This window comes from Nymphalis io, chromosome 2 (genome assembly GCF_905147045.1).
Source record: "Nymphalis io chromosome 2, ilAglIoxx1.1, whole genome shotgun sequence".
Classification (NCBI taxonomy): domain Eukaryota; kingdom Metazoa; phylum Arthropoda; class Insecta; order Lepidoptera; family Nymphalidae; genus Nymphalis; species Nymphalis io.
The window spans coordinates 14,575,646-14,707,430 of record NC_065889.1 but is presented as its reverse complement, the minus strand read 5'-3'; the positions used below and the strand labels follow the sequence as shown (position 1 = coordinate 14,707,430).

The 131,785-nt window shown below is 36.2% G+C and overlaps 7 protein-coding genes across 10 annotated transcripts; 4 read left to right on the top strand and 3 right to left on the bottom strand.

The window, feature by feature from the left end:
* The first annotated feature begins 16,562 nt into the window (after window positions 1-16,562).
* Window positions 16,563-70,183, top strand: LOC126776737 (GATA-binding factor A-like). Of its 4 annotated transcripts, none has more exons than XM_050499462.1 (8): window positions 16,563-16,701; window positions 60,619-60,853; window positions 64,110-64,235; window positions 66,252-66,343; window positions 67,560-67,693; window positions 68,514-68,638; window positions 68,902-69,233; window positions 69,322-70,183. In XM_050499462.1, exons 2-8 carry the CDS (start codon window positions 60,697-60,699, stop codon window positions 69,412-69,414), a joined length of 1,059 nt encoding a protein of 352 aa, XP_050355419.1. In that variant the 5' UTR covers window positions 16,563-16,701; window positions 60,619-60,696; the 3' UTR covers window positions 69,415-70,183. The 4 variants fall into 4 exon arrangements, with proteins under 4 accessions (XP_050355419.1, XP_050355409.1, XP_050355437.1 ...); XM_050499452.1 differs by lacking the exon at window positions 66,252-66,343 and adding an exon at window positions 66,037-66,206; XM_050499480.1 differs by lacking the exons at window positions 16,563-16,701; window positions 60,619-60,853 and adding an exon at window positions 63,503-63,625.
* A 204-nt stretch (window positions 70,184-70,387) lies between these two features.
* LOC126776876 (thialysine N-epsilon-acetyltransferase) lies at window positions 70,388-71,590 on the bottom strand. Its single transcript, XM_050499734.1, has 4 exons — window positions 71,366-71,590; window positions 71,231-71,282; window positions 70,921-71,138; window positions 70,388-70,694 (listed from the first exon to the last, which is right to left on the bottom strand). The coding sequence occupies exons 1-4, from the start codon at window positions 71,447-71,449 to the stop codon at window positions 70,518-70,520; spliced, it is 531 nt and encodes a 176-aa protein (XP_050355691.1). The 5' UTR covers window positions 71,450-71,590; the 3' UTR covers window positions 70,388-70,517.
* Window positions 71,591-72,836: 1,246 nt separating this feature from the next.
* On the bottom strand, window positions 72,837-78,637 carry LOC126776560 (zinc finger and SCAN domain-containing protein 12-like). Its single transcript, XM_050499180.1, has 6 exons — window positions 77,925-78,637; window positions 77,571-77,705; window positions 77,080-77,324; window positions 76,355-76,474; window positions 76,131-76,231; window positions 72,837-75,957 (listed from the first exon to the last, which is right to left on the bottom strand). Exons 1-6 carry the CDS (start codon window positions 78,491-78,493, stop codon window positions 75,421-75,423), a joined length of 1,707 nt encoding a protein of 568 aa, XP_050355137.1. The 5' UTR covers window positions 78,494-78,637; the 3' UTR covers window positions 72,837-75,420.
* Window positions 78,638-79,620: 983 nt separating this feature from the next.
* On the top strand, window positions 79,621-95,987 carry LOC126775115 (protocadherin-16). Its single transcript, XM_050496893.1, has 15 exons — window positions 79,621-79,866; window positions 84,814-84,941; window positions 91,827-91,916; window positions 92,142-92,341; window positions 92,518-92,715; window positions 92,848-93,075; window positions 93,315-93,503; window positions 93,571-93,762; window positions 93,811-93,957; window positions 94,022-94,200; window positions 94,435-94,555; window positions 94,640-94,794; window positions 94,993-95,150; window positions 95,443-95,603; window positions 95,907-95,987. The coding sequence occupies exons 2-15, from the start codon at window positions 84,881-84,883 to the stop codon at window positions 95,985-95,987; spliced, it is 2,160 nt and encodes a 719-aa protein (XP_050352850.1). The 5' UTR covers window positions 79,621-79,866; window positions 84,814-84,880.
* A 2,440-nt stretch (window positions 95,988-98,427) lies between these two features.
* LOC126775108 (uncharacterized) lies at window positions 98,428-103,597 on the top strand. The gene is made up of 7 exons (XM_050496879.1): window positions 98,428-98,527; window positions 101,657-101,822; window positions 101,927-102,261; window positions 102,431-102,605; window positions 102,909-103,091; window positions 103,173-103,425; window positions 103,495-103,597. Exons 2-7 carry the CDS (start codon window positions 101,657-101,659, stop codon window positions 103,595-103,597), a joined length of 1,215 nt encoding a protein of 404 aa, XP_050352836.1. The 5' UTR covers window positions 98,428-98,527.
* Window positions 103,598-104,411: 814 nt separating this feature from the next.
* LOC126776702 (dnaJ homolog subfamily C member 3) lies at window positions 104,412-110,300 on the bottom strand. Its single transcript, XM_050499333.1, has 11 exons — window positions 110,117-110,300; window positions 109,914-110,024; window positions 109,480-109,574; window positions 109,221-109,325; window positions 107,862-108,062; window positions 107,661-107,786; window positions 107,359-107,583; window positions 107,160-107,277; window positions 106,785-106,917; window positions 106,497-106,626; window positions 104,412-106,004 (listed from the first exon to the last, which is right to left on the bottom strand). The coding sequence occupies exons 1-11, from the start codon at window positions 110,196-110,198 to the stop codon at window positions 105,870-105,872; spliced, it is 1,461 nt and encodes a 486-aa protein (XP_050355290.1). The 5' UTR covers window positions 110,199-110,300; the 3' UTR covers window positions 104,412-105,869.
* Window positions 110,301-110,764: 464 nt separating this feature from the next.
* Window positions 110,765-112,203, top strand: LOC126776884 (60S ribosomal protein L35a). Its single transcript, XM_050499746.1, has 4 exons — window positions 110,765-110,820; window positions 111,041-111,264; window positions 111,541-111,771; window positions 112,137-112,203. Exons 2-4 carry the CDS (start codon window positions 111,043-111,045, stop codon window positions 112,158-112,160), a joined length of 477 nt encoding a protein of 158 aa, XP_050355703.1. The 5' UTR covers window positions 110,765-110,820; window positions 111,041-111,042; the 3' UTR covers window positions 112,161-112,203.
* The last annotated feature ends 19,582 nt before the right edge of the window (window positions 112,204-131,785 follow it).

Here is a 131,785-nt window from a genome sequence, read left to right as displayed (position 1 = left end):
ATAATGTAAAAAAAGCGTGATGATGATCTTTGAAAGTGGTAATAATTGTCCAAAAATAATACCTTCGGTAAAAATTAATAATCTGAGCTTGACTTAAGTTTTCCAATTTAAATACCTTGGACATATACTAACCACCAGTCTCAAGGATGATCATGACATTGAAAGGGAGAGGAGAGCATTGTCAATAAAAGCTAACATGATTGTCAGAAGATTTGGGCGTGCTTCAAGGGCTGTAAAAAACATATTTCCGCGCTTACTGAACTTTTTTTTATAATTGTAGTTTGTGGGCTAATTATACATTAAAATCATACAATGCTCTTCGTGTCCAGTAAAATAACGCCTTTAGATTGCTGATGGGTTTGCCTCGCTTCTGTAGTGCTTCAGGGATGTTCGCTGAATTGAATATAGGCTGTTTTTACGCATTAATGCGAAAAAAGTGGGCATCCTTGGTTCACAGGGTGCGGGCCAGCTCAAACAAAATTCTAATCATGGTAGCTAACAGACTAGACTGTATATTTATAAACCGCTGTATAAAGTTTCGGCTGGACCAGTAACTTGTATAAGTAGTAGATAGTAGTGTTTATTTTATTTTTTTTGTAATTTTGTATATGAGTCTTGTTACTTAAATAAATAAATTATTATTATTATATATTATTATTAAATCGACTCATGACGTATTTGCTTGGTCGAAGAAAAACTCTTTCCAGAGCGAATTATCTTTAAATTGTAATGTGCGATACTAAATACATGTCTATATACTTGTTGTAGTTTTAATTTGAACAAATCGGGTCTACGAAATATACCTGATTTTTTATTCAGTATTTTAGTATTCAGTGTAATAGATTGCAAAATTACATTCGTTTGGAACTCTGAGGAGCCCAGTGTGTAAAACACTTGAAGCTTAAGCGAAAATTGCGCTTAAATTCGGATGTGCGCATCTGAGTTTCATGTGCTTAATTTGAAAGTTGGAAACAATTGTGGGGAATATGCATGTGTCGGAGGCATCTACCACGTGTATATCAATCCGCAAGGAAGTTCAGACGTTTTGAAATAAACTGCAAAACTTTTCTTGATATTCAAATGGTACGACGCTGTACGCAAACGAGCCACTCAGTCACAAATATAAACATTGGTAAACATTTTCTATCAGTCGATCTGATAACGCATAAACAGTAAGAGTACATACATCATGCAGTAACTACAGGATATTGATTTCGGTTTTATATATAGATGGTACATTTATAAACAACATCAGTTACGCGGACGACATGGTTTTGCTGTCCCTCAATTAGCGGACTTAGAAAATTGCTTACTGTGTGTGAGTCCTATGCTGTGTCACATGGGCTTTTATGCAATGAAAAGAAAAGTAAGCTTTTGATTTTTAAGGGTCGAAATAGCATATCAGATAATATCCCTGCTGTGACTCTAAACGGAACACAACTCCAAAGAGTTAAGAGTTTGAAATACCTGGGTCACATAGTCATCGAGGATTTATCTGACGATGCTGACACGGAGAGAGAGTGCAAGGCATTGCCAGTACGATGAGGTATGATAGCTCGCAGGTTTGCACGTTGTACGAATGACGTAAAAATTACTCTTTTTAAAGCGTACTGTCAAAACCTAATCACGTCCTGCTTGTGGCTAAAGTATACGCAGAGGGCCTTCAATGCGCTGCGCGTACAGTATAACGATGCATTCAGGATAGTGTTGAGATTGCCGCGCTTTTGTAGTGCATCACTGATGTTTGCTGAAGCCCGTGTGGATGACTTCTATGCCATCATTAGAAAGAGAGCAGCGTCTATAATGGCTAGGATGCGCGAAGTATCCTGAATACATTGATGCTGAAAATTGATAATCCAACTCGTTGTTATAAACCCCTTATTTATGCTAAATAATAGTTAATATATCTACTAACATAGTTTTTAAGCTTGTAATTAACACTATGGATATTTATCTGTAAATAAACATTTATTATTATTATTATATCAGTTTGTAGGGTGGGGCCGTGCGTGGTGTCATGCCAATCCGTGGGTGTCGTAGTAACTTTTATCGAGCGCATCTATCAATCTGGCTGGAGAGGCTGGAGGCTTGGAAAGTGTCACTACTTTTTCACGAAAAATGAAGAGGAACAAAGTCACCCGCGAATGCTAACGTGATATGAAGAACATTTCAAGGGTTTGTTTTTAAGGTAAAGTCAACAGTAGGATATATTCAAGTTCAAAGGCAAACGAAGTTCGAAATTTTGCGAGTTTTTAATAAAAACGTAACCGGTATGAACGGGGCTTGCTTTAATTATCTTTAAAATCATGCCCTGAGTCAGGTTCAAGTTATTTAAACCGTAATCAATTCTGATGGCCGATTTTTGCTTAATTTGTCAGTTAGGTGCAGATATAATAATGATAATCGTTAGCTCAGACATTCATTAAGGCCTAAATATTTTAGAAAAAAAAAAATCTTTTCAAAATAATAATAATTTACTCAACAATAATAATCTTTAATTATTTTTGGTCGTTGTTCATTATTGCAACATCATGTTATTGACAACATTCCTGTTCTGAATTGCTCCAGATCAGCATTTTCAAGTAAAGACCGGCCTCTGGAAAAAGTGCGCATTAATTGTATTTGTTGTTTATAACACTGCGGTAATTCCATTGCTGACACGTAAGCAGCGTCGGGCCCGGCCTTTGCTCAGGATAGAGCAACATTGTCATTCAACGCCTTTTGGTCGACGGTTTCACATCACATAAATTGCATTTCAATTAATAGTATATAAATAATAATTAATACGTTTATAAAAATCAAATAACACTCCCCCTACCACACTACCACTGGAAGTTGTCTTTAACATTATCGCGGCAATTGCGACCTGGCGCCTAGAGCGATCTCTCCTCTCGCTCTACCCCGGGCCGGCGCTGCGCGTGAGTGTCATATGTACGTACGTACCTTATTCGCATGTCTTCGTGGTAACCTTTAAGTAAGACAGCACTTAATTAAATTAATCTCGAATATAACTTTTTTTATACACGTTTTATTGGTTATCCTAAATAATAATCACACCAATATTATAAAGAGGTAAGTTTTGTATGTTTGTTGTCGAATCAATAGCTCGTATTCACATAAAAACTACTGATTCGGTTGATATGGAACTTTAACATATTACTAGGCTACAATTTAAGAACTGACCTGGGTTATATACATAATTATATATATATATATATATATATATTTACAATATTTGTTGCGTTTTTTTTTTAGATTTAGAATAACATATAGATAGCGACATGAAATTTTGTAATATACAAATGTAATATACAAATGTAATATACAAATGTAATATACAAATGTAATATACAAATGTAATATACAAATGTAATATACAAATGTAATATACAAATGTAATATACAAATGTAATATACAAATGTAAAAAAGTAAGAAAAAATAATGGAGAACTTATGTTCAGTTAATTTGTCACACGGTTTTAATAATTCTCAACTTAAATAACTAATTAATTTAAAGCGATTTTTGTGAATAAAAAAATATGATCACATTTTGCAATTTGATTAACTGATCCAAGAGATAATACGTACAATATATTTGTACTATGACATTACTGTACCCGTAAGCGGCAATAGGTACTTCCTATTTCTATATTATGTTCCGAACGTTGAGTGAGCCAGGCACGAAAACGGACGTAACACATTAGATGTTGTGGCTTTGGCGGAGGAAAAAAGGTTTATATTTCTTGCAGATCGTGTCGATAGACGAAGGTATTCATTGGTTTTACTTCATAATATATACAAAAAAACAACTAATGAAAAAGGTGTAGAACTATTTGCACTATATAAGGGCGGTTGGATCGCTATTCGCTTGGCTTGATTCATTGATTTAATAAAAAATATACACACACAACAACACTATATTAAAAAATACCTCCTGACCGGGAGTAACCGTAGTTTCTACCGTACGTAATTTATTCAATTCTGACGTATCATTCGAAATCCCTACTTTTCTATAAACTATGTTTTGTTGACAATCTGGTAATTGTGATATTTTATATTTGAAAAATCAAATGTCATCAAAGAAATCTGAAATCGTTTTAATTATGACTGTAATATTAATTGTAAATAGCAAAAAAATATAATATTTAAAATATTAATATTTACCAAACGCGTTTATTTCTCTTTTGTAAATTCTTTTATGTTTCGAATAAAATTTATAGCAAGCGTAGGTATTTAATTCAAGGATGCTTGATGACGGAGAGTAGATTTCTAATGTAGGTATCTTCTTCTAATACTCTCGAATCAAATGCTCACTAATCAATCATTGTAACCACTTAAGTTCGGTAGATAAGCAAATAGGTATCAATAATAATCGTTATTCCAATGCGGTGAGACTAAGTCCTGTATTTATTGAGAACTGAGACGCAGACTTACGGGCCGGAGCTAATCATCTGCTCGCCCCCTTTTTGTGCATGGTCGGTCGGTGGGCGAGCATCTGAGCCACTTAGTGGTACTGCAAGATGTTAGCCTATTCTATATCTATAAGACAGACCTGACACCGTCGTGCGCCGTCAATGCGCCGCCGTCACGGAAAATAAAATGCACTATTATTAGTTTAGATACTTTCATTTTGAGAAACTAGTAGTAATCATAGATTGGCTTTGAATTGAACTTTGGAAACATGGCAGTACAAAAAGTATTGATATTCGACCCACACTGCTTATAATATTCTTTTCTCAATTGTATTGTAAATTATACGTGCTGGTATGCAGCTATAGCTTATTAATATTTTAAATAGTTTGTCTCTGAACATGATTATTTTATACTTAAGTTTTTCGATTTTAAGGCTACGAGTAATTTAAACGAGGTAGGTGACAACGTCACCGAGTAGGTTACAGTACAAAACAGTAACAGCCTGCTAATATCCCACTGCTGGGCTAAGGCCTCCTCTCCCTTTTGAGGAGAAGGTTTGGACCTTATTCCACCACGCTGCTCCAATGCGGGTTGGTAGAATACACATGTGGCCTGCATGTGTTTAATTTCAATGAAATTAAACAAATGCAGGTTTTCTCACGATGTTTTTCCTTCACCGTCACGCACGAAATGAATTATAAGCACTAATTAAGCACATGAAAATTCAGTGGAGCTTGCCCGGGTTTGAACCCACGATCATCGGTTAAGATTCACGCGTTCTAACCAGTAGGTCATCTCAGCTGAGTAGGTTAGTCCAGTACAAAAAACAACCTTAGAATAAATATTAAAGAATTTTAATTTATCAAAACAGCACCACTTATGAAATCCATGAAAAAAAAACAATTTTTCTGAGCAGTTTTTATTCAATAATTTGATCCCGGGATATATGTACCCAGCCCTGATTGGGCATTAAAGGTAGATTTGGCGGCCCACAGCTTGAGACCGGTATTCGACATGGTCTAAGGTTTTGTTTTTTTAAATATGATATAATTCTACCAATATAAATATGATAACCATTTTTTATATTACCTATATAGGTACGTCATTTATTATTATAGCATTATAATTTAGATCACTATCTCTTTTTATTCATATCCCGGCTTTCATAAATCGAAGGCAGACAATATAATCCGAACCTCCTTTACCGAGAGCAACATTATATCTAAATATTTTTGATTCTTCCTCCGATATTAACCGAATAAATCTAATAGATCGATAAGATAAGATCTACAAAATGTTTATGTTACTTCTTAGTCTTAACGAAAACTGAATCCTTATCCTATTTTGACACTTATGACAAGGGAATACAGTATGTTTTCATATGCAACCGGTAATGCACAAGTTTATGGTGTCCGTTGCACCATTAAGCGTAATGACCGTGTCAAAACTTTGTTACATCGTGTAATTGCACTGCACGTCGGCTTTTGTAAAAGGTAAATGCTGCATGTTACAACTTATACGACGCATATCATTCGTCGACGTGCGTCGACTCCCTAGTCGGACTATTAGTAATTAACAGGAGCAAGTCCTGACACAATAATAATGTACAAACGTTTGTGTTTTGAATTTGTAATCACTAAAATGAAACTGTTTAGGAACTCTACTAAAAGCTTTATTGACAGCTTGATGGTAACAGACTTGCAAAAGTATACTAAGCTGGTTTCCGCCCGCGGCTTTGTTCGCGTGTGGGGGAGAGGAGGAGGTGTTAAGTACTCCTCGTCATTTCCTGTACCCGTGACAACGTATTTGCAAAAATTGCACGATGATCGGTCGAGTAGTTAAGCCGTGATAGCGTAACAACAAACAAGCTCACCATCGCTTTTATTATACCAGTAAGGATAATTAAGTATTATTAAAATAGATAACCGAAATTTCAGTCATTTGTTATTTTTATGAAAGATAATTTTTATAAAAGCATGCATGACTATCAGTTATAAAGTACTTACACATTGAATTAGCAATTGCTGATGTGATTAAATCTGGTATATTTTAATTTAATTACACCGATATATACTTCATACAACAATAATTACAAACCTACACTATATAGGCTTAAGACGATATCAGTCTTCATAATAGATACCTAAGTACATACTGTCAAGTCAATCATATTTACTGCATTTATATATACAGGTAAGCGGACGTGCAAATGGGCCATCTGATGGTGAGTGGTCACCACCATAAATAGGAACTCCTATCATTGCCAAAGCGCCAAAAACTTTGGGACCTAAGATGTTATGTCTCTTGTGCGTGTGGACACGCTGGCTCACGCAAACTGGAACGCAACAATACTAAGTATTGATGTTTAACGCTAGAATATATGATGAGTGGGTGGTACCTAACCGGACGAGTTTGCACGAGCCGTACAGCCAAATAGGCCTCATCTTCGACCAAAAATATTTCCTTTAAGAAGGATAGCCTACACCATCAATGCGCCGCTCACCATGGGAATTAATATGTCATATCTCTTTCCCTGTTACGGACACTAACTTACTACAAACCCTAGAATAGTACCATGATATGTAGCTTAGGCAGTAAAATAAGTAATGACTATTGGCGTGGCGGGCACTAGCTGTGATAGTTTGTAACGTTGGTAGTTTTGAATAGATATGAGTCCATTAAAATGCATAAAACAGTATTTCCTTTCTTCGGCAGGCGACGTGAAGCCATTTCCGAAATGCGAGATCATAGCAAATTTGTTACTAGCATGTTTCAAAAAGAACCTCTGAAAAATAACGTAAAGTAAGCTATTAAAATGTGAAATATATATATATATATATATATATAGATTGCATTGTATTTTAGTCTCTTTCTGTTGTCTTTTTTACACGCATACTCTAACATTTGTACTATTTTTAAGTGGAAACTTTATTGGTTTATGATTTAGTAATAATTCCTTAATTCTATGTAATAACACACTGTATGTTTCCCAAATATAAATAAAATAAAATAAAATATATAATAGGAAACAATATTAAAACAAACGGATTCAAGTACCTTTAAATTACATTAAAAACAATTCAATAATTTAAATATTATGAAAACTAGTTAAGTCAGACCTTAGGCTTCAATATATTATCCCAAGTTATAAGAAGAAACGATATTTTAAGTTGCTATAAAATATTTAATGTTGTTATAAATAAATTTCAGAACTAACCATTGAACTTGACACCCATTTTGTCGTTGAAGTCAACAACCAATGCACATATCATAATATTCAACTTGGCTCTCATTTAACATTTATGTTTTTGATGCGATATCATTACTTTTTGTACAGAAATTATCTCGTAAATTTTTGTCATTTTATTATAATTTTTCAATTAATTGTTTCTATTAGGAACACTTACTGTAGCGAGTATCTAATTTAATTAGCTGGCAAGCAAGGATACTATAATATATTAACTGGGCCTTAGTATTCGTTATTATTTCAATATTTAGCGCACAACAATAGTGTAAGATCATTACTTAGAAATAATTATTAATAACGTAATAAATACGAAAGTTAACTATACTCTTAGTTATAACTACTAAAACTGAAATGTTTGGATTAAAAAAATTAGGTGGGGGGGGTATTCCACTCGTTATAGATCGGGCCTGCGGATTAAAGTATTATTATGCGTACTGAGTAAATATCTAAGAGTAAATTTGCAAAATTTAACGATAAATTCTTGTATGCTTGTACGATTAATTTATTTATGTAATTCAATCTATAAAAACATAGTATTATTTTTATATTGAAACCAATTATTATTGGTTCGAAATTGTTATTAGAAAAAATAAAGCCCAAACGAACAATAATTTGTCGTATAGTTAAATTTATTTTACAAATTTTTGATATTTATAAACGCAAACCGAGTTATATATTAAACCCAAAAACAAATATCTTAGAGAAGCAACTTAAATTTTAGCGCCGAACGTAATAAGCATGTCAACAAGCAAGTGCAGAAAGACATCAAATAACGAGTCCCCAAAAACTGTCTAATGTAATGCTTGGATGAAGATATTGAACTTAGCCGCATAATATCGACAAAAGTGGTGTAATATCGACAAAAATGACATGCCAGGTTCTCTCAGACAACAAATATGTATAGGTACCTTTTTATCGCTGGAAAAGTGCATGACGCGTTTCCCCCCACGGGAAAAGTATGTGGCACTCACCGGTGACCAAGGCACTGAGGTACACCTCGAACCAATGTTGTAAAATTCTCAGTTGCCATCATAAGTATGGCGTGCGGCTGAGCGCCAAATATTAGTTGGTCCATGTTCACCATTAACCATATTGCTGGCGTAGTCGTCTTTACATTCAATATGTTGAATTTAAACGTCACGGAGACTCTTCGCCGCGCGCTTTTTTATATTTAATTAGCCTTTCTCTGCGGCTGTAACTATAGCAATAAAAAAAATCTAATATTTATCCTTACACATTAAGAATATATTATTACTCGTTACTTACCTATCACGCTATTATACCTAAACCGACTTCAATACATACATAGTATAAGTACTTCTTACCCTAAATAATACGCTAATTCTATGACAACCCCCCGGCGAGTGTAAGTAGCGAAGGGGAGCGGCCGCGCGGCCATGCAACTTGATATACGAGCGTGTAGGTATCTACTGGGGTCGATTCGACTTATAACAACAATAACATTAATTCAATAGACTTTTATAGTAAGTACATACTATAAAAATATTATAATTTTATAAATATCATTTTATTATGAACTTTGTTTGTCACTGATTCTATTTGACTATATTTATATACACTTTAAATTCACTAAATAAAAAAATATTAAGAAAAAGCATATATTATTAGCAGATCAGGCCACATGTCATGTAAAAATATTACTTGTGGTTTGGCCTAAATTATTTGCATAATATTGAAACTACCACAAGCCGGGCCGGCAAAAGCCGATTAATCAAAATATCGTCAAGCGCATCCCTCATACCAGCACGTAAACACAGATCCTTAAATAGAATGAGAATCAATCCACCACTTAATTAAATCCCAATAAGGGTAGAATTAGCCAGGGTGCCGGATCATGCAACTTATACAATACACCGACCACAAATATGGCGACTAGCGATCTATCGATACGTGACGAATGACTATCAATAACATTGATATTTCAGATCAACTACACGTAACGAAATACGTCCACCTAAAATAAATTACATATTGTCTTGCATTAAATAATAATGGTTTTTATATAAGTTATTCAAAAATAATTAAAAATAAGTAAATTTGTAAAATATATTAGAATGTGTTCTATCCACTTGGCTATATCGATATTTATAATTATCATTAAATACATACAATAAATTTAGTTTTTCTATTATCGACATTACAAAATCGTTCGCCATATAGGTACATATCTAAAAATTTGTAGCTAAACCTAAGTCCGTGCCATTATACCTACTGGTTATATACAAGACACGTCTAAGCCTTCAGTCGAGTGCACCAAGTTTATGAACCCGCTGCGCGATAAAACAAACCGCGCGGAATGACTCTCATAATGGAAATATTGAGTCTGATAAATAACGATTGTGTAAAATCAACTTCATTGACATTCACCATTATAGATGCATAGTTATGTAATTGTGTGTGTAAGTAGATATACAATTGACATAATCGATATTAATAAATTCCCGCAATTAAATAATGTACTTCTATTTTTTACGGATTTAGAGGTCTTGGCCAACAAATTAGTGGAGGTCTTTTTGTATTATCCAAATAACTTGAAAATTTTCTTTCATTCGGGTGTCTGATTTGTTATATGTACCTAGGTATATAATATTATAAGTTATTACAGAATATATACCTACCTGATAAAAATATATAGAAATCACGACCAAAAACTTGTCAGTTAGAGTTATGTAGATTGCCGTTGCTTCTCGGCAGAAAGCTATGAAAAATAACTTTAAAATCTATTTGATTAAAATAACTGTGTTGTTTTGATTTGATTTGATCATAAAGTTGATATATAGATTATAAACGAGCATTTTACTATTAGGTAGTCTGTAATCGATTGCATTTTAATAATTCGCGTATTAAATACGCCTTATATATACTTATCTCTGTTATTAACGTATAACGATTGGGACTATGTCTCATTATCGTTAACAAAACAGTTTTGATGAAACAAGATTTAAATTATACATTTTATCACATATTATGTTTATTTGAGCTTTGATGTAGTATGAAGTTCTTTAGTCAATGTTGAGTAAATTGTTTATTGGTCAAAATGTATTACACACTCAATAAAATACAAACACATGTAAGATGTTGTTACTTTAACAGATTGTACATACGTTTTATGTTATTTGCATGTAATTATGGCGTTAACTGCCAGCAATAATCATATTGTGGAGAGGAGCCTCCCTTACACATCACACCGGCAAGTCACACATTAGGTATCCATCATTATTGTGCAAATTGAGTTAGTTTTAAATAAATCGATTTTATAAAATGTATGTTAAAATATAGATATAAATATATAATACACCTGAACCACAAGAATATTTCTTAAACGATGGTTTCTAGCATAATGTTATTACATTACGACACGTGAGAATTGGTGGCCCATAGTATTTATTACAGTGCCAATGTCTATAGGCGCTGGTGACCATCAGGTGCCTTTTCCAGTCTGCCTACTTATTTTAAATAAAAATAACCAATTGTATGTTAAAGAAATGGAAAAAAGCTATTAATCGTTATAAAAATAAATATGATAACAATAGCTACTTTAAGTTGTTAAATACGTTCTAAAAATTTAAAGGAAAATTGACATAAGGCGTACGGTAAGACTATTGTACCCAATGTTAATCACCGCGTAAGCAGATTGGCTGCTAAGAGCTTGGTTAATGACAAAGCTTATGACATTTTTCATTTATATCAATATATTTTACAAAATAGCTCGTATGTAATGAATTGCACCCTTGCCGAGTCAACCCGAGCGGCGGCCACAACTTGCGCCCCTAAATTTAAATTTCTAAAAAATGGTCATTAGTTGTGTATGAATGCAGGTGTGTTTCGGCAAACACAAATTTGATATTTATAGTTCACTTATTGCGCGGTAAAACGAATCAGTAGTCCGTTGTAACAAAGGTTCAAGCTCTAAAACTTAAATGTGTTATTGTAAATCAGTTGGAGGTAATAGAAAGCGGTAAAGATGTAGATGTTGGGGATGACAGAACCCGTGCTCTATTGTTTTTTTGTTGTTTTAAATAAAAATTACTAATCCTATTTTGGGTGAATTTTTTAAGTTCGTTTAAAATACTTTACTAAACTCTAACAAAGCAGAGATAAGTTTGTTGCAAATTTCAGGTAAAAAATATAATTGTTCATTTTAGCAAAGTTAGACAATAAGGTCATAAAAACCCGAAGTGAACATAGGACATATTTTGTAAATAACATTTAAGTTCAAACTTAACCCGATGTTATAAATAACTAAAATATTGTAAAATCAGTATTATGATGGAAGGAACCTAAAAAATGACGGACGTTGCCTCGTCGTGTACGTGCTCCCCTAAAACAACTGTCCGTCTGTATGCAATTCAATTTTTTCCAATTTTCAATAAAAGAAAAAATGAATTTATCAAATATAACAAATTTATTACTAAGTTATGTGTGGCATTCCTTGTATATTTATAATTTAGCTTGTTTGTGTTTTTTTATATAATTAAAACTGTGAACTGGCCAAAATTGTAAAACCCTAATATAGTTAGGTCTCGAGTGGCGACCACGAACCGGAAGATGCAGTGTGAGCAGTCTCCCTAAGGGACCCGTGCAAGGTGGAACAAGAGCCGTGGAAATCCGCTGGATGCAGGTAGTGCATCACCGATCGTCCAGCAGTGGAAGTTTTCCGACTGAGATGATGAATGTTGTAATATAGCTCGCGAGCGAATAGGCAACCTTGTGGTATGTTGACAGTATAGTAATTATTTCTTACTCAATTAATGCGCCACCAATAGCGGGAACTGAGCTGCTACAACCTTTGTGGCTATAATTACACTGCCTGACTCACCTTACAAACTGAAGCACAGCGAAACAAATAATTGCTGTTTGGCGTAGAGTAATTGATAAGTGGATCCGGACGGGCTCGAACGAAGCGCTATCACTAACGATATTTGCTCACATGTACTGTCTGTACACGTACTCGTACATACATCGAGTACATTCACGACCTACACCGGTCACCGAGTATACGGGTTTGTTTTTATTTATTTTGTTTGACAAAGCTTTTGTTTTGTTTACTACATACCTACATACTAACTTTTTTTTCTCACTTTGTATTAAAAATATTATAAGTGGCCTATGGTCCGAATAAATGCTAATTATTTAGTCACTGTTTTTTTATAAATATACAAAAACAGCGTCGGTACCATATTACCTTTGTGTACTGAGTAGTATGATACGATAATATTTTTAGTTAACCTCTCGAAAAAATTGCATTTAATATATTCGCTGTTTATCAATATGGGACGTACGAGATGCTCATTCGTAGTACTTTTAAAATTATAGAAAACTATTTTATGAATTAAATAATAATTATCGCTATTCTGAACCTAACAACAATAATTGCTGCTTAATAATAATAATTAATGCTTATGAACACTTTCCTTCAACCAAAACCTTCTAATTGCCTTCTTCTTATAAAAAGTCTGACAAGTACGGAGAAATTATGTCAATGTTCAAAACAAAATACTTATCAAACCGTTCATTAGATCGGCTGAGCGTGTGGATTAGCACGGGATTATGCCATTCATTATTAACCTTTTAAATCTTCGAATTACCCGTGAGTCATCAGCGCTCTGTGTTAAATATAACAAAAGGTGAAGAATTCAATCTATGTATTCATTTTATTATGTTTTGTCCAGAACTTTACGTCCAGTCTTTAGTTCTAGTTGTTCAGCGATGTAATGCGATGTCCAGATTTTGTGAACCTGTTCGTGGCTATATGCACATACAAGATGAATAAAACTGAATAAGATATTATTATATAAATATTCAATTATAGACATTATTTCAGAGACCCTTATTAATATCTAGGTTCTTATAATTGGATTTCTGATTAGGAATGAAGATAAAAATAGAAATGTGAATGACTTTTCATGTGCGTATTAAAATAAAATAACCTGTCCGTTGCTTCGGGACGTTACTAGGTGTATCTGAATGTGAGAAACTTCAGTTTAGACGCATTTACGCCTATCGGTAACAAAAAAATATGTCGTTAGGCCTAAAATAAATGGCGCCAAATGATCGTGCCTTAGATTTTATTGTTTAAAAAAAATAGAGATTTTTTTTGTATTATTTACTGATTATATGAAAAGATTTTCAGCATCTTTAAATTACATTTATATTTTAATTGGCCGTTATCAACGTTTATATGCTCTGTTGTTTTAGAGATAACTTGGCAGAGTAATTTTCTATTCGTCTCTTATTAATCAAATCACTGTATCGTTTGCAGTAGAAAGTTTTGGACTTTGGAAAAAAACTAAATTTGATTCACTTGAAGCTGATTCGTTTCGTCGTTATAAAGGTTATATATGTGTTAAATATATAAAGTACATTAAATATTCACCGGTGGTAGCTTTTTCAGAATTGGAGCTTACATTTGCTTGTCTCCCTTAATGCATAAGTGTAATGTTTGGAGTGAATGACCTAAAAGAGTGAGACCCGACTGAATATGGAAAGCGGAGAATTGGAAGCGTTAGTACACCTTGAGGGCGGCCTATGTCCAGCAGTAGTGTGCGTTTGGCTGATGATGTTCATAAAGCTTAAAAAATTATATAGTACCTTAATTAATTATATATTTTTTAATATTAGGTTATTAAATATGAAATTGGCGTTTTGTACGGGGAAAAAGTAAAGTCAATTTTTTTTAAATATATTTAATAAATCAAAGTATGCACCGTTGTTATCTATGCACTTTTGCCATATTATAGGTAGTTCATTGATCTTTTTACTAAAAAACCATGGCAGCGAGAATCAATAAACTCTTTGAAGGCTGTTTAGACTGGCGCATCGGAGTTGAATTTTTTCTTTGTAAGAAGTTGTATGTATTCCGGAAGAACTGGTAATCTGTTGGAGCAAGGTCCGGGGAGTACGGTGGATGTCGCAGACATTCCAATTGTAGCTCATCTAACTTAGTGGTTGTTCGTTGTGCAGTGTGTGGTCTTGCGTTGTCGTGAAACAACAGTGGCCTAGAGCGATTGACTAATCTCGATTGTTTAGCAGCTAGTTCTTCCTTCATGATTTGGCTGGGTCTCCATGGTTCAGCCATTACGACGAGCGCTTCCGATTATCTTACAGTGTCCACTTTTCATCACAAGTAATGATTCAATTTAAAATACCTTCATTATTGTGTCGGTTGAGCAAAGTAACACAGCAGTCGACGCGTGTTTGCAAGTTCGATTCACTCAATTCATAAGGTACCCATCGTTCAAGTTTTTTACTTTCCCGATTTGCTTGCGTGGATTAATACAGTTTTATCACTTACCCCGAAGCCTACAGCTATCTCTGAAGTGCTTTGTGATGGATCCGCTTCCACAATAGCCTTTAACTGTTCATTTTCCACTTTGGTCTCCGGCTGTCCACGGGGTTGGTTCTGAAGGTCGAAATTTCCATAACGAAAATGTTAAAACCAAAAACGTATCGTGCTTTCTTTTGCGACACCAGCGCCGTACACATCATTAATCCTTCGAGCTGTTTCTGCAGCACTGGTGCCACGGTAGAACTCGTACTCGTAAATATACCTATATATATTTCATGTTTTCCATTGTGCGGTAATAAGCGACGCAAAGAAAAAAAAAAGCTGTTTTCAAAACTCAAATATACCAGCTAAATGAATTTATAAATTTGAATTTGGAATTCTTAACCAAAGAAGAGATATTTCAGATCAAAGTGGTTGAAACTTGAATTTTTAAAATGTTTTCACCTATATACATAATCATGTCAAATTAGGCAAGTGATATTTTTAAAGTTATAGTCATCTACCTAAGATTCTAATATGAGCATGTAAAGTTCAACCAAAAGGGAAAATTACCTTTTAAAAAATTAATACTACTACTAAATTTATATATACGTAATACTTTTTGGTTATTAAAAATTTTCTCACAGATTTACTGATCTCATTATTTAGTTACCAGGAATACATAAGTCTAAGGTATTATCCACAACCCAAGCGGTTGTGGATAATACCTATTCGTGCTTTGTTCAACACAAAGGGGTTTCTTTGTAGTGACGTCATAGTTCCATGTATAGAGGTGAGTTAGTACAAGTTGTTAAGTTGGTGTAATGTGTTCTAGGAAGTGAGTAGAAACGAATTAGCGAAACACTAAAATATTTTAACATTAATTTTATAAAAGTTAATATAAATATTTTATTCTATTTCTTACATATTTTACCTAGTGTCGGTATTATATATCACACCCTTTTAAATAATCGAGCGTATTATTTGTTTTAATAAGTATGCTGTAATTAGGTAATTAATTACTATTTATTATTCTTACTTACTTGTTTATATATAAGGCACAAGGCGATCTATGAACAGGAATAATATTAATTACTTTCTAAAACATACTTGTTTGGTTAGAAGGTAAAGGAATATTCGAATGTAAAGTAACAATTACGGACAGCAATGAGAGGAGAGAGAGATATCGGTCGCTAGACAACCGGCATGCATTTCGTTGTTCCGTTATCTGTGACACGTGAGCTTGCGGAGTGCGACTGGCGCGGCGTGCCTACGCGCAGGAGCTGCTCGATAACGAGGAGCTACGGCGTAGCGGCTATTAGCCGGCCGCAATTAAAGTCCGATTGATTTAGAGCAAGGCTCACCAATTAATTAGAGAGCCGAGAGACGCGACCCATAAACAACCCGCCGTCGCCCGCCGCCCGCCGCAACCCGCCGGTAATTCCATTAGGGCCCGACTGACCCCGCTCGTAAATCTCCGCCCACCGCCCCGCCGCGCGCTCCACCGCCCGCCGCCCTCTCGATAATTTATGGAAAAGCGGGAAAACGGCCCCGCCCTGGCGGCCAATGGCGGCGGCTCCGGCGCCCGCGCCAGCGCCAGTAGCCTCCCGCGTCTCCGTTCAGACGCACGCGCCTCGTGCCCGCCGCCGTACAGTGACACGTGCAGTGTTGGTGATATAATATAACACTAGTGACAGTTGCATTTCCTGATCTGAGACGCCGAAGGTTTTTCATCGACGTGCGTCGGATTATTGTAAGTTGCCCGTTTAATCTCCGTACCTTGTTGTTCACTTTATGAATTATTCTTTTCTAAGACAATTGGACATATTATGTCCCTGCCTGTGACAGTGCCATGCAATATAAGGCTAATATAACTAAATTAGCCTTATACTGCATGGCACTGTCATGGCATTTAACTAAACATAAGGCTGTTTGTGACAACTATACATACATAGTTATAGGCTAATGTGATAAGCCTTGCGCTTATAAACTACATATTAACCAAAATCAAAATTATTTATTCAACATCGTACCTGTATTTTTCTTTCCTTCATACTAATGTGCTTTATAAATGTTACTTTTTTACGCCACTAGGCAATTATTGTCAGTATCTTATGTTCTCACGTAAGTGAATAATATTCTTAATGAGAATTAAACTTTAATCCGAACATTGAAGCATTAGACTTGCTTATTGATAGTCAAACTAGAAACTACCACCGGTAAACAAGTTAAAATTATACATCTGTATTTCGTACAAGAAAATACAAAGATTCTTTAATATCATCTCATTCTACGGCTTTTGTGAATGAATAAGACAGCGTTATGGCGACCAACAATAAATATAAGGAGATCAGTGTTAACTAGTAATTAGTGTTTAGCCAAAATAAACAATTACTGAAAATAATAATTTGATGCATATGATATTCGCGTTATAACATTGCACTTCACTCCCAAACGAGTCGTCATGAAACCGAACGAATCGACTTACAAGTTAACATTCGTATGTTAATAATTTAACATATAAATTGTTAGTTTTAAAGACTCACAGAACTTGTCGCACGACGGAAACTACGCATCAATTATGCTGATCGAGCATTACACGTACAGACGGACAAGCTTAGTAGGTTTTATTATTAGCCGCTTTCGATTCGATGCTGTTTACATTCACTGCAATCGCTTTTAACAGTCGCTTGATGTTGACAATTATATTGAGAGTCGCTGTTAATGAGTTGAGACTGAAATGTGACTTTAGTTTGAAAGAAAAAAATCCGACGTCAGAACGACGAATATGTTAAGATTATATTATTTTGAAAATATTGTAATAAGTAATACTTATTATAAACTTATAACCATTTCTTAATATTTTATATATAATGAATATAGATATAGGAACGAGAGAGATTTCATCATCATATTATCTAAACAATGGACGGCACATTTTTTTTTTTATATATTTGCCGGGAGGGCAAATGACTCTACTCCACCTGATGGTAAGTGGTAGTAGAGTCCAAACGCGACGACGGCCAGTACAGACGGGAAAAACGTTCTGCACTAGCTCCTTCGCCTTGCCATATATATATATATATATAAGTAGTACATACGTACTACTTATGTTTTCAACTCCCGCACATTGACCAGAAAGTGCTTAACAATTCAAATGTTGCACAGTATTTCGTCTGTTACGCTATAAACCTCCAAGAAAGTTCCATCACCAAATCAATGTGTTGAACGAAGCAAGTCTGCGAGGAATACTAACAAAACGAGGACTAATTTTATACTCATACGTATTTTTAATATTTGATATTAATTTACTAGGTGTTAGGGCTTTGTAAGTTGGCTAGTGTAACCATGTACTATGTAGTGTGCACGAGGGACCTAACATCTTAGTTCCTAAAGTAGGTGGCGCATTGGCGATGTAAAGAATGGGTAATATTTCTTACATTGCCATTTGTATAATATGAGACAGCCGCTATACAATATTGAGTCTGTAAGCATTCTTATATCCGTGTTCTCAATGGACATGTTCCGCGTCAATTATCCATAATTGTGATGTAGATGGAGCAGATAAGGAACTTGTTTAGATCTTATCTGATGAGATCGTTTAAGTGAGCGTCTCGTTTCACATCAACAATATATTTGATAATTGACGCTGATTCTAAATGTAAAAATAAGACCAAATTATTTAAAGCATGTGTTGCATCGAGTTTGATAATATTTGTAGAGTGTAGAGACGCGTCGGAGCGAGAAAACAACTTAATTAGTTAAACGAGGCATAACAGGACCAGTCAATGCGGGCTCGCACCGCCTCGTGCCCATTTTTGAAAACTTCACTTTCTATACTTACGAGTAAAACATATAGGGGATCAGCCTCAACTGCGCCACCAAACGAACAGAGAACAGAGCGTCTTCATTAAACACAGACTTGCTGGGTCGCACGGGTGTGGCTCTAACTTTAATGCTGGCTGCAATAGGCTTTCGGAAAGTGTTGGAGGTGTTTCACTCTTTATGAAAAGGTACACTATTAAAGGTATTCTATCGCAGTCAACAAAACACTCGGTAAGACATGATACTATTGAGAATTGAGTTTGAGCATCCGCACGGGCAGTAACTGGGTAGGCAACATTAGTTAAGTCATCCCAGAACACAACTTGTATCTTTACAAAATTGATATTTACAATCTTTACTCAAATTACGCTAATAATATTTACTTGACTTTTAATGAACTCTATTACCCATTATAGAACCCTCTTCACTTCGTCCACTTCCACTGCAGGTCGAATGTTTTTTTATAATGCACAGGATATATAAAGATTTATTATAAAAACCAAAATCAAAATATATTTTATTCAAGTATACTCTTACAAGAACATTACAATCGTCATTTTACAAATTTAAATTGGATTTAAGCAAACTGTGTTTTAACCTTTCACAAAATAATAACATATACTGCGTATATATATACCCTGCATGAAATACAATCTATTATATATTTGTGATATTTATGCAGTTATGCAGGGATTGATATATATTTCTGAATAAGTACTTCGTTTTACTTCTACTTACTACTTTCGTGTGCATCTTTACCTGACAGAGAATGCAGTAGCGTTAGGTATACCGTCTGTGCAACTTACTACTTGCTGACCGTCCTTTCAAAACTTTTTTAACGTCTAACACGAAGCAAACACAAGATCCGAGCAGTATCAAAATAAATAATACAATAAGCTTAAAGGAAATATTAAATTTATTTTTTGAAAAGTTTTATGTAATTTATATGTGTGTATCTAAATATTATACTCATTAAGGCTACTTGTAGCACAAATAAAATAAAACGTTTAATACAAAACCACCGACGGAGTAAACAAGGGAATGTGAGTCGGCCGCGCGGAACCGCTCTGCACGAAAAAACGTACATTAATTCAAAAAGTAAAACAACTACGAAACTGAAACATTCGATTATAGAACTTATATGCACTTAATAAGAATTAAATTAACGTAAAGCTTATTAAAATCTTACGACCTCTGGAACTTGATGAAATATTATTTATTAAAAATTCTCACCTCATTATTACGTGAGGGGAACATTTTGTCTTGTCAATTGCTATTGTAAGCAGTTCCGACCTACTTTCATCAGACCGACGCCCGTGGGGAGTTCTAGATCGTTAGTAGAAAAGGAAAGTTGACTTTGAAGAGAATCCATTTTATTATGAATTAATTAGGAGCAAAAAAATCCGTTAGGCTACATGTACAGTCCGCTATAATATGATGTGCGATCTAGGAACATTTGTGCATGTGCATTTGTTTTGTTCTCTTGATTACGGCAATTACCGTATTTTACTAAAAACTTAAATTTTTATATTATTTATAAGCAGTATAAATAAAACATTAATAACACTCGTTCTCTTTGTTTAAAACTTATCTATGTTTATTATATATTAAGATATTGTTTTGTCGCTTTGTAATATGAAGTACGAGGCAGACACGCTCATACGTTATACACACCATACGTACCTATATCCTCTCTTTCTCTCTCTTCTATGTAAGTACAAAATAAAATAACAATGGAATGAGATAAACTGTTAATTTAAATTAATTTGATAAACAGTATAAGCAATACAGAATCTAAAAATTCCATATAGTACCTGTTTGGACATTTTTATATGCCGATCTAAATTTCTACGTGTGTCGTTTTAGCTTAAGGTTGAATTTAAATGAAATCCCAATATAGCCAAATCGTCGCTTGGTCGTAAAATCCGCAAATTCCACTACTACCACTGCCGTGTGACGTGACGTGACGTGTGTTTAATGTGTCAACTCCATAAAGCACTTTCGTCTAAAACAATATCTGTCCGATCAAACGGCCGCAGCTCAAAAGTCGCATCTTTATGTAAATTCCCGAGACATTTCGTAACTCGACCGCTCGATGACGATTCGATGACGACTCGATGACGACTTGATGACGACTCGACGCAAAGCCGACTCCGAACCGATCCGAAAACAACTATCCGCCGGTGAGACTCGCATTCAAGTGGTCACGTCGACTTATTTATGGAAATCGACCATTCGAAAATTATACTATTTATAAAAAGAATTATTGACACAAAGCTAATGGCGCTTTTTATATTCGATCTAACAGAGTTTAATGATAATGAATATAGATAGAAGATATTGATTGAGATTGCACAGAGTCGAGCGATAAATATGACTAGTGGTGTGCTTCGCTAGTGACGTAGCCACGCGGAGCGGCTGACTTTAACGGTGGAAATGTTCCGAACAGATGTTTTACGAATCGTCCGGTGAGGCCTCGGGTGAAAAATCTGCGTAAGTTCAATGTAACGAACCACAATATTCATTTTAAATTTATAGTACAAGTTTTTATACTACAACGTTAATGTCCCGGCGTACTATATATTTAACAGCTTGTGGCACTGTAAATAGTTTATATCGTTATATGATGGAGGTGAAAACTGTTTATTGTCTCACTTCGATCGCGACATGTTGTGATGCTGTTTCCTTGACTTTTCATCTCGAGGTCAAGTCAAATCGAGTCGCATATCCTATATTGCTAATAAATTATAATACTTAATAAATTCTGCTTATAACGGAACGTTTTTAAACTCATAATATTATAACGAACATAACACCCGATGCTCCGACACGTCTCTATTGAATATTAAAAAAATCTATTCCCGCCGAAATGTAATTACTTATGTATTTATTACTAATCAGCATATTTACTAAATCAGATTTTATCTTTGGCCGTCGTTTCATCGATAACTTATCGATAACAATCTACGTCCCTAGCTACTTAATCAACAGACCGATAAATATACTCAAAAATAAGTGGATCGCTTAATCACCTGTGCTCGAATGTAGTCCGCGTCAACGTCACCCGTTCAAATTATTTCATTATCGTCAAACTGTAATTAAATTTAAGTAAACACTCGTTTGGTACAAACGCGAATTTTCTCGTAAAATTCTACAAAATTCCAAATTTTGACATTTATGACATAGATTAGAGGTTTTCTTTCTAAAAACTATTGTCTAACAAACGGCATCTTCCACTCCTGCAAGTGTAATGGAATGAGTAATGAGTGACGGTATCGGTGTGATGGAGTGCGGAAAGGAACTACTTACCTGCGCCGGCGCCGGAGCGGGCGTAGTCATCTCCGCTCGCATTCCGGGCATAGCGCACCCCTTACTCATTAACCCATCTTTTGTTTACAACAATTGGCAAACATCTGCTACTTTGAGTTCGCACAATACAGAGTTCATTATCTAAATATTTGTAACGAGTACTTTACATAACTAATAACTTTAATGGTGACGTATAACACACATTTTATTAATATTACTGCGTAGGTACTAAATGTATTTGTTACGAAGATGACTTTTAATCTTTTATTCAAGCTATGGCTCCCCATCACAATGTAAATAATTCATAGATTGAACTTTACTTGAAGACTTGTTTTTGTTTGAATAATTAAACATTTTGTTAAATCGTGATACAATATTTACTTGTTACATTCGCAATTATAAATGTTCATACATGTCTCCCAGCTGACAGTCATAACGTTACGTAGCTTATTCGAACTAACAAACTAACAAAGTTGTTCTCTTTTTAAAAATTCATGTTTACCTAATATTCGAATATTCGAATGTTACGTGTATAATATGTTAATCATATAATGTATATTTATAATATGTAAATATATAAATACATATAGTTAAACTGTAACGTAGCTGTGTCCGTGCATATTTTATTTTTCAAGAGTTTTTACACTATCTACTTTGTTGCTCATTTGCCACTAGGTGGCGCTGCAGCAGAACAATTTTTATGTCTTTTGCTCAAGCTATCACCACGATCAATATGCATAAACTTTAGACAAACAGGATAACGTCTGCTCATTTTTCCTAGTGCGACATATTGTCCCGGTGTCTGAACTAAAGACATTTCATTAAATTGACTTTTAATTAAGTAGATAGATAATAAGTCACACTCAAAGGTCACACTAGAGTTCCGTCCGAGCTTAAATATTACAGATCTAAGCCGGGGCATCATTTTCATCATACAAAAAAAGCAGTAAAATAATGGGTCCTTCAATCGTTCACTACATTTTTTTGTATATTTATATGTTCTTGAGAACCCTTACCAATGGTAGAGAACTCAAGCCCGCAATGAATTTTCATACACTTAATTTGTTTTTATGATTCATCTGCTCGTGGTGGAGTAAGCCCCAAAACTTGTCCTCAAAAAGGAGAAGAAGCCTTAGATATAATTTTCTTGTTTATTGTAGTAACGACAGACTGCTAGAATATTTGCAAAAGATGTTATTTTATGTAATATCATTTATTTATGATAGATCCGAGTTGGCCCATGGCTATAACGCCTGAATCTTTACCTAAGAATAGCGGTTTAAACCGCTCAGTGTTCTTGTGCTTTATTTTAGTTTATATCAATTCGCCTCGTGATCGGTGCTGAATAAATTAAAGTAAACTGTCTTGTACTATTCGATTGCCATACAGCATACGTCTCGTAATTCACATTGTTTTAAAAACGAGTGTGTCTTTAATGACATAAGCAACAAAAATACACTTTTATTTGCTTACGTTTCCGCAAGATCCGTCGCGCACCTGCGAATACCTACTCGTGACATTTGGACAATTCTCAAACTTGAGTTCTGGGTCTGGTTGAGTGATAGTATCTCGACCGTTTGATTAAACTCGTTCCTACACTGAGTTACTAAAGTGTAATATGTATGATCTATTTATAAAACCCTCGTCGGACATATGAAAATAATGATTAATCTTTTTGCTCGTCACCGTTTCGCAAATGTTATTGTGCTCGTTGGTGACGTGACGTGGCGACTAGTTTGATCTGTGCATGAACATCATAAGCCACGATGATGTGTCGTCAAAATCAGAACGTGGTGACCTTGACTGTGCCGTCAGTTTGTGATTAATGCGTTGCGGATCTGGTCCAACCAGCACTCGAACTACGCCCACGAAAACTCAGTAACCCGTTCCATATGTTCGTAATAAAATCATGATAAAATATAAGAATCCTAAGAAATCTTTTGAAAAAAATATACCAATGTAAAAGTCCTTAAGTAAGTAGCACTTGCGGTGTACGAGACAAGGCCCGCCGCCCGCCGCCCGCCGCCCGACGAGACCTGTTTACGACGACCATAAACCTCGCCAGCTCCTTACCTGATCCACGCTCGACGCGGACCCGGACAACGGGTACGTTAATTCGGTTCTCGATAACGATCCCACTTCCGGTTTCGCCATTCTAATAAAAAAACTTTAAGTATTACTACGTTACCTAAAATTATATTGGCTCTAGTACTTTATTGTACAAACAAGTGAGAAGGTGGGTCTACGCTGCTGATTGAGTTGGGTCGAATGTACCTTACGCACCTTAGTTATTCAACAATAGTTTTACAGATTGTTCACATCGCAAAATATTTTGAATTGAATGCTCGCTCAAGCGCGAACGCACGTTCAGGACTTATTCATTATATATTAATGTGTAATAAAATCTTTAGTCGGTCCATAGCGCGCAGCTTCTTAACATAATCCTAATAATAAAGTTTCGATCATTAGTACAAACATAATTACCTCAATTATACGAGTCTAATTCAATAAATTATGATTCTCAATAATCGCTTCATCACCGCGATCTTATCAACCGCCCCGTCGCGAAAACGTTAAGGCGTTAATATATCGCCGGCCGGCAGTTCCGCTCGTCTCCCGGCTATCGGTGCCGATCGCCTCCGATCGCCACCGATAGCGATCTATACCGTCGGTAATCACCACTTCTTACCATTTTGAACAGCTGGTGCACATTCTTGTACATCATTATTGCATCAAGTTGCCCACACGGGCCCGAAACGAGTCATCGCGACATCAGATATTGTTAAATACTTCGGTAATGTCTTTTTATTATAAAGCTCATGTAAAGATTAGTAAAAAAAATATATATAATAAAGTCGGCCAAACGATTATTGTTTTGTGTAAGCGATTAGCGAATCGATTAATATCTAATGGGTCTTTAAAAACCAAATGTATTCCGATTGTTATCGTTGGTATTCAGTTTCCTGCCGTTTGATGTTGAGACAAATCTGTCAATAAAATTACGCCCAATTTAAAACCTTAATTATATGTGAACCTCATCACCTACATATAATCAATAAGGAATCTAATATGTAAAAAAAATATCTGGGTAATTTATGTGAAGAAATGTAAATACGAGTTGGTGATTATACGTTAATAGATCATATCAACTGAATTATCGCTGGGACGCCTGCCTCTGCTATTGTACCTAATGTTGCAGCGTCACGTGACATACGCAGCCGTGCGAGGAGGCGTATGCTAAGTAAACACAAACAAATAAAGCAAGCGATACAATTGCTGCGTAACGCTGGTGTCGAGAGAGCATGATCGCGACGAGCCGCCCCCGCGTCATTGATACGTCAGAGAGTCGCATTAGCTCCGTTTTTTACCGGCTCTCGACTCGTAAAGCACACAAAAAGCGGGGGCCGGGGCCAGACATTTCGCACTTAGGCTCTCTCGGGCCCCGTGTACCGCGACCCGACAGTCTCGAAGCTATAAAATTAGCATTCGTGACGTCACTACATAAAGTGCCTATGTTATTATCGTCTTTTTTCAGTTGTTGGACGTGATAAAAAGTACATATAATGAGGCCCGTGAAAAAAATTACACGTCCTCTTTTCAAAATATGCAATATCGTCATCGAGTATGGTACTTATTCGTAATTTACCTACTCGATTTAACGTAATATGTAGACTTTAGCTGCACAAAATTACCCATAACTTTAAGAGGTAATGTTGAGGAAATGTTCTGTACAAGAACACTTTTTAACTTTAGTTTTCGAGACAAAAATTATAAAAACATTAAATAAATCATAGGTTCACACTAATAATAAAATAATAATAATAATTAATGTCCAAATTATCAATATTCTATACGTAACACATTAACCATAAACTATGAAGATTAATTAAATCATTAATTTAAAAAAAAATATCAAAAATAATAAAATAAAACAGTTACAAAGATTAAGTATGAGCAGTTCCAGTATAAGGGCGAACGTGGCGCCTGTACATTAGGAGCCGGGTTATTTATAGTGGTGCTGTTAGGGTTGCGTACCATCTCGCTCGCTCTTGCGCACCGCAGCTATATACTACTCCCTTTTTAGCAAACAATTAGCCAACCCGCCCGTCACCGACAGCTCAATAATTCTGTTAGGGGACAGTGTCACTTTTTACCCGGCGCGGTTCTGTTGTGACGTTTACGCAAGCGTGGCTCGTGCCGGCGCCTGCGCCCGCGCCGCTAATGGCATTCCGGTGGACCCTTTTGCCATTCGAGACGCCACCCCACTTTATTATTTGCGTGTCCGGCCGATAAATGCGCTGATAGGCAGGACGGCGTATTACACCGAGGTAGCGGCGATACCATCGCCGTACGGCGGCGACGCGCAGCGGTGCGAGGCTCTCTCGTAAGGTTAAGAAGCTTAGTCTAATTTATATGTTACGGCTCGGTTTATGATTAAAGTCACTTTACGTTACATGTTCTTTCTTAAGGTTCGGAGGGAGTGACGCCTTTCGATATTCGGTCGACTGCAGTCGTAATGGCCCCTCGGTTAATTAGTCGCGCGAGTGAAATATTTAGTCATTTGCGGAGCACCTTACCTCATTATTAACATTAATTACGCGCGTGGTCCGCACTAAATGGTAATACTTTCAACTCGCAGCTTTAAGTAAATGGAGCAAATTAAACTTGTATTGACATTTTACTTTGACTCGACCATATCGCTTATTTAAAATAACTTCGCTAGTAGAGGAGCATGTTGCTGAATACGAATCGTTTTAGATCGGCCGATATTAGTTTCAAACGTAAAGTATTCCGGTTACCGTGATGACTCTTAAATTCATTTTAAAAGCACCCCTCCCCCTCCGAATTCGGTCATGCCCTTGACCCTTTCAAAGTGTCATATTTTCTACATAATTCAATCTCGTTAATTTTTTTTTTGTAAATACAGATATATTTTTATTTCCACTGGCGAAGACTGCTTCTGATATTATACTATTTTGTATATTATATAATGCGATAATTAATTATAAAACATTCACATAAACCATATGTAAATCGAATATTAAATTGAATTTAATATACGATAATACAAAACTAAAATTAAAAAGAAACTTTAATAAACAAACATTATAGAAGATTGATTTGTAGCATTGTACTTAAGACGCTGGCACTATTACCTCTCTGCACCGCTAGATTCAGTCTTTGGGCTAAGTAAGCGCCAGCTCTTGGTTCACCAGAAATGTCGACCAATTTCTATGAGATCTTTTATAATAAATACAGTTTAATAAACTAAATTAATACAAAAATAACAAGCTTAATGTTTTCTATAAGTCCTTTGATACCTAAGTCCTTTGGTAGTTCAGGTAATCAGTCATTGATTATAAATGTACGAAGTCATAAGACGCGTCCGTTCTCCGTACGGACACACGCTAGTCGTGAATGTTTACTGAATATACTCGTACTCTATTTATTAAATGAGTCGATCACGTATCATTTGTTGTCCAACTTAACGAACGTGTTTATTGTGAAATATTTGCTATTTAAATACAAATTCTTCAATTTAAAAATTAAAATCTCTCTTGTAATTCTACCCCAAAACAGCAGTACTTGGTATTGTTGTGTTCCGGTTTGAAGGGTGAGTGACCCAGTGTAATTACAGGCACAAGGAACATAACATCTTAGTTTACAAGGTTGGTGGCGCATTGGCGATGTAGGCGATGGTTAACATTTCTTACAATGCCAATGTCTCCCATAGACACTTATCATTTAAGATTACTTCGGTGACTCCTTACCATCAGGTGGCCCATATGCTCGTCCACCTATCTACAGTATAAAAAAGTGTCATTTTTTGCATATGTCAATAGTAGAGAAGTGATGACCCGCGCGATGAATATAAATCTTTTAATGATTTGATTTGAACAAATGTTTGAATGATTTTATTTAAAAATCTCATCTCCTTCAATATATTTATCTCTCATATTTTTATATAGTTATATATTATAATTTACGGTATATTTAGGTTATATATTATAAATTACGTATACGTGTTCAGCTTGAAACAAGAAATCCTATGAACATTGAATGAATAACTCGCAGGGAAGAGCGCTGATCTTAGATATTTATTTATCTCGTAACACAGATGTTTTGGTAATCTAAGAGATTAAGTAATTTAAATTTTTATTTTGTAATTGTTAAGTAATTTTTGTTTTTTTTTTTTTAATAAATAATGTACTAATAACAAATTATTTATCAATTAATATTTATTTCGTTTAACTTAGTTGCAGTCTCTTCATGTGCGGTGTCTGTGTATGCAATAACGAGCAGCAATGTTGGTTAAAGATCCCACTCACACTCCACCAGTACAGGCAATAAGTGAATAGAGAAGTTTATTGTACACTTTGCGATGAGCTCTTATAACAAAACGTTACTTGGTTCGTTATTACGTTATACATTTATTTTATTCAATTCAAACTCAATCTAAAACTCACAATCTGTTCATCGTTTAAATAAATAATATTAATTAGTATATTTAAATAGAAATAAAGTTCCGGTTGAATAACATAAAATATGTTGCCCCTATGTACACTATCGATCATCTATCTATATATGTATATAACATAACTGGACCTTGACCGGTTACTGCATATTTATATATGTACAGTAAGGTACCTACAATATCTTACTTATAATTATTGCTTAGCGGCTGTTTATTTAAAAACTGATCTCGCTCTTTCTGACATTCGAAGACACAGTATTGTTTAATCAATAACCCACTAAGCGACGTTTATACAAAGCTCCGACAATATATTCATCAAAATTAAAACAGCCCCATCAGTAGGTACTCGTACACGTTGTATTTAAAATATATAACGATAAAGATAAAACTATAAATAAATAAGTATTTTTAATATAATTATGACACGTATTTATGACCTGGGTCAATGTGCACAATAACTGCTTTTATCGGAAACAGTTTCTTGAAATAGACGGTCACACCTTTATATATAGTATGTGTTATTATATACAAACACATTGTAAAATAGGAAGGTAAGACTATATATATAAAAACCGGCTTGTGTCTGAAAAAACACATAATATTTTACAATTTGGCACATGTAAAATATATGTACCTATCCTAAAACAAAAATAAGTATATAATTTGTAATTGATTTAATCACACTGCGTTTGTTCCAAAAATATTACGACTCTTATTTCATTTATTAATAAGCAAGTATTGGGGACATCTTTTGTTTGTATGTAGATAATATTAATAATTAGAAGATGCGAACTAATTTATATTTGTTATTTTATAAAATATATATTTATTATATGGCAAACCATGTGAATGACCTTTGTGAAGTGGTTTCCTGCGCGGATATTAAAGTAAACGATAATTAGACGCTTTAATAAAATAATAATTAACGCTTTATTTATTAGTACAACTTCATGTCTTATTAGCCAAAAAATACAAACTCGCTACTTGCGGCGTTTCGTTCAGCCTTTAGCGGCGACGGATTCAGGCTCGGACGAACTCACGCTTTTTAAAAGGCTTCATATTTGTATAAAATGCCACATCACCAAATTAAGAAATAATTATTTAATTTATGTACATAATCTTGAGTGATGGCTATTCGTTCTGCATTTGAATAAATATGCAGGTTAATATTTAACGCCAGTCGACCTATCGACTTTCCCATTCAACAATGTCGTAAATTAATTATTAATTTAATAATGAGTTTAAATATAATAACTTAGTGATGGGTAATTCATAACAAAGAATTAATGATGTATTTTATAAATAAAAACAAGCAAAGTTTAAATCGGTCTAACACATTAATGGCTCCGCGCCACAACAATGTCTGTGGAATAACTGAAGCATCACGTCTGTCCAAACGATTTTTATACGAAGGCTTTGTTTAGTATTGATATACTATATTTTTTTCAGGAAAGTATATAGCATTAATAATACAAAACAACTTACTTCTGACGCACGGGTAACACGAGTTCAAGAGTCAGGGCTATTTTTTATATGTACATAATGGATAACAATAAAGTATTATTATTATTATTTATCTTCGAGATTTTTTTTTATCTAAATCTTGAAATTGGGATTCTATTTTCATTATTCTAATAAGGTTAGTATGCATAGGATTAGTTGCGGGGCCCATCCTTTCGGCACGGAACCTTGAAAGAGTACAACTCTTGCTATGCATTTAATAGCGTAAATAATAAATAGTCATAGAAAGTAGAAAAAGAAAAATGTTCAGAGAACAATTTCATCTGGTCACGCCGTGAACAATTGGATCATTTGATCAACCATGATCTAAAGTGTTATGTCCTTAGCGTCTGCGATTAAACGGACGAACTAAAAACATTCTAATAAAGAAAAATAAATTATACTGTACAAGTGTCGGCGTAAACACAGGTGCACTCAAAATATAAACACAGACAACAAAGAATGTTGAACTCGGGAAACTTGACCGTCGAGTTTTTTGTAAAATGTTTTTCGAACTATCAGACTGAACAAAGCAACTTACGAACGAACAAAATATACCTAACGACTAAATAATTGAATTTCGTCAATTTAATCACCCGCTTCAGTTTATATACCTAATATGTGATATGGCTCAATGCTAATGCGCTAATGATTTGCACAACCAATATTCGTTTTTTCGCGGGAACGTAATTACAAAACTGCCAGTATTTCTGTATGTGTGTCCGTCAATTAATTAAGGAAATCCATTCACTGACGAGTTGCGCTTGAGTAATAAAAGTTCAAATTAATTTAAAATGTTAGCGCGCAATTTATTTTTCAAGTACACGTAGTCGCACTCAGTCTAAAATATAACAATGATTTAGAAAACTAATTAGTGATTTATTGAAGCAGAATTTACTTCAATAATAGGTGCACTATTGTATACTTTATTATTAATAGGGTATTAGGATCGTTGTGTCGGATTAATACAGCCGGTGGCCTAATGGATGAAACACGTGAATCCTTAACGAAGAACACGGGTTCAATCCGGACGGTTGTATCATGTTCTTAAACAGTAACGGTGAAGGAAATCATCCTGAGAAAACCTGCGTGTATCGTGATCCTACCAACCACTAGAGCAGTTTGGTGGGACAAGCTCCAAACTATCTCCTTAAGTGACATTTACGGCCTAACTTTTTTTTGCATAAACAGAAAAAAACTTAAATAATGCTAAACAGTAATAGCAAAGAAATCAACTTGTCTCACACCATAAATCATAGCGTTTGTTACTTTGTAAACTTTGCTGGCAAAAGATGTGTACGAGTATACACATTGGTATTGTGACGTAGGCGGATGTCGAGTCATACTGCGAAGTGCGAATGGTGACACGAGATACCACGGAGCGGGTAGAACAGCCATCAATCGATTGCCTTGTAGGTTCCGGTCTGTGTGTGGGCTCGCTAAGTAACAGTTTATGTATGAACTGTAAGCGGTGACCTAACTCCTACATAGCATAGTGCTTTACCCAATCCTTTACAGTTTCGATATTAAGTTACTCGTACATAGCTATGCCTTGTCTGTGGTTTCTTGCAACCCATTGGTGTCGTAAGACTCGACTAAGATTTTGTGTTAGGCACATCAATCAAGAGCAACTCAACAGCGAAATCATTTAGACCTCGACAGTTAAAGTAAATTGTCGAGTTCTGCTATCCCATTAGTCCAATGGGATAGCAGAACCAGCGTTATGAACAATATTAAAAACGACATTCAGGTAATTCGAGTGTTATTTATGTTACGTTTTATTACCTTCTACATAATATATAATTAGTATTATGGGGTAATGATATTATTATCTTTTATTCTTTCCCTCTTTTTACTGCTTCTGGAAAACTACGATGTCTTTTATTTGGGGTTTTAACTATAATTTTTAATTTTATTACAAAAAATAAATTCAACATTGTTTTGAAATGCCAAACATACTTGTGTTTCAAGTTCTTGCGAAATGTTTAAGTTCCTGAAAAGAATAATATACCGTTACGTCAAAATTCAAATTAGTTCTGACACACTATAATTCGTGGAATAATTAAATTCTCACGAACAACTCCGAGCGCAGCAAGATATTCATAGTGAATAAATATGACCACATTAAAATCATTATAATCACTTTTAAATAGCGTACGTTGATAAAAAAAACGTTTGAATTTCGCCGCTCCTAAATAATAATTATTAACAGAAATATTAAAAACTTTTAATGGGTGGAAGTCATTCGCGATATTAAACTTCTGATTTAAAAAGACAACGCTCCGCCCGACTGCTAACACAGAGCTGTAACTATAAAACATAGAGGATTGAAATAGGTTTTGCGAATTTCTGACTTTAAAGGCTTAATCCTTAATCTTCATCTAATTAAAACGAAAAAGTGTCATTCGTTAAAGTACAATAATTCAAATGAGAAAGCTGTCACAACACAAATGTGTCGCTGACTCACTCACTGATACATATTTTTAGCAGGTACAGCTAGTTTTTGGTATTTACAAAGATAATAGAACAATATCTGTCTGAATGAACATTCTTCAAAATAAATCATCATGCGGCAGAACTCGACAGCCAATCTTATTCCTTGCCATGTCCCAAGGTCGAGATGCCGTGCGTCCAGACCTGACGTCCTCACGAACTAGATCGCGATCAGAGCAGCTCACATTAATTCTTAACGAGCGCCACGTGTCACCACTTTTTAGCGAATGACAGTGATATTTAATTAACGTGTTTACTTAGCAATTATTTCCTACACCGAAACCGGTGGCCCCAAATTAAATTGTGTACAAATGTAATAACGTACTATTAGCTTTCCGCCGCTACTTCGCGAGGCACGAAATATGTTTTATCAAGAAATATATTTTTATATAAGTATATAGTGATAAATGAAAATATACATAACTTAATGGTAGTAGGGCTTTGTGCAAGCTCGTCTGGGTGGGTACCACTCACTCATCAGATATTCTACCGCAAAACAGCAGTACTTGGTATTTTTGTGTTCTGGTTCTGAAGGGTCAGTGAGCCAGTGTAATTACAGGGACAAGGGACATAACATTTTAGTTCCCAAGGTTGGTGGCGCATTGGTGATGTAAGCGATGGTTAACATTTACAATGCCAATGTCTATGGGCTTTGGTGACCACTTACCATCAGTTGGCCCATATAGTATATGAGCGGTTTCAAGCTGCGGCATTTGTCGCGCGCCCGCCAGTCTGGTGCTGAGTACACCACGACCACGTCACTATACCCAGCTTGCACCTAATAAATATAATAAAACTTATCGCACACAACACGCACATTTTTAGTTTAGAGTTAAATTTTTTTAATTATTATTAATAACAACCAAACTATAATTTTAGGAATAATAAAGTTATGTAAATAATTGAAAGTAATATGTATACATATATTATGTTGAAAAATATTACCTGTAAAAATTTAGTCAATGTTTTTGTTAACATGTACAGGTTTTATTACAATTATAAGATACATATGTACTTACGCCGATAGAAAATTCAGCCAGCTGTTTAAATTAAATGGAATATTCATCCAAAGTCAAAGTCAACATTTATATTCAATATAGAAGCGTTACTCTTATTTATTGATTCAAACATCTCCCACGGTTCAGGAACAAATAGGTACAACAGACCTAATAAAATCCAGCCCAAAAACCTCAATGACAAAAATGCTTGATATCATACCTGTGGTTAGTTTTGTTAGCGTCCGCTGATCTCTTCGACTCATCTCACACACACTCGACTTCACATACTTTCAAGTATACAGGAATAATTGAAAGACAACTCATATTGGTCTTTAGCAAACTTAATATTTTTACAGTTATTGTGCAATACTTGTCCGTAGGAAGCTACACGGGCTAGGCGTTTTACACGGAGTAGAAATATTAAATCAGTAGATGGCAAAAAACTTGATCGTGATTACTTGTGATACCTAATATTAATGAAATAAAAATTCACACTAAATTGATAATGTCAATATTTTTATTTTATTTCAACACAGTTACGTTTTCAAAAGATACCGCGCCTTTAATTAAATTATTAATAACATTATTTAATTAAAATATAAAGTTAATAAAAACGTGGGTCCCGAAGAGCATGTTAAGTCGTCATACAACTAGCTCTTAGAAATCTTCTTATGGAATATTTGTAGTTCTAGATCGGTCAACTCTTGCTATCGGCCGAGGAAGCATTGACGAAACACAGACGAGAGAAAATAAAATGTCACAGTCCAGAATCTAAATCTACTTTATATAATCGTTTTCGTCCGATGATTCATGATCACAAAAAGAGAAGTGGTACATCGGAATACAATATAGCTGTGGTGCCGCGCTGCCATAAAGCGAGCCGCCACCGCGCGAACACGTCGGGGACATCGATTAAGGTGAGCGGCGTTGTTAGGGTTATTAGTACGGTGACAATGAGTCGGCCTGGCGGAGGAGCCGTCCATTGACCTCGGATCTCTTTCGTTCCACAGCGATAGCAAACCTTACGTTGTATCGGGACACAAGTACACGGTGTCAAAGTTTTGTTTTTGAATATACATATAATAATTAACGCTTATAATTCGATGATCTTGCAAATAATATTTTACAAGAAATAATTAATTAGTAGCACCTCACTTGGAAACATAACGTTATCCTATATTTGCATTTAATTAAAATAAATATGCATTTGTTACGTCAGCGTGAATTACTTGCAATTATGACACGGAAATAAATGCGTGTTGCGATTAAATCAACAGCATAGAGTAAGTCGCACATCCTGCCAGAAAAATAATTGTCAAGCAAACGCTTCGAATTTCATTGTATAAAATAATTTTACAAACGAAAACGCCTTTTCCCTTTAAATGTAAAATGTTGGTGAACGTATTTATGAGTCGAAGCGACACCAGCGGCGCATTAGCGGACGTCGAGCGTAATGTGGCGACTGACAGGGCGGCGGGCGCCGGCGCTATCGGCACAGGGACGGGTCACACTGGACACTGCGCTGGAGCCTGTTAAATTTCATTATATTTCTGTTCGTTCGTCTGTACTACTCGTAACACTAATAACTAAAAATCAGATTATATTTTAGTGTTACATGAATAATAGCAATACAATATTAATTAAATTGTATTTTTTAAAATTAAAAGTCAGTTCCGTGTTGTTTTCGTGATACTGGTAGCGGTATGTTTGTGTAGGTACATGTTATTTAGGTCGACACTCGGTGTCGCTACTTGCACCGGCTGCGGTGGCTCGCTGTGCCCCGGGACTAACACGCGGCGGCGGCTCGTAGCCTCTGAAGCGCCGCCTCGAAAGCCTTTCCGTGTTCCGCGGCCTCGTTCCCTCCCAGCCTCTCCCCTCACGCTCACCCCCCACACCGGCCCCCTCCGTTACCTACCTAAATCACCGATGAATTTCAATCCTACCTACTTATTGACATTTCAGTTGAGAAAGTAAGTTAATCGTGACGCGCTGTAGTCAGATCGTTATAATTCCGTTTCGATTAAGAGTCCAGACTAATTCAATTTGTCCTCTATATTGTTACTCTAGTAGTGTACACTACATTCACACTCACACAAATGTGATCTATTAACATGGTCATATTATGTACACGCCGTCATACTTTCCTTTGTGCGTATTTTTTTTATTGTGTGTCCATTAAATTCGAATAAAACCTCTTTTGGCGGAAAGATTTGATTCCGTTAAGTGTTTAAATTAACATATGTTTAAATTCTATTTCATTTCGAGGTAATAAAAATGTAAGCGGCTTTGTAGCTCTTTAAGATATCATTAAAATTTACAAAATAAATAAGTAGTCGCCGTCACTTAGTTAGTGTAGTTGTTGGCTTATGTGCTTCTCAAAACAATTAAATCGATGAGCTTTTTATGGCGTTCTGAATATAATTTCGTCTTTCAGTAACACAAAGGCAAATGCAGAATTAAAACTATTAGTCTCTATATTTTTTTAATATGTAATTAAATGGCGGTGTTACAAGTGGCTATACCAATAGCTGATAGAGAAATACCAGCGGAGGGCGGAATCTAAAGCATTAACTATTAAGTTAGTGTTTGTATTTGTAATTTGTACGTACAAATGAAACTGCGTAAATCGATATAGATTGCCGACTTCAGTTGTGCCGACAATAAAACTTGTAATATAAGATCGTTGTCTATTCTCGCGATAACGTGACGTAATGTATAACGAACGCAACCGGTGAGTGCTCGCCGTCGGCTTCGTTACAACTTCTACTAATTGCACCCGCGCCGATCCGCTCCTAAGAGCCTTGTCACCAAATTTTTTCGTCCTCGGGCCCGACATTCACCGGGAATGCTTTTATACCAGCGACGGCAGACCTGTTAATGTGTTAATCCACTCCGTTTGCCTTGTTTTTCGGTTATTAATAGCCAAACAACGCGACTTCTCCGTCTCGCTCGCTCATGTGCCCACTTACGTCCGTGTGGGAGCGAGACGGCTTTTGATTTCACAAGTTAACCTACAGATATGATATTTAAATGATCAATTCACAGATGCGAGGCGCGACGAGTCCGATAGATTAGCTCAGGACAGTAATTGCCTCCTCGCTCATTCCGTTATCGCAGCATCTCAGGGAGTCATTTGTAGCGAGTCCTAATTGTCGAGACGAGTTAAGGTACCCCGACGTGACGCACACGACGTGACGCACTCGACGTGACGCACTCGACGTGACGCACTCGATGTGACGAACGTAAAGTTGACGCTAAGTTACTTGTTTACAAACGGTTTCTTACAAAGCGGATTTTTACAATAAATTACAATAGAGATTGCGGTACATATTTCCTATGTTAGTTTTGGTGAAGCAATTTATATGTATTTGCTTATTTGTGTTAAGAAAAAGGTAAATTCTTACGTTAGATAGACTATTTAATGTCTAAGACTACGAACACGAAGTTGATTTTCAAATAAAATTCTAGCAGCAACCAGTAGAGACACATTGAAAATTAGCCACATCATGTTAATGCCTGGGCGTACAAGAGATCGTTAACACACCTATGACACCATCGAGGTAGATCGCGAATCAATCTGGTATCAGTTCCCAAAGAGCCCGCCCTAATTAATTACCTTCTACACATCGAGGGCTGACAAAAAAACTCGGACCTTGTCGAGGCTAAGAGCGGCGGCGCCACTCGCCCGCGCCTGCGCCAGGGAGACCAAGGGTAGGGGGACGGGGGACGGAGTTCGGGGCCCGGGTTGAGGGACGGGGGCCACTAATGCAGGCGCCGATAAGAAGAGATGCATGGGAAAGTGTCCCAGCCAATATCAGGGCCTCGTTACTATAATACCTCTGGTGTGCCGAAGCAATTCCGTGTGCTTTGATGAGCTTATGAATACGGTTTAGACATTACAGATGTATCGTTATGAGAGTCAATGATATGAGTTTGGGAGAAGTGTCGATGAGTGTGACGTTCGTGGATCGAGAAATGTTTTCTGACGATGTATGCGGGTTTGTGTATGAACGAAAAACCTATTCAACTTCGAATCACAATGTTTATTTCGAATTAATTATTGTGCAATATTTATTTAAGGAAGCTTTATTTCGACTTAATTATTGTTATACATTATATACATACAGTAAGTTAATATGGACATCAATCGATAATTTGTAAACAATTATATTTTACAGATAATATGTTTATTTTGTACTAGCGTTTTGACCGCGGTTTCACCCGCGTAGTTCCGTACCCCGTGGGAATACGGGTACAAAACGTAGCCGATGTTACTCAATAATAATGTAGCTTTCCATTGCTAAAAGAATTTTTAAAATCGGTTTAGTGGTTTAGGCGTAAAAGTATAAGAAACAAACTCACATTCACATTTAGTTTAGTCAGCATTAACAACTAATCGTCATATATAAAAACATTTTTAATATCTACTCAAATAAATAACATTATACTACCAGATATCAATGTATAACTGTTCTCAGGTTCACAGACAACACAGAAAATACGCTATGAATAATCCGATCAAACAATTTTTAAAATCGAAATTTCATCTTAATTCGAGGCATACAGATATATAATTCAAAAGATATTTTTTTCTTTATATATTCTAAACGGGGGAATTCTTAGATGTAGAAGTTTTAAATAAAAATAAAATATCATAAAATTGATTCATTTTGCTAACTTCAAAACTAGCGAAGTTTGGAAAGTAAGTTCGACTTTCCGGTATTTCTCAAATCTAATAACAAATCATAAGATCTTTTGAATCGTCATGTTCAAGTATCGAATTAAATGTAAAGTTACCAGCGGTTCGGAATGTAGATTCTACCGACAAGAACTGGCAAGAAACTCAGTAGTTAGGTGTTATTTTCACCCTTTTCATTGCAAAGGCAATCAAATGCAATTTAATTTATGCATATTCTGCTTGGAAATCAACAAATTATAACTCCACGCTTTTTATTATTTAAATCATCACGTGTTGAGTGAGTGATTTATTTATCAAAGATTTTTGAAATAAGATTTAAATTTATTAATAAGTAAAGTTAAAAATAACTGTGGAACCTTTTTTAGAAACAAATACCGTGCTGACTTTGCAACGTCGGAAACTAAAACAATATCTGTACTCGAGTTTAAATAGCGGCGTATATATTTGCTCATGATTACTTTGTGTCTATTGTGGCAAAACAGATAAGCTAATGGGCCACCCGAAGGCATAAAGAATCATTGTTAAATATGAGTCACTATTCGCTTTCACTCGGTGAACCTCTTTTTTTCTATGACTGTCAGCACATTGTTTCTTAAGCAGGAAAAAGCCGTAGTTAAAGATTCGGCTACTTACTAAATACACGATGATATAAACTGAGTGCGATGCTGGTGGCCTATGACATCGACCATCGTAATGCCTCCTATATACCTAACGGTACTATGTCTCAGTACCACTTCCTGAAACAAAGGTCTAATCGCACTGAATCGCTCGTCTGCAAAGGAATGCTCCATTTCTTTCCTTCATTTCGATAATTAAAAAGTTCTACCAATATCTGGTAGATAGGAACGCGTACGCTGTACAAAATTTTCAAATATCTCAAATATCTATCAAATCGATCTTGTGACGAATTTCTATACATACTAATCGACATAAAAAAATAAAAAATAACTATATTTTACGTGTAAGTACGTGTAACTTCTTTTAATATTTATAAATAAAATTGTAAATTACTTGTGGTTGTTAGCTAACTTAAATACGATGTTATACCAAGCATAAGTATTAACTATGAATTAAATAAATATAGTTGCATATTATGTTTCCAATTTCAAAATATACCAAGCATTTCGCTTAAAAAAAAATAATACCTTATTATAAATTTAAAGGTAGCTGTCTAAGGTAGGCTTAGTACCACCCACTCATTAATATTATAATTCTACCGCCTGGATGTGGATGTGAATGTGAATCAGTGAGATTTCAGAGACAACAGGCACGATATCGTTAATATTTGTAACAATGCCCATGTCAATGAGCGGTGGTGACCAATTACCATCAAGTGATGTAAAAAGATAACTTACAAACAATAATATTTTAATTGATAGAATGTATGTCTACATAATTATATACATAAAATGGCGTTTAATTCTGAAAGTGAAGCTCAACAATAACATTTAAAAAACGATATAACATGAAACAGAAGGTGAACAAGGATAGCGAAAGAAGTGTTGTGTTGTTATAAACAATATTTATTGAACAGGCAGAGTAACCACCCTACTCAGATTCAACAATAATTATGATCGTTCATTGTAAATACATCGCTATTTATACAAAAGTCAAATCATTATAATGTTACTAGTTGTAAAAATCATATCACGAAATTAATTAAGATTGAAACAAACTTTATAACCAAGTTAACTTAAATAAATATTATTTTATTCTAAATTATAGACGCGTTGGTCGTAGCGTTGAGTTTAACAAATAATATTAGGTCCTTACATATGAAATTAGTGTTTTGTCGTACTGACCACTTTGATCTGAAATATCTCCTCTTTGGTTAAAAATTCCAAATTCAAATTTATAAATTCATTTAGCTGGTATATTTGAGTTTTGAAAACAGCCTTTTTTTCTTTGGCGTCGCTTATTACCGCACAATGGAAAACATGAAATATCGGTATATTTACGAGTACGAGTTCTACCGTGGCACCAGTGCTGCAGAAACAGCTCGAAGGATTAATGATGTATACGGCGCTGGTGTCGTTTTTGGTTTCAACGTTTTCGTTCTGGCAATTTCGACCTTCAGAACCAACCCCGTGGACGGCCGGAGACCAAAGTCGAAAACGAAGAATTAAAGGCTATTGTTGAAGCGGATCCATCACAAAGCACTTCAGAGATAGCTGCAGGCTTCGGGATAAGTGATAAAACTGTATTAATCCACTTGAAGCAAATCGGGAAAGTAAAAAAACTTGAACGATGGGTACCTTATGAATTGAGTGAATCGAACTTGCAAACACGCGTCGACTGCTGGGTTACTTTACTCAACCGACACAATAATGAAGGTATTTTAAATCGAATCATTACTTGTGATGAAAAGTGGATGCTGTACGATAATCGGAAGCGCTTGTCGCAATGGCTGAACCCTGGAGACCCAGCCAAATCCTGCCCTAAACGAAAATTGACTCAGAAAAATTTACATGTGAATGTTTGGACTAACGTCGGTGTCGTTTACTACAGCTTTCTAAAGTCTGGCCAAACGATTAGGGCAGATATCTTTTGTCAGCAACTGCAAACCAAGAAGGTTTTTTTTGTAAAGGGATCAATGAACTACCTATGAGATGGCAAAAGTGCGTAGATAACAATGGTGCATACTTTGATTAATTAAATTTATTTTACAAAAAAAAATTGACTTTATATTTGACTATATTCCTCCCGTACAAAACGCCAATTTCATACGTAAGGACCTAATACTTTACCCAATACATGGTACATACATACGAACACAACCGGCACCACAGGTACATAATTATTACACTTAAATATCCAATCAAATCCAAAAATTCATTATTTATTAATTTTATAACTTAAAGATTAATTAGCAGGACCTGATGAGCTCACGTTAAACTCGACCGCTTACAGGACTTCAAGCAATTATCATACATTTCATTAAATGATAATAATTAAAGTACCTAATTATCTGTCATAATTATAATTGATACCTAATTACAAATAGCGAGGTTTTTTTTTGAAACTCTGCTTTCCTGTTTACTTTTCGATTATTTATCGCCTATAATAATATATCATCACTGATGAGAGACATATCCGGTCAGCGGTAACGTACGTAATATATATCTAAAGGCACGTTAGTTCAACATTGCATTAGTTCACTAATGAGCGGAAACTCTGTTACTCGTTCACTTATTCAAGGCACACGCGCTGTTAATGTTGCAATTTTAAATGCCTAATATTCAAATTATATTTCTGATATATTTTAATAACAAACATAAAGTGAACGGACAATTTCAGAAATAATTGCAATATTACGGTACGGTATCAAAATAATTTCTTAATTCTGTTACATTTTAATTTAAAATTATTGACGTACATTATTGTTATTATTAGGTTACATTAAGAGGTAATTATAAAAACCAAGCAGGTCAGAAGTATTATAATTACCATAAAATCATGTAATTATATACTTGTTGAATCGTATATTCAATTCGTCGCTAGATGGCGTTGATAGGAGGCAAGCTTGATGTTTCTCTTATTTCATGTAGTCTCCTGTAAAATGACTCGTTAGTAATTCGTATTGTTCTCAAACTCTCATCTGCTGTTTTAACCGATCCCGAAACAAGAAAACAAGATAATTAATTTGGTACTCTAGTTATGCGCTCCGATTCTGATGAATATATTTATTGTATGTCGAGGATGTTTCAACTTTAAGCGAAAGCACTTTAAATAACCTAAATATTTTCGGGTTGAGTTGATTATTAAAAAGTGGACTCTTTTTTTTAAAGGAATAAAATTCAAAAACGGAGGACAAGCATGTACTACAAAAAAAAGTAAATATATAATATAATAAATATATTACACAATCCACTGCTTACAATTTCATCAAAAGTAATCATTCTATATAACGCGACTCGCTAGCCACAACAAGCAAGTAAACACACTTGCCTGTACACTCGAACTGCTTGTCGGATAGATCGCATGTCTAGCGTGTTCAGGCTGAATAACGTCCTAGTTTAAAAAACAACATAGTTACAAGTATATTAGTAGCTAAACCATATTATAATATTTTTATACCGATTCGCTTAATGTCTTCATAGAGCCAGATTAACGAATTCAAATCTCTTTGTATGTAAAACAATAACGTCATAGCATGTATGGCGTGTCGCGAAACCACTATGGAAATGTTGATAGCGAACACGCGCGGCTCGCCGTGTACTGAGCGAGTTCGTTCGTGTAGTAATAGCTTGTGCACGTGTGACGTCACGACACATACACCCTCCTATCTGAATGCGCAGACTATTCATCAAACTTTGAATATGCAACGTTTTAAAACGTTCGATATAAGATTTTAACTAAGTTTTTTATCTAAGTTTTTCTTGTTTTATGGCTGAAAGTAAATTGAAATAAAATGCAACTATAATGTAACCTGTATGAAAGAATAACAAAACGTCATACCCACTTGAGATTAGCCATTAGTGACCGTCATCGGTAGAAGGACATCATCAATATAATATGTAAGAAACTAAATCGGTAGGAAAAATATCATAGGTATTCATCGTGCTGTCGTGCAACACTACCACAACCCACACACACGCACAGATCTAGGTGCCTTATTAAATGTAGATATATAAACACCGCCATCTTGTAAATAAAACTCAAGAACAAAATTGCAAACGTTATATACCATTATGGTTACATTTTATTGAAATATATAGTTGTATGTACGTTACGAGTCGTGCCGACTAGTTTTATCTCTCCGAGGAGAATCTATAGGAATGAATGCATAATAATTCCGGTCCAAGTGGCGAGCTGAGGCGGGCCGAGGCGTGTACATAACGCAATAATATAACGAGTGAGTTAGACGCAAAGGACACATAAAATGCAAATCTGTCGTCGGACATGTGCCGGCTTGTCCTACACCGTGTCCGCGTCGCGCGACATCGACTCCGCACTGCTCACCGAGGCACCGCGAGCCGCCAGCCGCCATCGACACAACTCACTACAACCTTCGACAATTTCTTTGTGAGTATATTCATTAAAAGTGTTTGAGAAACAATTTTAAACTTTATAACCTCTTCAACGAAATTAAATAGAGATTAAAGTGCCCAAGAGAGTCATATGCAAGTGCTGTGCTATGTGGGAAGATGTGATGCGTAGTTTATAAAATAATTATTTTATAACAATTATTAATTTTACTACAAAAACAAAATTTGATAAGAATTCGTACACTGTTTTTTCCAAACATAAAACTTTTTTGTAATAAGTGTAAATCTGAACCTCGAAAAATGACATATCGGTGTTATACATTTTGTAGTATTTATTGTATTATAAATGGAAATGTTTCGACCGCATGTACTTGAACGGAACGGAACTTGAATATAAAATTTGCTTATTTTTAAAACCTGTCATAGTCCGCGAGTCGTAACGCTTTCGTCGCTTGACGCTAGACTCGGTCAGACATCGGGACACCGTATGAACTGTAAAGTCTCAACAATTACTCAGCTGTTCTATCCTATACCGAAATATTTTTAAATATCAAAGATGTCCTTTATTCAACACTTAGGTATATTCATTTAAAATGGAGACTTATTTCACAGAAAGAAAACAATGGTTAGATTATTCTGTAAATTCCTGTCCGGATAATCCGAGGTAGGGTTCGGACAGAATTAATTTATTAATTAATGTGTCGAAAACACATTAGTGTTCTCTTTTTGGTTTATCAGGGTGTGAGAAAAAGACAAAACCACGCAAAACACATACGATGATTTCTGTGTTCGTGAGTGATTAGTGACGTGCAGCGATCGTTACATTTTACTTTTGTAGGTCAATAGGTAACTGCAGGCTACCTGCCGTTAAAACACACCGCCTTTATATGCTACAAATGATTGGATGCGTTGAGGCCTGGCGTCACGGCGTGTGTAATTATATGTGTAACGTGAGAAAGCTATTTAAATATATTCAAATGACTTGAGATGTGCCGCATCTCTTTGAATATATTTATTAATTACGAGTTCATCGGGTGCACTATTTACATCAGAGTACAGTTTACTGATTTGACCCAGAACTAGCTGTCCCTACATGTAAGACTATATATACACCTCTGTACACGTATACATAGTACTCGCTTACTTTACATTTTTACACAAATTGAAAAGTAAACTAAATAAAAAAGTCGAGTTAATACGATATTTACAGAAACAGCAGGAGGAAACACTTCCTGATAAAATATATCATAGTTTTCTTTGTATCCATTATATTATTGTAGTTGAGCTGTGTTTTAATAATTAATTCCAAGTTAAGATAACATATCTGAAATAATAAAATCAACGTTGTATAAAACAATAAAAAGTTAACACATATAGATAAAAGTAAGTAATTTAGCGCGGCCATCAAATGGTTAATTTGTATTTATTGTAATAACTAATTTAAATACGCAGGCCGTAAAACGTAACGCAGTAAACACGGTGTACGGCGCGTCGTAAACTTCTCATTTATCTAAACAATCATTTCATAAACTTTTAATTGACCGCGTTCTTGACTTAGACTTCATTAAATTTCATTTTTGCACTGACACGGAACAGCGGCCCGTGAAAGTGGCTTGCATCAATATTGATATTCCACTTATTAGAACTAGGTACATTATTAGAATCAGGCCCGCCATCTGAATGCTGGCCCCCACCCAGCTAAAAATAATACAATTTTACTTTAACTGCTTAAAGCCGCTTTTGGGCCTTGGCTCTAAAACGAGCCTGATAGGAATATAGCATTAGGTACACTAAATACTTGAACTTAATGTTATAAATATGTTATATATCACATACATAATAATAGTAGTAAAAAAGAAATAAAACGAAATAAAAATCGGGAAAAAAATATTACACAAATAATACTATATAAAAATGGAACCAACTTAAACGATAATTGACTCCGTACTGGGACACTGCGAGGCAGCCAACATCTTCTTGTAAGTAGTACACAAACAAATCTGTATTTTAATGTATTATTAGCAATGTATATAGAGTCGATTATATTTTCATATTATGTGTTTCTATCCCATTTCTATGCAGTTACATAGACTTTTATAATTAATATTTGTAGACTTCTTAAAATGTCACATATGTACCTATCACATGGCAATCTCGATACAAGCCCTTATATAGTATATATAAGCCATAAATATATAGTATAAGATTAATTGAAGCGTGTTTAAATAATCGAATCAGTAGTTAGATAAATCTGGATATTATATTATTATTTATGTTATAATAATTCCTTTCGTGATCGTTTAAGAACCTATCCATTTTTAATAACAATCGAAACATGACTGCAACATTTTATACACAGAAAACCCTTTAGGTATATTTATTAAAAGTTTTGTACAATATTCGAAGTGATAAACCTTTGTATCTTTAATATGTAGTCGTTTCAAAATAATATTCAACGTGTTGTATACATACTAGGTATGTGATTTGTATACTATATGAGTACATAGTTGAAATAATTCCCCTCATCTAAGTCCACACAAAGGCCTCGAGTCAGTAGACGTGTCTGGCGGTAGAGCTCGTTCGCTGCACTGTACTCGGTACTGTGAGTCAAGTCGACACGGACCGGTTCATTATTTAACACACACCGCCGAATTAACACGCACACTAACTTGTAATTAACATGCATCGGTAATTTGAATACAGCGCCAACTAGGGTGACAATGAAACACGTGTCTTATTAGAAACTAGTCTTCAATTATAATTATTAAAAAAACTTCTGTGGTATTCATGTATGAAGGTAAATTTAGTAAAATGTCTGTTGGTTGTAAACTTCGAATGTTTTTAAAAGGCCTTTTATAAGATAGAAAATTTAATTGAGGTCAAAATTAAAAACACTAATTAATTTTCGCATGAAATTTTGAATGAATGAAACTAAAATAAATGTTCAAACGTCAAGATCGTTTTAAAATGGATAAATCCATAATGAACAAGGTAGTCATAAATTTCAAGCACAACATAGTTAATGATACAAAAATTAATTTACTTCATTATCATAATTAGGAGAACTGCCATGCCTACAAAACAAGTTAAAGTTTTCTCTTATATGTTTTTACAAATGCCATAATAACCATAATGATAACTAGCGTTGACCTTAATTAATGACAGTTCTAATCTAAATCAAACAATTCTCATTGCAAAAACAATATATATTACAGAAAAAAACCCTTACAGTCATACATATAGTGACGTAAAGAATATAACAAGATGTAAGTGGATACGATTCACAGAAATACGGGCCTAGGCCGAGTGACTGACTGACAACACTCTGCTTTAATCGAAGCAAAACGTCAGCTTCTTTACATGACAGAACAGATGACAATTAAAAATATATCACATTCGCTTCTTTTTACTAATTGGCTATTGAGAGTATTCATTAACAATATTAATTATGCATGAATGACATGAAATACGAACATGTGTCGCTTGCGAGATAAAGCGTTGCGATGCGTTTCATTACTTTCAACAATTTATTAATTAACAAAGGTGCTGTTAAACCAAAAAAACACAATATCAGCCGAGGCCGATAAGGCTACAGCGAATGACTTTAACTACAGCACCTACAACTAACGAGTTCAGTTATAATATATTATACGTACAAGGGGTCGCGTGGTCACCCTTACCTCTCGTACAATAACTTATGACAATAGCGGGCGCGTATCGCCATTAATCGTACGAAGGCTGTGGAGGCGGGGCCTGTGCGTGGGCTGGTGGTCGGGGGGCGGGGCCACAGGCTCTACGCACTCGAGGCGCGCCCTCCACTCTTACAACTATTTATGTACAAACTTTAAATATGGCCTTATGTTTCGATTTCAAAGAAATAATAGGGTTGTTGTAGTTTAGTGCAGCAGGTGTATTGTTTGTTTCAGTTATATTTCATCAGATAAGAACTTTGTTTTATTTGGAAATAACATGTTATTCGTTACTTACTTATAATTAATTGCGAACAGTTTCGTACGCGATGTCTACACTTACAAATTATTATCAAAGGACAAATAGTTACCTTTGCTATTTAACAACATCAGCAAGTTTGAAAATGAAAATAAACACATCATTCAGTATTTAAAAAAGTACCAATAAGAAAAATATTTCTTAGTTTTTTCAAATAATATTAATCAAAAAATATAACTTACGCTCACATTTGTAAAAGGATCACTCGCATTCTTCGAAGTTAATAAGAAAATACCTACATCCTATTAGAAAATACATTAAGTAAGTGAGATGAAATGAAATCCATAGATGTAGATCCTTACCTACCTACTCATATTAACGATTACTTTTTCGTTTTATCTTTATCAATACTCTATTAGCATGTGGGTAGTTGTAATTAAAAATAATAGGCAGGCAGGTGAGGCGGGTACTAACTGGATCACTCAATAAATAATTAAACAAAACCTGTGGAACCTATATTTGTGTTTTTGAACCAATATTTGTATATATGGACACATTTTAGATATTATTTATAGATCGTTTATCACAAAAACTCGAATTGAATTCGGTTGCTTGTAACCTTGATCGTACCACTCAGTTGCCGTGATAGGCCTTTTGGAACTTGACAAATTACATTGCTGGTCCGTAAAAAGACTTTAAATAATTAAGAATTAATTGAATCACAAAAAAATATCTTATGAATTACAGTTTTTTAATAATAGTTTAAAGTATAAGACTGCCGTGAGTTTTGAAGCATACAGTTACATATAGAATACAGTTTGGTCAATTTTGGTATTTCATATAATATTGCTTCCTTTATTCCGACCAGTTTTGTTTCTTATATACTACTGAAACTATGTTATCGTCACGTTGAACAAGTTAACATTACATACATGAAAAGTATGCTTTGAGAAGTTAACTCAAACGGCATTTACACCGGTATGGTCTTGGTGTTGATTTATAAATTACCTATGACGTCAGACAATTTATTATTTGAAATTAACAACAGCGCTAAATGATGCCACTGAAAAGAAACATATTCAGAAACGTAAAAAGACTGTGCATGCATATACGGTTCAATGTGTAACGTGAATTTCATACCGGTAACCGTATGTAATGTGTACACCAGCTTTGCTTTTATCTTTTCTTGACGAAGAAAACACTACACCGGTGCTTGAAGAGCCGGAGATAAAAAATAATCATTTTCGAGGTATACAAGAGATCCGATCACCAGCTCAAATATTAAAATTATAAGGGATTGCAATAATACTTAGGAATATACGTAATATTGTTAACCAGCGGTTCAGTCTAGCTCCGCTTTCTTCTAATAAAACATTTCATGATTCATAAAACGGCGATGAGCAGACGCGCCTCGAACGCGAGATAACCGAATAGCGATCTACATTCGGATTGATTGTTGTTCGGTCCATTATATTTTAATGGACAAAACCACTCCGTGCTATTCACTGACTTTTATGAACGAACGCATTTGCATACTAATTTGATTTTTATCAAAAATGCCCAAACTTTCTTTATCTATCCGACTAATAAAGATTACTTGTTAATTATTAATAATTTGGATGGTTAATGGCAAAAGCATAGCGATGTTATGGGGCTATAAATCAAACGGCGACTTCATATAGCGAACGTAAAGTGGAGTTCGTAATGTAGAAACTAATGAAAGCCACTCGCGCCGCCCACGCCGACTGGGCTTCGCTTGTGTGAGCTCACGGGAACGTAGACGAAATACGAAATATGCGTTCAACCGCTGCACTATAATATTCATACACAGTTATCTTCTCTGGACATTGGTTCAAGCATTTTGCAATAGATGGTCTGACTCAATATTTCATGGTTTTGAAATTGAATAGTTAGATAATTATGATGTTATGTAAATGATAAAGATTATAACTTATTTCGATACAAAGTACAATACAATAATAATTTATGAACAGCACCAATCGTAAGAATACCTCAATCAAATCTTAAGCAACTCAACTCGTTCAATAGTCGCACACGACTATTAATTTAATTATTATTTATTACTTAGCAGCGGTCTATCATGTAGGTAAATATTCGTTGTCATAAAAATCAGAATATTTATAAATGTAAGTTTAATAGTTTACAATTCCGTCGTAAATCTTTCATCAAAATAAGCAATCAAATGTGGCAGTAAAGTTATAAAGGCCAGTAGCTGATTGGTGACGGACGGGCGACGGGCGACGGGCGACGGGCGACGGTAGACGCAATTGCAGTAATATAACATAACAAGCGTAAACGTAACCAGCCTACAAGATTACGGCTGTTCGGTAATTGGTCAATGGTTTTACGATTTGATTACCTATATACGGTTTATGATGATGTAAAGCGCACTGCGACTACGAGCGAGACGTTAGAGCTTCAGAGGAAACTCATTCGATACTCAGTAACAGGTTGTTGGATTGTAAACTAGTAATCATGCATTTTCAACAAATTAGCAATTAATTCACTAATTGTATAAGGTTATACAATATACCTATATTTGATTACACAAGTATGTAAGGTTATGTAATTATTTGTAAGAATGTTGAAATATAATATAATAATATCGCATATCGTACCGATACGCTTTACAATACATTTACATCAAATATCAAATATCGTATGATCCTGTTATTCTTTAAGGAACGCCGAACTCATTAAGAGATAAACAATATCACAAAAGCAACCTTTATAAGTGTCTATTATAAGATATTATAGCTTGGTGATTGCCTAAGTGAAGAATTCTAAAGAATATATTTTGTTACTATATCTATCGATTTGGTTTTGAAAATATAATAAATGAATTATTGCGTTAGAAAGATGAAGATGTATGATGATGTATACATAATAACGAATTTGACATTCTTACCTTTTCTCATTCTAAATAAGAAAAGTAATCCTTGATATGACGAGAAAACTGTAGTGGTTCTGTTAAGCTGATCAAAAACACATCGCCATCAGATCGCTTATTAGATTAAAAACCGCTAAATGCTAGTCGTCATCGCGCTCTACGGGTTTCGTCCCACTCTTGGGTTTCGACTTTTTATTCTTATATTTGTCACACATCTTTTGTAAACATTTTAATTGGCTAGCTATTGCATTTTTAAAGATCCTGTGAATGACAGACAGACGGTAGAAGTTTCGTAATGGGTTCCTTTAAGAACGGAACCCTTAGAAGTCGTCACCTTCAACCCCAATATACGACAAATGAAATATTGGTGACGCAAACATATCACATACCTCGGTGTCCGCTTGCTGACGCCGACACATGTCGGTGTCGATAGTTTGTCGCTATTAGTGCGTCGCTCGTCGCCGCGGCCGGGATTTATGTGCCCGCAAAAACTCTCACATGTGCGTCCATTTTTATACCATTTGAGTGGCTGATTAAGTATGGTAACAAGAGGTGTTGCCTTGACTCTGCTGTGATTCTAGACTTTTGTTACAAAACAACAATTTATTAAAAATATCGATTTTCTCAAGTGGACTTTGCATATTCTACTGTCTTAATTATTTTCTACTGTTGTATTCCGTTGTAAATGAATGAGCTGGTGTCATTACATGCGCATGTCACATAAGTCACTAAGACATAATACAAGTTTTACGTTAAAGATGCAAGAAGAGGTGTGTCTGCGGACGACGGCCAATTTGCGTGTCTGCGTTCCTAACAAAAAAAAAATTAACGATTAATTGGCCCATATTCACTATTTGTGTAGTACAATTTGTATATCTCTATAGTATATTATATTTAGTATTTAAAATATTTATTTTATAAGTGGAAAAGAGTTGGGTACTACACTTTCTCGTTTCTTTCTAATCTTTATTTCAAACTGTTGGCGTCTTTCACGGCTACGTAAAGGACCACGCAGTCAATAAAATTTATAAAATGAAATAAATCAATATTGTTTTGTTCCCTTAAAAATATTTTCAGTTGATAAGAATTGACCTCGATCATTTTTATTATGACTTAAAGGTAAATATTAAAATGATAGTATAAAGTGTACATTTTCTTCAATATGCCTCGGAACTGGCGTATTCGCTCAATTAGATTCATTAACAAGACGTGTAGGCAAAGAATGACAGATTGAACTGCAACTGAACTGAAAATAGTGCTCGTTATAATTTATCATCGGTGAGTTTCGGGGAGCTGACACATATTTCTGAGGCAGTTAATCAGACACGCAACACCTCGGGGCGCAGGAATCCGCCTCGGCGCGCTGTTGCCGGAGTAATGACGTTTCTAAGACCCTACTCGTAAATTCACCTTGCTTTATTGCTGAAACATAAACATTCATTAAAAATGCCGCCATACAGACTAGATCGATGGCGTAAATAAATGTCAGGTAAACATGAAACAAGAGTTTTAAAAAATTAATGGAAAAGAATAATATACAAAATATAGTTCAACCAAAAAGAATTGAAATAAAATAAAATCTAATTGTGTGTTATTATATTCGATTAGACCATTCGAAGTAGATATTAGCAACTGCCAATTGATACTGCCAATATTCCAACTCCTGTCTGCTACTGAAAAATGTTTGACATACCTATTTATCCAATTTATATGGCATTTTATCATGAAATGAAAGGATCCACAAAACCCGATTAAACATTAGGCATTATAACTATTGGATATTTTTAACACAGAATCTTACTGTTACCAACGTGTCATTTTACCTCTAATGATATTTATAACCTATTTATTATAATGAAAATAACAGTTCATAAGAATTCGATAAGAAGCGAAATGTGCGTAGCATGTAATGACTACGTATTACAGTAACAGTAACAGCCTGTTAATGTCCCACTGCTGGGCTAAGGCCTCCTCTCCCTTTTGAGGAGAAGGTTTGGAGCTTATTCCACCACGCTGCTCCAATGCGGGTTGGTAGAATACACATGTGGCAGAATTTCAATGAAATTAGACACATGCAGGTTTCCTCACGATGTTTTCCTTCACCGTTAAGCACGAGATGAATTATAAACACAAATTAAGCACATGAAAATTCAGTGGTGCTTGCCCGGGCTTGAACCCACGATCATCGGTTAAGATTCACGCGTTCTTACCACTAGGCCATCTCGGCTTCGTACGTCGTATTCGTCGACTACGTATTAAATTAACATAATAATTAAGCTAGCTACCGTGTATTTTCGTTTTATCGAACACATGAATATATTTCATTACGATATATCGTACATAATTCTATAATTACGCATCGCACTAACAGTTATATGGAAACATAAAGTTTCGTAAGTTGACAACCTGCGAGTGTGGGTCCGAACGACCGGCGCGTCTAGGTGTGCGGATTTATGCGGTGCATTAGCGCGCGCTCGGTCCGCACGATTTATGTGCGCCTCCCAAAAATTATTATGCATCGCCCTTACATTACGCTGCCCGCCTGCGCCATTGCCGGCCGCTTCGCGCTCGACTCGTAAATTCATGCATAACGGGCCTATCGTCTGATATTTTTCTCGTTTACATGTTTACTACAATATGTACATTGTAAAAATATCTTCCTTTAATTTAGGTTTGCGTTTTCGGTTTCATCGTTCAGTCGATGTACTCGTGTATAACTATTATAAAACAGTCCATAGAGCTCTATCAACTAAAACATTATTTCTACTTTGTACTTCCCTAAATAGACATATTCTGGGTTGTTGTACATAAAATTATTAATAATCGACATTATTATTATCATTTAAACATTGATAAATAAACAGATATCGAGAAGCGACAGAACAATCAGTGTACATTTACATGTTATGTAAATGAATGTAATAAATTATCTTCTTCACTCTGATCCAGAACAGTTTCAATGACAATACGACGCGCACGTTATCGAACAAATGTTATACTGATTATTTAAAGTCTTAGAAATACGTTATACAATTAAAAAACTGATAAAATATATTTTATATAATATATGATTATAAATAACGAGGTGAAACTACTACACTCGAGCGTTACACGTGTATGAATTTTAATTAAAATTCTGCGGACTCGATTATGGTGTGAATTCTTAATGCATATATTTAGCGTATACCTACTTTTATACTTATTATATTATCAGATAATTTTACCGAAAATTACGGTTGTACATATTTGCAGAGCTCAGATGGCCCAGTGGTGAGAACGCGTGAATCTTAACCGATGATCGTGGGGTCAAACCCGGGCAAGCACCACTGAACTTTCATGTGCTTAATTTGTGATTATAATTCATCTTGGCTTTACGGTAAAGGAAAAATATCGTGAGGAAACCTGCATGTGTCTAATTTCACTGAAATTCTGCCACATGTGTATTCCACCAACCCGCACTGGAGCAGCGTGGTGGAATAAGCTCCAAACCTTCCTCTCAAAAAGGGAGAAGAGGCTTTAAGCCCAGCAGTGGAACTTTCATAGGCTGTTACGGTACGGTACATATTTGTTGCGAGATGTAACTAGTTATATAAGTTTTAATAAATTGATAACCGAAGCTTATAATTGGGCCCGGCTCAAACTCGCAACGTAACTCCCTTTGATGAGAACCAAATACCAGGCAAGTGTCCAAGGTGTAATTGAGTCGATAAGTGCTCTGGTACTATTTGTATAGTGCTCGCCTGTGCGTCTGTACATCTGACCTAGGGCAAGGCGGGCGGCAGGCGCTTTTAGAGCACTTGAGTCGTCTGGCGGCGGCGCCGGCGCCCCACTCAGCCCCACTCGCCTGGCTAGGGGTGACGATATCATACAGTTCTTTATTTTATTTCTTATAATTATTTAAAGAAAAAGGTTGATGTCAAAGCGAGGCACCTGAAAGTAAACACCCACACTCGTGTATCGATTGTGACGATGTAGTCCCTTCTCCGATATTTTTCCTTCAAGGACCTTCAAGCGCTCTAAATCAAGGAATAAATTAGATTTTCTCACAAAAAATGGTAAAAGTTAGTCTAGAGTATATACAATAAACGCGAATGTCGACAGGTGTTCCGGAGTCAAGTATGAAACATACATAGTAATAACATTAACAATTATTCTATGACTCGAAACAAATACACAACAATGAAAATTTATATTCCAAAGACTCTACTCTAACCTGCACATTACAGACACATTTTCGTTAAGAGTATTTGCTATTATGCTATTAATACTTAACGCTTCAATGTGCGGTGTACAACCAACCCACCAGCAAATCTCTCGCGAAAGACATTTGGCGTCAGAAAAGCACTCTGCGCCGACCCTAAATATTAGGACACGGCCCATTGATATTAATTAAAAAAGAAACTATCAAAAAACAGCGAGTTATCTATGTAACTATGCTCTATGCAAATTGACTTAGTTCGTCTACTTAAGTAATGAACCTTCTGAAATGCTAACTCGCACTATCAGCCACATTTATAAAGTAGATACGTGCGAGTTGTTGAGTATCGCGCGGTAATTAATATCACCTTGTCACCTTGTAGGAACATGTCGCTGTGTTGCATCTTCGCCTCATTACACACGACCTTGGCATTTTTTTATTTATTTATTGATAACGCTGCAATTTCAAATACGTACATATTTTATTTATAATTATATTTTTATTAAAATAAACATATAATTCTTATTTTTAGCTTTTCTCAAGATATCCTTCATTCGCATTTTGAATAAATTTAATAGTATTTAGTTCAATTTCGTATTATAATGTTTATTTAAAATGCAAATATCTAACTTTTGGGTAAATATCCATTTTATACAACTAAGAACGAAGATCGAATAGCGAAAATCTCTTTATATTCGTCTCTCAAATATATGCTACTTATATAATATAGTTTTTTAGTTGCTAGCACTTTATATTAATATTTGTGTAAAAAAGAGAAGACTCAGTTGGACCTGAGCAAAATATTGTGATATAATTTTATCAATTACTAAAACTCGACTTGAAAGGTACTGTTACGTACGTAAATTACTAATTTGATAGTTATTATTCATGACGGCTCGTACAATGCTCGAATACAAAAGCGCCACCCCTAGCGCGAGGTGACGTGATCCAGTATCTGGCGTATCGCGCTCGATAATCAATCAATGTTGCTCACACACTCCCATCTCTGATCTATTTTGCAACATATCATATTGAACAACTTAATGCAGTTGTTATTTCGTTACGCGCATGCTCTCTGCCGATCTTTGTTACCAAGAATTATTCAATCAAAGGAAAGTGTAGGTTTTTTACTTTGCGCATCGTTCGTAGACGAACAATTGTAATCAATTGTTTTAATTAGTAGCTTTTAGTCAACTTCACCTTTTACTGTTGGTACGTGTGGATTGAATCTTACAATTTTAAACTTCTATACAACCGATTGAGCTCAAATTAAGAATAATCTGTGCTGTTATTAAAAATTTAGTATCTAAAATTTATTCTTGAGAAAAAATAGAATAAATACTTTTTTTTATTAAATTATTACCCGATACCCGATACTAAGTCCACACAAAGAGTACCTACAACTTGTAGACGCACAGTGATGTTGTATTTAAAATCGATACGAAAGAAACTCGTACAGTAACCATTACATAGGCTTATGAGCGAGTGGGTAGGTGAGTCTCAAATATAAGAGCACACTCTTCGGTACAATAATAACGGTTCCTACACGGAGTTCCCACACAAAAAGTCTTGTCAATATGAGTTCTTGGATTCTCATCATCAGCACCTTACGTCTTTGTATTACGGATTGAAATAGTCGCTGCAGCGGACTGCGCTGCGCATGTGGTGTCAAGTGGCGACACTGCCGACACAGAGCCGCACAGGTGCATGCTCTTCACCCACGCACTCCAGTTTTTGCCTCAACTAACCTTTACACGCTCTCTGCAGGGTACACGTACAGACATTACGTCCATACAAAGGCCATTAGCATATGACACCGTCGTAAAACTATCAAGCGCTGCAAATTTTATGACGCTCGCATGTACTCTGGAGCCAACATTACTTCCTTAATGTGTTGTAAAATATATTTTATAGTTTCTTAATGTACTAATAAAAATGTTTATGCGTGATATCATCTTGTCTTAATTATAATGCTTTCACAAGAATTAGCTGAAGGTATCGTCTGAGTTAGACCAGCCGACGCGAGTATCGAACTGCTGATGAATAATAATAAGTAAAAAAAAAAACTGTGACATCAATTCCATCGCGCACAAAGAAATTTGGCAACTCATTTCTTTGTCGCACTTCCAAAAAATGGATTTCCTTACCAGCTCACGCGCTCCCCTCCTCTTACAGCCTGGGTTCCTTCAAACGAGGCGTGAAGAGGCATCTTGCGGGCCGGCAAGGCGAAGGCGGCTAGTGCAGAACATTCTTCCCGACTGTACTGGCTGTCGTCGCGTTTGGACTCTACTACCACTTACCATCAGGTGGAGTAGAGTCATTTGCCCTCCCGGCTAATATATAAAAAAAGAACTGCTAAAATGTGGATGATTTTATTTGTCACTAGTGGTGACCAACGACTTCGTTCACGTTGGCTACTATTTGTAGAAACGACTCGCGCGCCAGCTGTTGTTAACTGTTTATACTAATTCAGAAACCTTCTCATCAATCTCATTATATAATGTATGCATTCGAAACAATCATTTAAACTTAACTAAAACAAATAAATTCATTTTTATATATAGATTTAGGAAGAATTTAACGTCGTGTTTTCATTACAGAGAACTAAGCCAATAAAACTTAACCATTGTGTAAAGGGCAAAAATATTAATATTATATTATTGTTATCGATAAAACTGTATTTAAGAAATACAAATCCATGAATGGAAAAGTATTGTTTTTTTATGTGCACCCTTAGCTGATAGAATATTGTCTTCTGGTGTGTTTGTTCCGTGAGCCTCAGAGAAATATTGAAATGTATAAATAGTCCGATTATAACTTACAGCATCACATAAATTAACGCAAATCCTACAAAAAGCCAATATGGACGCGGCTAAATGTGACCAATAAAATAACTCTCAAAGATGGCAAATTACCGCTAATAATGACTGAGTGATAAAACGTCAGATCTTATCTCGATCTAGACATAGATCGTAATAGCGTCATTAGTATCACGGGGTGGGGAGATAGGAAAAAAGGCGCGTGCCGCCATCTGCCGTAAGATTAGATACCGCTGAAATATAGCTCCGGCGCCGGGGACCGCTCGGCCCGCTCGGCTGATACGGATAGCGGTGTCGGCGGCAGGGGCGCATGCGCACCGTTATTTTAGCGATTGCATTCATCATTCGTAACTGTTTTATGTTAACCGCTCTATAGCTAGCGCCATTCATGTTTGCATATAAGAAGTGAAATAGAATGAAGGGCAAAGAAATTTTAATTATTAGTATTGAGTTTTTTGATGATTCTTTTAGCGCCGGTGGCTGTGGATACCTTTAATTTATCTCGTACGATGACTCCAAAGTATTCGTTAGAGCCTCATCGAATAAATTATATTTTGATTTGGAAAAAGTTTCTCATCGTCACAAGCTTGTAGCTTGTATACATACTTATGTGACGTAAAATAACGCTGTTATTTAAACAAATGGATAACAATGATTGTCTAAGTTTGTCGGAAGGAACATCAAAATATAAATTAATCAAAATCGGCATATCCTCACCTCTAATTAATACGTACAAGAGTTAATGATCTGGACCTTGTTATTTTGTATTACTAAATATAAAAATATTAATAACCAGATTCGCATATGTGTAACAGTCATTAGGTAATGATTTTTCTGAAATTATGATAAAGTAAGTTAGTCGTGTACATTAATATTAAAAAATAATGTAGTATCATTATATACAATAATAATAATATACAATACAATAATAAGCTAATCAAAATAAAGCAAAACACATGAAAATGTTGTACATAATGAAAATAACTATAAAGATATTGTAGTTTCCGAGACCATATGACATAAAAACCTTCAAGAAAAGAGCCGACACATTCCTTAAAGGCCTGCAACGCACACGCAAGTCTTCCGGCGTTGCAGGTGTCCATGGGTGGTGGTAATCACTTTCCATCACCACTTGCTCCATTCTACATAAAAAAAAGAATTATCAGTCCGCGTACGTTACGCGGACTGATAATCGGTCGGAGTCGGACCAGACGAGGACGATGACAGAAGAAAAATAACATTTTCGAGGTTTTCGCAACAGACTCGTGAGGTATGAGACATTGCAGAGCTCGAAGAGAAGTACAAATTAATTTGAATTTGTACAGAGAATCTTAGTGGCATAATTTATAAAATATATCGGTGGTCAATATTGACCAGTTCACTGACTCTGAATAGGTATTATCGATACTAATCCGTTTTTTATGGAGTCTCGCCACGCTGAGCCAATAACAGCATTAAACCTGACACTCCGAGATTTTCCAATATACGAACTATCAAAGCAACTGCGATATTACTAAGAATTGGTAGAAACACATTTTAATGAAACAATTGGTTAACTATAAAAATGCCACTTGTCGCAACGATATGATTTCAATGTTGCGATATTGGGAAACTGAGTCACTGTGGCAAGACTTTTTACAAACATATGTCTACCGTTGTAGAATCTAAGTTGATCACTATTACAATCGTATAAGTCTTACAGTCGTCCAAGGTATCACAATAGAACGGTCTAAGAGCGTGTGAACGCGCGCGTGCTCTATCTTCCCGCACGCAACTATCAACATTGTGTGATATGTTGTACGCCATCGCTCCATCGTTCGTTCTAATTAACTGAGCACCTCAGGAACTCGGTGCATATCGACACGATATGATTCAAGCGTATCTGCGTTGCAATGTTTATAAAACTATCTTAAGCCGAAGATTTTCGTTCCTGGAGCGCCGTAATTGGATAGCTTTAGATTTTATATTTAATGTCAAGTTTATCTTTTACGTCAAAGTCTTTCTGAAATCAAACTAATGAAATAAAATTAGAGAAATGCGAGACACAAACAGAAATACAGTGTGTGTTTCTCTTTTTTATAGAAAAGGACGGCGGACGAGCATTTTGGCCACCTGATGGTAAGTGGTCACTCTTAGACATTGGCATTGTAAGGAATGTCAAACATCGCTTACATAGCCAATGCGCCACCAACCTTGGGAACTAAGATTTTATGTCCCTTGTGCCTGTAATTACACTCACCCTTCAAACCGGAACACAACAATATCAAGTACTGCTGTTTTGCGGTAGAATATCTGATGAGTGGGTGGTACCTACCCAGACGAGCTTGCACAAAGCCCTACCACCAGTAAGTAAGTAAGTAAGTTTCTGTCTGATCTGTTTAGATGCGAGTTACCCTAGGACACTGACTTATGCATGCGGGGCTCAGTAGACTCGCGTTATTATTTGTTCTATTGAAGGATATGTGCAAATATATTGATATTAATATTTTTTATAGATTGATAAAAATACGTTAGAAACTCCACGTCAAATATTTACAATAATAATATAATTATTAAAATTAGTTTATATACTATCAATTATTCTCGAAATATATGAGATGAAAGCACGATCAATAACATTCACGTATGTACATATAAACATATTGTACACATCAAAAGGTAAAGATTTATCAAGTTCGACTTTTTCGACCTCCAAACTGGATTAAATTATTAAGAAGCCCCGAGGGCGTCTATGGCTTTTAAGTAGAGTTATCCAGTAAGGTCTCTAGATAGCATTTAAACCTCCAGCCTAACCAAATATAAAAAAAAATAATTAATACAATAGCTAAATGACCATTATCAACGTGTCTTGTTGGCCTGTTGTCGTTCTAAATCCAATTCCAAATCCTAGCATTTGTGTAACATTTACTTGGAAGGAAATTAGATAAGCATTGTGTTGTATTGCGAAAATAACAGATCATAATATTCAGAATATAATAATAATAATAATAATGTCCTCCAGACCGACTTCGGGCACGGGGCCAATATCAAGAGAGATTAGCCAACTGCGCAGGACATATTATAATAGTGCAAAAGTGTGTGCGCAAACACTGATGCACTCTCTATTCCCTAACTCTCATAATGCGATGGAACCGCAATCGGACACGACCGGAAAGAGTTCAGGCGCAGGACCAACTGCTTTACGCGCTTACCGAGGCAAGGGAGTGTACTCACTTTCAACTTCCAAACTCCGGGCTGTTACTGAAAATTTTCGACAGAAAAACTCAATAACTTTTTTATTGGGCCGACCTGTGATTTGAACCCAGGATCTCTGGGTCTGGTTATAGCAACAAGTACACTAACAATTACAGATGTGCGGATTAATAATATTGAAACATCTCTAAACATACAACACAGTCACAGAAGAGATGGTTCATTCTCCGACACGATTATCAGTCCTCAATGTAAATAATTCTTATGTAAATAAATGTTTGTATTACTTGTTCAAAGTATTATGTCTGTTCACAGATTTCAACAAGTCACAGAATGAGCGCTTAAAGAAAGCGAAGCATTCAGCAAGAGCGAGAGTATCACAAGCAAGAGAAGATGTTCGGTGGCAGTGGCGGTGGTGGCGCTTACGGGGGCGACTGCGCTGACGGGTACGGACTGGGCTACGTGGCGGGCGGCGGCCGGCTGCAGCAGTACGCACACTTCGCGCCGCACCAGACCTGGCACCACCACGCGGCGCATCACGACACCTACGGTACAGCCCAGTTGTGAATTCAAAGTTGCCTATAATAGCCATCTTTATTTATTTATTTTATATTTATATAAAATAAATCTAAATTAATTAATATAAATAAATCTTAAATAAAAATTAATAGATTTTCGAACATTCGCAGTAAATTCGTAGCATTTTATAATTACAGTTATTTATTTACTAAACCATATAACTATATGGTTATGATATATACTAACCATAGCATGACGATGCCTGGTTTAAATTACTAAAAATAAAACGCACTAGGCGTCATGAGCGGGCTTCAAACCCCCGTCCATCTGGGGGCGGAACGCAAGTGACTTCGCGATGCCGCTTAAATCATCTGTCAAAGATGCAGAGGCCCTAAACCGAACTTGGCCAGAACCCATACACATTAGGCAATTTGACTACTACAATTTTTTCTAGTTCCGATTTATTTGTTATGGGTTTGGTAGTGTCCCCTCGGAAGCCTCCTTTCTCCCTCCGTCACAACAAATGCCTAAACATACAAGATATATAACGTATGAACGAAATAATGTAAAATAGAAAGAACTCATTTATTATAACTCATAATATTTATAATTAGATTAATCTATAATTATGAGTCAATTATCCCGCTACGAAAAAAACGACCTGGTTAGTTGTTTTTGCTTGCTAATATGTTGTTTAAAACAATGTCAATGTTTTTTAGTCTAATTGCATATACGTCGTTATAAGAATGATTTATTCGTAAGTAGATAGTTTATGTGTATACTCATAATAATAACTTAATGCAAACAAATCGTGTGATAAAACTTAGAAATTTGAATATGCTAATAAATTACAATCGCAAGTTTAAACGTTATGAATATTAATGAATAAGTGTAGTTCTATCTTATTCCGTAAACAATACATAGAAACAAATTGTATAAGAACTGATATATTATTATACATAATATTATTTGTTAACGCCGCCTTGCAACAGTTCAGTTTTGAAAGAATTATCTAAGTCATTTCATACTTGTATCCATGTGCCGAGGTACTTCAATAGAAGCTAATTATGTCATGTTATTTTTATTTTAAAGACTATTTTAGTTATGATGTTTGTGTCTCCATTATTTTATATCATCATCATACCGAGCGCAATTTATTTGAGAATTTAAGCTGACAGTTCAGTGTAGAATTGATTTAATAATAAATTTGAGCAATTACAAGAAAAATTTTCAAAATAGTGGAAACTATTTTTTTCAATGCATAAGTAACTCCATCTCAAATGAAATACATAGTCTAACTAAAAACAATTAAATGTACACAACACAACGCACTGTAACAAAGAAGCGGACGACTCCTCTATATTATTGAATAAAGGTGTTTCTAAAACTGACTGTTTATAGGAAACTATACTTTATAGATATAGAATTACGTTTTTTAAGTTTCTCACATAATTTATTTTTGTTTAAAAACTTTGTTTTTAATAAACAGCACGCGTGAAAACTAAACTACTTCGGTACAACACGCCGATTGCTGATTGACACGAGGTTGTTATAAGTATTTTTATTAACTTAATAATAAAAAAATGACAGCACGTTATAATTGTAGCTTATATTAAAACTATAATTGAAAAATGACGATTCAAAAGTGCTTGTGAGAGCCTACTTCAATAAAGTATGTTTTGATTTTGATCCAGGTGGTACTATACTACATAGGATTCCTCTTAAGGATAAAATGGACTCACGTGTAACTTTTAGCAAAATTTCATGCGATATCCTCAAAATATTACGTGCTTACCTTCATCCTAGAACGAGTGGAATTGTACACAAATACATAAAAACAAACAGAGTGCTTAATCAATATCAATATTTATCATTAACTTACTATATTATATTATTCGTATCAGAAACTGCGACAACCGTTTAAGACCAATAAGACCACGTGTTGTATTCACTGGACCATTTTGGCTCGTAAATAAGAATTATCCATATGTAATCAGACGTGTATTTAAAAATATTTGTTACAATTAGATAAGCGGCTTTGTTGTTTACGAATCCTTTGGTTAATCGTACAAAAGTGGAACAACTTCTCGGACATGTGTGTACGTATGATGTTGTTATCTGCTTGCGCATGCGCAACCGCAAGCAGAGCCGTGAATCAATGGCACCATCGACGGTCATTCCCAGAACGATATGATTTTCCCTTCCACAGGATAAAGTTTTGTTTTTGTCAAATCAGTTCGATGACAACATTTAAGTTTAAGGGATTAAAGTGACACGCGACTAGCGATTGTAAGATTTGACAACGTACGGCGAAAAAACCTCGGCAGTTCTCGATCCTTTAGGGCTTAGGATTGATCCGTATTCTAAATGACAAATAATCCAGATCTACAATGTACTTGTTTTTAAGCGTTAATTTAAACTGATTGTTGAAAAAAGGTAATACCACTTTGTATTTACACAATAAAAACGTATTAAAATCAATCAACGCCGTTGTCGTCCTATTTATTACTATATTTTTATGAGATCTATCTTTTGTAATGTAAGCTTACATAATCAAAAACAAATCTGAAACTTAGACCCTTCACAATAACCCAGAGTGCGAGCACGTCACTCGCACGGCAGCGACTAGCGTAACAATAGGGCGAGTGAATCAGGCAGATAAGCGTGTAAGAGGCGCGCGCGCCGCCCGTCAGTCCGCTCGCTGACCTCTGACCGCGGAGTCGTACAGACGATCACACACCTCCTCTAGCCATGGATAACCCCCTCTCACATACGTGGCTGCAGAACATTGCGATACTTGCAGGTTTGATTCATTCTTACTATTATTGGCAACAAATTATATCGTTCGATAGTTCCTTGTATTTATCTCGCCATTTTACCGTGTGGTGGTGTTGGTGTTGCTTATTCAATTTGTGGATTATTATGTTGATTGATATAACGATATGAATATTTCTTGTATACTTAACCGCGAGTTGCTGTTCACTTCAACGTTTGAAATATTCTAAAAGTATTTAAGTGGCGCGGCAGTGAAAATAATAAGAAATAACTACGAAGTTTCAAAGTTATTTTCTTGATTTTTAAAATTTAATTAATTTTAACGACATAAATTTATTCTGATCAATTAATATCAGAAAAATACATAATCTATGAATATTTACCACATGCAGAACTTATCAAAACGTAAACAAGGATCGTTATTACCAATGAGATGTAGGTAGGTCACCTAAAATAGACAAATCAGTAGCAGTAGTTTGACATGTCGCTATAATTTATGTTTTACTCAACAGCAGGCGGAAGCGGTGTGGGAGCCGTCGGCGGCGTCGGCTCGGTGGCCGGCGGGCTGTACGGGCAGAACATGGTGATGGGCTCCTGGTGCGCGCCCTACGACGCGCTGCAAAGACCACCCGCATACGGTAAGTCTACCACGACCAGAACAAACACCAATACTATTATATATTACTACTAAGTAACAATCCGGCTATGACCCTCTGCTAGACAAAAGCCTCTTCTCTATTCAAGGATAAGGCTTGGAGTTTATTCCGCCACACTGCTCTAGTGCGGGTTTGTGGATCTACAAGTGGCAGAATTTCATCCGACACATACAGATTTCCTTGAACGCGATGAATTATAAACACAAAGGATGCAACTTCGTGAAGCTTATGTGAGTTAACCTCGCAATCTGCATTAGTTTACCGTTGAAGTTACTAGCACATAGCATCAGGGAATTATGAATAGATACACAAGCCTCTCGTGGTCGTGTTACATATAAAAGCTTACTGACAGGTCGACACGACAAACAATCCTTCTTTGGAGAGAGTAAATAACGGCAAACTACTTCCTTAATCAAACTTTACAATTTGTAGACCTAAAATTAAGTTGCAGCGTTTTATTAAATCGTATAGCAAACATTATTTATTGTTAAATTGAATCAATGAATCAGCCATTATCTTACGCGGTTTGTATTGACGTCAGATTTGCGAGGATTCTATATTCGTATAGCGATTATAAAAACAAATAGGTACCTGATATTATTCATGTCGTTTGATTTAATCATGACATTGCATTGAAATATGTTGCTATATTCAAACACACTCTGAGTACTCGGTACTGAGTACACTTTCCTTAACGATTACACTAGTAACCCATGAGTAGATGTATATCACTAACTTATCAATGCTTAATCAAATAATTATTCATTTTGAACTCAAATTACATACATATCGATAATAATCTGTCTCCGTCTAACGTGGGCGATTCGACGATATCGCTTTTATAAAATTATACCTACTCGTATGGATTTTTATCTCTTATGTACCCTTTTATTATTGCAACCGATAAGTTTTTAAATTTAAATAAATCATCGCACTAATTGTGTTTCCCGCTGTTATCTATTTAAAGATATAATAAATATTACGAATTAAATCTAACAATATATTTTCCTATTGTTAATATTATCTGTACAATACAACATTACGATTGATCGACGTAAATCCCCGACCGCAACACAACAGCTTTATTAGTTAGCTGCGTTATCCCGCGTGTTATTCTCTTCGAATATAGCATCCTTTTGTCTCAACTAAACACTAATCGTAACTTCAAACGGCGCTCTCTAAGTGGCTACCATTCGTTGCTTACGAGTACTCTAAGAACCGCGAGCAAAAATACTTTGTTTTACATAATGTAGAAGCGATAAAGAATAGCTACCACTATTTTGTAGATAATTACAAAACGTTGCCAAGCGAGGATACCGACGATAACGAATGTTAATTTCATTATCGCTTTAACCATGTGTCGAATATCGCTAAAATATAACGCGAAGGCGTCCAAATTATACCCGTTGTGCGGTGTGCCTACAATTAATGAGATAGATATTTAAACAGTAATACACTAACTAATGGATTTAGGTTGGCGAACAGATGTGACTGTATCGAACGGATATCGATAGCAACAGGGCACACGTTGCACTGCAAGGTACTTTCGCTTGTTATTGTTGGCCTTCTCAGAAGTGATAACGGATAATCAACATTGTAGATACGTCCCCGACCAGCCACGACACTACACCGCACAAGTGACGGGGCATACAAGAACGCTGATCGAGCAACATCGAAATAAACAAAGTTTAAATTATTTAGTCGAAATAGTTTACGATGTATGTGTAATATAATAGGTAGGTTATAAGGTATGGTATGTGTGTGACGTTTGGTGGGCGCACAGATGGCGTACTGGAGGCGTACGAGGAGGGCCGTGAGTGCGTGAACTGTGGTGCCAACAACACGCCGCTGTGGCGTCGGGACTCCACGGGCCACTACCTTTGCAACGCTTGCGGCCTGTACCACAAGATCAACGGCGTCAACCGCCCGCTCGTGAAGCCGAGCAAGCGGCTGGTGAGTGTCCTAGAAACCGTCAGTAACCTTCTCTGTTGCGAACAGGTGCCGACGCAGAGCTGCTCACCCGCTTCTATAAAGACGGCTCCGTGCAGAGATGGATGAGTGTGGAGGGCATGGCCAGGGGCATGAAGAAGGTGAGTCGGTGGCGTGTAGACTAGTGCATGTGCCCCGCCCTGCTACGTAACCCTGCCTTCACCCAGCACGCGTTTCTTTCTCTATAATACCCCATCTCGCCGCGTTCGCTTTCCGATTAGGGAACTACACGCTACCGCTCCCCACTTCTATCGGCGAAGAGCGCCTAACTCGAGCACTCTGAATTTGAATCTAATGCCGATCGCCTCTATTTACTCTTGGCTATGTTCCCGATACGAAATTAGAATAAGTTCTTCGTTTACCGAGATAGCTTATCGTCGAGTAATCGACTAACCAAGTTCAGAGGAGCCGCTCACATCCAGTGTTACGCAGGCGGACGCGGACGAGAGCGCGTAGCGCGTAATGAGGATTTGTTAATCGCCGAGCACATCGGGAAGGGGCCGAGTTGCGAGATAACACAGCCGATAATGCTCGAACACGGCTCGGTGTCGAGGCAATTTGAATCCAATGCGCGCTATATAATCGGGACTGAAAGGAACGATGAGCTATCTCGGAGACACGTCGCGCTCAGCATGCGGGCATGCATTATGTATACGCCGTGCAAGCAGGTAGCATCGTCCAATCAACGACGGCGCGGCCACGCCCGCGCTGTGCTGCAACTATTATTATTGGACAATGATACCACTTGTACTGCGGTAGAGCATCTTTCGATATACGTATATATCTATGGGCCGCAGCGCGTTTTATAATAAGTAGTTAACGTGGTGACGGGAAGCAGCTTTACCATTTTTATTCTTTTTTTTTAATATTTTCTTAATGCATTTTGCCTGAATTTACTACGTTACGTTAACTTAACACAATACACGTAAATAGTAGATACGTAGAAATAGTATTAGAATTACTTAGTTGCTTGAAATTAATATTATTTAGTTAATAAAACTACTTTTTTTATATTATATACCTACTTAGTTGTAATCAAACTAAAATAAGAACATATAAATGTTTATAACGTAGGTAGATATACCTTCCTATGTAACTAAATATCTATTTTACCGACGCATGTTAATCTTGCTATAAAAATAACGAACGGGCAAATATTGATTTACTAATTAAGTTTTAAGATTCTATAAATAATGATAAATTATATTGTAGCCACGTTTGACTGCATCTTCACAGCAAATATTGAAATTTTATCATTTTATTAATCATTTAAATTTAATATTTGTAAAGAATTGTAGTGATAGTATGTAATGTCAGTCGGCAGCGAGACGTCACGGGCAATGCTGCACGAACTGCGGCTCGCGGAACACGACGCTTTGGCGACGGAACAACGACGGAGAGCCGGTCTGCAACGCCTGCGGACTTTATTACAAGCTGCACGGCATTAATAGGTAACACCTACACTACTTGGTTGGGTCCTTAAAACTACTTAGGTAAATATACGTCCTCGGTATAGATAGACGTAGATACCTATTGCTAACTATCTCGCATACTTATTACTACTTACTCATTGTATCGGTGGTAGGAAGAGCTTCCTGTAGGTCCGTCTAGGTGGTACCAACCAATTATCCTACAGCGTAAACATTAATAAGTAAATCATTCATAGTCGTAGACAAAATATAAGGTAGTATTATAGGTAGATACCGTTTTTAATCCATCTTAAGAGATCACTTCTTGAAAAATAACACCACACCCTCCCCCCCGTAACGTCTTACATTACTTAATTATTTTTTTATATACCTACTGTCTATGAATGTTTATTAAGTAGATAGCTCAATACCTGCATACCTATTTAGTCTAGTGGTCTATTTGCTCGTCTACCTTCTTAAATAAATACAACCAAGACAGCAAGTCCCTATGTATTAATGGGTAAGTATATAATTTGTCTAATAAATAAATTGTATTTGTGTAATATAGGTAACATAACTAATTATACCGCTTAAAACTTGAAAATTTTCTGAAACTCGCCATCGAATTCCTTCACAACTTACCTGCTTAATATATTTTTATATATCAGACTTAATTTCCTTTATCATTTTTCATAGAGTTTCACTTTATCATTGACGGAACTATAAGAGGTTTAATAAACGTGTTTACCTACATCATAGAGTTAGTGTTCATGTTTGATAGGTGGGACTTGTAGTTTCCTAACACCTAGGAGGGTACTGTTGTTTAATAATATTAACATTATATTATCATTGTAACCTTCAGACCCCTGGCGATGCGAAAAGATGGAATACAAACGCGAAAACGGAAGCCGAAGAAGTCATCGAACGGTGTGAAACCTCCACAGGAAACTCCTAAGAAAGATGGTCAGAATTCGCCGGGTATCGACGGTGAGAATATTTGAATACATTTTTGTTGCTTGGTATCAATAACTACGAATAATATGCGGGCGCCTAAAGGTATATCGCATAAGTTGCCTACTACTTTGTCAGCACTAAAACACAAAAACTAATTTCAATCAACATATTAGTGTAATGGAGTCTATACATTTAAATACTTCCCAATTTTGGAGTAATAAGATGACTCGTCACTCCATACCTTGAGACATACCTCGCTCTTTAACATTAATCACAATTTTACAAAACCGTTACAGAGAGTAAGCCCAGCATAGCAGAAGTGCCGCTGCCACTTACAGCAACGATGTCGGGCCACGCCTCCGCCGGGAAGTGCGCGCGCGAGGCTGTCGGGCCCGCCCCATCTCCACACGCGCACGCGCACGCACACGCGCTTGCACATGCCCACGGACATGCACAGAACTCGCAGTACCCGTTAGGAATCCCCTCCGCACCCGCCTTTCTGTCCAACCCCTCGGTCTTCAACATCAAGAGCGAACCCAACGCCGCAACGAGCTATGAAGGCTATGGTTCCCACACTAGCTCGAATGGACCTTATCATTCGCAACAGCATTATTTGCATGCACTACAGGTAATAAAACTTTATAGTTGCTAGCGATAAGTGAAATTAAAAGATATAGGTACTGCGAACAGTTACATTTGAAAACTTTTTTTTATAGTATGGATTAAGCAATGGCGAAGAAGAGGAAGGCAGTGGATTCTTACATCAACGTAATGTGACCGCGCACGCAAAACTAATGGCCTCAACGTAGCATAGCCACACCCGCAAAATCCCATCTTATGAAGCACGAAGATGAATAGTATTACCGAATGCTGCGTCTAGCCAGCTGCGGCGATTAGTGTTATCGAACGGCAGAGCGAAAACTTTGGATCCCTGTTCAATAACAAATTAAAGAATACAAAACAATGAGCAGGACATCGCATTGTTACATTTTCCACGAAGTTACTTTTAAGTTTCAAAAATATGAAACTGTTTACTTTGCGAATTTATGGAACAGCCGATGGAAAAACGTTTATTTGTATTAGATATTTAGCGACGTCAGCACGATTAGACTTGATGGTAACGACTAGTCATTGTTTGTCTAGTTTTACTGCAATGTCAAATTTATTTTATTTGTATAAACAAATTACACGTTAGGAACAGTTCGATGATAAGAGATACGTAGATATTATTGTACTTAGTGTGTAAATATGTTTACGTTAAGGTTTTCGACTGAATAGTAGTCATTGCCGTGTACTATATCGTGACTGCGTAGTGTAAAGAATGATTTCAAAGTTTGTTACTGATGGTATTTGTACAGACTGGTATTAAGATACACTGTGTAAACCTTGCCATTTCAACATATAAAATAGAATATATGTTAAATTATAATTTAAACGCTAAATTACTAGAACTAAAAAGTTCCTTTGCCTCATTATCTTTATGACAGTGCAAACTAGTCTCACTTGACTATTAAAATAATAACATCTTAGTGTTAAGAATAGTTTTATGTACAATAAGATTTAGCCAACAGTAAATATGTATACAAGCCTAACGAGTTACAACCAATTTAACTACTGTTCATAAAGTATTAATCCATGTAATTGTAAATGCTTTCCACACTTCACGGTTCACTACAAATTATCATTCATACACTCTGTAGCAAACTTATGAATTAGATGTAAGAATAAATCGCATTTATTGATAGATGTAAATAAATAATTTAGTAAATAAAAACATTGTAGTGCATTTTGCAAAACTTTATTTTAACAATTTACAAAATTTCAAACAAGATCTCCCATTAGTTGTGAATATTTTGAGTAAATATGTAAAATTATATCTATATCAATATATTGATGCACTGACAATCTGGTTTCATTTCATTTCTCCTAATTGTGCAGATACTGCCAATTGTTCACCTGTGAGGCGATAGTAACACCACTTCTCCGAGTTGGTCAAGTTAACAGCACCCTTACCTTCGTAGAAGGTCCTTGCATCATTCCATTCTAATACATGAAAGTCTAATCTAGAAGAACCTGAAGCGATGGCCTCCTGAAATACAATTTATAACACACATTTAATATTCATTGCCAAATTTGGATATAGCACTGTCATATAGTCATTCGTGATCACACTCTTCCTAAGATATCAAGATAGCTTTAAGTTTACATTATACCATCATGAATTTAAAACATTATTCTATCTCATACTGTACAGTCCAAACTCTATTTGTGTACACCACATAAGAACACTCAAATAATATTTGAAATAAACTCACTTTGGCAACAGCATTAAATAATTTATGACCAATTCCGCGACGGCGCTCACTTGTTCGGACATATAAATCCTCCAACATCATAGATCGGCCCTCCCATGTTGAATATGTCGGGAAATAAAGTGCATAGCCCACTATTACAACACTTTCTCCTTTAGATAGTTCTGCTACAAGACATCGAAATGCAGGTGGCTGTGATTCAAACCCGTCACGTTGTAAATCTGGACATTTAAAAAGGTTTAATTTTGTTACTAATAACTACTGTGCATAAAACACTACGAAAACAGATCAAGATATTTCGATACGTACAAACCTTTCACGCATATCTTTGGCCCGTCTGACATTTTTTCAAAATCTGCAAGCTCCTGAAAATACATTTGAGTATCTGATTTAGCGACAGCTATCAATTAAATAAAAAAATTTTAATAACCATATCTCACTTCCTCACTTGAATCATTTCAGCTACAGCAATCATATCATCTTTTTCAGCACGACGAATTTTTAATTCAGTTTGTGCATATTTCGTACTCATCTTGTTTATAATAAACGTTGCTGAAGTATATATAATTATTAATAATATGATTTAAAATCACAGCTTTAGAATTTTATATATTTCATAAATTGTTATCTTGATGGTGAAGACACCTTAACACAGACTATACAATAATAAATAATTATTCTATAGTCTAAACTTTTTGATAACGAAATTAATAATTAAAGAGTTAACGACATTGTACCTACTGTTTTAATATAAAATATAAACTAAACTGTTAACTGACGTCTGACATATTAAGCTAGTAATATGACAAATGACAATAATGAGTATGACATATTTATCAATTTTAAGGTGCCACCACAGATGGCATATATTTAAGTATGGATTTTGGCTTATCTGTTTGAAATAGACTTCAACATATTTTGACTCATATATGTTTTTTCATGAAGGTTTATACTATCCGCTTATACAATATGACTGTAGCAGTTGCAGCACATTAACTTTTGTACGTAAAGACTATTGGTATCAATTATTTTAGCGCAACTCAGGCAATAAACAACTCCTGCCAGGTATTAACTAGTGTCAGTTAGTAATATACAAATAAAGATAAACACATCATTGGCCGCCAAATTATATGAAAACCAAGTTTGCTGCGAGCCACATTTAAGTCTTCTTACAACGTCACGAGAGGCATAGAAACCAAAAGGTACCTCGCTTCTATTTAGTTCCAGCTAATCTAGTATTATTAAATTGTGTCGAATAAATTGTACTAAGTTTTGTTCGAAACCCATCACTCTGCCTTAGATAATCGAGAGCGCTCAGTTAACAATGTCACGATTTGACAGAAAAACACCTTTGCCCAACACAGCCCGTGATCTTTAATCCGACAGTTAATCAGTATTATAATAAGCCATCAATATTTTCACCCTGCAAATGTTAAGCATCACATCGTAAAACAAAACAGAAATAAACAAAACAACCAATTAAGCGTGACTTACTTGCTTAACTGAATATCTACTATAGTAGGACTAAGACTGACGCGAAACCTAATTTAATACTTTATTACTTAAACGCTTCAAATAGACTGCCTTGCGCTTTATTACAGCAAATCCAATATTAAATTACTGTGGTCTGTGAAACGAACACCTTATAGCCCTGGACACTGTTGTGTATATTAACTATATGTGGCATATATAAAATGCATCACTTTGTACCTGTTATTCAAACTAAATTTGCTTTAATTTACTTAAACTTGTTCTTGTTGCCTCACGAACAATGCATCGGTCGCCATGAGTCGCGCCCTGTCGAAAGGCGCTACAAGCTAGTAGCGACCGGGGGCCAGCCTCGCTACTCACGCGCATTTTCCATTAGTCATACTGATCAAAGGGAGTTTTATAGAATTATTTTATAAAAAAACACACTATTTAATGAAATATTTTAATATCAGTTACGTATGTTACATGTCCGAGGGATATTGTCGCCTTATAATATAAAGAAACGAACGAATATAGCGTAGGTACTATTGACATTCGACAACATTAATTGAGTGATGGCCATATATGCGCAACGTCGCAACTGCCTGATCTCTACTGAACAGACATAATATTACTAAACAAAGAAAAATAACGATAAGATTATGACAATAGTACCTGCGATTAACAGAAACGGACAATTTGAATATGACAAGAGTTAAATAATACATAATGAAATAGTGTATAGTATTGCCCAAAAAGACGCCCAAGATCAATAGAAAATAGGTTGACAGCGTGCTCATAAGCTAAAGCGTTCATTATAGCGAAGCATCTTTTACTAAGTTGTGGGCAACATGAAACATTTATTCGTGAAAGTCAAATTAAAATCTGTCATTACATTTACATATTTTTATATAAATGAACAAATTATTTTACCAATATTTAACGATGTAAAATGTAATTTTAAGACAATAATGTATTTTATATTGCAACGTCAAACACTTCCTGTAGGGTTATTCTGTATGGGCAAACTCGAAACTCATTGCAAAAATCGGTCTCGAAATGACAGAAAGTTGTATGCGACATTGAATATAACAACATCAAAATGAATATCGCCATAAGCCGGTTGTCAACATATTACGGGTCAGTAATGAAGCGAGTTCTTACGGAATGCCCTGCTGTTTCGTATTCCACTGGAACACAGTTTCCTATTTCATACTCATCATCCGATACCCCTCTTCGCTATTAGATCTCGAGCTCTGTCCAGCTTCCACGATTGGTCTGAACCAAAAATGTTTTTTAAATGTTTTCATAGTGTATATTTTTTTAACTTTTACGAAGTATAATACACAACAGAATAACATATCAAGTACAATAGTTCTGGTTTTATGCATTAGCTATGTACTTAGTGATAGATATAATTTCAATATTTAATTCGAATTTTGTAAAATATTAACAATGTTTGTATTTTTATATTTAACTTAAGAAACTCTATCATATAATATACTGTACACGATACCAGTAGAAAAATATTATTCGAATTATATCTGATAATAAAGTTATGAATAAAACAACATAGCCTATCTTACATTTTGACATCTTAGCGTTACTATTTATATACATTTACATAGTGACTTTAATAACATAATACGAGTGAGTTTCATGCAATACAAAATAATAAACATAATTCACCTTAATGTCTAGTCGCATATTATTATTACTCATAAATGATTTTTCTGTTTTCAATTACATATTGCACAGAAAATATTATTCATGCATAAAATATGAAATAAACAAATATTTAGTTATAACAAAAAGTTGAACATAGTTCTCTTATATATTTTTTGTAACAAAACCATTTTAAAATCAAATTAAACATTATGAAGATGTAGTAATAACAATGATTAAGAAAACAGTTCATTTGAGAAACAACCGAGCCTCATCGAATGTGTTGTATGTAATGAAATAGGTAGTAATAGAACTCAAGGAATAGTTTTGTAAAGAAATATAAATTTTAAACTTAATAATATGGGTTTAGATTTCATTATATGATACAATATGAAATTATGTTTTTGTTACTTTGTTAATGATTTATATTAAATAGTAATTTCATTTTTAAATGTCACGATGTTATACTTGTACTATTTGCATTGAATATAATAAAGGAGATATAATGTACAACAATTACTCAACTCTTTGATCTCTAACCGTGCAGCGTGCATTATTACTGTGTGTGCACTATAAATTTTTTCTAATCAAAAATTATCGGAAAAAGGTTTATTGTAAAAACAAAAAAAAACCCTTTTTTAATTATTCCATACTACCTCATTAATGATTAACCAATATTATTTGCTCATAAGTTGAGGTATTTTGCAATAAATCTTCACACAAGTACCATACGCTGTATAAAGTATCTGCTTTATTGCATTAAGCTGTAGGAACACATATGTGACAAACAGAAAAACATTTATCATATACGCTATATAACATTAACCAAATTAACTGTTTTTATTCTAATTCACAGTTTTTAAGATTTAGTTTATTTACCGTACAGTCAATTATTTTTGTGTTAGGTCCATCCGATTTAATGATTTAATACTGACAACAAATAGAACCTCGGCTAGTTCCAGTTGACATGGATGGTTCTTTCAAAAATGCATAAATATCAAATAATGTTTACAATACAGAAGATTAGTATTCTAAATCTATTTTTAAAAATATTTCCGCAATTCATCTAATAGTCAGGGATCTGGTGAGCATTTTCGTGTATGATTTACTGCATTTAGAAAATATCAAACAGAGTGTCACATATGTCCTGGTTAATTTTCATGTTTTATTTTACTTGTTATCTGTATTGCAATGAGTATTCCGCACAAATTTGCCAAGAATAACTCACTAGGCACCCGGGGCACCCTTTTTCTCATGGGTTTCAATTTGGCTTTTTACATTCAGGTCCTAAATTCGCAGCCGGCAATCGAACAAATCGATATAACAAGTATCCAGGAGGCAGTCTGGAAGGCCACGGCCCAGGCGGCGCTAGTGCGAGTAGTCGGCGCGCAGGCCGAACTCGGCGACGTAGACGCCGGCCCACGAGGCGGCGGCGTCGGGCGCGGGCGGCGGGCTGCGCTCGGGCTTGGCGTCGGGCGCGCGGCGCTGCGCCTGCGCCTTGAGCAGCTTGCTCATGGTGTTGCGCGGCGTGGGCGGCGGCCGCTCCAGCGCGCGCCCGTGCGCGGCGCCGGCGTGGCGCTCCAGCTGCACGCGGCGCTCGAAGCGCTCGGGGCAGAAGGCGCAGCGGAACAGGCGGCGGCGCGGCTGCAGCGCCAGCGCCGCGCCCTCGCCCGCGTGCGCGCGCGCGTGCGCCGCCAGGTTGTAGCGCTCGGAGAAGCGCTTGCCGCACACGCCGCACTCGTGGCGCTTCTCGCCCGAGTGCACGCGCTTGTGGCGCTTGAGGTGCGAGCGCGTCATGAGCGCCAGCCCGCACACGTCGCACGAGTGCGGCTTCACGCCGGAGTGCGACAACTTGTGCATCTTGAACGACGACGTGTGGATGAACGACTTGCCGCACAGGTCGCACTGGAACGTGGGCGACGCCCGATCAGTTCTGATTCTTTCATTCACTCCGGAAGCATTACGCATACTTATTTAGATTCGAAGTACAGGCTCCCATCGATTCGAAAAATAAAATACCCTGACCTATAAGATACCGACGAAGCTCAGCTAAATGTAAAGTAATTCCAAAACTGTACCTGATAATTGAGTTTTCCCGTGTGGATATTGTTGTGCCGCTGCAGGGCACCCTTCGATGGAAACAGCTTGTTGCACTCTTCACATTTCCAATCGCTGATGCCTAAAATATGTCAAATAGAATATATTATTTCATTTAGAGACTTTGCTACATTTGTCAATACAAAGAATTATTATGAATATCGCCGAATATGGCTCGTGTAACACCAGTATAGATACTAGTTACCTTTATGCATGGCGACGTGTATATCGCAGGCTCGCTTGTGCTTGTAGTGCGCTCCGCAAACCTCACAGATGTAGGGCGGCTTGGAGTCGTCGTGCTTCTGCTTGTGTTGCTCCAGTCGCACTGAAACACACATCAACAGAAACTAGTGTTTGTGAAGTGATCGAAATTCGATTCTTATCATATGACTATTGACGTGGAAAGCATTTATATTTAGAATTTACTTGTGTCGAACATTTTCATTGCGACAATGTTTTTTTTATTGATATCCTTAGTCATCAAAAACTATTAGCTACCAAACATAAAAATAAACTAAAGTTGGTCTACAAAACCAAAGAAAAAATAGTACTCAATTCTTTTGTCTTTGCACATTCATATATAGTGGATATTTAATGTACAAGAGATATGATAAATATTATACATTTTGTTTTATGTTTTAAACCAACTTTAAAAGAAGTTACGTCTCATGTGCAAACAAAGCAATATTACAAATACCATTAACTTATAATGGGAGATCATAAGACTTAAAATTGATCCCTCCCAGTTGATCGATTTATTAATGTCAATCCCATTTTCAGCGCCTCTAGAAGACATTATCATATTTAAAGAAACTTGTAGAGATTTCCTTTTAAGATAATGTTTAAGTTTACAAAAATGCCACACAATCAAATGGTTAAATAGTTATTGAAATGAACAATATTTAATCATCTAAGTCATGTAACACTTACCAAGTGATGTATACTTTGCATTGCACTGATCACATTGATGAATAATCTTCGGATCTTTCTTTTTCTTAACAGTGGAACTACTACCATTTTTTCGTTTGCCCCGACCAAGCAATTTGCTTCTTTTACTATGTTTGCCATTGCTCAGCTCGTCAGGTACATAGTTTGAACTTTCATCATCATCATCAAAACCTTCAGCTTCAACTTTAAATATTTCATCAAAATTATTGAAACTTGGACTTGGAGATCTGAAAAAACAAAAGGTTTCTTAAACCACTTCATTACATAATATTAATCGTATAATATGGATATTAGTAAATCTGTGTCAAAAATCCAAACATCACAAGCAATGTGTAACTGAAATCTATAATATCTTTATTCCATATTTTTACATTTTTAAGTTATAACTTTAAGCTATGTAAACATCAGCATTTTTAACTTTAGAAAGAACAACTTAATCAATTTTTGGAAACAAAATATAAATATATAATCACCTGTCTGGTGACTCCTCTTTCTTAACCTTTTCAATATGTATGGAACCTGGTAGAGTATGTGAAAGCAGCATGTGTGCGGTCAAAGCCTCAGGACCACCCGTCACCCCACTCACCTCACATTCTGTGCACTCCCAACTGTTACACATAGCATATTAATTATTTTACAAAAAATACGACTATGGTGTTGATTCTTGATTGAAAATAATTTCTAAGATACTAAAAACCATATCAAAGTATAGTTAAGTTATATATATATGAGTAGGTTCAATGAATGAAACATATATGAATTAATATTCTATCAAATAATAATTTTAATCAGTGTAAGTTTAATTATGAACCATGGTTGTACCATACCTCTCATTACAAACTTTACTGCGCACTTTGCGTTTGCTATCTGTAAGCGTTTTCTTTTTTCTTTTGTCAAGTTTTCTATGTCGTTTCTTTTTTGTGAGGGATAAAGGTTCGTCTTCCGAATCGTCATCGAATTTTTTATCAATTTCCGAGCTCTCATTTTTCACAGGCTCGAGTGTTACAGAAACTTGTGTGTTTGGTGTTTCAAACAATGGGTTCTTACTGAGTATGGATTGAAACTCCTCTTTTAACTTTAAATACTCAATTTCTGCACGTTCTAATATATTAACTAGATTGAGACACGTTTTACAAATGAACTTGGAACCGTTTGTTGCTTTCCCGATATCGCTTAGGGTAAATTTACATAAATAATCGTAGAGGGTAGTTCCCGAAGCGGTATTCGTGGTACTTAAATCGCAATTCTCTGTCGTCCGGTTCAGACACACCAAACATTCGACAATTTCCTGCTTCACAGTTATTTCTTGTTCCTCTTTTACACCCAAAACTCCATTATCCTTCGATAAGCTCTTGTTCTCATCTATGTTGCTGTTCACTGAGCAGGCTTCAGTCATTTTGAAGCCGGTTTTTAATTACGTTCAGTGGAATCATTACATAAATATAGTTTGTAAAATATTATCATAACTAATCAATCGGATTGTTAATAATTACTAGAACAAGAGGAAGAAAAACAAAAAATAGCGACTTGTTAAACTTTATGTGACATGACAATTACATGACGTTTTATATAAACAGGCTATATCAATTCACAGACAACGAACCGTTTATAGACATATGTCCTACTTTCATGTTGTCATTTTAGTGTTAATAATTTGTTTTTTTTTTTTAAATCGAAACATTTTTTAACAATCATGATTGTGATTAAATTTATGTAATGATGTTCTCCAGACTGATTTCAATCAAGGCGGCTATATACTCTCAAGGTAGATTAACCAACTGCAGAATATATATTATAGTGCTTAAATGTGGTCGCAAGTTCAACAAGTTTCTCTACTGCTACTCTCTATTCCTTCATTCTCATAATTCGATGGAGTAACAAATCCAACACGACCGGAAAGTGTTCAGGTTTTTTTTTTAAATACGAGTCGGTAGGCCCATTTGCATTTGCAGCAAATGGACATTAAACGAAAACTAATTCAAAACAGAAAATCGTATGCAAAAACAGTGAGGTTGGCAGCACTGCTCCTTGCAGACAGTAAGGTCTTGACGGTAAAATTTAATAAAACTTTTATTGCCAGACTTCGTCAAATTTATATATAGGATTAACAGTATATTATAATGTATGAAAATCACGCCACGTTTTTTTAACGACGACGATAAATAAAATAACGACGGTAAATAAGAATTAGCAATATCTTATTATAGATTCAAATTATATTAGTGTGTATTGACTTTGCAAAGTTGGATACTTGGTATTAAGAGTCAATTTGTTTTGTAATGATTCTATTAAAATAATTACAATTTTTGCGGACATTAATAAATATTGTTTTAATGAGGCTAAACTGTTACTTGAGTAACCGGAAGAAAGAGAACTCAAGACTCAAACGAAATTGAAGTCAGTTCAATGTCAATGACAAAATGATAGCAACACTGTCTTAATAATTTATATTTGGATTTTGGCTACTGGCTAGTTCACTGTTCAGTTTACGTTAAGCACAGTTAGTGCGTATACTTCGTTTGTCTACGGTCCGGTTATTTAAAAATTGAAACGATCTTACGCGACGCGAAAATACGATAAAGTGATTAAATATATCAAAAGGCGACAGAGCATAATTTAAAATCTACATAATTTAATAAAATTTTATTAGATAGTTTTGTTTTTGTATACAAAATTATTGATCATAGTTAGACATACTATTTACTCATTTGCTACCAATTTTGGAGGGAGATCAGAAAACTAAATAATTGTATCATTTTCTTCAAACGTGTAAGTGCATAATGAAATTAATATTTTTATAATTGATACATTATTTACTCACATAATAGTTATACAAAAGTATATTAATATTGTAACTTTCACGTTAATTTTTTTTTATTATTATGCAATTATCAATTCAAATTAAAGTAATTGTTTAGTGATTGTGATTTACTTGTGTACATTAAGCACTTAATGTTCAAACTTCAAAATGGAGACAAAAAAGAATAACAACAAGTATAATATAATTTCATAAGTTACTTGTGTGGATTAATTAGACTACATTAGATGTAGGTAAATGGTAACAGTATTCATACTGCAGTGCTGGTGTAGTCAGAGATGCTTGCTTAGTTTACGGTCGAGTGCAGACAGCGCCTGTAAACTAACTGCATTGCAAAAGTTTTATTTCGTACCAATATTATGTCTTCATACATTGCACTGGAATACACATAACTGAACTTATTGTGTTCTCGAATTGGAACTTCGATTTGTGTTTAAATTATTTTTTAATGAAAATCTGGTTAGGATTCTTATTGTTTTGATGTTTAATTTTTAAAGACATTCTGTTCATTCTTATGCCTTTGTATTATTTTGTTTTGCTGTGATACACTTGGAATGGTGAGTGAGACAGTTTGATTACAATCTCAAAATTTACAAGGGACGTAACAGCTTAGATCCCGTGGTTGGCGGCGCATAAACTGTGTGAGATGTATTTTAATATTCTATTGTGCCAGTTTCTATGGTGGAAGGTACACTTAAATTCAAGGTGCCCGTAAGCTTGTCTCACGTCTGCCTTTCTATAATACATTTATAAAATAAAGTATAAGTAGAAAAGGTCAGATATTATCAAAATTAAATAAATTGTTGTTTAACTTTTTCGCTTTTAGACTAACAGTTAAAAACACTTTGTTGTCGTAAATTGTTCATGTGATACCAGTTATAATTAAATACTCATTATTTAATCAAATTGTAGCAAATTTTGTATACATTGTAGTCTTACGGTTAGTGCTACGATTTACTTAGGAGTAGTAGTAGTAGTAGTTAGGTAGGTCTTTGTGCAAGCCCGTGTGGTAGGTACCACCCATCCATCCCATATTTTATCGCCAAACGGCAATAATTCGTGTTATCGTGCTCTGGTTAGAAGGTGTCGGCTTAGGCACAATTGATATAACATCTTAGTTCCTAAGATTGTTGGCGCATTGGTAATGTAAGGAATTGTTAATATTTCTTAAAGGGCCCACGTGTATGGCGATAGTGTTTACTTACAATATTAAAAAAAAACTTAAATTCATTGGCAATAAGCTTATGCACGGCATGTCTTGTAATGTCTCATTTTTTGTAAACAATTGTATAGTGGGCGTAACGTACGTTGACAGTTGCAAAGTATGCTAGAAACCAACTACAAAGTTTTAACTTGAAATAACGATACGCGAACGCAAATAATACAAGTAAAAACAAGCACTATTTTTTATAATATGTAAGATTATATAAATAAATTGAATATTAAAACCAAGTAGTAGTTATACGGAGCAGAAATAAATATATAAATAAGTAACAAGTTCTAAAACTGCATTCTAAGTTCAAATTGTAACTGCTACACGTAACTGTAACCAATAAATTATTACTATGAAACAAAATCATCTCATTATTATTAATAAGTTTATAAAAAAAGTCATGAGTGAATTTATATTATCGCAAGCGAAAAATGAATACTTTTTAACGGTTTGATACGTTAAATTATGGCATGGTGTTGGTGCACGTTTACGCGGTATTAACGCAAGGCATGGTGTGTGTCAGCCACGGTGCGTGACGCGACAACGGGCAGACCTAGATACTAGATACAGCCATGTTAATATTACCATACTTAAAAAAATAATTACTTTATCATAAACTTTATTCAGGACAAATCACGTATTACAGACCCAAAGTCTTAACTAATTATACAATCCATTTATTTGAAACACAAACGTTTACGTATCAACATCTCAATAATTTATTTATTTAATCTTAGGAAGACAAACGACATACACAAAATATTATCACATTAAAAAAACACATATCAATCAAGTCTACAAATAATTAAATAAAAAATACGTAGCGGAATAATAACAAATAAAAATTAATATGATAGATTAATTAAAATTTGACGCAATATGACCAAATTAATAAAAAATTCTGTAAAAAATCATTAACATACAATATAGTGTTTCGTTTTATGTGTAGAACTGTCGGGGATACCAAAAATATTTATTATTTCGTTTATTTAGTACAGTCGTACCATATTCTATCACGTTTTCTTGTATATGTCGGAAACGGCTCTAACGATTTGGCTCAAATATTGTATTTAGTTTTTTGGTTTTGCTTTTAAAGTTTATACTGTACTGTCTTTCCTAAAAATAATAATAAGTAATTAGTTATAAGAGTCGAGCGCTCATATACTCAATCGTAAAACAAAAAAAAGAGCGCCTATGTTTTGTGCTTTCGAAATATTCAACTTATTTCTTCTTCTAGCTAGTCAAATAGAACAATATTAACGAACTAGTTTCCGTCCTCGGTGTCGCCCGTGGTGTGTGTGTGTGTGGGGGGGGGGAGGTATAACATGTCCTTTACTGTACCCCTGACAACGTGTAAACAAAATTAAGTAAGTGTAAGTTTAATGATGATCGGTTGAGTAGTTAAGACATGAAGCGTGACAAACAAACAAACAGATTTACTTTCGCATTTATAGTGTTAAGTATGGATGTTGTTATAATCGACATATTTGTTTAAAAAAAAAATTATAATAGTAGCTACATACGTAGAATAATTTCGCGTTTATATAATTTTGATAAACAAAACCGTTAAGAAATTATGACATGACGCACCCTTTCTCTAAAGCTAAAGGAAGCACAACCTGTCGCCCGCACGCATGAGTGGTCAGCTTTTACTGGGGTTGCTGAGGTAGTCACGGATGCGTTGTGTACTAACACAATTCTCCAAATATACAGCCGTTTTTAAACGACATCTACACTATCCACGCAAATGTATTTGATTCGTACATTTATATCAACTTACGGTTAACTTTCACGTGTAATCGCAAAAACCTTAGAAAAATTGCAATGATAATAATTGAGAACTGTAAGCCGTGTACCAGACTTTGTTTTGAATATTATTTTAAACTCAGTACGAAATAATGAAGAATTTGCAGTCATGTTCATAAACAACCAGGTTCTCTGTCCTATTCTAGGCTCTCGCTTCGAATTTACACAGTTGATATAAAAAGTGATAATAATTCGAGAGTAAATCATGTATGCATACATGAAGGTTTGTGATGAAATCGACATCTGAGGTAAGCGCTCACGAGGCGGTGACCGCGTTGCGCGCTCCGCCGCCCCCTCAACTCGCTCGGAACCACTTCACTGTTAATTTACCACCTGCTTGGAAAATGCCTTATAAAGTATACAGAGAAAAAAAATTGCTCGTAAGAAATAAGTTAAAAGTATTCAAAATCGAAAATTATGAACGCAATTTTCAAACCATTTTTATAATAATAATAATAATATCTTGGGACATTATTCACACACGGCCATCTGATCCCACACTAAGCAGAGCTTGTACTATGGAAACCAGACAACTGATATACTACATATACTATTTTTCTTTTGTAAATGCATACTTATATAGATAATTACACCCAGACTCAGGTCCAACAGACATGTTCATGCACACAAATGTCTTTCCTGGGTGGGAATCGAACCCACAACCTTCGGCGTGAAAGGCAGGTATCTACCAACCACGCCAACCGGCTCGTCAAAGTAGTAGCAGTAGTAGTAGACTGTGGAACGTAAAAAAATGTACAAACAAAATGTATACCGACATTACGATGTTGCACAAAACTGCATTTAAAGGTATTATTTAAAGCGGCGGTAGAGTCGGAATACAGACAAGGTCAGCACTCGGCACTCGGCACTCGGCTGCCGTCAGCGAATTGTGATGATGTTCACAAACAATGCAGGTTACATGTAAATGACTCGAAAGAAAGCGAAATTAGCCGGAGCCCGCAGTGATTTTGATATTTTTTCCGCTTTCTAAATACGAAGAGCCTCACGCGCTTAGGGACGCGATACGATTCTATGATATTGTGGCCATCATGTGTTGTGGATCAATTTTTATAAATACATACGAAATATCCTTTAAATAAAAATAAATAAACATAATAATTTGGATACATTTAGCTATAATTATACTAACTGAGCTTATAAAAAAACAGTTTAGCCGATTTAAATTTCGGTTACGAGCCAAGCATTTAAATAAAGTAAATAAAATAACTTACTTCGTTATAATATAATAGTTTTTTAACTACTGATATCTGAAACAATGTTAGTCAAAAGGAATGATTTTAAAAATGTTACGCATCTAGAAAAAGAAAGCGTTTGAAACCGATCAAATTAATGCAAACTTTGTATAACGCCGTGTTATTAAAAATGACGTGAATCTGGTAAATTATTGTGAATGTATTTAGAAATTATCAACTAACGTTATCAGATGCCACGTGCCTGTTGTTTGTTTGTTGAGCACAAGCGCATTGAGAATCAGATTAAAGATTATGAGTTAATTACAACATTACTGAACCTCTAATATATTAAGGTACACCTAGTCATTATGACTTCCACACCCAACTCAGTTTTTCAACGTCTTTGCTTACGTTAATACTTTCTTAACTTACGCGATAGGCATAAATAGTATAAGTAATTTTTAAATTAAGTATATTGTTATTATATAACTATATATTTATTTAACTAATTTTTTAATAAAATACGGATATATAATTTCTTAAAAAACTTATAATTTAAATAACTCTGTTATATTGTACGCCTCAACTCTACGCAGCACTAGCACTGTTGCCGTGGTGCTCTATTATGTGTAATAAATGAAAATCGCGATTCATTTATCTAATATTAAATATTTGTTTGTTAACAGAGATTCGGTGAAGCCTCAGCGAAGGTGCGACGCGCAGGCGGCATGCGGAGCGCGCGGTAGCGGCAGCATGGCCGCGCCGCTCTTACTGGCGGCGCTTGCGCTCACTGCGACGCCGGCGCTATCGCAAGGTAAACTCGACGGGGTATTGTTTCTTATCCCATTAATAAATTAAAATAAAATAGTACTGCGTCCGGTATTTTGCTTTCTATAGTGAGAGGGAAAGTGCCTTATCTAATGGTAATCTGGTATTTAAACATGATAATTTGCGTTATTATACTTCATCTAATTCATAGTGTATATCAAGCTTTAGAAAACATTATTTCTTTAAGAAGATGTACAGATAGGTACGATTAAAATTAACGCGATATTCGAACGAAGTGTGCTAACATGATTAATTTCTTAAGTACTAATCAAAATAAATGTATTGATAAGGTGGTAATAATAAAACATACAAAGGCACAAAAAACATATTGCGGTACATAATGTAAAGGTTTCGGTGTTTGTTTCATTGTTAACATCTCGAGATCGATATAAAAGTGGCCGGTAATGGACAGTCGGACACTATAATAGGCTATTTGATAGCGGGCCATTGTTCTTATTGCTGCTTTGCCGACGCGGCGTCGACAGCGGCTGTAGTATATTGTACTGGGCCTCGCTGCGCCCACCGCACGCCACGAACACTTCCGCCGGCTCACTTGTTAGTAATAATCGATTAGTCGAATTCATATTGACATCTGAAACGAGCATTACTAGACTGTAGTGTAATTAAATGTTGTTGATTTACTTGACTTTTATCATAATATATTGCTAATTTAATGTACCTATTAGCCTAAGAAAGGGAGCATATAAGGTAAGGATTATCGGATAGGAACAGTGCGACAAGCATATTTAAATCTTAGATAATTGCTTATGTATGTGGACATTTAGGAGGTTTATTAATTTTAAATACAACACTATTCTATCTGTTAAGCAAGTAGCGTTCGCGTATGGAAGCCTCGAGACAAACAAATGTTTCCTCCGGCTGCGCTTAAGTGATAAGCTATAACTCGGAATATATACAACATATAAACGCACATCTTGAGTGTGATCGGAAAATACAACTTATCATAATGTGAAACTTCTAAACCAATCGCAATATTAGTTTACACGCGAATCCATAAAAAATCATACAGTACCTGTCTCTATATAATATAAGAATGCTTAGAAATCCCTTATTATTTGATAAAACCACGTAGCAGGTTGTAAACAGGAATCTGATGATATAATTAACACGTGGGTCGCATGAATCACGGCGCCCTCGCCACCCCGGGGGTGATCGTCGGCCGTTCACTCCGTTTACACAACGAGGTCACTCTCGAGACTCGACACATTTCAATGCCGATGTACGGTGTATTGGGTTACGTTGACTTGAGGCATACTTAGTTCGCTTCGAAAACCAAATTCTTACTTTTGTTTCACGTAATTACATTCGACCCAAAACGATGACTTGTAAGGTAGTAATAAAAAATAGTAACGGAATGTAAAAATTTAAAGCGAAACATTTGCAACGCGGAGAATTTTGCAAACATTTGCAAACTATATTGTTTTCAATAATGAAAAAGTTGAAAGTGCTCGCTGTAAATGTACTCGACGTAATAGAAAGAAGTCTGTGAATAAATCAACGCTTTATATATTTATACTTATATTTTAATGACGTAGGTCGGTGTGTAGGGGTTTGTTTAGTCACGATGTAGGATTTTACTGCAATACGTAATTTGCAGGACATCGCACTACAAACCATCCGCCCGTAGAATTTACTACCATATTACTTTTATATAAAAAAAACCATATTTTCTCCTAACAAATGGCGTTCTTCTAACGGTAATGCAAATAAAACTTGAGGAAATAGTTATTTTATAATTTTAATAACTGTTTCTTTACTGTTACTTATATTTATTGCTAACTATCGGTTGTCAAACAAAGAAGAAATAGGTACGTAAGTGTATTGTCTTTGTATTGTCATAGATAGGCTATGCGAGTATATAGACTCTATATTACTTTTAATGTTATCTGTATTTGTTTACAGTTAAAAATAAGCTTATGAAATGTAATTTTTCGTCTAAAGTTATAACCTTTTACTTTGTTTTACGCTGGTGGATAGTTATGTTTTAACTATCACTATGGTCTATTTGTAAGTTTGGCTGAGTACCTTGATGTCTTTGTTTTAAATTCCCGGTCGGGCCAAAATATCCCGCATTATGTAGATAGCGGTTTCTCGATATTGGAATATCTTAATTTATCGAGCAGTGTTTACACGTGTACTAAATCAAAGAAAGCTGCTAATATTGCAAAAAAGGACGTTACGCCAGTCCAGAGGTTAGTTCATTGATTTCAATAATTATTGTCACCGGTAAGTAGACGCTGGTAAGTAGCGGGTTCCTGATCTGCTCCGCTGGCTATTGTTGCAGCGCCGCAACTTCCTTTGATGTAATTATATTGGTTTCTATAGTACATAATACGACGTAAAACGATTAGGCCTCTATTGTTAGGCTCGTGATTTAATATGAATAGATGTTTTTGCAGAATTCATTACATTGCTAAAATAAACGATAAATTATTATTTTAGTTTCGAACCAATTTAAACGGTTATGGTTTATTGCAAAGAATACCTTGAAGATTGAAAAGTAGGCCGTGATACACTCGTGCACCTTAGAAAATAGGTAAAGCCGTGCTCAAAGCTTTAACTCGGAGTGGCAATCCTATTATATACCAAAGGCTTAAATGAATTAAAATATCACCAAATTAAATATTTTTTTAGATCATTGCGGATAACGTTAATTGCATTAGTAATTACGTGTCGGAAACGCATTGTTCGTAAGGATGTGAGCCATCAAGCATACGCTTGCTGTACACTTGCACAGTAAGTGACGTTTCCTCTTGTTATGAATATCTCCTACTTCAAGGTCATGCTGAGATCTTAATATAATATTTAACACGTACCCGCAATCAAACATCATTTTCGTCTTCTTTTCGCAAGAGCGTCACCAAAATTTATTAGACAGTGTGCTGTTGTCAGACTTAAAACGTGCCTCACAAATAGATTTTGTTGCGTTCTTATAAAAACTTACAAGTTGTTTCATTTACTTAGCATTTAAAGCAATCGCTACAAAAAAAGGAGAACGCATTTCACAATACTGATCATGCAAATTAAGTTACATAATCGTGGATAATGAAATTATTAATATAATTTGCTTGGGTTGGCCGCAAACTAATGCTGTGGAAATCGGTTTCATTTTATTTAGATTCAAATTATAATTGCATCAAACTACCTGTGGATAATAAGATACTTCCGTAACTAATTCGCGGTGAAAAGTTTCGACTGGAATCGTTTAAATGATCTTTTGTTTTTAAATTACTAATATTCTAATTTTCTCCTCTATCTAAGCATAAAATTTGTGTTAGTACTGGGAAGGACAGTAGTCAAAGGGGTCAACAGTAACGATTATCGTATTGCGCCAAACTATTGGGGTTCAAATGAGTAAATGATACATGAAAAACGTAGAACGGAGACAATGTCAAGGAAGGCAGCGATCTAGTGCCGAGTGCAGGGCTGAGGCGGCGCGGTCGGAGCGGAAGCACGCTCGGTGACTCGACCCCGCCGCGCTGACCGCCGACCGCAGCGACACAACCCCGACTTACACAGACATTGACGTAACTTGTAATTACATGGAACGATTTCAAACTTTCCTAACAAATGTTTCATTTATAGACTACTCTCCTATTACTTTAAATTATTACTAATAAAAAAAATACATTTATGATTTCTTCAATAACCCTTAATTAGGTGAATTGTTTTATTTTATATAACCGCTACTTGTCATAACGAATGTCTAATGGAAGATAAAATTATATTATTTGGTCTCTCCTTCTTATTTCAATAATTAAATAGATCGGAAGTTATGACAGATGGTTTGACGTGACGTCTTGTCGATTGGGGAAAATAACTCTCTATTCTTCAATTGAAATGCCTTTCTCTAACTCTGTTCATAAATATCATAAATAGATATAGTAAATATTTGCCGTTTTTAACCTTCATATTCAAAGAAATATGTACATGCCCACAAGAAAAATAAATCCAATAAAGATTGAATCTAAATTAATCCCTGAATTAGAATGATTTTTTTTCTCTTTTCTGGCGTGTATAATTAGAATGTATATATTACAAAAGAATTTGACAAAAAGAATCAAATAGTATTATGTCAAAGATGCTGAAAAACTATTATGCTTATTTATGGCAACACACGATTTTTTCAAACCTTTTTTTTAAATTTATTCTGATATATTATGTCGCCTTTTAAAGATATTATTCTTTTCTTAAATGTTACGAATGTTAGAAAAGTAAAACAAATCCAATTTGATGGGTCTACATTGCAAGTTCCGGTAGCACACTACCACAGTTTACCGACGGACCGTGTCTCATTTACCATCATTAATTTCTTACTACAACGTTTCAATAGTACAACCTTAACTTAATCAAACTGTATTTGTCAGTAGTCAGTGGGCCATCGATACGGAATCTCACTTTTATAATTTTCCCAGGAAATTAAACAAAAATGATACCCTCAATCGGTTGCGCCCCGTAAATTCAAATGAACACAGACAGCCATTTTGAATTTTAAATAAGTCGGAAGTTGCGAGGGGGATTCATTGCGATAGAATCGTCCGGTGCCCCACTTGTCTACGCACCTGTCGTTAAAAGTTTTCGGATAAATTTATTAACGAATATAATGTATGGACATATGTACTGGTGGTAGGGCTTTGTGCAAGCTCGTCTGGGTAGGTACCACCCACTCATCAGATATTCTACCGCAAAGCAGTAGTACTTGGTATTGTTGTGTTCCGGTTTGAAGGGTGAGTGAGCCAGTGTAATTACAGGCACAAGGGACATAAAATCTTAGTTCCCAAGGTTGGTGGCGCATTGGCTATAAGCGATGGTTGACATTTCTTACAATGCCAATGTCTAAGGGCGTTTGGTGACCACTTACCATCAGGTGGCCCATATGCTCGTCCACCTTCCTATTCTATAAAAAAAAAAAAAAGTACTGCCTGTTCAATCAGCTACAATTTGGATTAAGTAATAATAAAATAGCCCAACATAAACATTGTAGTAATATATATACAGGGCCTACTGTACCACCTGCACTCGCAGCTATAGCGCTCTCCATACGTTCTCGGGGTGAGTAACTATCGTAGGACCTTAACACCCTTATTATTCTCAAGACGATGACCCGTCTCACCCGTTCACCGCACCGAGTGTAACTGTTACTGCATGATCACATCACTATCATAGTAGTGGACCACAAAATTACACCGTGTACAATGATATACAATTTTGTTATACGTATTGATTAATAAAAAATATCATTTGTGTATCTATTGTTGGTAGAACGTTAATAGACGCAGTTTAATGAATTTGAAACGCACCTTGACATTAAGGAGAACATGGAATGAATCGTAATTTGTATTTCTTTCCTAAATACAATAATTTTGTGCAATTACATTACAGTGATCGTGTGAAAGATCAACAGCATTAGTCATGTTATTTGCGGATGCCTTCATAGGTCACGAGAAACTAACGAAAGTATAAATGATTTCCATTGTCATAACGATATACAAACGTGTTGTGCAATTCGCTTTCTTGTCTCGATAATTCGACCACGATCAGCGATCTAATGACTCCGTTAAATATGTGATTTCCATTTCGTTCATGTTTCAGATTCATTTCCTTTTATTTATTCACGAACGCTTAACGACTTGCAATTTATATGACTTTAATTAAATTAGTAAAGAGATGAAGATGCTTTCGTATATAATAGAATCACGCAATTCACACTCGACGCTCCGTCGCAAATGTTTCAATTAATCGCACCTACTTTTTGTCCAATTATGATTTTTTATGCTCTGGAAACCAACACGCATAATTGCTGTATTGAATGTGTCACACGATTGTGCCGCAGTTGTACATTGTCTATGACGATTTACTGACAAATGGCAATAACCGTTTTTATTGCTAACTTGTACAAAATTTGGTTAAATCAATTATAAATTACTTTAATGTAATATTTTAATTACTTTATCTCTATTATGCAATTTCATTTTCATATTGTCTACAGAATTTAAATATTATAATAAATCAACGTCATGCGAAATTGTATGTAATCAGTATTTTTGTGTGTTTATCTAAAATCACACAACATATACTTTACATAAACAGGTAGTATTATTGTTCTATTCAAGTGGGATCAAGATTCCAACTTCTAAATGCCTTGTTAATGTTAATTCCTTCATAGTTCTGTCTTTCTATTATTTGAATGTTCTCACAGTTAAGTATTCAATTCCTTATTCTTCAAAATTCGTAAAACTTTCAGTGATGAATGTGTTCTTATTATTCGGTATTCAATTCTTTATTTATTTTTTTAATATTCCATAATAAAAGTTTTATTAAAAGAACGAGAAATTAACTTATATAAATCTTATTATTCTTAATTATTTTTAAGCAGTTTTGTAACATGTTTGGGTTAAAAGTATTTCATATGCACTTCTTCAATCTAATGAAATGTAGGGACACTTCCTTGGAGTCAAATAGACGCCAGACCATGACATGCTTTCGCTCCGATTACATTTACACGGTCGTGGCCCATTCGTATCGCAATTAATTTGATTCGTATCGTGACTCGATCACATCACTATTAATATACATATACATATATTTCTTTTTTGTTCTCAATCCAAACTGGTACATTATCGTAGTTTAGTTGCTTATTGTCATGAACTTAGTTATTGTTATGTGGCCAATAGAACTTCACTTTTAAACATTTTTTAATTCGCCTCTTAGATAGTGTTGCCAGGATATCCGGACAAACATTGCAAAATGGCCTAATCTAATACCCAGTCCGTTTTAACTTGGCAAAACTACTCTTGATGCACTTGTGATGTAACAAACCGTGTTATATATTTAAAAAAAATGTTTTCAGCTATTCAAGATAGTCGTTGCTATTTGATGAACGGTGGAGCGGTCGAAAGCTTCTTCATAAGTGAGGATACACCCGTCGGCAGCATTATAGGTGAGTAATTACATGCTACTAACATTATTGTGAAACCTGTTTATATATTCATTTTTTTAATATCCGTTTACGCATTTATTTAATTATTTATTAAATAGTGAAATATTTTAATTTAAATGATTACTTATTTATGTACCTAAATATAGTTTTACGCATAATTAACGTCACAAAGTATGTATAGTTAAAACACTAATTGAGTCTGTCGTAATTTTTTCTTAATCATAGGAACACTCAGTGTAAATGGAGATCCGAACGAATTAAACGGTGATATTTCATTGCGAATACAAGAGAAGAACGCTCCCGTAGCTCTGGCCTCCGGTACCAAGAATCTTACGCTACTTCGGCTCCTGGACCGCGAGGAGCGCCTCGGACCGTCCAGCGTCTACGTCAACGTGCGCTGCGATAGACGACATACGGCAGATCCGGTCAGTTCAGCGTTTTGGAGCGACTACTTTCACCGATCACTAAACCGATTCACTGATAAATGCAAGATGAAGACATTAAATGAAATTTAATTTTTATAGAGAGCAAACAATCAATGCTCATAAAATAAAAGAATGAATACGGTCGACAGCCATTTGAAGTACGACTTGACCGGCAGAGTTTCGTGATCCCGGTGTCGGTGCGCGTGTGGGACGTGAACGACAACGCGCCGGCGTGGCGCGGCGCGCCGTTCCGCGCGCGCGTGTCGGAGCTCGCGGCCGCGGGCGCGCGCGTGCTGGGCGCGCCCGCCGCCGACCCCGACCAGCCCGGCCCGCACGCCGCCGTGCGCTACTCCGTGCTGCCCGGCCCGGCCAGCGTGAGTGCCCGACTCTTATGTATATGCGGAACGACCTTATCGGCTCAGCTTGCATTGTAATTGTCAACTTATTTTTAATATCCATGATTTAACTAAAACATAATTATCGTCAAATATTGCCTATGGTTCCAGGAGTACGTCGGCTTCCTGAGCGAGCTGGACAGTACGATAGTGGTGAAGCGGCCGCTGGACTACGAGACGCTCCGCAACTTCACGGTGCGGCTGCGCGCGCAGGACGGGGGTACCCCCCCGCGACACAACGACACCACGCTCGTCGTGGAGGTGCTCGACGCCGACGACCAGAACCCCAAGTTCACCGCCGACCACTACTCCGCCACCGTGCCCGACGACGCGCAGGACGTGAGTCATACGGACAACATCCATTGGAGTCATAAACATCCCATAGCCATAATTAACAACTAACCAGCCATTAACATAGGTATTTTGTTGGAGCTATAACATATAGCCTTAACTAATATTTTGGACACGAAAATTCTAGTTTCGGGCCAAGTTTTCGAGCACTCAAAGTAAGAAAAACACTTGAACTGTGCGAAATATTTTAAACGCGATAGATATACTTATTTAAATCGTCACCTTAGGGCACGATTCTCGAAACGTCCCCCGGGCCGATATCGGCCGCAGACCAGGACATCGGCATCAACGCGCCCGTCTACTACAGCGTCAGCGGGGAGGGCGCCGACCTGGTCACGCTGCACCGCGACAGCGGAGCGCTGGCCGCCACCGCCAGCCTGCTGCGGACCCGCACGCCCGCCACCGTCGTCATCAAGGTCTGCCGCTCCCCCTCGAGTCGCGGGCCGAGGCGGCAGGCGGCGACTAACGCAGTCTCTCCCGCAGGCGACGCAGGTGGACAACCCGGACCGCTACGCGCTGGCCACGGTGTCGCTGCGGCGCGGCGCGGGCGGCGGCGGCGGCGTGCGCTTCTCGCGGCGCGCCTTCAGCGTCAGCGTGCCCGAGGACGCGCCGCCCGGCAGCGTGCTCGCCGCGCTCTCCACGCGCGCCGCCGACCAGGCGAGTGCCGCGCCGGCCGTCGGCCCTCCGCCCACCCGGCCCATCTAACGGTCGCTCCCGCTCCAGGTCCCCCTGCAGTTCTACGTGTCCGAGCGAAGCTTCCTGGAAAAGTTCGCGATCAACGGCGCCGGGGAGGTGCTGCTGCGGAAGCCGCTCGACTACGAGGTCGAGGACTCGTACCACTACCAGGTCATGGTGACGGACGGCGAGACGGTGCGTATCACTCGCGACGCCCGGTGCGGCGGCGGACGGCGGCTGACGCTCGGATCGGTTGCAGAACGACACGGCGGCCGTGGACATCCGCGTGCAGAACGTGAACGAGTGGGAGCCGCGCTTCCGGCACGCGCAGTACGAGTTCGTGGCGCGCGGGGCGGGCGCGCGCCTGGGCCGCCTCGAGGTGCACGACGGCGACCGCGGCGACGCCGTGCGCCTGGCGCTGGCCGGGCCCGGCGCCGAGTGAGTGCAGCACCACCCTGACTGACCGGCTTTACTATATATCTTTACTATTTTAAAATTTACTGAGAACTTTAATATGAATTAAGTTTTTGCAAATGATTAGCGGGCCGGGTGATTTAGCACTAACAAGAGACCGGATATGTCATTACGGCTAGCTTCTACTATTTCACATCAGGTTTTGATAGTGAATATTTGATAGTGATAATGAATATTTGATACGACGTGCTCCCCCAGGGCGCTGGAGGTGAGTCCGTCGGGCGATGTGTTCCTGCGCGAGGGCGCGCTGGCCACTCTGAACTCCACGTCGCTGCACGTCGTCGCCACGGCGCAGGACTCGGGCTCGCCGCCGCGACAGGTGCGACACGCGACGCGCACGCACACGCACACGCACACATTCACACACGCGCGCTTTCAACACACTAACGGCCGCTCTGCGCAGACGTCGGTGCCGGTGGTGGTGCGCGTGCCGGAGGCGCTGCTGGGCGCGCACGTGTGGCGCGCGCACGCGTCCCCGCTCTTCGCGGCCTTCGCGTGCGCGCTGGCGCTGCTGGCGCTACTGCTGCTGGCGCTGCTGGTCTACCTTTGCCGGCTCAAGTGCGTACCGCGCCGGGCACGGACCGTTCCCGACGGCTCTGTCGTTCTATACGCTCTATGAGTATTAGTACCGATCTAGGCGTATGCCATCCTCTGTGTTGTGTTCATTTACGACTCGCATTATGAAACGAACGTCGGCAGTGTGACGTTTCTCGTAGTGACTGATGGATTTTTATGAGGACTAATGAAATAAAACAGGCGCAGAAGACAGGTTAAGGATACGAGTACGGTGAAGCCGACGACCCCGGAGAAGCCCGCCGCGCTGAGCGTGGCCAGCGGCGGCTCCCTGCAGAGCGTGTCGGCCGGCGCCAGCAGCATCCTGGCCGCCTCCAGCACCAGCTTGGAGCTGCCCGCCGGTGAGTGCGACGAGGGTCGGTACTGTCATCGGGTGAAGACGGGGACGCTCTCGTGACATTTTTAAATTATAATTATTTAATCTGATACGCATACTGATTTAAATATATTCATTATCGAAGCAATGTCCAAAACCGAGTCGCACCTCGCACGTCATATTAAACGTCGCGACGTCGGACCAATGCGGCATAAATTATAATTATAAATGAGGAAGCTAGTTTCGCGCCAGAAAACGAGACTCGGGTTGGCACGGGGCGAGTACACGTGCACGATACATGTTCCGTCCCGTTGCAGACGGCCCGGCGCGGCAGTCGCGCGGCGCGGCGGGCGGCGCGGCGGGCGGCGGCGCGCTCAGCGACCACCTGCAGGGCGGCGCGGGGCGCTCGGGCGTGGCGTGGCCCAGCGCCACCATCCCCGCGCGCGTCAAGCACCTCAGCTGGGACGACGGCGCACAGGTGAGCGCGCCAAGCATGGCGGGGCCCTGCAGGCCTTCCCGCTGACTACTTCGATTTCATATTTAAAGTATTAGGTGGTACCTGGTGGCTTGGTGACATCATCGTCATCATCATATCAGCCGAAAGACGTCCGCTGCCGGACAAAGGCCTCCCTCAAGGATTTCCACGTTGGCCGATCTTGCGCTGCCCGCATCCAATAAAAAAAAAGTGGCTCGGTGACAATGGTTATTTAAATTTAAGCAAAGAAACTGTACAGAAACCTTATGTAACCTAATCTAGTTACCCTTTTGTCTCTCTCACTAGGCGGCCGAAGACCGTCGCGAGGTGACGGAGACCACTAACTCCGCGATGGCCGAACACATGAATCTCACCGTTTACTTCTGATCACCTAAGTGAACCTGCGATGTCGTCTTCTTTGTCTGTTAATCCTTTCTTTGCTCTCTTATTGAACGATACAAGAGGTCCAGAGGTTGTTTTATATTTTTAAAGTGAGTTATATAAAACTTTCGAACAAGTTTTTTCTTAATTTAATTAGAAGTTTCGTTTCAGTGTACATAGATGTAAAGATTTAGTTTATATTAATGTTCAAATCGGTTCCTTTGTGTTCTTGCTACTAGTTACTTAGTTACTTTTGTACAATATTAAGAAAAATGTGATCTACAATATCGCCTTGTGGAACAGCGTTAAATAACTCAGTATTTAATAAAAATAATTTAAAATAGTTAGTTACTACAATATTCACTGCCCCTTTGACTTTACATGTTTATATAATAATTAAAATATACATATGAGATTGGGAATTATTACATATTTCTATGTCAGAGTATCATACTATGGCTTGTTAGTCAGAGTCGAAAGCCTTTAAATAATCTCAGACGTTAATCTTTAATTTAATACTTTTGATTTGGTTTTCTCAAATCCTTCAAGGATTATGTGTATATGACTGCATTACATTACATACTAAACTTTTTAACCCTGTCTGGATTCCTAAAAATGCAGCAATAAAATATGTATATATAGATAGATATTAATAATACAAAAGGTTTTTATAATATCTTAAGTAAGTTTTATAAGAGCATAGAGTGATAAATAACTGTAAAATTATACGAAAATATAATTAATGGACCAATAGTATTATAATTAACATAATGACAAAGTAAGGGACACTTATTGTGTTCCTAAAAGATAAGCTTTATTTATTTATGTCCAAATAAACCTTCTAAATTAAAATAATGGTGCTGGTCGTGTTGTACATAATGCACTTCTTACATCTCGTACTATGTATAAGTCTTGTATATATATATATATATATATATATATAGTATAATATAGTGCAGATAATATTGGCAATTGCTTAATATACGCTCAAAAAGAATTTACACCAAGATTTACCATATTCTTTCATATTCCTTATTAATTGTTTATCGTCCGTACACCTCTAGCCGCCTAAATTTTTATGATGTGATCCTTTACTAAATTATTGTCTTTGATTGCTGTTTTAGCAATAATATTTTTTCAGTTATTGCGAATGGGATTCATTAATAAATAGCTTACATCATCAGCACCATTGTTGGTGAATTTATATTAAGTATTTTAAGTTTGAACTTTGTTGTTAGGATTTCTCTTAAATGTTTATGGTCCCAATAATTTTTACATATAAGTTGTAACTGTATAAAACTTGAAAAATTCTGTAAGTGTTACTTGTATATTTTTGAATTATTTAATAATATGTTATTTCGATCGATATATTAATTAAGAAATGAGTAATGATTGTTAATAAACTTCTGTTGACTAAAATGGGTTTTATTAAATTCCAGCGCTTTCTCCGACTTGCGAAAGTAACTCGTGTGTTTCAACATTCACTTCATTCAATATATTTTATTATTCATGCCTTACGAATGCGGAGATGAATGGACAAGAGATCCTGTTAGAGGAAAAACATTGTTTTATATATTGAAAATACATGCTAAAGTAAAACTGTGTGTTTAGAAAACACCTATGTGTATTTAATTAAAGTTGATTTAAAGAGAAAAAAAATGATAAAAGTTTCTCTGCTCGCAAAGGTTTGGAGCGCTCAGGTGTGCGTTGGTGTATAGCACACAACACTGGCCCTAAGACCTTTATCAAGGTAGGGTGAGAGTGTCATTTTGCACCTTGGGGTTCTATACCATATTAGCGCCATTATTAGAGTTTTGACTTGACGCTATGTCTGTAAGTCTTACGTCTTACGCTTTTACGGCTAAACCGATTTTGATGAAATTTGCTGTGAAGCAAACTTAAACCCCAAGGAAAGATATAGGCTATTTTTAAGCCCAATATCTGCCCCGCCCCCTCCAACACGCGAACGAAAACTAGTTATCCCGGAAGACCCTAACCAATTCAATTCTGTTATTTGAATAATAATTATCATATAACACAAACTGGCCTTTATTTTTTGGGAACATATTCTGACAATATGAAATTTGAAACACGTTTGGAGTTAATTGCAGTGCATTCATGTATATAATTGATGATTAGTAACGTAACAAAAACAATTTACAACGGTTTTTTTATTCAAATTTTGCACACTTGTATTTTTGATTGTACTAAAATTATACATAGATATACTTATGGTGCAAGTGACAATTCAATTAAGTGTACTTACTATATTTAAGTTATTACTTTAAGCTTAAGTTTTAAATATTTTTATAATTAGTAACACGAAAAATATATAATGTAAAACATTGTTATTATTCATTTACGAATGTGAAGAATTTAAAAAGCCTGTTTGCCTGTCCGTGTGGCTGTGGCATGCTCTGCCACTGCCAGTCAGTATCTGTGAGCACGCGACGTTTGACGCGTGATTGTCTGCGCGGGAAAAGTGCATACGATTACGGTGTATACGAAGTAATTTTATGTGATCGTAATTTCTATCTGATGTTGCAGTAAGTAATTTTAAATATGATATCTTTTAAAACTATTTGTAATTAATGCTATTAGGAAGTGGTAGTTTCGTTTAGCGCTTCAGATTGGAAATAATGTATTTGTTATTTTAAGAAAGTATACTTTCGTACATTTATTAAAAGTTTATTACTTTTCTATTTACGCGAGCGATTAAAATTAAATGACACGTGAAGAAAACTTTAATTAATGAGGCGTATTACTCAATAAAAGATTATATAGATGATAAAAAAGTGTGGATAGTATTCGTTTATTTTTATACTATATATGAATAATAATTCAATTTTATTTAACTTTTTATGTAATTTGACTGCTTTTTATCAGTTCTTCTCGGTAGAATATTATTATATTATATTACAAATTGTCTTAAATTATATTTAATCTTGTAAAATGAATTGATTCAAAAGTGTTCGCAAGAGCCTACTTGAATAAAGTATATTTTGATATGATAGTAATGTTATCCAGATATTTATTTCTAAAAGTACTAAATCGTTTCGTTTAGTAAATTTTTGAATATTAATAAATAATAACTACAAAACACCGTTTTGTCACAATTTCATACTTACAGATTTTTTCAATCTACTTAAATAAAATTATTTCTTACTACAATAATATAATTTGACACTATGAAATTGCTATCATGTCAAAGTATGCCCCTTTATGTATAGAACCGACTACATGTTAAAGTAAATCCTGCTATCTAATTCCTGTTAGTAAGCGGATATAGAAATCGTGTTCTTGTTTAATATCGCGTCGCGCGCTGCGACCACTTTCTCCACTCTTACGCAAACGCATAATGACGAGCCGTGACCCTCGCGACCCCGACATGTGCTTACAGCCTCACACAAATATCCTTCTTAGATCTTGATGGACTTTGATTGGTGCATATTCTTGTTTGGTCGAGATCTTGAATAATCTATGATATTCACTATGGATTCGCGAAAAAATGGCGTGTTCAGTGTCCGCAAAATTGTAATCGGAATTTCGAAAGTTTAATTAATATGATAATAACTAGTTAAGTGGAATAATGTTGTAATTTAAATAAAGGTAAATTAATCAAGAACTGTTTATAATATACAGCAGAACAATTAGAAAATCGCATGCAATTTGTAAATGTACGGTTTGTTTACCTTTATTCCTACTCCAATTGGAATTGATAATGAGTTTTCTGAAGGCCCGCATAGACTTTATACAAAACAATGTGTGTCATTTTAAAAGTAACAAAACATGCTTAATATGTACTTACATAAAAATATTTTACAAAAAATAAATAAAATAAAGTTGGACTGCAAATATTTGCCAGCACACATTCAAAACAAAAACTTGTTTGTCTTTTAATGACTAAACTTTTGCTTTAATTAACTACAGACGAAAAAATAAAAACTTAACTTGTATATTAGGTACAGGTTAAAATCGACTTTGTAGATTCGCTCACTGACTTCGCAAGTGGGGCTAATGATATAAATTGTAAATAAAAATGAATAGTTTAACATAAATTACTGGTATGGCTGGTACTAGGGCTTTGTGCAAGCTCATCTGGGTAGGTATCACCCACTCATCAGATATTCTACCGTAAAACAGCAGTACTTGATATTGTTGTGTTCCGGTTTGAAGGGTGAGTGAGCCAGTGTAATTACAGGCACAAGGGACATAAAATCTTAGTTCCCAAGGTTGGCGCATTGGATATGTAAGCGATGGTTGACATTTCTTACAATACCAATGTCTAATAGCGTTGGTTACCACTTACCATCAAGAGGCCCACATGCTTGTCCGCCTTCCTATTCTAAACAAAATCATATAAGTGCCTACCTAATACTACTGATTCTGTTGCACACTATCCACAATATGGCAGGACTAATAAATGTATTTCATCATTCGTATATAGTGTTAACTGGATTTCGTAGTCGCCTATAAAGATTAAATCCCCGGCTCGGGACTAGGGCCTTTCAAATATTATTAGGTTTTTCTGTCACGAAATTCTCGGCTCCGAGTTTGGAAGTAGGCAGCGCTTACACCGCCGTGTTTCGGAAAGATGGAAAAACCGTCAGTCCAGCACTTGAACGGTCTCTTCGGATTGCCGTCATATCAGATTATTTGTGTGAGGTAATTGAGAGAGTACATGGCGCGTTACGCACGCACCTGCGCAGTGTGCACTATAATAGTTATCTTCTGAGCTAGTCTCTTTAACCAACCCGCATTAGAGCAGCGTAGTGAAATATGCCCCAAAAACTTTCTCCTTCAAAAGATAACTTTTATTAAGGCTGTCGTAAGCGAAATCAGTTAGATGGACAACACCACCATCATCATGAGTAAAAATGTAAATGGGCTCTAGAAGCCGGTCAAATCCTGTGCACGTAACAATATGACGTATTTGTTATTGTCGCTTGGTTAAAATTTTACACAGCAGTAAAATCCGTATTATGTCAGACGCGACGTGCCTGGAATGATTCACTCATTATGAAACAAGTGACGGTTGAACGACTATAGAAGTGGTCCAAGTACGTTCGGGTTATGTCACTAATTGTCAAGGAACTACCGAATCTAGTTAGTACACGCTTTTGAAGCTAATATAATTATAATATGCACGCACGCATAAGATTGCAATATAACTTCGTCACGATATATAAAAATTAAATAAATATTTGATACACATCGCATTCTAGGTGCACAAAAAAGGTTTTGTTTAAAGTTAAAAATAAGAATGATAATATATATTGATTAATATTGACGAATCAAGATATTTCTGTTTATGAAACCAGTCGCCGAAATAATTGGTTGCTAACCATTGCTAACTTTCACAGAAAGAACTATACATGCATATAAATAATTATAAACAAAAACCTACTTAGTTTCTTTCTATTTCTTATAATTTGTTTCGAAAATATTATTCGCACAAAACTATTACAGTTATGCCAAAGTTTAGTGTCTTTCAGATTTTTGTAAAAGTACATAAAGCGAAATATGATGTACAGTGATGTGAATGCCCGCATATATTTTGACCTACAACGGATAACGGCTAATTATAATGTGCTTTATTCTCATGAACACGGTAGCTCATTTTGACTTAATCAAACAATGACTGAATTGACAAGCCTCTGTTGATTCAATTTCAGATGGCGCGTGTATTTGTTGCTATAGCATTGCTGACAGCCAGCGTGAATACTGAGAACTCCACGCTATCACACGATGAAGGATCAGACACATGTGGTGCGGGGGGCTTCGGACCATGGAGTCAGGCGCTGGAGGACTGGGTCACCTCTGCGCACTCTGATAGACACGGTATGTGTTTATGTTTCTATTTTTAACAATATCGTGTTATAAAGCTAAATGGGTAAATAATTAACAGGATAACTAGCATCACTATGTATAAATAACGTTTTTAGGTCGAATTATGGCGCTTCCATCGTCTAAAGGATATTACGTGACAGAGCGCATCGACGCACCTTACTTGTCACCTCCACCGCCTCTCCACTCATCCCACTCACAAACGCCCTCGAGCTACGGTTACGGTTCCCCAAACCAAGGTCAATATTCCTCGAATCAGGGCTACATGTCCCCGCCCCAGGGCCACATCCCCCTGAACCACGGTTACATGTCCAACCAGGGGCCGATGCCCCACAGCCAAGGTCCCAAGGCCCCCAACAAGGGGCAGACCGGCGCCGGCAAGATCGTCAACCGGCCACCCGCGCCGCACAAGGACAAGCTCAAACCTGGATATGTAAGTTTTCATTTCAATCTATCTATAAATAGTACCTATCTAGTGAAAGACGGAATTACAATGTATTACGGACACTCGATCGGCATCGCAATAGATGAGTAAGTAGGGAGGGAGGCGTTATCCCTCCGAGTATCGATAGCGAGAGTACTAAGCGAAGTGTCGCGCGCAGCAGGTGGACCGCGTGGACGAGCCGCCGCGCAAGCACGTGTCGGAGACCGACCTGTTCCTGCTGAGCGCCATCGAGAAGCTCGTGTACCGCGCCGACCTCATGGAGAAGAGGTTGCGCGCCGTGGAGGACGGCCTGCAGCACCTGCTGGCTCGGCCGCCGCCCGGCCCCGACCACGGTCAGTACGATACCGCCCTACGTCACCGTCCCTTAGGGCACTCACTGCTTTGCGTTAAAGTAATTCTTAAATCGACTACTGTTTAATTTTTATGTCGCTACTTGCTCTTAATTTTAATGAAATCGTTCGATTAAAACATGCAGCTACGACGATCGTCGGTAGATGGGACCAACTACTAGTGCGATAGTATTGAAAAGTGCGAGACTTTTTGGGCGGGTATCATTCATTTTTTGAGCGATTCTTCATGATCGTCGTGACAATCGCTCACAAACGTATCGCGTGTACGAGTGCGGCTGCCCGCAGGCCCGTGCCCGGCGCCGTTCGCGCGCGTGGGCGCGGCGTGCTACGCGCGCGCCGGCGCGCCGCGCGACTGGAAGCGCGCCGCGCAGGCCTGCCGCGCGCAGCGCGCCGCGCTCGTCGAGCTGCTCTCCCGCGCCCAGCGCCGCGCGCTGCTGGCGCACCTGCGCGCCGACCGCGAGCTCGAAGGTACGCGACCCGCCCGCGTGGCGCCGACTGAGTACTCGTGGGTAATGTTTCCGCTTCGATGTAATCGTGCTCCCGCCCCAGACGCGGACTACTGGACGGGCGGCCTCAACCCGGGCCTGCTGTGGATCTGGGCGCACTCGGCGCGGCCGCTGACGCTCGACGACGACAACGCCGTCGGCAACCAGACCGGCGTGTCGGTGCCGGGCGCGGGGCGCTGCCTGTCGCTGGTGTGGGACGCGGCGCGGCGCTCGCACGTGTACCGCGGCCGCGACTGCGCCGACGAGCTGCGCTACGTGTGCGAGCTGCTGCCGGACGCGCCCGCCGCGCCCGCCGCGCCCGCCGCGCCCGCCGCGCCCGCCGCGCCCGCCGCGCCCGCCGCGCCCGCCGCGCCCGCCGCGCCCAGCACGCGCGACGCGGGGCCCGCGCCGCCCGCTCCGCCGAGCGCACCCGCCCCGCCGCCCACTCCCCCGCCCCCGCCGACTGCGACTTCTGCGGTGCCCACGTAGCCGTTTGCGACTGATGCACATAGCTATGTGCAAGAATTATACAGTGTATAAAAATGTCTATAATATACCTACATGCCCTATTTGGATCGGACAGGAATTTTTTTACACATTGTATGAGGAATATCTAGCTTTAAAATAATGAAGTTTGTTACTTGTGTGTTGCGACACACCTGTATTGGATCGCCTTGCGCGTCGGAGCGAAAGCTTTACCATTATAAGTGTTCTAGTCCCGATCGTAATGAAACACGATGCGATTTTTATTTTATGTTACTTTTTAAATTCGATACCTTTTAAATAATTATGAAATATTTCAATATATCAAATAATCAATAATTTATTTATTTATCACAAATTAATAACAAATTTTATAAAAACCTTCCTAATCATTCGAACGAGATTGAATTAAACGCAAAACAAACAATAAAAATACCTAATAATTATAATATTTTATGAAATGACAAGCAAGTCCAAAATATAACCATAACATAAAAACGCTAATTCACAAAAACACTATTGAATTTAAAACAATCTAATCTAGTATATATTTCTCACATTTAAAATATTACAAATCTTATAGCGATAGCTTTCACTTGCTACGCTACTTACACTCCTGACTGTACTGGCAGTCATCGTTGTTGCACTCCACTACCACTTACCATCAGGTGGAATGAATTCATTTGCCTACAAGGAATATATATAAAAAAAAAGAAAACAGGAAATAACCTGATCAATGTCACCTACCATATGTCGTCGTCCATTTAAATTTATTATTACAACAGATTGGATATCGATTACAAAATAAAAATAAAAAACATATCATAAATCTTTTTATTCTAAAATATTTACAATGTTGGTTTAAATCACAACAAAATAACTTATTTAAAACAAATATTTATAAACAGTCGGACCGAAATACTACGCACTATTCTCTACTTAAAGATAAAAAGAAATCGACCCGAAATGAGCGCCCTGTATAACTTCCGTAATATTTACAATATAAATACGAAATGTCTTTAAGTAGAGAACGAAACTATTTTAAACGTAACTTGCGTTTACGTTTCGACCGACGCGCCGTGGTGTCGTTCGGCCTACACTACAGCGCACGTGACACGTGTCGACACGTGCTTTGGAAGAACGAGTGCCGCGTGCAGTTCATATCGACAGAACTTTTACAAAATTCAAGAAAACCTTCAAAACGAGCTTCAACGTATTTTTTCATCGAAAACGATTATGAAAAAAAATATATAAATCGGTCGTTTTGAATGTTCTCATAGTCTTATTTTGTACAATAATTTATCAAAATGCACGATTACAGCTAAAAACGCCAAAACTGTTCATAGTTTAAATAATATAAATAAATTATTTCACGCAGTAATGAGAACTTTAACGATTCGATAATATATTAAAGGCGCGGCTACTGTATCTGCTATATTAACGACAGAAGTTTCAGATAATTCATTGTACGTGTGAGTTTGTATAAAATAAACGGAATTGACTAGTTAGCAAAAAAAAAAAACCAAATGAAAAGTTAGCAAAATTTGAAACAAAAAGTCGAAATAAACATCACGGATCGTGTCCACGCTTTCGGCAGCACATAAAAGGAATACGGGACGATTACGTGAGTGTTGCCCGGTGTGTGGATTGAATTTCAATATGCAACAATTAACAAACAATTTTAAGCACTGACAACATTTTGTATTATTTTAGTAACACACCTTTAATATAAGAAATATTATGTCCTAATGGCGTAATGAGATAAATGTATGCTGTAGTATTGTCAACGTTTCTATTACATACATATATAGGACTTTATGTAACATAATTCGAATGACAAGTTATTCAATTCATATCATTCGAATTTTTGTTAAGTCATATATTTTATTTAAAAGTAATAAATAATATATGACATATTTTGTTTCTCTGAATAACTTAAGACTAGCATTAAGCGATTGTAACTGGCAACATTCGTGAGAAAAATAAATTATTTCTAGCATATTATCATATATTTCATTATAATATATCTGTCCTCTTTTCATTTAAATTATGCATGTTTTTAATTAACAACAAAACATTTTTAGCTTATTAAGTAATTAAAAAAAAAAGTGCTGAAGAGTAAGTACGCGAAGCATTCATTTGTACTGTGAAAAATATCGTTCCGATTAAAGTGTTAGGAGCGGAGAAAGCCATTTCATTTCGAAATAGGTCACGCGCGCAACGAGAACCTAAATATTAGGCTTGAAGCGACGCGAGGCCTGCGACTAGCGGAGGGTCGTCAGTTGAAGTGGAACTTGAACTGGAAGGGCGAGCCGTGCTGGAAGTGCGCGAAGGGCGACGGCGCGCCGCGCTCGGGGTCCAGCGGGTCGCCGCCCGCGTCGAACTGCGCGCGCTTGTCCGCGTCCGTCAGCACCTGCGCATACGAGCGATACTATACTGCCGAGTCGGAGGCATAAGTGGAGTGTTTACAAATTTAATATCGCTTCTATAAGTCGATATATAATATTTATTTGATTATTTCTTTGGTTACAAATAATTAAATTATTGTTAATTTTTTATTTTAAGAAATAAAGGTTGCCGTAAATGATTTGAATATAACATATGAATTTATTGTGACCAGCATTGCCGAGTAGCTAAACAATGGAAAGGTGAGTTAAAGGTAGCTAATATGTTGTGAATAAATTAATAAAAAATAATTTAACAACCTTCTTGTTTGAACCCGGGTAGCAAGTGCATTGACATCGGGCAGTGATTACACAATTATAGTGATGATATTCGGCAAGGATTTCTGCTTGCATCTGAATTCGTTTTAGTAAATAAACTTAGCAGTCAAAGTTTTAAGTAGGTCTCTGGCCTAACGCACCCTCCTACCGAGTAGGTGAGTGAGTAGATACAGCGATGGTACCTCTTTTGCTGCGGCGATGTCGATGAACTTTTTCTCTGCCAGCTTCTTCTCATCTCCCTGGAAGTTGTCCGGATGCCACTTCTGAGCAGCCTTGCGATACGCTTTGACTATCTCTTGCTTCGTCGCCGTCCTGATTTAAAAAAAAAATTATTATATATGGAGGAAATTCAATTTTTTTTTTTGCTTACTATTGTAATGGTTAAGCTAAGCTTTTATGAGTATAAATTTATTGTAGAACAAATATTTCAGAATAGTTATTTTTTTAATAATTTAGATAATAACTTTTACCTCTTAACACCTAGAATCTTATAATAATCTCTCTGTTCTGACTGCTTCTGTAGTTTCTGAGCTCTGCTAATCCCATCCTTGGCTCGCTGCAAACCTTCCTCTAACTCCAAAGCCTCTTTATATGAATGAATGGCTGCAAGATTAATAAAAAATCATAAATGATACATTTTCATGTAAACTATACTATAAATATCCATGCACAGGTTTGTCAAAGATATCGCCCACTCCCCTAATCTATCACCAAACAGCATTACTCTGTATTGCTGTGTTGTTAATATCATCAAAAAGTTAAAATTTATCACAGCACATCACAGAGAGTGGTGTAAATAGTAATCGCTTCCACGGAGCGAGTGTTGATGTACTCGGTGGCCGTACCGTCGTCGAACATGTCGAGGCCGAGCAGCGCGTCCCCGCGGTCGCACAGCACGCGCGCGTCGCGCTGCAGCTCCAGCGCGCTCGCGCACGCCGACAGCGCCTCCGAGTGCGCCTCCTCCTGCAACACGCGCGCCGTGAGCCGCTGGCCGACCGAGTGTGGGTGTGGGGGTGTGCGCTTGTGCGCGTGGCGGGCACCGACCTTGGCGTAGCAGCTGCAGAGCCAACGCCGGGCCTCGAACACGACCAGCGTGACTTGGTCCTCTACGCGCAGGACCTTGTTGGCGCTTTCGACGCAGCCGAGGAAGTCGCGCGACTGACTCTTCTCCTCGCAGTCGAGTAGCAGCTTGTCAACTTTCTTTATCTTCTTGTAGAACGGGAAGCACGACTTATGTTCGGGATCCAGTTTAAGGCACTCCCTGATTTCCTATTGAGAAAATTGTCATAAGCTCGAGAATCGATCTAGCATCACTTCCGTGGATTGTCCGGGATCGTATAGTTAACCTTGAGAGCGTCGCTGACGTGCCCGAGCTGGTAGAGCAGCGAGGCGAGACGGAAGTAGCCGTCCGTCGAGTCCTGCTGCAGACGGTTCACCGAGCGGATGTCGGAAACCGCCGAGAAGAGATCGTTCTGAAAATATAAAAGTTTATAAAAGCAATGTAAACGGGACACGGGACTAGCGCCCGAACCGGCGGCGGGGCTCACCAGCGCGATGTAGCACTCGGCGCGGAGCTGGCGCAGCTGCGCGGCCCAGGGCGACGCGTCCAGCAGGCGCGTGGCCAGCTCGGCGGCGGCGCGGTGGTCGCGGCCGCGGTAGTACGCCTCCGCCAGGCGCAGCTCGTCCGCCAGCTCGTCCACGCGCTGCAGCGCCGCCGCCGCCTCCTCATTGTACGGCTCGCTGTACGCCTGGAGACATAGAGGGCCTTTTTTTTTTTTTTTTATGGAAAATTGCATTGTAAGAAATGTCAACCATCGCTTACATATCCAATGCGCCACCAACCTTGGGAACTAAGATTTTATGTCCCTTGTGCCTGTAATTACACTGGCTCACTCACCCTTCAAACCGGAACACAACAATATCAAGTATTGCTGTTTTGCGGTAGAATATCTGATGAGTGGGTGGTACCTACCCAGACGAGCTTGCACAAAGCCCTACCACCAGTAGAATATCTGCACTATTCAATTTAAGATCAAGATAGCTACTCTAAATCTTAAATGACATATTTGAACAGACAGACAGAAAATAATTTTAAATTACAATGGTGTATCGTTGTGTTAAGCATTTTGTACCTACCTATATAATAAACTCCAGTCTGATATTTATAGCAATTGAATTGAAAATTGAACAATGGACAAAACTGACTACTTGATAAATTTGAGATCAGTTTTTATAGTTTTTATAATTTTGATACTCTCTTATCAAAACTTAATTAAAAACTTAAGCTTAATAATTATGTAAATATATAAAACAATGGAAATGTTGTCTTATATCACTGATAATATATTCCTACAATTATTGCATTAAAATAAAAAAAGAATAGCTCCTTATCAAGATAACTCATGGCCTTATCAACTCTACAAAACAATAACATTCATCCAATTACTATTTGTGTTAATAACATAAATTATTTCATCACACTTAATGCTTAATTGTCTTGTATTACAAGCTGGTTATAACGTTTTGACCTATGTGCTGTATGTCATGCATTTTGCTATGGATAAGATTCTCTATTATACATATTATTCGGGTTGTCATGAAAAACTGTCTCTCTTGAATAACCAAGCTAGCAAATGGACATGTTTTTCTTATTATCCACAAACATCATGTTTAAAGTTGTAACTTTTTATTGATTAATCTTAATAATGAATACACATTATCAATCATACTATTATAATATCTAATTATAATTTTATACATATAATTATCTTTACAATGTTTCAAGGGATACATTTCTTTGAAGCAGTTTCATTGATCAAACGATATTAGAAAAGTAAATATAAGAAATTTTATTTAAGATGTGGCACAGGCATACAAAGTAACTTGGAATATGTTTTTTTACTCACAACTTGTAAATAGTCTTCTTTGGCCTCTCTGTACTGTGCTAGCTTGAGGTAGACATTGGCTCTATGAAGTCTCGCAGCTGTGAAGTCAGCTTTAATTTCCAAGACCTACAAAAACATGATTACCACTAATTATGTTTAAAGTATTTTTTTTACTTTTTTTGATAAAAACATCATACTTATGATGCATAAGTCCTCAGTATATATGTATATATTTAACAAATAGGTTTTTAAATATTATTAGTAGCAATAAAAAACTTACTTTTGTAAAGTCCTGCAAGGCAAATTTTGCTTTACCAAGTGCATAATATACAGTGCCTCGTTTAAAATATGTGAGGTAGTTATGTGGATCGCCCTCTGCAAAAGAATATTACAATATTTATTAATTAAGCAATTTATAAAATGTGTAAACATTAAAAAAAATATTGATATAATATGGTGTAATTAAAATTGATACATTAAAAGTACTTGGTAATCAGTAACTCATAATAACTCGTAGATTGTAAGCCGTTTGCCAATAATCATGACAGTGATTTAGAATATCTTAGTTCTCTAAGGATATAAATAAAATTTTGATTATTAGAATCGATGCGGTTTATTGTGTTGAAAAGTATTAATATATAAATATTGTTATAATTAGAAAATGACGTTACTAATATGAATGTAAAACATTTTAAATAAGGTTTTATAACTAACCAACAGCGGCGTGATAATGTGTGAGTGCGTCAGACAGCTGACCACGAGCGAGGAAATCGCGGCCCAGCTCCAAGTGCTTGTTCACTTCAGCTTGTGACGTGCACTCTGAAACTATCATAGAACCACTCAACAACAACTCTTCACTCATAAACAAAATAAATATAGGAAATACCGAACGTTAAAAAACACAACCTGCCACTTACAATCTAATAAAACTTCTAAAACTAACAACACTAGGCATGGCGTGAGTTTGTTCCAATTAATATTTGATAAATAGTCCATCATTACAATTATTTTTATAATAGCAGAACTAAATATTAATTAAAGCACTAAAGATTTCGATATAAACTAATTATTTGACAGAGCCACAATCCATCTCTCCTTCGTCTCTTTTCGTGGTCTGTTCTGATTGGACCAAATCAGATAATTTTGAAAGACATCACAGATATAACAACACGCTTCTTATTAAAGTATCACCTAACAGCTTAATTTTTATATCAAATGTATAGAATTATATGAATAGTGGTATTTTGAATTAGTGATAATTTGATTTATTACAATAATTTTATATATATTATTTTAAATATATATTTTAAATCAGTAAGAAAACGTTTCTGTACGAAAGCAAGTATTGCCATTTAACGCTGTTCAACTAAAGCAAAGTAGTGATTTAAAACACATTAATAAAAACATTTATTAGAAATTAAAATATTAAATTTTTAGAGAGAAGATTGAATTATTTTTTTCTTTGAAACGGTGTATATTCATTATTTGTGAGTGTAAAAACAAGGGGTTTTTTTTAGATTTTATTTTTTTGAGTAAATAGGGAAGTATTGGTAATTTGGTAAGTTACTGCTTTGATGGCAACACAGTCTTTCTTTCATTTCGACTAATAAAATAGTGTCCGGTTAGTGTTTTAAAATTGTGTTTTTTTACATAAAATGGAATAATTCCTTTAAAATAAACCTTAATTAATGTGCTTAACATATTAAATATTAATTTCGATTACCTTTAAGTGACGGATCGGTGAAATTCGTAAAGATACATTTAGATTATGTCTTGCTCTTTCTGAGATGTCAACATAACCTGTAAATAAATTGTTTCTAATTTAAATCGGTGATTTTAAGGAATGGCTGACGCGCCGTCTACTGCGCCTAAGGCAAAGGCGCCTAAAACTAAGGCCCCTAAAGAGAAGGTTGCTAAGGCCGCCCCTGCTGCACCTGCAGAACCCCCAAAGGCTGTGCGTAAAGTATCTTCAAAGGCCCGTCACGGCAGACTGTACGCCAAAGCTGTCTTTACAGGATACAGACGTGGTCTCCGTAATCAGCATGAAAACACTGCTCTGTTGAAGGTTGGTCATAACATACATTTTGTTTAAGGTTATGTTTGTTGTACATCAACTTCATATTTGATTTGAATACTATTATGTAGTAGAAGAATGTCGCTGTGAAGTTGTGTTAAAGTGATAACAAGAGAATGTTTGAAACTTTTAAAAATTAAATGATGCTTATGACATTTGAAACCTGAATAATTTTTGTGGATGAATAATTGACTGATATCTGCATGGCATTATATTATCTAAGCAGACATTACTAAAAGTCACTAAAATAATAAATACACTTTACAGATTGAAGGTGCTCGTGGTCGTGAAGATGCCATTTTCTATGCTGGCAAGAAGTGCGTATATGTATACAGAGCCAAGAAAAGGACCCCCATTCCCGGAGGTCCCCGTGGTACGAAGACCAAGCTTCGTGCGATCTGGGGCAAGGTGACCCGCCCACATGGCAATTCTGGCAGTGTGCGAGCTAGGTTCAAGTCTAACCTTCCCGCTCAAGCTATGGGACACAGGATACGTGTGGTAAGTAGATACTTTAAATCTTTTGTCTGTTAATTTTTAAATATACAATTTTAAAACAAAAATAGCTTAGCCTAATAGCTCTGCACTATATAAAAGTTTATTATAGTATTGAACCTCTGAGTAAGCTTTATTATTATTTTTATTTTAATTACAAAGAACTGATTGTCCAAATTTCATTTAAATTTTTGGACATTAATAAATGATTTTTTAAAATTCCCAAGTTTAAAAATATGATTTAAAATGATGTCTAGACATTTGAAACCTGAATTTTATGTGGATAGTATTAAATACTGATTTAAATACTATGTATTTTTAATTGACCTTACTAATGCAACTTGTTTGTAAACAATTATTTATTGTTTCAGATGTTGTATCCATCGAGGATTTAAGAACTCCTATGTAATATAAGCCAATAAAACAAAATCCAAAAACTGTTGTATTTTTATTTTAAAGACTGATTTTCCCTTTCTGATATTTAACAGCTTATAAATGTAACCATATTTTGTTATTTGTCTGCCAATGTCTTCAGTATAGAATATACATATGTATAGGTTTTGCAATATTTTTTTATTTAAACTAACTTAACTTTGTATGCCAGATTATATTTATGTGTTTTTATTGTTTTTTATTGTATACATTATAAATACTTGATGATCATAAATACAAATATATGACTACTATATTTAATAGGCTTTGATAGTTATAATTCTTTTTTTTTAAATTAATGTGCAGTTAACCTGCCAATGAGCCTATTCTAACAACTTTGACATATCATTGGTTATCAAGTTATTGAAATATCTATATTCACTAAGGATTCGTGAAAAAAGTGGTTTAATGTCTGCGAAGTTGTAATCAGAACTTTGGAAGTTATAGTTATGGTTATAACTAATTAAGTAAAACATTGTTAAGTTATAAATAAAGGCAAATTAATCAAGAACTGTTTGCAGTGCATAATAAAGAGAATAGCAGCAAATCGCATGGAATATGTAAATCAAAGGTTTTTTACTCTTTCGTTTGGAATAGGGTATAGTAAAGCGAATTCTCACTTCAGTATATAACCAAGTTATGTCGATCTTAAGGTACATTATGCAGTTTTTTCTTAAATTTTTCCGAGTTCACGATTAATAGGTGGTAATAAAAGTTGCACTGTGCGCACCTCGAACGCAATGCGGTGTGGTAGTGCTTATAAAATATGAAACCTTAATTTGCTCTTTAATTAAAATATATTTTCTTAAAGTTTTTTTTAATTCATATATTCTTAATTGTTCCTTGTACCTGATAGAATTTAGCTACCTGAAGTATTCCATTTTCATTGAGACTACTGTGTATGCTAAATTATTAAAAAAAAAAGATCAAGTAGTGGATCTATTAATGAAAAATTCCCGACTCGTTTACCCGATACGACTCGTTTTTACGTTAATCCGAATTAAAAGTTCTCCCGGCGGCAAATATAAACATGCAGAAGCGCCTAAAAAATAATATAGCAATATATTATTCCTATGATTTTAATTTTTATCTCGGTAAGGCGTGGGATAATTTATTATTCTTTGAAACACTTCAACTTTTTTATTAAAAAGTAGAAAGCTATTTTTTTTCAAAATGATGTCAGTTTGGAGTTTTATGAATAATAACGACGCCATTGGCAGCTCCAAAACGTAATTATTTATTTTTTTTAATTTAGAGCGCTCATTTACAAAACAGAGATACATCTACTTTTTATTGAATTTTGTACATCATTTGGGAGAAATGAATTATTCTACCTACTTTGCATTACATATATAGTTATATATAGTTTTGGAGTATTTATCCGTATTACAAACTTATAACATAGGATTATAGATATATGACTAAGTTATTCAATAATAATGTTAACTATCAATTATATGGTCTCGACAGCATCTTATAATTTCATGGCTTACATATATACTTAGATAATAATAAATAATATCTTATTATCTTCTAAAGATTTCTAATAGAGGCGAAGTTCAGACTACTTACGCGGTAAATAATGCTTCATTACTGTGATTGGTCTTGAAACTGGAGTATTGCTGTTTTTTTTAAACTAAGATTGTTTACACTAATAGCCTGTAAATATGCCGCTGCTGGGCTAAGGCCTCCTCTCCTTTTTGAGGAGAAGGTTTGGAGCTTATTCCACCACGCTGCTCCAATGCGGTTTGGTGGAATACACATGTGGCAGAATTTCAGTGAAATTAGACAAATGAAGGTTTCCTCACGATGTTTTCCTTCACCGTCAAGCACAAGATGAATTATAAATATAAATTAAGCACATGAAAATTTAGTGGTGCGGGATTTAAGCCCACGATCATCGGTTAAGAATCACGCGTTCTAACCACTGGGCCATCTCGGTTTGAAAGATTGTTTATGAAGTAATTTTATAGTAGAACGTCTACTTCACATAACATAATTTGAGACACGAACATTTTTCTATTTGTCAACAAACATATATACTATGATTGGATAATTTAGTTAAGTTATGATTTTAATTTAACACTATGTTTAGTCCTTGTTTATTTTGACGTGTTGTAAGAAAATAATTCGTTAGTATTTTCACATGCGGAATTAATTAAAATGGACAGATGATGAACAAATTTATTTTCAATACCAAAATTAAGCAGCTTATAAATTTCTGAATATATACAAAAGCAATGCACTAATTGAGAGTAATTTAATTTTTTATATAACCATGGTTCGTTCTAAGAGGCTCGGCACAAGATATATAAATAATATGTATAAATAAAAAGATCACCTTAATTTTCTCTAACAATGACACGTCACTGACTCAAGAAGCTATGGCTAACGTGTTGTGCATATGAGGAAAATTGTTATAAATTGTTTAATAGAGGGATCTTCCTATCTGCACCACATTCACGTTTACTGTAACGTGCTCTCAGGGTCACCATATCTTGTATTCTAATTGAGTCTACTTCAATTTTTGTCTTGTGTATTTTGTCTAAGTCACGTCTCGTTAATATTCACGAGTCGATATATAAGTGCTAATAGACTAATCCTCAATAGTATTTGTTCTCAATCGAAATAAAAATTAAACAAAATCCATCGCTCTATGTATATAAGAGATTTACATTAGAGCATATTTTATTGTTAACAATGTGTGATATTGCAAAGTTTATATACATATTTTTAATTTTCATTAGTTTTTTAATGATATGCTCTGGGTACCGATCTAAACAAATTAAGATCGCGTGAAATGTTTGTAAGAATGTTGGTAGCATTTTCCCGTTTACTCGTAATTCGCCATTTTCTTGGCATAAAAATATCGATTCCTCTTATCACTAGTGCAATATAAATGTGAACAACGAAAAGCCGTTTTTCCAGGGGGTGACCTATCAATCATATAAAATTGACAATATTTTAGTTGACAATATACTTATGTAATCTGAAAAGATATTTGTCATCATATAATATAAGTAACTAGTTACCCGATCCGGCTTCGCTTGGCTAGAATAAGGTTCTTCAAAAACATATTAAAGGACAAACATAAAGAAAATCTTGTATTATGGTTCATAATTAATGTTTCATCTCAATCGATTTAGGAATGCACTGAGGACAATCATACTAACTATTTTGATTTATCAATAATAATAATAATATCCTGGGACAGACAACTGATATATTACATATACTACTTTTCTTTTGAAAATACATATTTATATAGATAATTACACTCAAACTCAGGACAAACAGACATGTTCATGCACACAAATGTCTGTCCTGGGTAGGAATCGAACACACAGCCTTCGGCGTGAAAGGTAAGTATGTACCAACCAAGCCAACCGGCTCGTCAAATATATTATGATACTAAGTATAGCTATTGTAATAATCGCTTTTACATATTCGCATATATTGAAGCTAACGATAAGCATATAGCAATCGTAATATTATAGCATTTCCATATCCTGACCGAATAGATAAAAAAATTGAAACAAAATATTCCTCTCTACCATATTAATATGATTGCATAATCATTAATGTAATACAGGTCTGTTTTGATTTTATATAATTTCCGTACTTGTGGATGTCGTCACGTTTATAGACAATGCCGGGAGACTCCCCGCCCACACTCAGCAGGGAGTCACCGTGGCACCGATACCTACTTTCTGCGTATCGATCACTATTTATTCATATACCTTTTATAACCGGACCGTACCGTGAGCTCGCCTGGGGTTGTATTTGCAGTGCAAACAATATTGTATTTTATTGTTTTTATATGAATTATAAGTACTTATATACATACCCTTTTACTGGTGGTAAGGCTTTGTGTAAGCTCGTCTGGGTAGGTACCACCCACTCGTCAGTCTTCTACTGCAAAACAGCAGTACTTGGTATTGTTGTGTTCCGATTTTAAGGGTGAGTGAGCCACTGTAATAACAGGCACAAGGGATATATCTAAGACATAGTTCCCTAGGTTGGTCGCGCATTGGTGATGTAAGCAATGGTTAACATTTCTTTCAATGCCATTGTCTATGGGCGCTGGTGACCACTTACCACCAGGTGGCACATGTGCTTTTCCGAATACCAATTCTATAATAAAAACATAATATCTGCTATACGAGATTATAATATTGTAAGTAGGATGTAATATACCATAGATAAAGGGTCCCCCGCCCTTTAGTAGGGATGTTGTGAATTTACTTCAGTAACCGTATCAGTAAAGTAACAATCATTGTTTGTCCCACTGCTGGCCAAAGGCGTCCTCTTATATCTGAGCTCACTATTCCACCTCGCTGCTCCAATGAGGGTTGGTAGATACACATGGGACAGGATTACATCCGACACGTGCATGTTTCCACGCGATGTTTTTCTTCACCGCTGACGATGAGATGAATTATAAACACGAATTAAGCACATTCGAACTCAAATGCGCTTGTCCGGATTTGAACCAGAAATCTTAGGTTAAGATCCACGTGTTCTAGCAACCGGACCATCTCGGCTCATAGGTAGTAATCGCTTATAATAAGTCTATTTTCATAGAGAATAAATTAAGCCATTCAGCATTAAGAATAATCGTTTTCCTACTAATACAACTACTAATAACAAGCAAAAATATATGAGTAACGTGTATAAGTAAGACTGTTTGAGTCTGTTCTGGTAATATAGTGCAACCTCGACATAACAAAACTGTCAAAAAGGGAATTAGAAAATCTTCGTTATACCAAGTAATTTGTTATATAGAGGTTAGATTACTCTGCGATTCGTTATAAGAAGGTGAAAAAACTTGAACGTTTACATACTTAATGATTTATTTTATTTCTCTCACCATTGTAACTGTCAAACTAACGACAGTGACAAACAGAAGTGTTTACATTACTTGGCATCAAGCAACAATAATTGTCTTACGAAAATTTTAACGTGTCTAAAACCTCTCAAGACATTAATTATTTAGGAATTGAGCGTGAATGATTGATTTGATACGCTATGTAAAGGTTATCAGTTGACAAAATTCGTTAAATAGAGGTAACTAATACTATTTATATTCTGTAATGGATGAAAATTCCTTAAAAAGAGGTTTTTGACAAATGTATTCGTAATGGACTGGTGTATTTTGTATTGGCTCTTACCGGCAGTTCTAGGGGATTTCGAAGAACTTGTTAAAAATTAATGCACTGTATATTAAACATTTCAAGCAGGACTATTGTTTATATAAAAGTCTTATTATTATTAATAATTATGAGCAGCTCGCATTAAAATAAATAATATATGATGTAGTCTGATGATGATACAAGCTACCCAACTGCGCAATATCTCCTATATTACAGAGCACAAGTGTGAGCGCAAACACAGCTGCACTCTCTATTCCGTCACTCTCATAATCCTATGAAACGGCAATCTGACACGCGCGCAGACGGATCACGGATTGGTTTCAGTTTTGATATATACCTATATTATTTAAAAAAACAGCGGCGTTGCAACGGATCTCTCCATAAGGCTAGATACAACACAATGCTCTACGCATTTTATAAACATTAGTCTTTCTTACAAATTTGTGCTTAAAATACTCATGTCGAGGAATTAGTTCACTTCCAGACAATGAGTAATATTTACACGGCAAGGCCTATAATTTCTGCACCCAAGTTCCGCTCTATTTATAAACTTTCCCATCGACGGAACCATCCAGAGCACTTATTATTTATGCATGACGTCCGCAGTCCGCTACGCAACGCATCGGTAGATTGATCACGGTGCTCTTACGAGTACGGCCGACCGACGCGATGAATCTATGACTTACTACTTTCGCATGATTTTACGAATGAGAGCTATTGAATTTATCGATCATTGTTTTGTTTGGAATTAATGTAAAATTTACTTGAACTAGCTGTGCCCGCGGCAATACGCGTGTTTTCAACTTAAAGTAATTACTAAGACCAGACTTATAGTATTTCAGTATATACATTTTTAGTTTTATTTTCTTGGGTTTTTGGTATTTATTGTTTTTTTCCGCACCCGGATTCGATAAAGCAACATACAATAATTGGCCATGAGAAAAATAGAATTTCCTTAACTCTATTCCGACAATTGAAAAAACAATAGAATAAAACAAAAGAAAAAAAAATATGGCAACAAAACAAAATACATTTTTTTTTTTTTTTTTTTTTTTTTTTCTCGATGGAAAAACACATTTATGTGTTTCCCCCACATGAGGTGCGGGGGTATGTGGGACTCGCCGGCGCTGAAGGCGCCGGAATACCCACTAAAAAACCAGCGGTACCCACTCCATCTTGTCGGGGGACGTCACGGGATCGCTTGCGCATACTACCGTGCCGTCCCGACGGTTGGCCCGCTTCTGCGGGTCTCCAAATCCTAGGGGGTACTCGGGGTACAGAGACCCCCTGGCCCCAGCGACACTCACGGCGGAAGGAGAAGATGCGCATAGCGCCGGCGTCTTCTCCCCGGTCTTCTTCGGCGAAGCAGGTCAGCGGAGGCACTCTCCTCGCGCTCCCGCTCCGCGGCCTCCTTCTGCGACATGACATTTTCGCAGAAGGAGACCATCTCCATCCAGCACCTTTCGCTACCAAGCACGGCATTTATCACGCTCGGCAGCGAAAGGTCTCCGCCGATTAAAGTCGCCAGGGAAAGGCGCTGAGGCCCCCAAGCGGCACACTCCATCAGAGTGTGGCATGCCGTGTCCGTAGGCGCACCACACTCGTGGCAGGAGGGCGTTACCTCCCGCCTGACTATTCCGTGCAGGTACTTACCGAAGCACCCATGTCCAGTAAGCACCTGAGTCAGTCTGAAGGTCAGTGTGCCGCCTTTTCTCGTTACCCAGCGGCTCAAGTAGGGACGGATCGCCTCCACTGTCGCCAGGCCTGCTGATGGGGACCTCAGATCCTCCTCCCACCTGCGAATCAGGGCTTGCTGGGCGAGAGTCCTGATTCGCAGCACCTCCTCCAACCCTGGACGGTCGCCACGCGACCTCACTTCCGCCCGGAACCGGTACACTTCCGCGAGCACCTCCGCCTGGAGCTCCCAAGGCGGATCGCCCGCGAGAAGTGTTGCCGCCGTCCACGACACCGTACGATATCCGCGTATCACCCTCACCGCTATGATTCTCTGCGGCCTTCGCAAGAGAACCAACAAAACAAAATACCTAAGTAACCTATAAATTTTAACTTACAAAGCTATTTACATCGAAAGACATGTATAAAATAAATTTTGGTTCAACCCATTTAGGTCACTACAAAATACCTTAAGTCAATCTACAGACATCGCTGTAAGTTAACTGATGAAAAGAAAAACGCTGTAACACACTTTTTTTTTAATAAGAATGACATTTCATGGTTCTTACTTTAAGATCACAGACTTCCTTACAACCGTTCATGCTCAACCTATACTTACGCGCAAACGCAGCCGCGGACAATAGCTAGTTCAGTAAAAAGACTTGTTTCTTATAAAGAATACAAAAATTTAAAGTTAAATATATAGTATAGAAAAACGAAAGTAATATGTATTACAAATTTTGTTATTTTTTTTAAAATCCGTAAGTGTTTTTAATAAGCTACTACCCTAACCTAACAAAATACATTACAAACGAATACAGACAGAGGTTTACTAGGTTCCTGTTACCAATATCCAATGGTATATTGGAATAAGTCAATACCACCGGCAACATTGCGGAAATCGGCGAGCTTTACATATACGCGTGGGCGCGTATAAACTACGTATGATCAACATTAGCTTAACCCTATTTAATATGATTGATCATATGTAGATCTGAGCTCAACTTACATTAAACATTTTAATTTGAATTACGAAATTTGAAACTGTCCATTTTTTAACTTTGTTTTATTCCTGTAAATTTTCATCCATCATCATTTTACAGAATACCAATTGTAGGTAGCTAAAGTTTCAGCAAATTCAACTGAACAATTACTTAATAGCATTTTTTTATTTATAAGCCGATTGAAATAAAACAAACAATATTGTAAGTGAAGTTTTCCACAATACCAATATGTGAAAAACGCACTCCAATCAGTTAAGCTGTTTCTAGGATTAGCGTGCACAAACGCACAGACAATCAGACAAACCGACAAAAATTCTAAAAATTATTGTTTTGGGTTCTTTTGCGTTGATAAAGATCGTCGTTTTACTCATGTATCTTCCATGTACAGGCAGCGATTAGTTACGTTTTTAGTATATGTATATAATAGATAGATATATCTCTCATAAACCATATTTTTTATCAGTTTTTAGTTTTTATTACATAATAATCTTACTAACATACATTATTATTAATCAATGTTTATAATAAGACAATCTGCGACAGTAACGACAGAACGGAATGTATATACATATTTTTGTAAAATGCTCTTATTAGGAACATTTTTGTCGTCCTTATCATTTGTCTACAAGTAGTATGCATGATCTGGAACGTCCAATATTATATTTATCTTTCTCTGTGGTCTCCTATGGTGGAAGTTGACAAACGGTATTATGAATTTATCTTGCATTACTTAACATTTTGAAATCAATACTGCCAAGTTCGGAGAAGTAAAAACAACGTAGTAATTCATTTCATCAATTTTTATTATATAATATATTTACTATGTATGTGTACATGGAATGTACCTCCTCATTTAAGCTGCTAAGATTGTAGCCAGTACTTCTCGGTAGAATCTACATTCCGAATTCGTAGTAAACTTCAATTTACTGTGTATGAAGTATATGAAGAGTCAAAAGTATTTCTTTGGAGCGTAATTTAAATATTTTATTGTTTTGTAATCTTTAACGTGTAATGTAAATTTAATTAGATGAGCTTAATGTAAATTTTTTCATATTATTTTTGAATGTGAATGTTCAAAGATTGAAAAGCAGCGCATTACATAAATTGTTTACCTCTTTTTAATTTAGTTTCTAATATTTTAATGTAATTATTACATAATAGTAGAGTATTCGGTAATATTATCTCATTAAATGTTATATTAATAAAAAAACAAACGTAACGGGTAATTAAAGTCGTAAATTTAAAATATTCAAATCGCCGTCCGTCAAATCGCTGTCCGACGCGTGACGCGTGACGGGTCCGCGTGTAAATTCGCCGGTGACCTGTCACTCGTTAACGATGTATAGCAAAAACAAATGTTATAATGGCCAAATCAATGGCACTGTGAGGCAATTAAATCAGTTTAATCGTTTTATATATTCTCATTATTGTATTGTATAGCATTTGAATATTTTTAAGATTAACTAAAACTTTATTAGTTAATATTATTTTAAACGAATTAAAAAAGGTTAATGACATTTTATTACGTATGTTCAGGTAAAGTCTTATAATGTTATGGTCAACATGAAAATGCAGGGAGAAATATTTAAGGGTGACAGAAGTCAGCGCAAATTCGTTCATAGGTTTCATAATTATGTCCAGTAATAAGCCTCATTGTATTATGCTTCACCCTAAGGCTAAAAACATCTGCAGTATCTTAGTAAGGTTCATACTTACCATATTATACAGTATTATATACCAGTATAAAATTATCTTGAAACAGATTTGGTAGGAATAGAACCTTAAGAAGAGAGTAATATGCTTCCATAATTTTGATTTGATTTTAATTTTTGATAAGGTATATTGCAGGTACGAGAAGTAGCGTGGTGGTTCTATTATCCGTATAAAATAAAAATCGCGACTCGTTCATCTTTAATTATTATTTATAAAACAATATTATCGAATAAAAAAGGCTTTTTCTGTAAGGCGTAACCGAAAAAAACTATTAAGCCAATACATCTTGTACCAGAAGGCGCAGCGCATTTCAAAAAAGGCTTTAGTTTAAAATGTTATTATATAAGTAGTTACGCTTCGCAGTTTCACCCGCTTAGACTTTTGACGTGACAAGCGTGATTTTCATCTTCTTGTATAAAAGTAAAGTATTATTTATGTCTTATGTAACTCAATAAAACAATCATTTTAATTTGTCATAGTTTAGTATTACTAGTAACTTAAAGTTTATATCAATTACGACGGTTATAAGTGAATGCTATTATTATCATTTACACGCTGGTTGGCTTCAGCGATTAGCACTTGCAATGTATATCAGATGCACGATCGAGCATCGTATAGACTTTAATACGCAGAATATTATATAATAAATGCTTACAACATGAATACGTAAAATAAAACTAAGCGAGAGCCATAATTATTAGTAAATTAAAATAAATATACTTAATTATGGACAGTAAAGATCTTTGTCTTTTTATAAACCTATTAAATAAAACTTGGCTTAGTTAATTGCTTATACGCAATATTCAGGTTTTATGAAAATTCATATTTATCTCGGTATGGTTTACTAATGAATGAAACATATGCAATTAGGAGATTCCTTTGTTCACAAACAGAGTTGAAAAAACAGACTCGGCCTAATTTCAAACCGCCTTACGCCATTTGGTCGTTAGCCAGAGGTAAAATCATTAATTCATTATTGGCGCGGATTGTAATATGTTGAATTTGTTTAACTATGTTATTTTTATTTTCATGGACGGATGGATGGAGTGAAAAAAGCCGAGATGGCCCTGTGGTAAGAACGCGTGAATCTTAACCGATGATCGTGGGTTCAAACCCGGGCAAGCACCACTGAATTTTCATGTGCTTAATTTGTGATTATAATTCATCTCGTACTTTACGGTGAAGGAAAACATCGTGAGGAAACCTGCATGTGTCTAATTTCACTGAAATTCTGCCACATGTGTATTCTACCAACCCGCATTGGAGCAGCGTGGTGGAATAAGCTCCAAACCATCTCCTCAAAAAGAGGAGAGGAGGCCTTTAGCCCAGCAGTGGGACATTCACAGGCTGTTACGGTTACGGTTACGGTATGGACGGAGTGAGTCACATTGAGTGAGTAATTTACATCAGTTTGTATGATTTGGTGTTCTATTTTCAAAAAGATTAGAGTATTCAGTTTCACTTCTGGATGCTAAATATTCATTTATATTGAATACAACGGCCTGTCGGACTATGGGCTCATGGCTAGCATAGCTTTAGTACTGGATATCCTGAAGTCCTTGGATCGAGCCTGTAAAAAGTTTTTGAACTTCTACCAGGAGGAATCTCCCAGTAGAAGTTAAATTTTAGGAAGTCCTTACAATACTGTGCATCTAAATCAAGCCGTTAGACCTGCGTCTGATCATTCTGCGACCTAACCTCCTCTTTAGTGTGAAACCGAGGTAATAGAGCATATACTTTTAAATGTTCTGCGCAATTTAACTAAAGATTCTTTAACTTATTGTAATATTAAACACATTAATAAAACTGTTTCAATATACTTTCCGCTTGATTGCCGTAGTAAGGTTAAAATACACTCATTAGTATAATGTCTAAAATTCAATTTCATTATATGAGAACACGAATTACAAGGTCGCTTTTTGGCAATTTGTATCCTCAGGGGAAATTATTTGAAGCGCTTTTGTTATAAAGCCTAGCGTTTTTTTCTAGGTAATTGAATGATACGTTTTAATTTCGATATTGTATATGTCGCCGTGGACGCAATTTGGTCTTTAAATAAAAACATTATTTACCATATATTTTCTATAATTTTATATAAAAAAACAAACTGTGTATGAATTTTCATTATTTTGTTTTAAATCATTTTATTTTATAGTGATTGTGAATATCGTTCCTTATTTGACTATAGTAATGAAGTAAGTATCTACTAGTTATGGGTTTCAATGTCTTGCTTCTTAATAGCTGTTTAAAGAAAATTATAAATATTGTTATGATTTCTTAGAATTTATTTAATTATAATAATGATTAACTATAAACTTGTTTTTAAAATTGATTGAGTCGTCGCAGAACTTCCACGTTCGAGACCTTTTGAGTCCAACTAATGGCCAACATACGTCTATAAGCCCACATCTCGAAAGTTATTTACGTTTTTTGAGGTCTTCTTTAATTGTCCACGCCTCGCATCCGTAAAGAAGTATAGGCCAGATGTAACAATGTAGGAGTCGTATGCGCACAGGGATCTTAAGTCTGCGATTGCAGAGTTTTTCAACGTGCAGAAGGCACTTCGAGCTATTTCGATGCGAGTCTTTACCTCCTGTTCACAGCTCCAGGTGTCATTAAGCCATGTCCCCAGATATTTGTACTTGCGCACCCTCTCAATTGCCTGCTACAATGATAGCAATGTCATCGAAGCTATGTTTAGATAACACCATGATCTTCGTTTTTGATAGGTTCATCCTCAGACCAGCGTTTTCACTGCACTCATTAACACGGCTCATAATTAATTGCAGCACTTCAGGAGATGATGCTATTAGGACTGTATCGTCAGCGTATCTGATGTTGTTAATATACCGGCCATTTATTTTGACTCCACATTCTTGGCCTTCAATTGCTTCTGCTATTATTTGTTCTGAGTACAAATTAAATAGCGTGGGTGATAATATACAGCCCTGTCGGACTCCTCTCTTTATTTCTACCTCATCAGTCTCCTCATTGTCAACTCGTACACCTTCACTCGTACCTTCTGGTTCCAATACAGATTCTGGATAATACGTACATCTTTGTCATCTAAGCCGATATCATGTAATATTGCAATTAGACGGTCATGCAGTACTCTGTCAAAGGCTTTTTCGTAATCGGTGAAACAAAGGAAAACGTCTTGTTGCATGTCTCTGCATTTTTGTACGAGAACCTGCATTGCAAAAAGAGTCTCTCTCATGTCCACTCCTATTCGAAAACCAAACTGACTACCTTCGAGATGTTCGTTGCATTTAGCTCTTATTCGCTCGTGGATGATATTCAGAAATAGTTTCAATACTTCATTTAATTAATTCACTCAATTACTCTTAAAATTCAAATAACACATTTGAACACATTCAACGAATCACAAGTCACGCCCATAACGAATTAATTACTTAACCTTTCTGTCCAATAACAAAATGGCGGTTTTAAATTAGCGCGCAATTTTTTTTATTGCGGTTGTTTAGATCAAGGAGTCTTTAACTGTATGTTTTTTTATTATAATTATATCACTAGCCACTCGCCCCGGTTTCGCACGAATAGAATAAGGGTCTATATACAACGTTTATAATAGACGACACATGTACAAAGGAATTTGCTGGAAAGACAACATTTCAAAACTCAGTGGTGCTTGCTCGGATTTCAACTCACGATCTTCCACCATTCTAGCCCTTGTATATATTTTATTGTACGTTTAATATGATATTTAAGCTCATTGCTATTTAGTACCAAATGGTTTTACGTGTTTTTCGGGTCAAGGAAGTTTAAACACTGCCAATTCGAAACAACGTCCGGGTTGATTTATGATTTCTTGATAGTAACTCAAGTCCACGGGAATTGTAGTTTATAAGCTAGTCACTAGACCATCGAGGCAGCTGACAATAGAATACGATCAAGGAAATATTATTCTTTTACTTGTCGCAGGTGTGGTCCAACCATAAGAGTTAATTACGTAAAGCCGCACTATCGTGACTGTCGGTACTTAGTAACGCTGCAGCATCATCTATAAAGATATCAGCCGTAAAATATCGTGTTTGTAATTTGTTGTTCATTTGTATACATTAATTGAACACTTTTATACCTTCTTTACAACTTCCTTCTTGTTATATAACAGTTAGCGATTTGCTAATACCATATAGTAGGTCGTCATTTCTTTTACAAAATAGTAGATACAAAAAATATAAAAGCTGTTTTGTCTGTTGATTGTATTGTGATTGCGATTTGTTTTACAATTGATAAAGTCGAATCGGATATATATTTACTAAAACAAAAGATATTATCTTAAAAAAATATTTCAAAGTATCAGTGAAAAATAGTAAATAGCAATGATTTTAAATATCAAATTTAACGTACAACGACATATATACAAGGACTGGAATGGTGGAAGGGCTCGAGTTGAAATCCGAGCAAGCACCACTGAGTTTTGAAATGCTTAATTTGTATTTATAATTAATGGTTCAACGTGTAACCTACATGTATCAGGTGATAATCCGCAACATGTGTATCCATCGAGGTTTACTGAGTTATCGTGGTGACAGAAGCTGCACGCCTCCTTAAGAGGGTATCCTCTTAAGGCCTTTTCTTAGTAGCAGGACATTTATACCGGTCGATATGTTACTTTTTAAATATTATTTTATATATATTAAGATTCATTGCTCGTAAACATATGTCACTTTTTTAAATCAGATAACCTTCTATCACGCCACACGTGATGTACGATTTGGAAAGTCGCTAGGCGTAATAATACAAGCTATTTTGCATGAATACTCATTTCAGGACTGCTATGTAATAATAACGCGCATTCGTTTTTATACATGAATAGAACTTATTATAGTACTGACAGCTGTGTTTTTTCTAATGTTTTATCAAAACAAATTACATATCAATTGCTTTAAATCACAGTGAAAAAACCCAAGGTACTTTAGTTAAATGAATTCTTCAATCAACATACGACTATAGAAATAAATTGCCAACAGAGTAATTTTAAACTATTTCTAGAAATCTCGAACGCAATACGCAGTAAGCTCACAGGAAACACACACAGGCACATTTACGTATCTCCGATTATAACGCAATATAAGGATTGCCGCTAAAATGTGCTGACGTTAGCAATGTTTAGAACAACAGTATTTCTAGAATAATGTATTACAAGTATCTATCCCCGGCTTCGCGTGTGAAGTGGGAAGGAGGGGTATTAGGTAGGTACCCAATGTCGTTTTCTGTATTCCTGACAACGTGTTGGCAAACTTCATAATGATCGGTTGAGTAGTTGCGAAGTGAAATCGTAACAAATAAACAAACAAATTCATTCGCGCATTTATAATATGAGTAAGGACTATTTGGAACTAAGGGAAGTTATACCTAACGTAATTAATACAACCATTGTACACTCTTGTGGTGCATGTTACTTCTGAAACAAAGGGTATAAATGAAAAGGCAGGACGGTGATATCACACTTAGTATTTATTAAGAATTACACTTATATCATTTATTATTTATTATCAATCATACTGATCACACTTAATGCACTTAAAAGCTGTCACAGTTAGTACATAACCGGACAGAGGTTCTGCTTACGATGCGGGTAGTAGTAGAATACTTGGCTGCAAACGATCTCGCAGGGCAATATATGCTTTACTCCCCCTACTGGAGGCTTCCAGTAGTTGGAATGGTGGCTTGGCTATGATTGGTTGGCTTGGCTCCACGCTTGTATGGCACACTGTCATTGGCTGAGGTGGTGTGACTTAACACTTCTTTTATATTTAACTAGCCAAGCCAGTGGCTTCGCTCGCGAATTCGGTTCTGTGACTATTAGAGCTTTAGTACTTTTGAAATAATCTATCCAATATTTCGACACGAGTTATCATCTACTCAATTCATCTACCTTGGCGTGGCAGGGTGTGTGGAACTTCCTGTCAGCTCGTGACCAAGACGGGAGCGACTCGGTCGAAATGTCAGGCAAAATAAGAACAAGTTATGATCGCACTTAAAACCTGAATACTTACTTAATGACTAATAAAATATATGAAGAATGTATAGCTTGTTTAATCGCAGCCTTGATTTTTATATATTAATAAAAAGTATTTATATTTTTATATCTATAACAATCAGTAAACAATGACAGTTAATTGCAAGTGACAATCTCGCATAACTCAAAGATACATGCAGAGTATTGTCGAGAGTGGTACAGACACGGGGTGTCGGGATTACTGGTAATTCGCTAACGTATAAAGATTACAAAGGTCAATAGACACCAGAAAGGACTTTGGGTAATCGTACGTGCGTGTGATACGTAATAACTAACTCGTTTTGCGTTTATAGTGAAACTTATTTTTAGATTAAGTTGTTGGTATGACATGGTAATAATAATAAAATATTTTTATGGAAACAAAAGTCTATTATATTTTATTTATAGAAGAAAAACGCAAACACTGGTGCACTCTCTCTTCCCTCACTCTCATAATTCGATGGGACGGCAATCCGACACGACCGGAAAGAGTTCGGTCGCAGGACCAACGGCTTTACGTGCTTTCCGAGGCACGGGAGTGTACACGCTTCCAACTTCCAGACTCTGGGATGCTACTGAGAATTTTCTGACAGAAAATAACTTTTAATTGGCCCGACCTGGGAATTGAACCCAGGCATGATAACTTACATCATCAAAGCGCCACTAATCACGAAAAGTATGATGTTATTTCTCTTGTGCCAGTTATACTGGCTCACTCAAACTTCAAATCGGAACACAACAATACTATATAAGTGTTGTTGTTCGAAAATGAAGATTAGTGTCTGTAACTGTCTGTAAAATAACTTTGGTCAATAAATTCGAGTTTCCGTGTTGTGAAACAGTGACATGTAACAAACAGTGTTTAGCTTCGTGTATATCTTGTTTGTTATCAGAAAATACATTAAATAAAGGCAGCGGAGAGACTTGCGAAAATAATCTTTTACTAAAATTGCCATTTCAATAATAAAACACATATATTATAAATACATTCGGATGAAAAAAAGTGTTTGGATAAAATAAAACAAAAAAGTTACTTTTGTTGCACTGGGCACTGGAGTGTGCCTCTGTAGTGATAGCATGGCCTCTCTTTATAGCAAAGCATATGCAGGCGTGATGAGGTGGCATCAAGATGGTGATTAAGATTGTAGAGTATTGTTTCTGTTAATCGATTATTAAAACTATAATTGGTTCGTGAGTAATGACTGAGTATGCTCTGCAGCATTTTAGCTCCTCTCAGTCGATTACTTGATGAAGGATGTTGTTACTAAAAATAGCAGCGAGGCCGAACTGTCTGGACCCTGCTACTGTTCTTGCCATTCCTATATGCGTAGGAACACGGAGTGATGCATCTCGCGGACATGGACTTATTATTCGTTGGATGGAGTCGAAAATATTTAATGTTTCCAATTTAAGTTCAGTATATGTTAGCACTTGTCTTTGACATTACATTTACTTTTTTAGTGTACCAAATGCTGTCTTTGTAAAATATTCGAAGTAAAAAAAATACGTTCCAAAAGGCGTGTTGTGGTAAAAATTCAAAAATGTATATATAAATTATGAGTATATAAAGATCAATTAAAAACTATTTTGATTGGATTTGTCTACTTATTTGCCTAAAATTAAATATATGTATATCCCTATTCACCTAACTTATATAAAGATGCTTTTGACAGATATAGAAATTTTTGAGGAGCCGGATGGCGTGGTTGGTAGATACTTGCCTTTCACGCCGATGATTGTGGGTTGGATTCCCACCCAGGACAGATATTTGTGTGCATGAACATGTCTGTTCGTTTTGAGTCTGGGTGTAATTATCTATACAAGTATGTATTTACAAAAGAAAAGTAATATATGTAGTATATTAGTAATCTGGTTTCCATAGTACAAGCTCTGCTTAATTTGGGATCAGATGGCCGTGTGTGAATAATGTCCCAGAATATTTATAATTTATAATAATATTAGACAAGACCTCTTATTAATATATGCTAACTTAGATATCTCAAAAAATCTTACTACGTATATCAACTTTATTGGGAAACTCTTTAAGTTGGTATAATTTTCCACGTTTTTAAATGTCGCTGCTATGAAGCTCTAATGTATAGGGTATAAGATTGGAAACAGAGATGAATAAAATAATTTAGTCTCCCAGTACTGCCATTTATTAATTACCGTGTTATGGAAAGCAGTCAATCCATCGTAGTAATATTATTAAAAGACACGATAATTTTTTTTGGTGAATAAACAGTTATATCAGATAATACGATTTAAATGACTTATTACTCTTGACTATAAAGTCTCCTTGTTCACAAAATTGAATATTGGTGTAATGTTTGTATCTTGATGTTTAAGTTGCATGATAGAGTGAAGTCTTCTGGCGAATCCATATTATTATGTACTTAAATAACCATACGAACCGAAACCTGTTAGAAATGAACAATTTTCTTTTGTTTTCGTTGACAGACAGACGACAGTACCTGTAATTTTGTTTATATTGGTTAGTTTAAATGTAAAGGTTAATAAACCGTGTCCACAGCGTACCACAAAAACAACCTTTTATCTTTTACTCGAGAGATTCAAGCAAAGAATTCGAGTCGTTCTAATACTCCACGAGCGGTTTGCATTAGCGAGTCCATTTAGTTTTATTCTCAAAGTTGAAGCTATTGTCTCAAGTTCCAGTGCATTCAGACAATACTCTGGTATTTTACATATAATTTATTCGGAATAACAAAATTATGTTGTTACGTAGATTGAACGAATTAGTTGGACTGTTAAGATAATAATGTTTGTGATATTATACAATTTCCGACAAGTTAATAATGTTTACAACATACTCGATGATAATGTCTATGGGACTTGAATGGTACTGAATTTAGATCGAGATTAAAAATACACTTGAAATGTTTTTTTGAGAAATGTAACTCATCTTAAGCTTATAAGTTCACAGATCTTTATTAAATCTTCTTAGTGATATAATAATAATATCCTCCAGACTGATTTCGGCTAAGGCGGCCAATCTAAAGAGAGATTAGCTAACTGCGCAGGACATATTATAGAGTACAAGTGTGTGCGCAATCACAGGTGTTCTCTATTCCCTCACTTTCATAATCCGATTTGACGGCAATCCGACAATACCGGCAAGAGTTCAGGCGCAAGACCAACGGCTGTACGTGCTTTCGGAAGCAAGGGATTGCACTTTCAAGTTTCAGGCTCCGGGCTGCTACTGAGAATTTTCGACAGAAACCCTCACTAAATTTTTATTGGCTTGACCTAGGAATTGAACCCAGGATCTCCGGGTCTGCGGCCTTACATGTAACCACTATATAGTGAATAGAGCCATCGATTGCAACGTTACAATTTGAATCTTTTTATACTAAGTAAGCGAGTCGTCGTATCTAATATAAACTAAACTAATATAAATTTCAATATCAATCAGGTTAGTGGTTTTGGAATATATTATATAAAATTTAAACAAACAAATTTCTTTATAATATTGTTATAACTTGTATGACAAGATTATTTATGTGAATTAAAAAAAAAACAATATGGAGCAAAATAATAATGAGTATAAGCATAAAATGAGGTCATCAATTTCAGAGTTTTTTTAAAGAAAAATGTGGGTTTGGTGTTTTTTATTATGTAATGAGAATCTTTGTTTCAAAATGTTATGTAATATATTTCGTCATCTCATTCTTCTGTAATAATAATATATAGCTAGTATAATTGTACCATCCGCGATCCGCGAAGTTACCTGTCCTACGTCGTGACCTGATGATATAGAGTCCAGTATAATGTTTCTCAATCGCTGGAATATCTAACGCAAAATTATGTTTTCAAATCGGACTGATAGATCTTACCATTAGCGCGTACGAACAAACAAAGAAACTCTCATGCTTCATTTAATAAGTATAGATAAATCGTCATATAATTTTATTCTTTGAAAAAAAAGAACGCATGCACGGGACAGAAGGGTAGAGTCTAAACATTGCGAAATCTTCATTAAAATATTACTCTTAAAGCGT

What these genes read in the sequence shown, in the direction of transcription:
- LOC126776737 (XM_050499452.1), top strand. Translation starts at nt 60,697, where the DNA reads ATGTTCGGTGGCAGTGGCGGTGGTGGCGCTTACGGGGGCGACTGCGCT. An exon ending in GGCGCATCACGACACCTACG is followed by an intron (nt 60,854 to 64,109) that starts GTACAGCCCAGT and finishes TTTACTCAACAG; the next exon opens with CAGGCGGAAGCGGTGTGGGA. An exon ending in GAATTCGCCGGGTATCGACG is followed by an intron (nt 68,639 to 68,901) that starts GTGAGAATATTT and finishes AAACCGTTACAG; the next exon opens with AGAGTAAGCCCAGCATAGCA.
- LOC126776876 (XM_050499734.1), bottom strand. Translation starts at nt 71,449, where the DNA reads ATGAGTACGAAATATGCACAAACTGAATTAAAAATTCGTCGTGCTGAA. An exon ending in CTGTAGCTGAAATGATTCAA is followed by an intron (nt 71,283 to 71,365) that starts GTGAGGAAGTGA and finishes ATGTATTTTCAG; the next exon opens with GAGCTTGCAGATTTTGAAAA. An exon ending in GCCAAAGATATGCGTGAAAG is followed by an intron (nt 71,139 to 71,230) that starts GTTTGTACGTAT and finishes TTAAATGTCCAG; the next exon opens with ATTTACAACGTGACGGGTTT.
- LOC126776560 (XM_050499180.1), bottom strand. Translation starts at nt 78,493, where the DNA reads ATGACTGAAGCCTGCTCAGTGAACAGCAACATAGATGAGAACAAGAGC. An exon ending in AAAGAGGAGTCACCAGACAG is followed by an intron (nt 77,325 to 77,570) that starts GTGATTATATAT and finishes TTGTTTTTTCAG; the next exon opens with ATCTCCAAGTCCAAGTTTCA. An exon ending in TGCAAAGTATACATCACTTG is followed by an intron (nt 76,475 to 77,079) that starts GTAAGTGTTACA and finishes TGTGTGTTTCAG; the next exon opens with TGCGACTGGAGCAACACAAG.
- LOC126775115 (XM_050496893.1), top strand. Translation starts at nt 84,881, where the DNA reads ATGGCCGCGCCGCTCTTACTGGCGGCGCTTGCGCTCACTGCGACGCCG. An exon ending in GACGCCGGCGCTATCGCAAG is followed by an intron (nt 84,942 to 91,826) that starts GTAAACTCGACG and finishes AAATGTTTTCAG; the next exon opens with CTATTCAAGATAGTCGTTGC. An exon ending in CAGCTTGGAGCTGCCCGCCG is followed by an intron (nt 95,151 to 95,442) that starts GTGAGTGCGACG and finishes GTCCCGTTGCAG; the next exon opens with ACGGCCCGGCGCGGCAGTCG.
- LOC126775108 (XM_050496879.1), top strand. Translation starts at nt 101,657, where the DNA reads ATGGCGCGTGTATTTGTTGCTATAGCATTGCTGACAGCCAGCGTGAAT. An exon ending in GCCGCCCGGCCCCGACCACG is followed by an intron (nt 102,606 to 102,908) that starts GTCAGTACGATA and finishes GGCTGCCCGCAG; the next exon opens with GCCCGTGCCCGGCGCCGTTC. An exon ending in CGCCGACCGCGAGCTCGAAG is followed by an intron (nt 103,092 to 103,172) that starts GTACGCGACCCG and finishes CTCCCGCCCCAG; the next exon opens with ACGCGGACTACTGGACGGGC.
- LOC126776702 (XM_050499333.1), bottom strand. Translation starts at nt 110,198, where the DNA reads ATGATGGACTATTTATCAAATATTAATTGGAACAAACTCACGCCATGC. An exon ending in ACATTATCACGCCGCTGTTG is followed by an intron (nt 109,575 to 109,913) that starts GTTAGTTATAAA and finishes ATTCTTTTGCAG; the next exon opens with AGGGCGATCCACATAACTAC. An exon ending in AAGAAGACTATTTACAAGTT is followed by an intron (nt 108,063 to 109,220) that starts GTGAGTAAAAAA and finishes CTATGTCTCCAG; the next exon opens with GCGTACAGCGAGCCGTACAA.
- LOC126776884 (XM_050499746.1), top strand. Translation starts at nt 111,043, where the DNA reads ATGGCTGACGCGCCGTCTACTGCGCCTAAGGCAAAGGCGCCTAAAACT. An exon ending in AAAACACTGCTCTGTTGAAG is followed by an intron (nt 111,265 to 111,540) that starts GTTGGTCATAAC and finishes TACACTTTACAG; the next exon opens with ATTGAAGGTGCTCGTGGTCG. An exon ending in TGGGACACAGGATACGTGTG is followed by an intron (nt 111,772 to 112,136) that starts GTAAGTAGATAC and finishes TTATTGTTTCAG; the next exon opens with ATGTTGTATCCATCGAGGAT.